Source organism: Narcine bancroftii, chromosome 4 (assembly GCF_036971445.1).
Source record: "Narcine bancroftii isolate sNarBan1 chromosome 4, sNarBan1.hap1, whole genome shotgun sequence".
Lineage (NCBI taxonomy): Eukaryota > Metazoa > Chordata > Chondrichthyes > Torpediniformes > Narcinidae > Narcine > Narcine bancroftii.
The window spans coordinates 313,400,212-313,544,390 of NC_091472.1; the positions used below are offsets into that span (position 1 = coordinate 313,400,212).

Consider the following 144,179-nt stretch of genomic DNA (forward strand, 5'->3'; position numbering starts at 1 on the left):
GCCACAGTGGAACTTTTGTCAATACACTCTCTGTGTTTCCTGCTTTGTATTTACGATTCTTCATTTGCCTCATCCATTTCCGAGTATGGAACGGGTGTATAACAAGGGAGCCCTAGAGCACACAGCACAGAAACAGGCTCTTTGGCCCATCTATGCCGAACTATTATTCTGCCCAGTCCCATTGACCGTACCTCTCCCGTCCACATACATATTGTATTATCTCTTAAATTGAACCTGTGTCCACCACCTCCTCTAGTTCCACCCTCTGAGTGATGAAGTTCCTCCTAATGTTCCCCTTAATCATTCCTTCTTTCACTATGTCTCACTTAACTTCAGCGGAAAAAAAGCCTGCTTGCATTTAATCTGTCTATACCCCTCATAATTTTGTATAACTTTCACATCTTCCTTCATTCTCCGACACTCCAGGGAATAAAGTCCTAACCTATTTCCTATAACTCAGCTCCTCAAGTCCTGGAAATATAATTGTAAATTTTCTCTGCACTTTTCTACTCTTATTGATAACTTTCCTGTTGGTAGCTGACAAAAAGTGTCATCCTAGGAACAATTCAAACTAACCTCTGGAACTTGTTCAATATGTCCAAACCTTTCCTGCAATGAGAACAGAATTGAGCATTATGCTCCAAGGTTCCCTTTACTGTAAATAATAATACATAAAATTGTAATATACATGCTATACTTCAAATTTTTTTCTCCCGTAAGTTAAACATAGAGTCGCCGTGAGTATTGCCTGGCACCTCTAACAATAGGAAAAAAGAACCAAAAGAGAGTCCCTTCTGAGAGTGTCTGTGGATTCGCCTCCAGCGCTCCCACAACCTCGCAGCCGCGCAGGCTCCTGTTCAATCCATTGGCAACCTGAGCTCCAGGTCCAAACTAATACCCACCAGGAAGCCCTCAGTGCCCAAGACCCTCTGGAAGCCCTTCATGTCCTCAGCACCCTCTTGAATCCCAGTTCCAATACCTGGTTCCCATGAGCCAGTCTCTGGCAGTGTGGGTCTTTCGAGCGCGTTGCCCACCACCCATAACCTGTGGGCGTCCTTCCAGTTGCTGAGCCCCTCGCTGGGCCGCCACCATGGTCACCTTCCCTGCAGGGTCATCTCCCATGTTTCTCCTTCTCACAAGGGCTGTGTCGTCGTCGTCCCCCCATTTCCGGTGCCCTGCGCCAGTCAGCTGCTTCAGCTGAGGCAAGATCAGTGTTTGAATCAATAGATTTTCATTGTGCATTCAGGTCATTGGAATCAAGGTGGGTAGCTGGTGTTTAGCTGAAAGCGCGAGCAATCTAATTGAGTAGCAGAACAAAGTGAAGGATGTGGATGGCATCCTCTTTCTCCTGTGTCTGCATGGGTCACCTTGTGGCCTCGGAAAGTCACTGAACATTGCAAGAGCGAGCACCTTAGTAACGAGGTGGAACAAACCTCACAGAAGAACATTTGGGACAAATAAGGCCAATTAGATTCAAGACAGGCCAGTAAAAAGGATTAATGCCAGTTGTCAGATAAGAGAGACAAATTTGTTGATTTCCCCTTCCTTTTAATGAAAAGTAAAGCTCCGACACTTCATTCCAAATGACCCCACTGCTATTTTGTTTGATTTTGTGTGTGTGTGTTCATGGTCATTCTTTATTGTAAGTTGCAGGGTCCCATTTCTCTGCTGTTAGTCAACGCCATCTCCGTATTATTCAGCCCACTTGGAGTGCTGTCCTTTATTTCACCTCTCAGAAAGGTAATTAAACACATTTAACTAATGGTGATTTTAAATCTGCTCACTTATAATCAATAAACTCTAAAAGAGCCTGCTATCATTATCTGATAGCGTAATTCACACACCAAATATTCAATTACCCCATTAACATTCAATATGTATAATTAAATGGGACAGGGCTGACAGGTTAGCAATGGAGGTAAATAATGAAAGGAGCTGTTTTCTGTAAATGATCTGAATTCATTGTATTGGCTCTAATTGTATCTGCGGCATTGTGTCAGCTCTTTAACTGCGTCCCAAAGATTTAAGGTGGGTGGGAGAAGGTACAAAGTGGGATAAATCTGTGTTTGATGGCATTTGCCACTGTTTACAGCATGACTCATTCCTCTAAACAGCAGTAAATCAGGCATTGAATTAGGAGATCTGGGAAATTGCCCAAGTCCTGGGTGCAGTGGACGATAAATAAACACAGGGGATGGTTGTCTTTTACAGCTACACAGACCCTAAAACAAGCAAAAGAAATTAACTGTAAAATTCATCATTTTAATAGGTGCTGTTTTTAAGCCTCATCCTGCCAGTTTACTGAGAAGTCACTGTTTGATGGTGACATCTTTTGGACGCATTCTTTACATTTCTACATTGTCCAAGAGTCTCTGTCTGTGGATGATTCTGTTTCTCTTTCAATTTATCTGTCTAATCTACCATCCTCCACATCTGTCAATTTATCAGTACATCCTTCCATGCATCCATCAACCTTCTTATGTCTCAATGCATCCAGCTATGTCATCTATATAATCTATTTCTCTAATCTATCCCTTCTTCCATCAATCTATCTGTACATCCAACTATGAATCTGTTTCCAACTGCATTTTTCCTTTTACTTATTTCTTTCTTTTCTTATTTCTTTCCTTACTTCTTTCCTTCTCTCCTTTCATTCTTCCTTCTTTCATTCCATTCTTTCTTTTCATCATTCTTTCCTTCACTCCTTTCCTTCCTTCGCTCCTTTTTCTCTTTCCTTTCTTTCTTGTTTCTCTATTCAGTCTCAAACTATATCAGGAAGATTCCTATTGATCGGAGGCAAGTGGCAAACCCATGCCAAAGTCAAATGGCTCATTCCCCAAAAATACTTTAAGCCTGGCACCTTGTGAACTGCAACAATATCAGGCAATCCAAACTTGGACTAGCAAGTCTTTCAATATCACTCCAGTTAAATACAGAACCTCAGGAAGAATTTTCTAAAAATAATCTTTCCCAACTTGATTGAACCTTTAGAGAAGAACTTCACTGCAGATGTTGGATATCGATGAGTTCTGTGGCATATGGAATATCTGACATACAAGAATGGCTTCGTCGTCTTTTTTCGGCAGTGTCTTGGCTAATCAATTCCAGATAAATATGAACTACAATGGAAAATAACTTTCAGACAAAGAGGATAAGGAAGACCATGGAAGAACCACCATGTGTAGGCCCATCTCTACACAACCTGCAATTAGCTACGTACAGAGTAGAACCACTCTCACGAGATGGTCTGCACCAGGGCCATGGAGAATAATGTGAGAATATAAAAGTGAAAGGGAGCAGCACCCAAAACGGAAACTCTCTAAGGCAGTATTTCTCAACCTGATGATTCGTGGGTGTGTTATATATATTGCTGATAAATTTGACAACAAAAAAAAATCTAAAAAATGTCCTTGCCAAAACAAAACTCCTATGGATGACCTGAGATGGGGCTTAAATTCACCAGCACTTGGTGGTCCCTGCATTTCCTATGGATGTCCTGCAGGAAGGAAAACACTACTTAAGTTGGTCAGTGAGTATAAAAAGGTTGATGACCCCTGCTCTAGTGCACAGGTTTAAGGTGAGAGGAAGGAGTTTAATATGGGATCTGAGGGGTGAGTTTTTTTTAGACACAGAGAGTAGTTGATTTGTTTTAGACACACAGCGCGGTAACAGGCGCTTTCAGCCCACAAATACCCCAATCAACCTACAACCCCCTGTACATTTTGAAGGGTGGGAGGAAACCGGAACACCCAGAGGAAACCCACACAGACACTGGGAGATTGTACAAACCCCTCATGGACAGCGCTGGATTCGAATCCGGGTCACTGGTGCTGTAATACCATTGCACTAACTGCTAAGCTAAGCATGTTGCCCAACCAGTGGGAACTCTCGGACACAGGAAGTTGTGGAATCAGATCAAATCATTACATTTAATAGGTATTTAGACAGATTCATTAAGCAAGGAAGAGAAAGATGCGAGGAAATGGTGTTAGTGAAGATGGGCCCAAAAGGTTGATGTGGACATGTATGCTGTACGACGTTATGACTATATTTATTAACTGTCAGAGGCCAAGCACAGAAGATAGATATTACCGTGATATTGACAATACACGTGCAGGGTCAAAAGTGTCGATAAACTTTCTGGATACTTTATTGACATCTTAATGTGCTAATTACTCAGCTTTAAGTGAACTTCTGCACTTGAACCTGTTATACAGTTGGTAGACTGTAATTATAATCTCATCAAAGATTAGTATCTGAAAATGGTTGCCCATCAATAATTTGGCCTTGAAAAGAGATTAGAAGACAGTGTTATCAAGGACAAGGCACAAACGTGCTGGAGAAACTCAGCAGGTCACACAGCGTTCACAGGAAGTAAAAGGTAATCTGTGTTTTGGGCCTGGGCCCTTCATAGAAACGTTGGTTACCCTTTACTTCCTGTGGATGCTGTGTGACGTGTGACCTGCTGAGTTTCTTGAGAATGTTTGTGCATTGAATTCGACCCCAGCATCTGCAGATTTTCTTGATTAACAGATTTATCAAAGATCTGGTTGTCTTGCAGAAGCGTTGGTGCATCTTTAGGTTTATACCATGAAATCTGAACCCCAAAGCTCAGATGTTGCTCTGATCTGCAGAGGCTCCGGTGGGATTGTATGGACTGAGGCAAGAGAAACTTTCGAGTCAGCCAAAGATCATTTTCCTTTGAATCCCATGGTTAATTATTAAAATTCCCAATAATTTAAGGCACAAAAATCACAGAATACTTTTGTGCAACACTAAGGGAATTTTGAGGTATAATTTCGGACAAGATCATAAGTTTTGGAAAGACAAACCAATGTAGGACATACACAATCAATGGTAGGACACTGAGGAGAATGGGAGAACAGAGGGATCTAGGAATACAGACATATAATTCCCTGAAAATGGCATCACAGGTAGATAGGATTGTAAAGAGAGCTTTTGGCACATTGGCCTTCATAAATCAACGTATTCAGTAAAGGAGTTAGGATGTTATGTTGAAGTTGCATAAGACATTGGTGAGGCCACATTTGGAGTATTATGGTCATCTCTTCTTCTTTGGCTTGGCTTCGCGGACAAAGATTTATGGAGGGGGTAAAAAGTCCACGTCAGCTGCAGGCTCGTTTGTGGCTGACAAGTCCGATGCGGGACAGGCAGACACGGTTGCAGCGGCTGCAGGGGAAAATTGGTGGGTTGGGGTTGGGTGTTGGGTTTTGCCTCCTTTAGTGCAGAGAAGATTACTGGATGATGCTGGGACTTGAGGAATTGAGTTACATGCAGTGGTTCTCAACCTTTTTCCACTCACATACCACTTTAAGTATTTCCTATGCTATCAGTGCTCTGTGATTAGTAAGGGATTGCTTAAGGTGGGATGTGGGTGGAAAGAAAAAGTTTGAAAACCACTGTTTTAATCGTCCCTCATTGACTCGTTATGTGCACGATTTCAGATCTCCAAAGGAAACGGGCCAATGACAATTTTTCTCAGGCAAAATATTTCAGTAACAATTGGGTCTAGAGCAGCGATTCTCAACCTTCCCTTCCCACTCACATCCCACCTTAAGCAATCCCTTACTAATCCCAGAGGACCAATGGCAGAGGGATTACTTAAAGTGGGATGTGAGTGCAAAGAAAAAGCTTGAGAACCACTGAGTTACAGGGAAAGGTTAAACAGGATTTTATTCCCTGGAACTTTGGACAATGAGGAAAGATTTGATGGAGGTATGTACAATTATGAGGGGTACAGAGAGAGTAAATTCAAGTAGTTTTTTTTCCATTGAGGGTGGGTGAAATATAAACAAGAGGACATGGGTTAAGGGTGAAAGTGGTAAAGTTTAGGGAGAATTTCTTCATACAGAGAGTCGTGGTGGCAATGAGAGTTGTGGAAATGCCAGCTGAAGATAATATAACATAGATGATGTAACATACATGAAGATGAAGATAATGTAGAATGTAACATACATGAAATTCTTTAATTTTTGCCTCCTGTAAGGAAGACAGAGAATCGCCGTTTTGTCCAGTGCCCCTCACAGAAATGAGGCCCCAGCGAGGAATGAACTTGCAACCCCTGGTTTACAAGGCCAGTGCTCTGCCATTGAGCTATGAAGTCATGTGGGTTCAATTTTAACATTGAAGATAAGTTTGGACTGGTACATGGATGTGAGGGATATGGAGAAATATGGACTGGATGCAGGTCAGTGGGATTAGGTTAGACTATCTTACCTAGAGCCTTAGACAATATTTATTTCCAAATTAACATTACAAAACAGGATTTCAAGGTTTGAGTTACAGGGAAAGGTTGTGCAGACTGGGGCTTTTTTCTCTGGAGCGTAGAAGATTGAGAGGGGACTTGATCGAGGTATTTAAGATTTTAAAAGGGACAGACAGAGTAAACGTGGATAGGCTTTTTCAATTAAGAGTGGGGGAGATTCAAACTAGAGGGCATGGTTTAAGATTGAAGGGGGAAAATTATAAGGGGAACATGAGGGGAAATTTCTTTACTCAAAGGCTGGTGGGGATGTGGAATGAGCTTCCGACAAACTTGGTCGAGGCGGGATCATTGGTTACCTTTAAGGAAAGACTGGATAGTGTTAGGTCTGCTTTGTTCGAGAATGAGTGAGTCAGACACCAGAGTGAGTCGAAATCAAGGTTCTTTATTACCGGATTGTAACACTTGCAACTAACAGTGTTAGTTGGAGAAGGCGCATTCTCCTGATATCAGCAAGTGGTGTTTTTTTATACCTCAGGACACACACTTAGTAAATTATCATACCATTACACTGTCCAATGAATAAGCTGTTGCTACCCTTCACTGTTAGTCTGCTGCTCATCAGCTTGTTAGTGCCAAACTTATCTTGAGCGTACAAGGTCACACCTGCATCCTGTTACTCCTTAGTACTGGGTGACTCCTTCTCTGGTCCCATCTCATGATGTTTTTACCTTACAATAGTTACATGGATAGGAGAGGACTGGAGGGGTATGGACCGGGTGCTGGTCAGTGGGACTAGGAGGGTGGGGATTTGTTACGGCATGGACTAGTAGGGCCGAACTGGCCTGTTCTGTGCTGTAAGTGGTTATATGGTTATATGGTTAAAACACAATAACAACCAAAAAGAAACTATTACATTAAAGGTACTTGGGAGACAGATGATCTTGAATTAATGGCCAAGTTTCCCACAACACATTTATGATTGGATTTTAAACGGCTATATTTTGGGGACAAAGCAATTTGGGGCATCCTGGGACATAAAAGGTGGGATATTGATGCGAGATTACTTAAAAAAAAATTTGATGGAGGAAATCGGATTTTTGGGCAGTAGTGGAATCAAGGACAAGAAAGTGGGACTGAGGGGAAGATCAGATCCACAAATAAATAGGTAGTCAGGACCATGGAACTGAAAGTGGTGGAGAGCATGCGAGGAATCACAGCTGTAGGTAGGAAGGGTAGATTTAGCACAAAGGAAATCTCACCTCAATATCACATCTTTTATATCTCAAAATACTCCAAGTGAGGTCTCACCAGTGCCTTATAAAGCCTCAACATCACATCCCTGCTCTTCTATTTCTCTTGAAATGAATGTCAGCATTACATTTGCTCTTTGACACAAATAAAATTGCAGGCAATATAAATTTTTTTAATTTAAAATTTTATCTTTTAAATTTAGACCTACAGCACAGTAACAGGCCTTTTCGGCCCAAGAGTCCATGCCACCCAATTTACACCCAATTAACCACACCCTCTATATGATTCGAACTGTGGAAGGAAACTGGAGCCCCCAGGGAAAACCCACTCAAACACAGGGAGAATGTATAAACTCCTTACAGACAGCACGGGATTCGAACCTTGGTCCTGATCGCTGGCGCGCAAAGGTGTTGCGCTAATCGCTACACCCAAGTCACCTTTTTTTATTGTTCATACCATATTCGCACGGTAGGATGAGATAGCATTTCTCCAGGACCACGGAGCATATTTACATAGATGTAAGGTAGGAAAGCAGTTAATGCATTAAAATATTAAGATATTAAGATGTGTACACTGAAAGTCCATGGTACGCTATCGACATCTGTATAGAGAGTTCAGGAGTCTGATGGCTTGGAGGGAAAAGCTGTTTCCCACTCTGGGCATAAGGGCCCGAGTGCTTCAGTATCTCCTGCCAGATGGCAGAAGGGAGAACATTTTGCTATCAGGATGTGTGGAGTCTTTCACAATGTTTATTGCCTTTCACCTGCATCGAGTGTAGTAGATGTCCTTCATGCTAGGAAGAGGTTCCCCAATGGTCTTTTCCGCTGATTTCACTATCCTCCAGGGTCTTGCGTTCTGAGGTGGTACAGATTCCAAACCAGACGTTGATGCATTTGCATAGGATTCTCTCAATACATCCTCTGTAGAATGTAGCGAGGATGGAAGTTTGGAGATCAATTTTCTTCGGCCTTCGCAAGACGTTGAGGCGCTGGTGAACTTTCTTGGCTATGGAGTTTGTGTTAAGGGACCAGGTGAGGTTCTCCATCAGGCACACTCCAAAGAACTTGATAGTCTTGACGGCCTCAATATTAAAGCCGTCAATAGTCAGGGAGCATGGACCCCAAAGCCCTCCTGAAGTCGACAACCGCCCCTTTTGTTTTATTGACATTCAGATACAGGTTGTTTGCTCTGCACCAGTTTGTTAGTGACTCCACTTCATCTCTGTACGCTGCCCCTTCCTTCTAAATGATAAGGCCCACCCCTGTCATGTCATCAGCGAACATGCTGATGTGGTTCGAGCTGTGTTTGGCTCCACAGTCATGGGTCAGCAGAGTGAATAGCAAAGACTAAGCCCACAGCCTTTGGGGGTCCCCGTGTTCAGTGTGATGGTCTTGAAGTCTCCCCGACAGGAAGTCAAGAATCTAATTGCAGAGGTAGGTGTTTAGACCCAGCAGCTCAAATTCCCTATCAGGTACTGAGGTCTTCTTCTTTGGCTTGGCTTCGCGGACGAAGATTTATGGAGGGGGTAAAAAGTCCACGTCAGCTGCAGGCTCGTTTGTGGCTGACAAGTCCGATGCGGGACAGGCAGACACGGTTGCAGCGGTTGCAGGGGAAAATTGGTGGGTTGGGGTTGGGTGTTGGGTTTTTCCTCCTTTGTCTTTTGTCAGTGAGGTGGGCTCTGCGGTCTTCTTCAAAGGAGGTTGCTGCCCGCCGAATTGTGAGGCGCCAAGATGCACGGTTTGAGGCGTTATCAGCCCACTGGCGGTGGTCAATGTGGCAGGCACCAAGAGATTTCTTTAGGCAGTCCTTGAACCTGAGGTATGATCGCGTTAAATGACGAACTGAAGTCAATAAACAGCATCTGAACATGCCTGTCCTTATTTTCCAGGTGAGTGAGGGCTAGATGGAGGGCGGTGGCGAAGGCATCGTCCGTAGAGTGGTTGGATCTATTTGCGAACTGCAGGGGGGCAGCAGATGCTTGATGCGCCCCATGACGAGCCTCTCAAAGCACTTTGTGATGATGGACACCAGTGCGACAGGGCAGAACACAGACGGATTCTTTGGCACGGGGAAAATGGTGGCAGCTTTGAAGCACGTAGGGACCACAGCGCTACTCAGGGAGATGTTAAAGATGTCGGTGAGAACATCTGGTAGCTGAGCTGCACAACTCCTGTGCATGCTGCCGGGAATGTTATCCGGTCCAGCAGCTTTCCTTGGGTCGACTTTGCCCAGTTCTCTCTTCACATCAGCCCCTGGAAGAATTGGGAAGCCATAAGGTGGGAGGCTGTGGAAAGGAGATCTTCTGAGGCTGTGTAGCCAAATGATAGTGCGAGAGACGGTGGCCTCTGATGCTTCTTGGTGGGGTCTTGTTCAAGGGTTAAGCAAGAGAAGGTCCCACTCAAGGAGGCAAGTAAGAGAAGGAATCTGAAGAGTGATAGCGGGAAGGTTGAGGGTAGTTCCTTCCCTATCCCTCTGTCACCTTTCCTCTAGCCCTCACTCCCTTCCTTTCCTTCTCCCTCCCTCTCCCCTATCTCTTCTCAGCTTTTTTCTCATCTACCCTCCCACCTGCATCCTCCTATGACCTCTTATCTATTTGCCTCCCCCGCCCCCTCCTTTATCCTTCTCCCTTCTCCCTATCTTTTTGTCCAGGCGCTTGCCTGGTTTTGCTCATGGGTTGCTGTGAGGGCTGCTGGACAAAGTGGCCTTACGGTAGAAAAAGTTAAAGAATCTCATGTTACACTCTAAATGCAGTATTATGTGAAAGTAATGGAACCTTCACCATTACCTTTTACCTTGACGAAGAGTCCAGGCCCGAAACATTGGTTACCCTTTACTTCCTATGATTGCTGCGTGGCCTGCTGAGTTTCTACAGCATATTTGTGTATTGCAGATGTGGAGAGAGAAGTATTATTAATCCTTCTTCTTTCTTCTTTGGCTTGGCTTCGCGGACGAAGATTTATGGAGGGGTATTTCCACGTCTGCTGCAGGCTCATTGGTGACTGACACGTCCGATGCGGGACAGGCAGGCACGGTTGCAGCGGTTGCAAGGGAAAATTGGCAGGTTGGGGTTGGGTGTTAGGTTTTTCCTCCTTTGTCTTTTGTCAGTGAGGTGGGCTCTGCGGTCTTCTTCAAAGGAGGTTGCTGCCCGCCGAACTGTGAAGCGCCAAGATGCACGGTTGGAGGCGATATCAGCCCACTGGCGGTGGTCAATGTGGCAGGCACCAAGAGATTTCTTTAGGCAGTCCTTGTACCTCTTCTTTGGTGCACCTCTGTCTCGGTGGCCAGTGGAGAGCTCGCCATAGAACACGATCTTGGGAAGGCGATGGTCCTCCATTCTGGAGACGTGACCCACCCAGCGCAGTAGGGTCTTCAGCAGCATGGATTTGATGCTTGCGGACTCTGCCAGCTCGAGTACTTCGATGTTGGTGATGAAGCCATTCCAATTAATGTTGAGGATGGAGCGGAGACAGCGCTGATGGAAGCATTCTAGGAGCCGTAGGTGATGCTTGTGAAACTACATATTCCACAACATTCAAGAAGTATCTAGCCAAGGCACTGGAGATGATGCACTAAGTGCTAGGATTATTGATGGGTAATTCATGCCTTGTATGGATGTGTGGTCTGGAGGGTCTGTTTCTGTGCCTCTATATCATTGAAAGGGTTCTGATGAAATCAAATGAAAAGTCTTCTCTTCGAAACATTTCTCCACTTACTGGCTCCTTCGCTGAAACATTTCAGCATCTCTTTGGTTTATTCCAGAATTCCAGAGCCTGCAATTTTATTTGTGTTGAAGAACAAATGCAGGTACTGACATTCATTTCAAGAGGAATGGAATATATGAGCAGGGAATGTGATTTTGAGATTTTACAGGGTGTTTCATCTTGTATTCATGTGTGTGAGTTCTTAAACCACACATGGATGAAGGAAAAGATTCTTTACTTTAAAGTTGTTGTAAACTGCACCATGAGGCTGCAAACCTCCATTACAGGTCTCCTATACAGCAGTCTCACCATCTGTGTGAGTCCCCTGCTGGTGGCCAAGTATAATCAATCAGGAACTATGATCCTGAAGACATTACTAGTGGCAATGCAAACAATATCACCATCATTACACAGGGCAATGGTGAGACCTCACTTGGAGGATTGCGAGCAGTTTCAGGCTCTTCATTTAAGAAAGGATGTGCTGACTTTGGAGAGAGTTCAGAGGAGCTTCACAAGGATGATCCCGGGAGTGAAAGGATTATCATACGAGGAACATTTGACAGCTTGTAGACTGTATTCGTTGGAATTAGGGAGCATGAAAGGAGATCTCTATCTTGAATGTTGAAAAGCATGGACAGAGTAGATGTCAAAAGGTTCAAGATTATTTATTTTTCCAAGATTATTTTCTTGTCATGCAATAAAACAGAAGAGGTGATATTACCCAAAATTTCCTAAAATAAACTACCAACAGCTCATTTAAAGCCTGTGCAGAGCTGACAGCAGTTGGACTGAGCAGTTGGACCCCATGGGGGAGTGCTGAGAATTGCCTCCACCCCCATTCTCCATGTGTCCACACCAGCGGCAGCGCTGCTTCTTTTTTTCACACGATGGGAGAGTCTCAGACAAGAGGGCACAACTTCAGGACTGAAGGGCGTCCGCTTAGAACAGAGGTGCGGAGGGATTTCTTCGGCGGGAGGGTGGTGAATCTGTGGAATTTTTTGTCACAGGCAGTCGTGGAGACCGGGTTATTTGGTGCATTTAAAGCAGAGATTGATAAGTTCTTAATTAGCCAGGCATCAATGGTTATAGGGAGAAGGCCAGGCAGAGGGGCCGAGTGGGGAAAATGGATCAGCTCATGATTGATTGATTGAACAGACTCGATGGGTTGAATAGCCTACTTCTGCTCCTATGTCTTCTTTGGCTTGGCTTCGCGGACGAAGATTTATGGAGGGGGTAAACGTCCACGTCAGCTGCAGGCTCGTTTGTGGCTGACAAGTCCGATGCGGGACAGGCAGACACGGTTGCAGATGTTGCAGGGGAAAATTGGTGGGTTGGGGTTGGGTGTTGGGTTTTTCCTCCTTTGTCTTTTGTCAGTGAGGTGGGCTCTATGTCTTACGGTTACGTTGAAACAGCATGGTTGGAGGCTATTTGGCTCACTGGGTCCGTACCGACCATCAACCATCCAGTTGCACTAACACAGACACAGCTCATTATTCAGCAGTTGAAGAGGCTGCAGAGTGTAGCTATATCCATCATGGGATCTGACCTCCCATCCACTGAAGGCATCTGTATGAGTCGCTGCCTCAAGAAGGCAGCCAATAGTATAAAGCAGCCATTCTCAACAGGGGCCATATGACCCCAGCCCCAGGGGCCACATCACATCACATTTAAGGGGGGGGGGGGGAATCGTGAAATATTTTCTGTTCTTTTATGTTGTTGGTGGGAGAGAAGTATGGAAGAAACTAACTAAACTTGACTGCTTCACAGGGAAGAGGGCCCACCAACTTTGAGCAGAGTCCGAAGGGGGTCACAGCCAAAAACGGTGAGGATGGCTGTCATCGCCCTGGTCACAACTCCTTCTCTGTTACCTTCAGGCAGGAGATATGGAAGCCTGGACCACATTCAAGAACAGTTTCTTTCCAACAGCGATCACAATTTAGAATCTCCCTGTACCACCATAACTACTTCAGAACCATCAGAAAATGAATATTCTTTTATCCTTGCTCCCAAGGGGCCTCGGGCGCTGAAGGCTTTCTGATTGCGCTGGAGGTGTTGGATCTGGAGCTCAAGGGATCGAACAGAGGCAGCGGGAGCGGCTGGAGGTGAATCCACGGACACTCAGTGACTCTGGAGATGATTCTCTTTTACTCATACAAGGGGTGCCAGGTGGCACTAATGGTGACTCCTTGTTTGCCTTACGGCAGGCAGAAGGAAATTTCACGTAATAGTCCATTTGCTCCAGTTGCTCCAGATCCCTCTGAAAGCTTTGAAAATCTTCCTCACTGTCCTCAACACCTCATATCTTGGTGTCATCAGCACACTTGCTGATCCAATTTACCACGTTATCATCCAGATCATTGATAAAGAAATAATCAACAATAGTCCCAACACAGACCCCTGAGGTTCACCACTCATCACAGGCCTCCAGTCTGAGAAGCAACCATCCACTACCACTCTCTGTTTTCTCCCACACACCAAATTTGAATCCAGTTTACCACCCCTCCATGTATACCTAGTGTCTTAACCTTCTGAACTAACCTCTCATGAGGGACCTTGTCGAAGGCCTTACTAAAGTCCATGTGGACAACATCCACAGCCTTTCCTTCATCCACCTTCTTGGTAACTTCCTTGAAAAACTCTACAAGATTTGTTAAACATGACCTACCATGCACAAATCCATGCTGACTGTCCTTAATCAGCCCATGGCTGTCAAAATGCCTATATATCCTGTCTCTCAGAACTCCTTCCAATAGTTTACCTACTAATGACGTCAGATTCACTGGCCTATAGTTACCTGGTTTACTTTTGGAGCCTTTCTTAAACAGCAGGACAACATGAGCTACTCTCCAATCCTCCAGCACCTTTCCCGTGGCTATTTTGAATATATCCGTCAGGACCCCTGAAATTTCAACTCTTGACTCTCTCAAGGTCCAAGGGAATATCATATCCGGTTCAGAGGATTTGTCTGCCTTTATTTGCTGTAAGGCAGCAATCACATCCTCCTCCTCCCTAATCTCCATATGTTTCATAATACTTCTGTTTGTTTCCCTTCCATCCATATACTCTATACCAGTTTCCTGAGTAAATACTGATGCAAAAAACCTATTTAAGATCTTCCCCATTTCGTTAGACTCCACATATAATTGACCACTCTGATCCTCTACGGGTCCAATTTGGTCCCTTGTTATCCTTTTAATATCTTTGTAGAAACCCTTCAGATTTACCCTCACATTATCTGCCAAAGCCCCCTTATGCCTTCTTTTTGCCTTCCTGATTTCCTTCTTTAGTATTCTCTTACATTTTCCATACACTGCAAGTAGGTCATTTCCTTCTGTGGCCTATACCGGTTATATACCTCTCTCTTCTTAATCATATCACCAATATCCCTTGAAAACCAAGGTTCCGTAGGCCTGTTAATTTTGTCTTTAATCCTGGGAGGTATATGCAAACTCTTTACCCTTAAAATCTCACCTATGAAGGCCTTCCACTTGCTGGACACATCCTTACCAGGAAACAGTTTATTCCAATAGACTCTTCCAAGATCCTTTCTCATTTCCATACAATTGGCATTTCTCCAATTCAGAACCTCAACTCGAGGACCAGATCTATCCTTCTCCATAATTAACTTTAAACTAATGACATTATGGTCACTGGACCAAAAATGTTCACCGACACAGACTTCTGCCACCTGATCTGCATCCTCTGTCATTGGTACCTCTATATATTGATTTAGAAAAATTTCCTGTACACATTTGACAAACTCCAGCCCATCCAGTCCTTTTACAGTGTGGAGTCCCAGACAATATGCGGAAAGTTATAATCTCCTACTATCACAACTTTCTGTTTCTTACATTGGTCTATTATCTCTCCAAGACTTGCTCCTCCAATTCTTTCTGACTCTCTAATACAACCCTTTCAGCGTGGTCACACCTTCCCCATTCCTCAGCTCCACCCATATGGCCTTCTGTACTGCCCTGCCTAAGCATAGCTGTGATATTTTCTCTGACTAGCAATGCCACTCCTCCCCCTCTATCACATCTGAAACATCAGAACCCAGGAGCATTGAGCTGCCAGTCCTGCCCCTCCCGCAACCAAGTCTCACTAATAGCAATAATCCCACATGCAAATACATGGCTTAAACTTATCTACCTTACCGACAATTCTCCTCGCTTTGAAATAGATGCATCTGAAATAATTTCTATCATGTACAAACGTCTGTTTTCTGTCTTTACTTGCAGTTTTCGCATTTAGTATGTTTAATTATATAATGACCCTGATTGTGTTAGTTCAACTGACCTAAAAAATGTTTTGCATCTGATTTTCATTTGAACTTGTCATCTGATGCCTCTCATGTCAGTGTCCAACAATAATCGGCCAGAATTGATGGATTCCAGTTGCCCTGACACTGATTTTCCTGGTGAAACTTTTTGTCACTGCCTGCACCAAGATCAGCGGGGAAGACGTCCAAGTGCGAATGCAGAAAATGAATTTTCACTGACATGTTTGGATTTCATGGTTTTGGATGTTGAAGCACATTAAAAATATGACCGGAAATCACCTGAAAATGTTCCTTTTATAAAAAGGAACATTTTCAGGTGATTTTTGTGATATGCAGCTCAAAAGCCATAAAGTGCATCCAAAAGTGTTCAGGAAGCAAAATCTTCATTACCCAGTGTTATTCATCTCCTTTTGTTGATCTTCATCCATGGAACTGCAGATGCTGGAATTCTGAAATAAAGTCAGAAAATGCTGGAAAACGCAGCTGGCCAGGCAGCATCTGTGGAAAGAGAAGCCTCTTTGTCTTTCCACAGATGTTGCCCAACCTGCTGTGTTTCCAATAGTTTCTGTTCTTATGTTTTATCTTAACCTGGTCTTTTGAGTTGGCAAACATTATTTTTGGATTGCCCTTGTTTAAGAATGGTGATTGGAGGTCAAAGTTGCCCCCATGATTGATGTTACTTGAATTGCTTATTGTCAAGTCCACCCATGCTTACCTACATCAGATAATAAACCAAAAGTGGCAGGTGAATGGCGACAGTAAGTAGCAATGAGAGGCACAGATAGGGTTGACAGCCAGCATCTTTTTTCCCAGGGCGGGAGTCGCAAACATCAGAGGACATCTGTACAAAGGGAAGGAAGTTTAGGGGAGACATCAGAGGTAACTTTTTTACACAGAGTTAAGGGTTCCTGGATTGCCTTGCCAAGGATGGTGGTGGAGGTTGGAACATGAGGGGCATTTGAGAGACAAGCACATGGATGAAAGAAAAACAAAGGGTTATGAGGTAGGGAGGGTTTTGTTTTTTTAGGTATCTGTAGGTTGGCATAACATTGTGGGCTGAAGGGCCAGGATTGTGCTGTAATGTTCTATGTTCTATTAAGTGAAAGAGTACACTATATCATGTTGCAAAGCTAAAGTGCAGGGCATTGAGAAGGCACAGTGAAATAGTGCAACCGAATCATATTTTATCAATGAGAGGTCGATTTATGAGTCTGGTAACAGTAGGAAAATGGCCTTGAATCTGAACAATTTGTGTCTTCAAAATTGAGGGTGTTCTCTGGAAACTAGAGAGTATGACTGGAATGGGACGTCCCCTTTTAAAGGGGCAGCATGGTTAGCGTAGCGGTTAATGCAACACCATTACAGAGCCAGCGATCGGGAGCAGGATTCGAATCCCATGCTGTCTGTAAGGAGTTTATACATTCTCTCAATGTCTGCGTGGGCTTTCCCTGAGGGCTCCAGTTTCCTCACACTGTTCAGATGTACTGAGGATTGTAGGTTAATCGGGTGTAATTGGGCAGCAAGAGCTTGTGGGCCGAAAGGACTTGTTACCCGTTTGTCTATGCCATGTGGGAGGAAACCAGAGAACACGGAGGAAACCCACACAGACACAGGGAGAACGTACAAGCTCCTTAAAGGCAGTGCTGGATTCGAATATGGGTCACTGGTGCTGTGACAGCATTGCTTTAACTGCTACACTAACCGTGCCACCCCAGGCGGGGATACTCCCAGAATAGTATTGAAGCAGTGCTGCATTGTCAGAGGTTCCATTCTCCAATCAATCTCGAAGTTTCAGCCCCTCTTAGGCAACCCCTGGGGCGGCACGGTTGGTGTGGCAGTTAGTGCATCTCTGTTACTGCACCAGCAATCAGAACCAGGGTTCGAATCCCGCACCATCTGTAAGGTGTTTGTACATTCTCCCCGTGTCTGTATGAGTTTCCAGCTTTCCTCTCACCATTCAAAACGTACCGGGGGCGTAGGTTAATTGGGTGTAATTGGGCGGCACGGGCTCATGGCCGAAATGGCCTGTTACCGTGCTGTATGTCTACATTTTTTTTTTAAACGTGAAGTATTTCATGAGTCATCCAAGACTAGACCAAGTCGTATGGTTTTCAAAATAAAGGAACAGAAATATCATTAGGACAGAAAATGTTCCGAAAAGATTGTCAAGGATGAAATTGGAACTAGAGGGCTCAAGTTATGAGAGACTGAATAGGCTAAAATTTTCTTTTCTGTAGCCTAGGAGGCTGATGGGTGACCTGAGAAGTATATGCAATCTTGAGGGGCAGAGATAGGGAGAATAGTGGTCAACTTTTTCCCAGGGTAGGGGAGTTTAAAACTAGAACTCAAAGTTCAATGGAGGCAGTGTGAGATGATGCATTTTTGAAAGGTCAAACCAGAGGCTGAGTACAAGGTTTATGGCCAGATTCTTAACAGTGTGGAGGAACAGAGGGACAATGAGGTCCAAATCCCTACATCTCTCAAGGTCATCGCACAGGTTGATAGGATAGTTAAAAAGGCTTATGGGATTCTGGGCTTCATTAGTTGGGGGATTGAGTTCAAGAGTCAAAAGGTTGAAACTCTACAAATCTCTGGTGAGAACACACTTAGAGTATTATGTTTAGTTCTGGTCACCTCATTATAGGAAGGATGTGGACACTATGGAGAGAGGGCAGAGGAGATTTGCAAGGGTGTTGCCTGGATTGGAAAATAAGTCCTATGAGGCAAGGTTAGCAGAGCTGGGACTTTTTTCTTTGGAGCGCAGAAGGATGAGAGGAGACTTGATAGAGGTCTACATGATTCTGAGAAGCATAGATAATGTGGACTTCCAGCACATTTTTACCAGGGCAGAAATAGCAAACACCAGGGGACATTTTTACAAAGTAAAGGGAGGAAAGTTTACGGGGAGACATCAGGGGTAAGTTTATTTTACACAGAGAGTTGAGGGTGCCTGGAATGCTTTCCCGCAGGTGGTGGTGGAAGCTGGAACAATTTAAGCGACTCTTAGGCATATGGATGAAAGAAAAATAGAGGGTTATGAGGTTTTATTTTGGTAGGAATATAGCAGTCGGCACAACATCATGGGCCAAAGGGCCTGTACCGTACTGTGATGTTCTATGTTCAGATTTATTGTCAGAGTACATACATGATGCCACATACAACCCTGAGATTAATCTTCCTGTGACCAGGCAGAATTTTTACTTATCATTAGTACATATAGTATTGCAAACATATTATAGTAACATTTAAGAGTCTTCTTGATAGACACAAGAAGGGAAGGGTGTGGAGGGGCAGAATAATATTTCCAAGAGATGGTATATCAAGATCGTACAATCAAAAACATTCGAAGGGTTTGATATAAAATCGGATCCCAGGATGTGTGAGTTGTCCACGGCTAGATAAACTTTAATGGGCTGAATGTCTTCCTTTGAGTTTATAGCTGATCTTTGCACGCGTTACATTCAATGAGCTGCTCTTCCCTTAAAAAAGGAACCACACACAGATTCTCTTCCCAGTAGTAAAGAAATCCAGAACAGGGGAACCTTCCTAAAACTTAAATCAAGGCAGGAGTGAATGCCCCAAGCAGTTCAATTGGGGTTTTGTTGAAATTTGAAGCTCCTTTCCCCCCTACCAAGTGTTTTGGTATGGGGGGTGGGGGGTGAATGAAGTTCAGTTATGGACCAGGAATGTTTTCCAAGGGGGACCAGGGTAAATCACATTTTACCAGGATAATTCCTGGAATGCAAGGGCTACCATTATGAGGAACGTTGAGCGGCTCTGGATTCTATAGAAGAATGAGAGGGGATCTCATAGAAACATTTCAAATGCTGAAAGGATTGGACAGAGTCAATGTGAATAAGATGTTTCCCTTGGTGGGTGAATCCAGGACAAGAGGGCACGGTCTTAGAATTAGAAGGTACCTATTTAAAACAGAGATGAGGAGAAATTTCCTTAGCCAGAGGGTCATGGATTTGTGGAATTCGTTGCCACATACAGCAGTGGAGGCCCAATCCCTGGGGGAGTATATTGACAGGTATCTAATTAGAGAATCAAGGGATATGGGGAAAAGGCCGTAACTTGGAACTAGATGTGAGAACAGTTTAACTCCGGGTGAAGTGGCGGAGCAGACTCGATGGGCCAAATGGCCTACTTCTGTTCCTTTATCTTGTGAATCTTTTGAAATGGCATATTGAGTTGTTGATGTACCCGTGTATAAATGTAACAGAAATGATCACACGAATAAGGAATTAATGCTGCCATTTTTAAATCACATTATCTTGTACAGAACGTGATACCGTTTAATATTCACATTTAAAAGCGGGGCAACCATTTGCTTTGTACAAAGACTAGGATATTGCAGACAAGAATCCAGAGACAGGCATTAAAGACAACGAGCCCCGGACAGACAGACAACGACTGCTCGGTGGCGGGGGGGGGTAGTGGGGGGGGGGGGGGGGGTAGTGCGGCAGATTTGGCTCAAATTGTAAAAGGAATCTGTTTCTGCCATCTGAATCCCTTAACATTTTGAAACTTCCAAAGTGGGCGCGTGTAACTACAGATGTACGCACATATACACATGCGCGCCCACTTGCATATTCACACGCACCCATAGTGGCTCCCACGTACCATTGCACATTCTTATGACGCTTCACACTTGTACACATTCACTCGTTCACTCACACATACACACGTGAACAGATTCTGTGACATCTGCCAGATATTTTTCTGAAGTCTGCGTAACACCAAGCAGAATTGAAGAAATGTACAGAACCACAAAACACTTAAACTTCACAGTATTTGAATAAATTAAAAAGAAAACACATTGCAAAAGTCTTTAAAATCGCCTCGTTCCATTCCATCCCTTTCAAAATGCATCTTCACTTTTTAAGTGTCCCTTTTGTATTGATATGTTTCCCTCCACTGTATAGCCCCTACCAATTACTGTATATATGAGGCTGGCCCACCCACTAATGACTCATCCCATAAGTCTCCTCCCCTTTTGCCTTGGTCATATAGGTCACGTTACCTCCCCCTTTCCGGCAGTCCTGCACCTGGATCCGGGCCAGCCAAAGTCTTGTGTGCATTAAAGCCTATTGTTCCTGCAGCCTGTGGCTCTGTGGTTATTGATAGAGCCTATCACCTTTCTCCTTTGTTCTCATTTTACACTCGTAGATTTTGTCTTCAAACCAGCAGCCTTTTGTGGACCCAGAGATTTCTTCCCAAAATATATATAATTCACATTAAATATGACAAAAATAAAAAATAAGTTAAATTAACAGTACAATATAATCTTCAAGTGCCCAGCAAGTCCGGTTCTCTTTCTATTTTTTTTTGTTTGTTCCTTTTTTTTGTGAAAGTCACTGAGTTTTATTATTTCCCCTTGCTAAATTTTTTTTAAAAAAAGGATATCTTGGCACATTCATTGGATGGGGAGCTGGGGAGGAGACAAACCAGGCAGGCACCGGGACCCACCATTACAGAGGTGTGCAACTTCTGGAGATCTTACAAAGGAGGTTTGCTCTTCAAGTTTAGTTCGAAAAGTTGCACAAGTAGTTCACAAAGCCGGGGCGGCTTTCGACTCCTTCCGAGTCACTTCGTCTTCTGAGCAGGAGCTGTTGGATGTGTAGCCCAGGTCTGTGCTGCGCTGCAGGAAGCTTGTGGTGTGGTGACTGAAATCCACGCCCTCCGACTCGGACCTGCTCTCAGCCGCTCCCACTTTCTCCGAGTACTTCCCGCCTCGCTGCTTCTCAGCTTCCTGAGCCGCCTGCTCCTTGGCTTTCCGACTCCGCTTCCATTTCATCCTTCTGTTTTGGAACCAGATTTTCACCTGATTGAGAAAGGGACATACACACACTCAACATAACCATCAGGCTGACATTCTTATTGACACAAGAGAGGCTTCCTCCATCCCTGTTGTCTCCTGAGGGATCTGAGTGGAATTCCTCCAGACAGCTTTCTGCCCGGAATCCTTGCTTCAGGAGGGATTCAACAGCTCGTCAACCACTTCTCACCAACAGTGATACCTTAGCTATGCAAGGAGTTGAGGAGGGCACTGTTGTGACATTTAAGAAACATTTGGACAGCTACATAGATGGGATGAGTTAGGAGGGATGTGGGTCAAATGCAGGTGAGTGGGACTAGAGTGCGGGTGGGACACTTTGGATAGGGTGGGTAAGTTGGACCACAGGGCCTGTTTCCACACTCTACAACTCTCGAGCAGTGGTTCTCAAACTCTTTTCTTTCCACTCACATCCCAGCTTAAGTAATGCCTATGTCATCGGTGCTCTGTGATTAGCAAGGGATTGCTTAAGGTGGGATGTGAGTGGGAAGGGAAAGTTGAGAATCACTGCTCTAGATCCAATTGTTACTGAAATATTTATTTGAGAAAATTGTCATTGGCCCATTTCCTTTGGAGTTATGAAACCCTGCACATAATGAGTCAATGAGGTACAATTACAGCAGTGGTTTTCAAACTTTTTCTTTCCACTCACATCCACTTTAAGCAATCCCTTACTAATCACAGAGCACCGATGGCCTAGGGATTACTTAAAGTGGGATGTGAGTGGAAAGAAAAAGTTTGAAAACCACTGCTCTGGAGTCTACGGCATCCTGCGCCTATAAATCTGTATGGTATTATCTTTTGAGTTTGCACACACCATTCTCCATTATCGAGTCCTGACCAACATGGTGGGACCCCACCTGCTGCAGTTCTGTTGTTGGCCAGAGAAACATTGGCACCTGGATCATTACCTCTTCCAACCACAGGACCTTCCTATTCCATAAGACCATTAGAGACAGAAACAGAATTGGGCCATTTGGCCCATCGAGTCGCCTCTGCCATTTGAATCATGGCTGATGAATATCAACCCCATTTTCCTGCTTTCTCCCCATAACCTTTTACCCCTTTACCAATTAAGAACCTACCAACCTGCCGCTTTAAATCTACCTCGACGAACCGTGTACTGCATACAGCAAAGATACCTTCAAGGTACCTTGATGAAGGGCTCAAGCCCGAAACGTTGGTTATTTATGTTTATCTTTGGTAAATAAAGGACACTGTTTGACCTGCTGAGTTTCTCCAGCGTTGCGTTTTTACTTCAACCACGGTGTCTGCAAACTTTTGTGCTTTACCTTTATATCTAACTAATGACTTGGTCTCCAAAAATTCCACAGATTCACAGACTGAAGAAATTTCACGTCATCTCTGGCTCTAGACTCTCCCACTACTGGAAACATTTTCTCCACATCCACTCTATGCAGCCCTTTCAGTACTCAGTGGGCTTCGATGAGACCCCACGCCTCATCCTTCTAAAATCTAGCCTTGAGCCTTCCAACGCTCATTGCCCCAGGTTGCCTTGAAAGCACTGCCTCTCTATCTGTCATGTTGATAGGAGATCTCACTCACTTGTCCTGCACAGTAGCCTTGCCACTAAATTGTCAACCGAGTTGCTCACCGATGTAATGCAGTGAGGCATTAGGGACTAGACTTCGCCACCAGAGGGAGTGGTGGAGACATATTCGTCAAATGATCTGCTCACCAGTCTTCTAAAGTCCAGCTAGTCATAGCCAACTTCAGCTCTCCTCATAGGCTAACATCTCCGGAATCAACCTGGAGAACCTCTTCTGTACTGCCTCCAAGTTCAGAACAAGAGCAGGCCAAAACACAGAAATGCTGGAGGAATTCACCCAGTCTCGCAGCATCCACAGGATATTGCTGACATTTTGGGCCTGAGCTCTTCTTCGATGAATAAGCAAAAATCAGGAAAGCATCCAAAGTCAAGGGATTAAGGGGGAAGAACGGGAGGGAAGGAGTCCAGACCCAAGAGCCAAAAGGTGTTGATTGGATAATGATAAGAGGAAAGGTGAGAATTGATCTTGGCTCTATGTAAGGAGACAAAGGGAAGAGGGAGGGAGAGAGAGAAAAGACAGAGAGCGAGAACTAGAGGAAAGTAGACAGGGGACAAAGATGACGTGGGAGAAGGGTTTAATTGAAAATGGAGATGCCAGCTGGTTGGAGGGAAGATGACGCATTTTGTTCCTCCAATTTGTGGATGGTCCCTGACTGTCATTGCATGGGTCCTGGGGCAGACACATCAGCAAGGGCTGAGATCCTCCAGAATTTCTGTGTGTTTTTACTACAATCTCAGCATCTGCAGATTTTCGTGTTTCACACCACAAGGAAAGAGAAACAGGAAAACAGGAGATGTTGGAATCTTGAGCAATCAATGAGGTGCTGGAGAGACTCAGCAGGTCAGGGACTATCTGTGATTTGAGAAGGAATACCTGATAATGCCCTTTCTCACAGTCCCAATCTGAAACATGTCTATCCATGGATGCTGCCTGGTCCGCTGAGTTCCTCCGGCATTTCTTTGCTCGTAAGGAAAGAATTCTCAGGGATTGGGGAGTGGATGGGAAATTGGGTTAGATGCAATGTCATTACATTGTTAAAACACAATGCTGGTGAAACTCAGTTGGTCAAACAAAGATAAAGATACATCACCAACATTTTGGGCTTGAGACCTTCATGAAGGTATGGAAAGGCAAGGTCGCCGCACTGGTTGATGGGATAGTTAAGAAGGAGGCTTCATTAATAGGGGGATTGAATTCAAGAGTAGAATGATCATGTTGCAAATCTCTGGTGAGACCAGACTTAGAGAATTGTGTTCAGTTCTGGTCACCTCATTATAGAAAGGATGTGGAAGCTGTGGAGAGGGGGCAGAGGGGATTCTCTCGGATGTTGCCTGGACTGGAAAATAAGTCTTATGAGGCAAGGTTAGCAGAGCTGGGACTTCTCTCTTTGGAGCGAAGAAGGATGAGAGGAGACTTGATAGAGGTTTACAAGATTATGAAAGTCATAATCTTTTCCTTTTAAAACGGCCAGCACCTGTTTCCCAGGGTGGGGGCAGCAAACACCAGAGGACATGTGTACAAAGTGAAGGGAGGAAAGAATAGGGGAGACATCTAGGCATCTAGAGTTGTGGGTGCCTGGAATGCCTTGCCAGGGATGCTGGTGGAGGCTGAAACAATTGGGGCACTTAAGAGACTCTTACCAGGCACATGGATGAAGGAAAAAAAGAGGGTTATGGTTTTTTTTTTGTTTGGGATATATAGGTCAGCACAACATCATGGGCCGAAGGGCCTGTACTGTACTGTTCTATGTTCTCCTCCTTACCTGGGTTTCTGTCAGCATCAGGGATGTGGCCACCTCAAAGCGCTTTGGTCTGGAAAGGTACTTGTTGAGTTTGAACTGGTTTTCCAACTCCAGGAGTTGCTGGCTGGTAAACGCAGTGCGTGGCCGGCGACATTTCCCCATCAGTCCTGACTGGGGCTGGGCTGGAAAAGCACACACAAGGCGAGTTAGTCACCGTGCCAGGTGAGAGAAAGGAAGACTTGCATTTTCATGAGCACCTTTCAAGGAACTCCAAAATACTGCTTTGGTGAATCCCATTTCAATGGACAGTTTTAAGAGAGGGATCTCAAAGTTCATATTTTTTCCAAATAAAAACACAGTAAATACTGGAAGAACCCAGCAGGTCTCACAAGGTTCATTGGAGGTAAAGATATATAACTGATGTTTCAGGCCTGAGGCCTTCTTCAAGGTATGAGTACAAAGGAATTAAAAGCATGGGGAGGAGGGGAAAAATGTGAGGGGGAGAAGTACAGACCAACAGACAAAAGGTAATGATTGGACATGGACTAGAGGGCAGGAGAGAGGAAAGGTGAGAATTAATTGGAGGAGGAGGGATTGCATTTAGATCTGTGAATGCAGAGCTGGGAGGGAAAGAGAAAAGGGAAAGAAAGACTGAGCTAGAAGAAAAAGGGAGTGAAACACAAAATCTGGCATTGTCTCTTGGGAGTTTGTACGTTCTCCCAGAGCTGGGATGGGAAATTGAAATGAGTGGCCACTCATCCCATTCCCATGCTGGCATCTGTCCATGGTCTCATGCACTGCCAGACTGAGACCACCCTCAAATTAGAGGAACAGCACCTCACCCTGGACCATTTTATTTTAGCACCAGGGAGAGGACTGAACCTTACAGTGGGCGGTGGCGGGGGGGGGGGGGGGGGGGTGGGGGAAAGAAAGGATCATGCGCTGCTGTGAAGCACTAAAGTAGCCACTGGGAGAACAGACAGCTGCATGGGCAGCGCTGGAAAGGTGACAGGTGTCAAAGGCACGAGAGCCACGCGCTGGAAGCCGGTGGGCTCATGGAGAGGGCGCCTGGTGCTGTCAACCCCTCTCCACCATACGGGGACCTGAAGGCATGCACTGAACAAGTTGAAGAGCCCAGCGTGCTGAGTTTTGAACTGGTTGTCAGTTGGTCAGTTGGTTGGAGGGTAGTCAGTCAGTTGCTTGTGTGGTCACCCAGTAGTTTCAGTGGGTGAAAGAAGACTGAGCTACTTTGTCCATGGGTGCTAGCGCTGCTGTCCTGACAACAGTTTTCTCCCCTCTGATACCTAGAGTGTGTATGTGTGTGACTGACCTGGGCTTCCCCAGTCCCCTTCCAAGAGGAGAACTTAGTGTGACAGGAGTCTCTTGAGGACCCAAGACAGGGTGTTTAGAGGGGAAGACTTGCGGAAAAGAAGGTCACTTGTTAACCCTAAAGTGGCCTTTGGAGGTGTGAACCTTGTGTAGTGACTAGGAGGTCACTCGGTGAAATTCCCATGGGAAGAAATCAAAGGTGGTCGTTGCCACATTCGAAACTCAGGAAAGTCGTAAGTCTCCATTGATCATGGCCATCTGTCTCCCCGTCCAACTAAAAGACCAAACGAAGAATCCCACGCCTGGAGACCAGACTTCGAGCTGCTCCTTTTTGACCAACGGACTTGACGTGATGGACTTCAGGTTTGGTTTTGGGAGTTTTCTTTTGGGCATTTTGAGCTTCGACTGTAATGGTCTGGGGGTTTTTTTTGACATACTCCTGTTGTTAATGAAGAGTTGCCATAAAGGCTTATGTTCTGGGGTTAAGTTTATTGAGGTGATTCTATTACTGTTAATTTGTTAATACATTTTGTGTTAAACGTTTATGAGTCTCTCAATTGCTGCTGGTGAGGTGTAACAGTATCTTCCAACCTGATGATGTTAACAAAACATTGACTTCTCTGGCTTTCATTTAGCTCCCCCCTCCCTCTTCTTCCCCCTCGCCCTTCCCCATCTCCATCTCGCTCCCTCTGTCTCCTTTCACAGAGCCAAAATCAATTCTCACCTTTCCTCTTATCATATCCAATTCATCCCTTTTGTTGGTCTTGAATCCTCGCCACAGCTCGCGCTGTCTGACACCTTCCTGTCCTTGCTTATTCCTTGATGGGCTCAGGCTCAAAACGTTGGGCAATATATCTTTATCTCCTATGGACGCTGCCACCCACTGAGTTCCTCCTCCATTTACTGTGTGTTTTTTCTTGAAGGAAAAGGGAGGATGGGTAGAAGATAGAACCGGGCAGTGCGGGGATGGGAAACAATGGGGTTGGACACCATGTGAGGGAAATGGAGCTAGAGGAAAGGAGAAAGATGTGGAAGGGTTGGGGGGTCTAACAGAAACTGGAGAAGTCGATGTTGACTTGAACTCATGAGCATCCAGAAGGTGGGAGTACCTGCTATTGCCCACTAGGTGGTGCCATGTGCTAATCCTGGGTCGGTAGTTCCAGATGCATAGAGATAGATACCAATAGACTATATTGTCCGTGAACTACTCTTTGCAGATGATGCCGCTTTAGTTGCCCATTCAGAGCCAGCTCTTCAGCGCTTGACGTCCTGCTTTGCGGAAACTGCCAAAATGTTTGGCCTGGAAGTCAGCCTGAAGAAAACTGAGGTCCTCCATCAGCCAGCTCCCCACCATGACTACCAGCCCCCCCACATCTCCATCGGGCACACAAAACTCAAAACGGTCAACCAGTTTACCTATCTCGGCTGCACCATTTCATCAGATGCAAGGATCGACAATGAGATAGACAACAGACTCGCCAAGGCAAATAGCGCCTTTGGAAGACTACACAAAAGAGTCTGGAAAAACAACCAACTGAAAAACCTCACAAAGATAAGCGTATACAGAGCCGTTGTCATACCCACACTCCTGTTCGGCTCCGAATCATGGGTCCTCTACCGGCACCACCTACGGCTCCTAGAACGCTTCCACCAGCGTTGTCTCCGCTCCATCCTCAACATCCATTGGAGCGCTCACACCCCTAACGTCGAGGTACTCGAGATGGCAGAGGTCGACAGCATCGAGTCCACGCTGCTGAAGATCCAGCTGCGCTGGATGGGTCACGTCTCCAGAATGGAGGACCATCGCCTTCCCAAGATCGTATTATATGGCGAGCTCTCCACTGGCCACCGTGACAGAGGTGCACCAAAGAAAAGGTACAAGGACTGCCTAAAGAAATCTCTTGGTGCCTGCCACATTGACCACCGCCAGTGGGCTGATAACGCCTCAAACCGTGCATCTTGGCGCCTCACAGTTTGGCGGGCAGCAGCCTCCTTTGAAGAAGACCGCAGAGCCCACCTCACTGACAAAAGGCAAAGGAGGAAAAACCCAACACCCAACCCCAACCAACCAATTTTCCCTTGCAACCGCTGCAATCGTGTCTGCCTGTCCCGCATCGGACTGGTCAGCCACAAACGAGCCTGCAGCTGACGTGGACTTTTTACCCCCTCCATAAATCTTCGTCCGCGAAGCCAAGCCAAAGATATTGCCAGGCTATTCTATCTGATCATGAACAATAACAAGTTTGATCCTTTACAACTACACTCCCACCCAATCCCAATATCCTCCGATTCTTGGAGCAAGACAGGCTATTCTATCTGATCATGTCACTGAACAATAACAAGTTTGAGCCTTTACAACTACACTCCCACCCAATCCCAATATCCTCCGATTCTCGGAGCAAGACAGGCTATTCTATCTGATCATGTCACTGAACAATAACAAGTTTGAGCCTTTACAACTACACTCCCACCCAATCCCAATATCCTCCGATTCTTGGAGCAAGACACAAAATGCTGGAGGAACTCAGCATCTATGCAAGGCCATAGATTTTAGATTTAGAATTTATTGACATGAAATTCATTGCTTCACAGCAGCATTGCACCCCTTGGTAGATTTTGAAGGTTGGGAGGAAGCCGGAGCCCCCACCCCCACAGAGGAAATCCATGCAGACTTGGGGAGAACATACAAACTCCTTGCAGACAGTGAGGGATAAAGGCATTGCGCTAAACGCTACGCCAACCTCAACTTTAGGAAAACTCGAGTTACAAGTTTATCGTGTGAATGGCCCCAAATGACAGGCAGACTCAGTGTGTGCCCCCTATTAAATATGGATAAAAGAAAATATGGAGAAGAATCTGACAGTGTTATAGAAAAGCAATTACTTAGGAAGAAAACCTTGAAGTTTATTAAATGACATGAATGTGAACATCGGACACGATCTGGGCTACGCACAATTTGAAGACAGGGTCAGATTGCCTCAGTTTCTCGAATCAAGTCCATCACTGGATTGGACGATTGTAACCCAAAGTGAATCCTACTTTGTACAAAAATCATTCAACCCAAAGCTTGAAACTTCTTTTCGATGCTTAAAGAAAATGCATTTTAAGGGGGGTGGGGGGAGATATGGGAACGTTTCGATTGGTTTGCCCCCTCTAAACATCGAGCAGGATGACACAACAGGGGGCTGATTAAAAAAACGCCTGCTGCAAAATTTCCAGCTATTTTTCAAAAAGGGTTTGAACTTGTTGAAGCCGCCAAGGGTTTTTAATCTCAATGTCGATCCTCAGATGGAAAGAAGCCTGGAAGTCCGCAGAGGTTTAGAAAAGGCGAGCGCTAGCTCTAGGAAAGTTGTGTAACGAGAAGAAAAGAATCAAAATCTGTGCACAAATATTTTTCTAAGAAATAGTTTAGTTGTTGCATAATTATGAAATTAATGAAAAATATCTGCAGCTAAAAAGTTTTTAAAAAGTTTTTTATAACTTATGATGGACGATCTGAAAGGACAGGGATTCATTGTAATTCTTCTCATTGATTCTATTAATCGCTTCACTCAAATTTGTCTTACACGAGTAAAAATTGAGACGAGTTAATCACGTGAGGCAGGGTTTGCCTGGAGGACGCAAGTAATAAATAGTCCATACCGTGTAACAGTCAACTCCCCTGCTTTTGGCCCCGGCTGCTCACCCACCCCTGACCGCCGTCTCTCAGCCAGGCCTCATCCCCAGCCGCCCGTCCGTGTAATAGTCAACCCCCCCCCTCCAAACGTTACCCTAAAAGTTGGTCCACAAGGCTCAACTCTGGGGTGTACTTTGACAATTAATCTGAACTTTGAACTGTTTGGCCGAACCCTTCATCAGGTCTCATTGATCCTGCCTGACCTGCTGAGTTCCTCCTGCATTGTATGTGTTGCTCCAGTTTTCCAGCAGCTGGCTGTCTCTCTTGTTTAACCTCCATTTTCCTTCATGTGCTCACACCTCCTGATCCCAGCCTTGAATGTACTCAGTACTTGAAGTAGTCTCAGCCTTCCAGTGATTTCCAGAGGTCTGCAACTTCCTGCCCATGGAAATCTCCTCTCGTCACCGTTCCAAATGCCGTGTCCCTTCTCCTGAAAGCATGCTGTGTAATTCGCTGCCATGGATGGTTGTGGAGGCCTAGTCGTTGGATGGACAGTATAGAAGACAGAGATTGATAGGTTCTTGATTAGCCAGGGCATCAAAAGATATGGGGAGAAGTGGGGCTGAGTGGGGAAATGGATCAGCTCATGATTAAATGACGAGGCAGACTTGATGGGCTGAATAGCCTATTTCTGCTCCTCTGTCTTATGGTCTTTCTGGATTTGCAAAGAAAATGTCCACCCTCAGGGATCTGACATGTCTCAATGAAATCACCTCTCTAAAGTCTGGTGAGGATAAGCAAATGTTACTTAGTCTCTCCTCAATGGCAACACCCAAATCAAAATTTCCACTTTATAAGAGCATTAATAGAATCAGATGTTGCTGGCATGATAGTAATTTCTGGGGGGCTGCATGTGGAACATCTCAAACAGCAAGGTCAGGAATCTCTTTGTTCCAATTTAATGTTTTTTTTAAATTTATCAATACAGCATGGTGACAGGCACTTCCAGTCGACGAGCCCACGCCACCCAGTTATACCCATTTGACCAGTTAACCTACATTTTTGGAACATGGCGGAAAACCAGAGCCACACAGCCATGGGGAACAAACAAACTCCTTACAGACAGCAGTGGATTCAAACCCCAGTCAATGGCACTGCAATAGCGTTGCGGTAACCGTTACATTAACCATGCCGCCCCACTTACACCCAATTCACTGCTCGTTTTAGAGGGTGGGTGGCAATCACCAGATTCAAAGATGGTTTCTTTCCCTCCGTATCAGGCTCCTGAATGAACCTCACGCTCGTAAAAGTGCAGATCTCTGCACTTCCGCACCTTGTCTTACTTGCTGTCCTATGTATGAGATGTCAAGCAGGACTGCTTGTAAAACCAATCTTATCGTTGCACCTCGGTGTGTGTGAGACAATAAACTTGATCTTGAACCTGAAATGTTCCAGTGATAGTGCAGGATGGTTAAAACCTTGAGTGTGAACCTAAATATTCATAATGACAAGTAAATAAGAAAATGTGCGGATGCTGGGGCTATTGCAGTACATAAAAGTACTCAACAGGTCATGCAGCATCCATTGGAACTAAAAGGCAGTCGAAGTTTCGGGCCTGAACCCTCAATGGGCAAGTGTGAATAAAAGGCAGGGGAAGGGGAGGAGGTGACAGGAGGAGCAATCCACTGACACACTGATCGGGGTAAAGAGTGAATAGGACGGAGAGGACATTGTGTCACTCGTTCCAATATACGTCAAGTTTGAAATTAATTAACCATATATAACCCAATAACAATTTCAGTACCGAAACAGGCCATCTCGGCCCCTCTAGTTCGTACCGATCTAAGGGATCTCTTCTAGTCCCTCCTACCCGCTCCCTGTCCATAACCCTCCAATCTCTTCACATCCATGCACCTATCCAACTTTTCCTTAATTGGCCCTGCTGCAACCACCTCTTCCGGAAGGTCATTCTACTCAGCCCCCACTCTCTGAGTGAAGAAACTCCCTCTCATTTACTTCTAAACTTTTGCCCCCTAACCCCTCATTCCAATCTCACCTCCCCTCAAGGGGAAGAGCCTATTCACATCCACTCTATCAATCCCCCTCATAATTTTAAATACCTCCATCAAATCCCCCCTCAACCTATGTTAATGTCTGGCTATTTTTCCCAAGGATATTTATTTGCAAATTCAGTGAGATTGATTTGTAGCCTTTGAAGAGAGATTACCTGGTTGGAGACGAAGATTAAATTCGATAACCAGAGTGGTTTGTGAGAGAAAGATTAAAAGCACAAACGCATTAAAAGAATGTACAAAAGCAGTTTAACACCAGAATAAATCATGATTTCCCACTCTGTGACATGCAAAAAACACCTTACCAATCTCCTTTAAGGGAAAAAAAAGATCCTAAGGCATTAGTCCAAAAAGAGTAGAGGAGCTCTCATCCATGTACTGCCCATTATTTACCCAAACACCACCACTTAATTCAAAATAACATATCATTTGCTACATTACTATATCTGGGCATATTCTATGTACAAAATAACAACTGCATTTCCTGAACTAATGGCTGTCCTTGCACATTAGGAGTGTCTCGTTTGTTCTGTAGTGTTGCATCAGGATATGAGTGCCACATTCCCCCTACTCTGAGATCCACTGATTCCATTAGTTCATAGAATGATGCTCCAGAACATAAGGAACAGGGGTCGGCCATCCTGCCCGTCGAGCCTGCTCCACTACTCTAAAATTTTTTATTAAAAATTAGATATACGGCCCGGTAACAGGCCATTTTGGTCCACGAGTCCGTGACAAACAATTTACACCCCATTAATCTACACCTCAGTACGTTTCAAATGGTGGGAGGAAACCAGAGCCCCCAGGGAAAGAAATAGAGGGGAGCGTACAAACTCCTTAAAGACAGCGCGGGATTCGAACCCCTGTGCCGATCATTGATGCTTTAAAGGCTAACCGCTACGCCAGCCATGGCTAATTATGGCAGACCTGCCTGTTGCCTCAGGTCACATCTGCCCGTTTCCCATAACCTTTAATTCCCTTTCTCTTCAAAATCTTAAATAATGATCCAGCCTCCACTGCTTCTTTGGACAGAGTTTTCCACAGATTCACTACTCTCCGGACTGCACAGTCTTACATCATCAGCGATCCGGGTTCACTGACTGTAAGGAGTTTGTTTGTTCACCCAGTGTCTGCGTGGGTTTCCTCCAGGTGCTCTAATTTCCTCCCACTCTTCAAAATGTACCAGGGTTGTAGGTTAAATGGGTGTAAACAGGCAGCACCGGGTCATGGGCTGAATGGGCCTGTTACTGTGCTGTATGTCTAAATTTATTTTTTTTTTAAACTGAGACTTAGATAGGCACATGGATGCGAGAGAAATAGAAGGTTTTGGGTGTGGGGTTGGGAAAAATTAGATTGTTGTAGAGTAGGTTTACACTGGTCAGCACAACTTTGTGGGCTGAATGGCCTCCACATTGTGTCAGGAAGTGCATCTGTTATGAGTGAGAAAACAGATTCGATGGGTTTCAAAAGCAAGGACTCTGAATGCAGTTTGGTAGTGAATGATTTTATTTACGAAAGACGGACGTGGGAAAAAGGTAACGGAAATAACATGCGCAGTTTATAGACGAACATGGAAAAAATCACTGCAGGAATGAATCACACACACACAGACACACAGAGATGCACACACATTCGCACACACAGACATGCACATTCACAAACACACACATAAGGTACATGCAATAATCAAGGAAAAACCAATACCCACCACCTTTGACAGTGCAGGCATGTGTCTGTACTACTCTCGAGACTATCTAAACACACTCCAACCCTATAAGAATGCACACATTACCAATAATTTCTCCACTTAACACAGAGATGCGGGGGATTTTCTTCAGCTAGGGAGCCGTGAATCTCTGGAATTTGTTACCATGAGCGGCTGTGGAGGTCAAGCTGTTGGGTGCATTTAATGCAGAGATTTATAGGTATCTGAATAGTTAGGATATCAAAGGTTATGGGGAGCAGGCAGGGGAGTGGGGCTGAGTGGGAGAATGGATCAGCTCATGATGGAATAGTGCAGAGGATTCAACGGGCCAAATGGCCTACCTCTGGTCCTTGTGAAAACGCAGTGCTGGAGAAACTCAGCTGGTCAAACAATGTAATTTCATGAGGGGCTCAAGCCCAAAATGTTGGTTGTGAATTTTTATCTTTACTATTTAAGGAACACTGTTTGACTTGTTGAGTTGCTCCAGTCTTGTGTTTTTATGTCAGCCACGGTGTCTGCAGACTTTCGTGTTTTACTACCTCTGCTCCTTTATCTTATTGTGTTATGATTTTCCAATTGAACCCATTCAGTTGAAAACATAACCAGGGCAGGAATAGCAAACACCCGAGGATGTTTCTACAAAGTGAAGGGAAGGAAGTTTAGGGGAGACGTCAGGGGTAAATATTTTAACACAGAGCGTTGTGGGTGCCTGGAATCCTTTGCCAGGGATGGTGATGGAGGTTGGTAGAAGGGTATTTAAGAGACTCCTAGACAGGCACATGGATAAAATAAAAATAGAGAGTTATGAAGTAGGGAGGGCTTAGTATATTTTTTTTGGTAGGAATATATAGGTCAGCCCAACATCGAGGCCTGTTACTGTGCTGTAATGTTCTATGTTCTCAAGGTTCTCAACCTTTTTCTTCCCACTCACCTCCCACTTTAAGTCATCCCTATGCCATCAGTGATCTGTGATTAGTAAGGGATCCCTTAAGGTGGGATGTGGGTGGGAAGGGAAGGTTGAGAATCACTGCTCTGGACCCAATTGTTACTGAAATATTTTGCTTGAGAAAAATTGTCACTGGCCCATTTCCTTTGGAGATCTGAAACCGTGCACATAACGAGTCAATGAGGGATGATTAAAACAGTGAACTTTTTCTTCCCCCCCCCCCCACCCCACATACACCTTATCAATCCCTTACTAATCACAGAGCACCAATGGCATAGGGATTACTTAAAGTGAGATGTGAGTGGAAAGAAAAAGGTTGAGCCACTGGATTAGACCATCCCCTGCAGAGATTATACAGTTAATAAATGGCTAGGTGATCACTACTATAAGATGAGTCACTGATGGTCACTGTGGACTCTGTAAAGAACAGACTGGATTAGCACCGTTATTGCAGAAATTTGATGAGATCTATAATACGTCGATTAGATCGTATCTATTAGGAAGAGGCAAATAGTTTCAAATAGTGATTAGATAATCATGGTTATAAAGGGATTATGCAGTCGCTGCATTTGAAAGAATAATATCGCACACTACATGCAGGGTAACATTTGATCTACAGCATTAAACTTAAGAATTTGGGTTAATCCAAAGAGAATAAGTGGGAACATAAAGATAAAAGTAAAGATGACCAAGCACAGTTGGCCTAGCTGTTAGCGTAATGAGGTCACAGGACCAGCAATTGGGACCAATGTGTTCGAATCTCACGCTGGCTGTAAGGGGTTTGTATATCTCCCCGTATCTGTGTGAGTTTTCCCCGGGGGAGGGGGGGCTCCGGTTTCTTCCCACCCTTCAAAACATACCGGGGGTTGTAGGTTAACTGGGTGTGATTTTCACGGGCTCGTGGGCTGAAAGGGCCTGTTACCGTGCTGTATCTCTAAACATAAAAATAACAATTAAGAACATAGCGCTGGTGAAACTCAGCAGGTCAAACAGCGTCCTTTATATAGCAAAGATAAAGATACAGAACCGACGCTTCGGGCCCTTCATCAAGGCCCACACTCGGGGTGATTTACAGTGGGACAATTAAACTCTCAATCTGCAGATCTGGCCGTGGGCTTAGCTCTACTTACCTACCTGTTCCCCATGACCTTTGGTTCCCCAATTCTTCAAAAATATATGTGTGTTTTAAATTATTTTAATGTGACAGGTTCCTTGTATAAAAGATTATGAGAAGGCATCAAGAGGGTGAACAGGCAGAACCTTTTTTCCTAGGAAGACAATAGCAAATATTAGAGGACATCTGTTTAAGGCAGTGGTTCCCAACCTTTTATTTCCACGCACCTACCACATTAAGTAATCCCTTACTACCCCATAGGATGCCATAGGTGCTCTGGGATTAGTAAGGGGTTACTTAACATGGTGGATATCAGGTCATTCGTCTGAGCGCTACTGGTACCATGCAACCCAGCACCACCTGTCGCATGGTCGGGTTGTCGGTGACTAAACCGGCTTCCCCGCCAGGCTTGCCTGGTGCGGAGGGTAGCTAGATCCCCCTGCAGGATGAAAAACAAGCCCAGTCAAGGGACGGATGAACCCTCTCGTAGGGTCAACAGCCATCTAGCAAGCACGTGCCACGAATCGCGGAAAGGGCATCCCTTGCATCGAAGTTTCGTTTGGCCATTCACTTCAACAGAACTTCCACCAGTCGTCTTGGACCTCGCCATGCTGCTGGATCTGGGAGGGGATGTCGAGGGGTTGGGTCAGGACCTGTACAACCCCCTGCACATTCGCGCTGTTCCTTCCTGAGGAGTAGGGTACCCTCATATCAATCCGAACAAATCATCCTCCTATGGGAAGGATCGCCAGAAGAATTAACGTGGTACGTGAGTGATGCACAATAAATAACTCGAGAGGCTGAGACTGAGGCACTGATCTACAGGCTTTTGTTCACAATGGACAGGGACCTCATCTGGTGCTGTGGCTCGGGCTCTCTGGGGAAGGGTCAGGGTGATAGTGCCTTTATACAAGGCCAAAAGAGGGAGGGGCCACAGGTACAGTCGCAGGATGGGGGAGGAGCCAGGTAATCAGGAATACAGTTCACCACAGTGAGTGAAGAAAATAAAGGTTGAGAACCATTGGTTTAAGGTGAGTGGGGGAAAGTTTAGGAAAGGTTGGGAGCATCTGGAATGCTGGGGATGGCGGCGGAGGCTACTCAATTAAGGAATCAAAAAGACTCTGAGATAGGCACATGGGTGGAAGAAAAATAAAGGGTTACGAGTGTGCGGCAGGAAAGGATTAGATTGTAATGGAGTAGGATTATATAGCTTGGGACACCATTGTGGGCTGAGGGGCCTGTTCTGTACTGTAATGTTCTACGTTCTACTGCTCCTTTGAGCAGAGAATTCCATGGAGTCACCACCCTGGGAGAAGCAGTTCCTCCTCGTCATCTTAAATCTACTTTGCTGTCTCTTAAGACGATGTCCCCCCCCCACTTCCAGCCTCACCTACCAGAAGAAACAAGCTTCCCTGCTTCTCTCTCTTTATTCCATTCATAATTTTACTTTTATAAAGCAGGTTGAACGTGGGTCTCCTGCCCTGTGAGGAGGCAGATGTACCATCAGGCCCTCCTGTGAGGGCTGGAAGATTATAGAATTGAAGGAGTGCAGCGATCTTGGATGGTTGTGTGCTGGTACCTGCAAAGGTTGTTTCCTGTTGGGTGCAGAACACCAGGGAAGATTGACAAGGACATTGCCAGGACTCGGGGCCCCTGAGCTAGAAGGAGAGATGGAGGCGGCCGGAGCTTTATTCCTTGGAGTGGACACAGAGGGGGACAAAATCACAAGAGGAATAGATTGGGTGAACGCAGAGACTCTCTTTGCTTGGAGTCGGGCAGTGGTTCTCAACCTTCCCCCCCCTCCCCCCCCACTCACATACCACCTTAAGTAATCCCTTACGAACCACAGAGCACCTATTGTATGCTAGGATGCCATAGGTACTCTGTGGTTCGGAAGGGATTACTTAAGGTGTTATGTGAGTGGGGAAAATAAAGGTTGAAACCTTGGAGTAGGAGAATCAGTAACCAGAGGGTTGAAGGGAGAGATTTATCAGGGATCTCAACTATATAACTGTATAACGATCACAGTACAGAAACAGGCCATCTCGGCCCTTCTAGTTGCATTGATTTAAGTGAACTCCACTAGTTCCACCTACCTGCTCCCTGTCCATAACCCTCCAACCCCCTCACATCCATGCACTCATCCAACCTTCTTCCGGAAGGTCATTCCACTCAGCCACCACTCTCTGAATGAAGAAGCTTCCTCTCAGGTTACTTCTAAAGTTTTGTCCCCTAACTCTTAACTTATGACCCCTCGTTCCAATCTCTCCTACCCTCAAAGGAAAGAGCCTATTCACATCTACTCTGTCAATCCCCCTCATAATTTTAAACACCTCTATCAAATTCCCCCTCAACCTTCTACGCTCCAATGAATAAAGACCCAGTCTACTCAATCTTTCTCTGTATTCTAGATCCTACAATCCAGGCAACATTTTCGTAAACCTTCTCTGCACCCTCTCTACCTTATTGATATCCTTCCTGTAATTTGGACACCAGAACTGCACACAATATGTTTATAACACAGAGGGTGGTGGGTGTACAGAACAGACTGCTGGAGAAAATGGTTGAGGCAGGTACAATGGCAAAGTTTAAGAAAGCTTTGACCAGATGCATGGATAGGATGGGTTTAGACCAGTGGTCCTCAACTATTTTTTTTATCCCCACTCCATACCACCTTAAGTCACTCAGCATAGAGCACCTCTGGCATCTTGTGCCATAGGTGGTCTGCAGTTTGTATGGGATTACTTCAGGTTGAGAACCTCTGGCTTAGGGGGCTATTGGCCAAATGCAGGCAGGTGGGACATTTTGGTCAGTATGGGCAAGTTGGGCTAAAGAGCCTGTTTCCACACTCAATGACTCTTTTCAGCAATATTTATGCACAGAGGGCTGACAAATTGGTTGCAACATTAAGCACATTCCGCCTCTCGAAGGTGCAATCTCTTTCATCCAGCTCCTTGTAAAATGGCGCTTTATCTTTCACTAATGAAAAGATGAAAAGTAAGTGATTTGTTGCAACAGCTGATAAATTATGGCTCAGAACCATTCTGCAATCATCGTCTCTGAGCTTCCTTTGTGTGATACTGCATTACAGGACCCAAGCCAACATCCGTCCGTGCCCTGCACGGAGAGTGGATATATGCTGGTGTGTGTGTGTGTGTGTGTGTGTGTGTGTGTGTGTGTGTGTGTGTGTGTGTGTGTGTGTGTGTGTGTGTGTGTGTGTGCATTAGATCATACATGTCAGCATTAACCAATTGATTTTTCTACCTCATCTTGCTGAGTGGATTATCTAACACCTTCTCCAGCTCTTTCACAACCCAAGTGTCAAGGTGAAGGACCTCTGATATCCGTCATGCACCGTAGAATTGTTATCACCCACGATACTGCTTTTTTGCCCATCAAATTCACACCAGCTATTACAAGAACTGTCCAGTTCAGATCTAACTTTTTGAAAAAACGCAATTAAATCTATTCCCATTGCTGGCTCCAGCTGAGAAACTTGGGTTAATGTGATTAGGTGAGAGTAGACGTTTGGCATGGACTAGAGGGGCTGAACTGGCCTGTTTCTGTGCTGTAATTTGTTAGATGGTTATATGGATGTGAGAGGGCACTGGAGGCCTCCTGATCATGTCAGAGGTTCAGATCTGGAGCTTAGGTTGGCGATAGTTTGGACTGGAATCCGTGTGGCTATGGTGGCAGCGAGAACACTGGAGGCAGATCCGCCGACACTCGATGACTCTGGGTGTGGCGGGGGGGGGGGGTGTGGGGGGACGACGACTCTCTTTTGCTTCTCTTTCTCTGACTGTAAGAGGCACCCGGCAATTTCTAATGGCGAATCTGTCTGCCTAAAGCAAAATTTGTGAAATATTACACCTGTTTAATTACATAACAATAAAGAAATCTTGAATTCCAGATCCAAACTACTCTTGGGCATCTGGCACGAAGCACACTTCAGTCATTCCATTTCAAATCTCTTTCAGAACGTCAGGGTGCACTGCCGCATAGCATAGGAACTGCTCTGTCCAAGGCCACAGGAAACCACAAAGAGAGGTGAACACAGCTCAGACTATCAAACTCCCTGTTTCATTATGTAAGGTGATGCAGATTATTCACGCACAATGAGGTGGTTGACGCAAATAGCAGAGATAAATTTAGGAGGAAGCTTCTTGAAGGAAACAGCAAGAGAAAATATGCTGATAGCGTTAGGTAGTGTGAGGAGACTTGATTTGGGTCTTCGCCTACCTGTCTATAACCCTCCAACCCCCTCATATCCATGCACTCATCCAACCTTCTTCCGGAAGGTCATTCCACTCAGCCACCACTCTCTGAGTGAAGAAGCTTCCTCTCATGTTACTTCTAAAGTTTTGTCCCCTAACCCTTAACTTATGACCCCTCGTTCCAATCTCCCCTACCCTCAAGGGAAAGAGCCTATTCACATCTACTCTGTCAATCTCCCGCATAATTTTAAATACCTCTATCAAATCCTCCCTCAACCTTCTACGCTCCAGTGAATAAAGACCCAGTCTACTCAATCTTTCTCCATTTTCTAGATACTGCAATCCAGGCAATATTTTCGTAAATCTTCTCTGCACTCTCTCTACCTTATTGATAGCCTTCCTATAATTTGGACACCAGAACTGCACACAATATGTTTATAACACAGAGGTGGTGGATGTATGGAACAGGCTGCTGGAGAAAATGGTTGAGGCAGGTACGATGGCAAAGTTTAAGAAAGCTTTGGTCAGATGCATGGATAGGATGGGTTTAGACCAGTGGTCCTCAAGTTCTCGGTGCACTTCAGTCCCGCACTCCTGATCTACATAGAACATTACAGCATAGTACAGGCCCTTCAGCCCACAATGCTGTGCTGACCCTAACCCTAACCCTAACCCTAACCCTCACAGCTGTAACCCTCAGTTTTTCTTACACTCCAGTGCCTATCCAAGAGTCTTTTGAATGTCCCTACTGTATCAGCCTCCACCACCACCCCTGGTGATGATTCCCAGGACCGCAACATTCTCTGAGTGAAAAGAGCCTCACCTCTGACGTCTCCCCGAAATTTTGTTCCACTCGCCGTAAAAAATGTCCTCTGGCATTTGCCATTGTCACCTTGGAATGAGGTTGCTGGCTGTCCACCCTATCCGTGCTTCTCAGATACCTCTATATTATACCTCTCTATTGAGTCACCTCTCATCCTTCATCACTCCAAAGATAAAAGCAATAGCTCTGTCAACCTGGCTTCATATGACATGTTCTCCAAACCAGGCAACATCCTGGTAAAAACAACTTATAAAAGCCAGCAACCAGAATTATTCAATCTGCTTCTCTTTCTACATCGGAGCAGGAATAGGTCATTCGGCCCATCAGGCCTGCCCTGTCATTCAATATGATCAAGGCTAAGCTACCCAGGCCTCATCTTCTCCACTATGTCAGATCCCATAAGCCTCAATTCCCTAATCATTCAAAAAGGTGTTCACTTCCTCTCTAGACTGCACGATGATCTAGTCTCCACAATCCTCTAGGCAGGGAAATTTTTTAAAAATCATGATTTGTTAAATCAAAGAGTACTATTTCTTCCAAGATTAATGAGAATTTGTTGAATGGCCTGAAACTGGTGTTGACCGATGAAATAGTTTGGTACCATACACCCCAGCCCATCTGTTGTGGGCTGTTCATCATTTGGTCATGTTAAAAATAGAAATGCCACCAACAATTAAAAGCAACGATATCTATTTAAAGAGGCAAAGAAAAGAATAGTTCAGGCTAAAAGACCTTTCACCAGAAACTCCATCCCATAAACCAATAAATTTTGATGAAAAGTTTTTGATCAAAAATACTCATTTTGTATCGCTCTCCACAGAGGCTGCCTGACCTCTTGAGATTTTCCAACACTTTCTTCCTTTCATTCGGATTTCAAGCATCTGTAGTCCTATTGATTTGCAGTTTTACTTGAATTAATTAATTATTCACGAAGCCTCACTAAACCATGTATTGATTTATATTCATCTGAAATGATACAATACCTCAAAGTTGAGAAATGATTTGGGATGTAGCCTCAAGATTCAAGAGAGTAGGTTTAGGATGGAGTTGAGGAGGAACTCCTTTTCCCAGAGAGTCAGGAAGCTGTGCATTTCTCTGCCCCGAAAAGCAGTGGAGGCTGCCTCATTGCATGTATTTAAAACTGGGATGGATAGATTTTTGCAAAGTAGGGGAAATAAGGGTTATTTGGGAAAGGCAGATATTTGGAGCTGAGTCCACGGCCAGATCATCATGACCTTATTAAATGATGGAGCACATGTAAATGGGCTGGATGGCCTACATTACTCCCATTTGGGTAGGACGGTCATTGTAGCGGTTCACGAAACACTATCTCAGCGCCAGCAACCCAGGTTCGAATCTGCGCGAATCCTGTACGTTCTCCCCGTGTCTGCGTGGGTTTCCTTTGGATGCTCCAGTTTTCTCCCACCTTTCAAAATGCACCGGGGTTGTGGGTATTTGGGCGATAGGGGCTCATGGGCCAGAAGGGCCTGTTACTGTGCTGTATGTCGAAATGTTTTAAATTAAAATTACATTTGGAAAAATTTAAATTTCTTTATGTAATCAACTATTTTACAATCTCACCTGCACTTACTGGTATATATCTCTGTGTAGTGTTAACCATGTTAAAAGTTTTCTGAATATCTCACTGCTGACATAGAGAGGCTGTTCATGAATGGAAAAAGCTCACCCTTTATTAACTGAAAATATCCCAAAGCCCTTTACACATAATTAAATACTTCGGAGGCTCAGTTGCTATTTAAGAAACCCAAGAGACAATTGTCTCAGCAAAATCCCACAGAGAACAATATTATATTGACTTGATAATCTGATTTAGATTTTATTGGGAATATATAAGATTATGTGGGGCATAGATAGAGTGGACACCTTCCACTTTTCTCCCCAGAGCGACAATAGCAAATAGCAGAGGACATCTGCTTAAGGTGAAAGTTTAAGAGATGAGTGAGGTATGTCTTTCTTTTCACATAGAGAGTGGTGGGTGCCTGGAATGCATTGCTAGGGGAGGTGGTGTTGGATAGTATTGTAGCTGACATTCAAAAAGACTCAGACATATGGATATCAGAAATAGAGAGGGTTATGAGTATGAATTTGGGAAATATCTACTATATCCTCAGGAGATGGCGGAGGTCTGGTGTGACATCGGAAACCCTGGCAGATTTCTACAGAGTTGTAGTGGAAAATGTGATGACTGGCTGCAGCGCAGTCAGGTACGGGGACACCAATACCCTCGAGCACAAGGCCCTGCAAAAAGTAGTGGCAACAGCCAGGACATCACAGGCAAAACCCTCTCCCCACTATCAAGAGCATCTTCAGGGAACGCTGCCTTCGGAGAGCAGCATGGATCATCAAGGATCCACACCACCCAGCACCCGCTCTGTTCTCACTGCTGCCATCATGAAAGAGGTCTCGGTGCCACAAGACTCGCACCCACCAGGTTGAGGAACAGCTGCTCCCCCTCCACCATCAGACTCCTCAATGACCAACTCAATCAGGGACTCATTTAAGGACTCTGACTTGTGCACTTTGCTTTTGCCCTCTCTGTATTGCACAGTCAGTTTGTTTACATTTCTTTATTTGTTTATGTGGATACACTGTGTACAGTTTTTTTGTTCACTGCCAATGGGTGGTAATTCTGCTTCACTGCATGAAAAAGAATCTCAGGGTTGGGATGGATGCCAATTAATCTGAAATCGGAATCTGAGATGTCGGAGGTAAGGCTTTCTATTTACACAGAGAGTAGTGGGTGCCTGGAATGCATTGCTCAGGGCAGTGGTGGAGGCTGTTACAATAGGGACATACAAAAAACTCTTAGGCATATGGAGGTAAGAAAAAAAATGTTATGGGTGTGAGGTAGGAAAGTATTCCAAGGTCAGCACCACGTCGTGTGCTGTAATGTTTTATTTTCTAAGTTCATATACTGGCAGAGCATAAGAAGAACTCAACTAGGTCAATATTGAAAAGAATCAGAGGTTAGTGGAACACCCAGCTTTATGCTCTATCTATGCCCATGTCCATATTTTGACAGCACAAAACTTCCTAAGCAAGGATCAGGCCAGATAATCTACTCAAATCTTGAGGGACCTCAACCCATAATCTTCTGACACAGACGTGAAAATCCTACCAAATGATAGGTGAAAAGTTTCACGTCCGTCATGACAGCCCAGAGCTCAAGGCGCAAAGGAGGCCATTTCTATTCTCATATCAGATTAAGATTGGTCAGTCAAGATGGGGGAAGGGGGGGGGGGGTTTAAATTTTATGGAGCAAGGTCGTCAAGATCACGAGGGTTAAAAATAGGGGTGGGTGCCAGAAACATTCAGGACTAAGGATGCACATTTCAAATTATGGCCAAGGTGATAAACAGTGAATCTAAAGAAGACACTAATTAGAAACGGATTGCTGTGGTGGGTAAACCTTCAAAACGGAATTGGATTGGCAAGTAGTAGTACTTTATTTATATAGCACCTTTAACACAACACGCGTTGATCCAAAGCACTGACCATGCAATGAGGAATACATTGGTTACATCTAGACGACGACAGGCAGTCAAAATACACCGGCGTGGTCATCTTTTTACAGAGACTATCCCATCCTCCTTTCTCTGGACCCCTTCCCACCTCAGTCTCCATAAAGCAGTGGTTCTCAACCTTTTTACTCCCTCACATAACCACCTTAAGTAATCCCTATGGCATCCGATGTCTTGGATGCTCTGTGGTTAGCAATGGATTAAATAAAGTGGTATGTGAGTGGCGAAAAAGAAAGATTGAGAACCACTGCCATAAAGCGTCCAGACCTGAGACTTTGTCCATTTTGCTCCATGGATGCTGCCTGACCCAGAGGAAGCAGCAACTCCCAAAGGGAGTTAGATGGAACTTGCAGGACGACGAGGGAAATGCCGAGAGACTTGGGCCAGTCGAGTATCGAAGGGCCGAAGAACCCGCGATGTTGCAAGTTTCCCCCCTCCCTTCGCATTCTGGAACCCAGGAGATTCCACTGGACCCCTGTTCCGTCATCACACCGCCTCTTGCCGCCCTTGGTGCTGGTCCATGTGCAACAGGCGGAGAGATGACATTTCAGGCCGGTTGTTCCGAGGATGGAGGCGTCTCCGCCTCCTGGACGCGACAAGGTCTGCATTGCGACCAAAGTTTAAGGTTAAACATTATTTTCCAAGCCCCCGTCCCCTGCCCAGATCATCTTGGGCCGTTCCCAACTGGAACATGGTCTGGATCCCACGTCGCTTGGATCTTCAACTCAGCTCGTTCTCCGGATGATTCCCAAAGCGGCCTCGCAACTCCCCTTTCAAACTTTCTACCCACTTCCACTTCACTTACTAGCTGGTCTCTGCCCCATCGCTCACCCGGTTCCGTCGCTTTACGGTTCCCCTTTACAAACCCTGCACACACTCAAACAAGCCTCTTAGCCTTCTACGCGTGTGCGTGACTCTGTCTGCGTGTCTGTGTCTGCGTGTTGTTTGTGCGTGTCTGTGTGCGTGTCTCTGTGTGCATGCCTGTATGTGCGTGTCTGTGTGTGCGTGACTCTGTGTGCGTGTCTGTGTATGCGTGTTGTTTATGCGTGTCTGTGTGCATGCCTGTGTGTGGGTGTCTCTGTGTGCGTGTCTGTGTATGTGTGTTGTTTGTGCGTGTCTCTGTGTGTGTGTCTGTGTATGTGTGTTGTTTGTGCGTGTCTGTGTGCGTGTCTCTGTGTGCATGCCTGTATGTGCGTGTCTCTGTGTGCGTGTCTGTGTCTGCGTGTTGTTTGTGCGTGTCTGTGTGCGTGTCTCTGTGTGCATGCCTGTATGTGCGTGTCTGTGTGTGCGTGACTCTGTGTGCGTGTCTGTGTATGCGTGTTGTTTATGCGTGTCTGTGTGCATGCCTGTGTGTGGGTGTCTCTGTGTGCGTGTCTGTGTATGTGTGTTGTTTGTGCGTGTCTCTGTGTGCGTGTCTGTGTATGTGTGTTGTTTGTGCGTGTCTGTGTGCGTGTCTCTGTGTGCATGCCTGTATGTGCGTGTCTCTGTGTGCGTGTCTGTGTCTGCGTGTTGTTTGTGCGTGTCTGTGTGCGTGTCTCTGTGTGCATGCCTGTATGTGCGTGTCTGTGTGTGCGTGACTCTGTGTGCGTGTCTGTGTATGCGTGTTGTTTATGCGTGTCTGTGTGCATGCCTGTGTGTGGGTGTCTCTGTGTGCGTGTCTGTGTATGCGTGTTGTTTGTGCGTGTCTCTGTGTGCGTGTCTGTGTATGTGTGTTGTTTGTGCGTGTCTGTGTGCGTGTCTCTGTGTGCATGCCTGTATGTGCGTGTCTGTGTGTGCGTGTCTCTGTGTGCGTGTCTGTGTATGCGTGTTGTTTGTGCGTGTCTGTGTGCGTGTCTCTGTGTGCATGCCTGTATGTGCGTGTCTGTGTGTGCGTGACTCTGTGTGCGTGTCTGTGTATACGTGTTGTTTGTGCGTGTCTGTGTGCATGCCTGTGTGTGCGTGTCTGTGTGAGTGTCTGTGTGTGGGTTTGCGTGTCTGTGTGCGCGCGTGTGTCTGTGTGAGTGTGTCTGTGTGTGTGAGTGAGTGCCTGCCTGTGTGTGCAGGTGCGCCTGTGTCGCTGTGTCCGTATGTGCGTGTTTCTCTGTGTTTTCTTGCCTTCTTTCAGCCGAGTTCTCTCCGTTCAGTTGATCCGCGGAGAAATCTCGTCCAGGGATGCCTTGCCCTGAATCCTTGATATTTCTTCTTGTCAGAAAGATCCCAAATACTGTATAAACCAGCTGAGTTCCTCCAGCATTTGGGAGTTTTTTCCTTTCCATTCCAATCCCGTTTCGCTCACTCCCGCTCTCCTGTTTTGTCCCCCTGCCTCAGTTTTCAACCCCATTTCACTATCCCCTCTCCTCCCCCTGCTTGGTGAATCTCGAGTGGTCTCCAAACAGCTCCGGATTGTAACACACCGCGAAAACCAGTTCAACAGCGGAGTGAAATCGCCCATCAAGCACTCAGAAAACTCCCTTGTAAATATTAAGCACGGAATCGACAATAATCACCCCCCCTCCCCATCAAAATACTCCCAGGAATCGCCGAAAGGTTTTAATCGTTTCGCTGTCGCGCCCAGAGTCAGGTTGAATTCACCGCATCGGTTTCAAAATTAAACCGAGAGGCGATATTTATTGTCGAACGTGAATTAATTCATGGACAAACGAAATGTTCCGTTTAATCGCCTCGTTCTCTTAACTGGGGCTCACGATTAAAATGAAATACTTGTAAAAATAAACTCTCAGCCCTATTTGCCTCTCAGCCAAATATCTTATGTCGTGTCGGGGTTAAATTAATTTCTGAAGATGTCTGACACCATTTCAACTTCAATGCTCGTGTTCAAAGGGACAAAGATGCCGAAGAGATGGAATCGACAGCTTTGCATTGAAATGGTTTCAGGGCGGTGAGAAAGATAGCGGCTGGTTACTTTATTGTTACATCAGTAACTATTTTGTTAAAGTGAGTTGGTTATGTCATCTCTAATGTTTTTTACAATTCTAAAACGCACACAAGTATTTTGGATAAATATGTTAAAAATCAATATCGATCTTTCAACGGGCTCGAGGTTTTAAGTTTGCATTTGGAAATGTTGATTGTCCATTAAATGACCCTTTCAATGTACAGGATGGAATGTTTTGTTGAGATCTTGCAGCTAAACTTTAAACTATAACAAAAGGACAAGGTCTGAAGGGAGGGCTCAATCCAAACGTGAATAGGTGGACCCTATTTTTCATGTCTTTTTTAATCTCTCTATCGTCGCCGGCGTTAATTAATTCATCTTGGGTTCTTTTGGTCCAGCTCGGCAATCAGGACATGTCTGTGCCCGGTGCCTTGTTCCTGCCCGCAGATTTCAGGTGTTATCGTGTCCAACGCGCACGTTGGGAATCTAAATTCAATCCACATGAAGTCCAGAAGGGGATTCAGAAGTTTCTTCCAACTCCTTCAGCTTCTTCCCCCTCCGCCATCAGATTTGGGAAGGGACGACGAACCACAGAAGACACGACCTCGCGTTTTTTTAAAAATCCTGCCCTTTCTTTTTTAAAATGGTCTTTCTAGTCAAATCCAGCACCAGATCTGCTTGCACAACAACAAATGCCGTTCACGACAATAACCCCCCCCTGCTTCTGGTTCGCAGCGTCGGAGAATTTCTCGGGTGAAGTTTGTGTGTGTGAGGCAGATGGGCGAGTCCGGTCAAACCCTCGCGGGTGTCGGGATTCCACGACCCTTTTCTGCCCATCTCTCTAGAGTTTTGATGTTATATTTTAAAGTTACATTATCCAATTTAGCTGCAAGATCGCAACAAAACATTCCATCCTGTACATTGAAAGGGTCATTTAATGGACAATCAACATTTCCAAATGCAAACTTAAAACCTCGAGCCCGTTGAAAGATCGATATTGATTTTTAACATATTTATCCAAAATACTTGTGTGCGTTTTAGAATTGTAAAAAACATTAAAGATGACATAACCAACTCACTTTAACAAAATAGTTACTGATGTAACAATATTAATAAAGTATCAAAATTTGGAATTTTTTAATGGAGAGAGTAGAGGAACGACATCCTCGTTCACGACCAAGTTCTGTCGGTCCAGCACTGACTGACTGGGGTTCGGACTCGGTGGGTTTCATCTTAAATTCAGCTCAAATATTTCAGAGGCCGGGATTTTACTTTGCTGTTGAGTCCATGCAAGCTCGGCTTGGCCGAACAATTGGCTTTGATGCCGAAGTGAACGGAATAAACTGGATTGACCAGCCCTGATGACCCCGCCGCGGAGAAATTCCAGGGTCGATGTGTGGGAATGCGGGACATGATCGTGAAAAGCAGAATGTCGCCCTCGTTCCTCTGCCCCCCCCCCCTCCCTCTTCTCTCTCCATTAAAAAATTCCCAATTATAATACTTTATTCAAACAGTTTAGTTCTGGGTCATGTCGCAGAGCCGATCGACTTCAAGAACTGACGGCGGGAGCGAATGGACATCTCTGCCGGGTCCCAGCTCGAACGCTTCTCCCACCCCCTCCCTGCGAACCGTATCGCTCCAAAATCCGCATCCACATAGCAGTTTCACACGCTCCAAATGCTGACGACCCCTTGGCTTCCTAACGTCGACACGTGTTCGCCCTCGCTGCAGCCTCGGAAGGATTTTACCCATGTCCACATTATTCTTTCATCCCCAAAGATGATCCTTAATACAAAGATCGAGGTTGGGCCAAGGCAAGTTGTGCGCGGGGTGAACCGGACATTGACGGAAATGACTGCAATAACCCGAATACCGAACTTATTGGACATCGTTCACAAGTCCAGTGCGGGCAAGGTCCTGGAATGTCTCTCGTAACGAAGGGAACCCCCAAAAGGAATCAAAAAAGTGGGGGGGGGGGGGGCAAGCCTTTCATTTCAAGCACGAAACCGTCCCGTTGCAGCGCCAACGATTCGCAGTCGAATGGAGACGCTGGCTCGATTTTGAGACGGCATTCGGAATTCTGGTAGCCGATATATCGATCATATACTCCCCGGCCCCTTTCACGCCGTGGAGCGAGGAAAGGAAGACCTTGCCCCATGCTGGGAGGGAGAAGGACATCCCATCCGCGCTGCCGGTCATCTACTCCAATGCAGAGGTTCTGTTATAGATAGAGAATTTAGGTTAAAAAGGGCTTAAGTTAAAATGTGATGATTAATCATAAAAGGGGAAGCCAGAACGGACAGGGAGCTTACCATAAAAGTTCAGCTAGACAATGTTATAACAAACAGAGATTTTCATGGTCACAGAGAGACATGTAGGAGCCAAAGATTGATTAAAAGAGTGAGAAACAGAATTTAGTGTGTGTAGAGTTCGTAGTGTACGTGACAAACATGATCATTACAAATGCAAGTGTACTTAGGATGATTTTACAAAAACTAACCAGTTAAAAAGAAGGGGAAGGACAAACAAAAAAAGGTATAAAAATCAATGCACTGTATGTATCGGGGCTTGACTTGGCGAGAAGCCAGTTGAGTCCAACTCTGCAGATTTGTAAATAAAGCTTGTCGTGTCATCAATTTTAAAGAGACTCATGTGTGAGAATTTGTACTTCTGACAGGTTCGTTGATGGGAAAGTACCCTTGTCTGGGAGGGTTCCCAAGGATCTTATCCAAACACATGCAATCCAGAAAGGAACAGACGTTTCCATGGGGAGGTGAAAGGGGAAGCGGACCCCAAGGGGAAGGGATCAGGTCCCCTTTCTGGACGCTGAGCTCCTCCAACGTTTCTCTCCTCCTTTTACTCCAGTTGCGGAGACTCTGCGATGGTCCTAAAAGAGCTGGGGAAAACTCAGCCGGTCTCTTCGCGTCCAGAGAAGGTCAGGTCGTTTCGGGTGCGATAACCCCGATGGACGCTGAGACACCGGCCGAGTTCCTCCACCGTTTCTGCGACCATCACAGCGTCTGCCGGGGCTCGTGTTTCACAGCCCAACCTCAAGTCGCAGGGAGTAGGTTTAAGACAGAGAAAAGGGACTGCTTTTTCCAATGAGCAGGGAATCTGCCCCGGGGCAGTGATTCCCAACCTTCCCCTTCCCACTCACATCCCACTTTAAGTCATCCCTATGCCGTCGGTGCTCTGTGATGAGTAAGGGATTGCTTAAAGTGGGATGTGGGAGGAAAGAAAAAGTTTGAAAACCACTGTTTTAATCGTCCCTCATTGACTCGTTATGTGCACAGTTTCAGAACTCCAAAGGAAATGGACCAATGACAATTTTTCTCTAGCAAAATATTTCAGTACCAATTGATTCTCAGTGAATCTCACCCTTCCCTTCCCACTCACATCCCACCTTAAGCAATCCCTCACTAGTCACAAGAGCACTGATGGCACAGGGATGACTTAAAGGGGGATGTGAGTGGAAAGAAAAAGGTTGAGGACCACTGGCAGAGGCTGCCTCATTAAACACATTTAAGAACATGGATAGACTTATGAATTGCCAGAGGAGTTAAGGGTGAAGAGGAACAGGTGGGTTAATGGAGCCGAGAGCACGGCCAGATCTTATTGAATGGCTCAGCAGGTTCAGCGGGCAGATGTCCGACTCCTACTCCTATTTCGGAGGCTACAACCTCATGGTCACTATAATACAGGGGAAAATATAGAAGCTGATCTGAGTGTGGAATGATCCCACAATACCACCTAAATAAAGGCCAGTGAAGTCAGATTTGCACCTGCAAAAATTTGATAAGATTGAACATATACCACTCAATGTTGTGCCAACCCATATGTTCCTACCAAAAATACTAAACCCTTCTTCCTTCATAACCCTCTATTTTTCTTCCATCCAATGTGCCCGTCTAAGAGTCTCTTAAATGCCCCTAATGTCTCAATCTCTACCACCACCCCTGGCAAGGCATTGCAGGCACCCACCACTCTCTGTGCTAAAAAAAACCTTACCCCTGATGCCTCCCCTAAACTTTCCTCCCTTCACTTTGTACACAATCCTTTATCTGGACATCTAAAATCCAGAAAGCTCCAAAATCCGGCAAGTAGGGAGAGAGACGGCAGCGCAAGTCAGGTGGGTGAGGGGGAGCGGTCGGCAATGCAAGTTGGGTAGGCGAGGGGGGAGACGGCAGCACAACTCAGGTGGGCGAGTGACTGGCAGCTCGAGTCGGGCAGGCAAGGAGGGGGGGGAGACGGCAGTGTGACTGGAAGGGGGTGGGCTTAAATCTGGCTTTCTAAAATCTAGAAAAATCCAAAATTCAGACACACTGTCCCCCAAAGATTCCGGATAAAGGATTGTGTACCTGTACATATGTCCTCTGGTGTTTGCTGTCTGTCCACCCTATCTATGCCTCTCAGAATCTTGTAAGATTGCAGAAACATCATTTAATTGCACTATTGGGACTTCAAACCAAGGGTTTGTTTGACACTGGAAATGGCATAAAGGTATATAGGCAAGATAGAGACAGGTAAGTTGTTTTCATTGGTGGGCGAGACCAGAACTAGGGGACAAAACCTCAAGATGCAGGGGAGTAGATTTAGGACGGAGATGAGGAGTAACTGCTTTACCCAGAGGGCGGTGAATTCTCTGCCCATTGAAACAGTGGAGGCGACCTCAGTAAATATATTTAAGACAAGGTTGGATAGAGATCGACTTCATTGGGGAATTAAGGGCTGTGGGGAAAAGGCAGGTCGGTGGAGATGAGCCAATCGTCAGGTCAACCATGATATCACTGAATGGCGCAGCAAGCTCGACGGCCAGTTGGACGACTCCTGCCCCTATTTCTTATGTTCTTGTGTTAACATCAGGGACAATGTCCCACCACAAAGTTATCAAGCAAATTTGATACCTTAGAGGAAAGATTTGAAGATACCAGAGCTCAAGCTGTTGCAACTGTTTAAGGAATGTCTTTTTTTAAAAAAAATACAAGAGTTTTAGCAGTTTATGGAATTCTGGTGTCCTGTCTGCATCCATGTAGAACCCAGTGAGCCTTCAGTGGAAAAAGAGCAGAACAGATTTCAAAGCCGTGGGAGATTACGTCAGGAATGGGCAAGACAATGAAAACATTTGAAAATGAGATCTCTGGAGCCAAGACTCTTAACCAAGAGGCAACGCAGTTTACATTACTTCGCTATGATATTGTTACGTGTCCTTGACAGTAGCAAGGACATGGATGTAATATAACCTTGCAGTATATATCTCCAAGTTAATTGACTTCATTTAAAAAGAATAAAAAGGCAAATTGAACCCCGAAGATTAAATTGTAAGAACTGAAGCGACAGTAACAGATTGCAATGTTCTGCCTGATCAGTGAACAGAAAGGGTTTGTTACCAGCTGTTCGCGTTAACAGGTGGGTCGCCCCGTCATGTAACTCTGACATTGCAGGAGAGCCGAGGGAGAAATGTGGAAGGATTTATACTAGTGCAGGGGGAAGGGGGTTCGTCAAATGTGTCAGTAAAATGTTCGCTTCTCTTCCATTTCCTTCGCTTTTCAGAAAAAAACGTTTTCTTACAGGTTTAACAATCATAACAAGGGAGAACGTGTGAAAATAACCCCCATCCTCACATGTCACCACGTAACCCCCATCCTCACACGTAACCCCATCCTCACACGTAACCCCATCTTCACACATAACCCCCATCCTCACACAGGGAAAAAGATCAGTGGGAACTTCTTCACACAGAGAGTGGTGGGGGTGTGGGACGAGCCGGCAGCTGAAGTGGTGAACGTGGGCTCAATTCTAACATTTCGGAAAAGTTTGGACAGGTACGTGGATGGGAGGGGTATGGACTGGGTCAGTGGGACGAGGCAGAATAATAGTCTAGTAGAAATTAGAAGCGCTGAAGGGCCTGTTTTCTGTGCTGTAATGTTCTATGGTTCTTGTGGGTGACAAGGAAGAATGAAGATATGCATTTCTATGGCACCTTTCACATGCTTTAGGATATTCCAAATCCAGTGGCCATGCTGAGCACAGCAAGTTTCCACAAAAAGGAGTGTGTTGACTAATTTGTTTAACATCTGACACTGTTTGACCTGCTGAGTTTCTCCAGAATTGTGATTTTACTTCAACCACGGTGTCTGCAGACTTTCGTGTTTTACTTTGAGTTTATTCCCAAGATCGTATTATATGGCGAGCTCTCCACTGGCCACCATGACAGAGGTGCACCAAAGAAAAGGTACAAGGACTGCCTAAAGAAATCTCTTGGTGCCTGCCACATTGACCACCGCCAGTGGGCTGATAACGCCTCAAACCGTGCATCTTGGCGCCTCACAGTTTGGCGGGCAGCAGCCTCCTTTGAAGAAGACCGCAGAGCCCACCTCACTGACAAAAGGCAAAGGAGGAAAAACCCAACACCCAACCCCAACCAACCAATTTTCCCTTGCAACCGCTGCAATCGTGTCTGCCTGTCCCGCATCGGACTGGTCAGCCACAAACGAGCCTGCAGCTGACGTGGACTTTTTTACCCCCTCCATAAATCTTCGTCCGCGAAGCCAAGCCAAAGAAGATTATCCTCTGATTGTCCACTGGTCCTCAGTGCAAAAACACGCAGGCACACAACCACACATAACACACATGCAGACAAACAGAACATATTTTTCATTAATATGAGAGTCTCAGATGGTTAGTGTGAGCAGTTCCTTTGGTCTTTCCCTACCGTGGGTAAGACGGTGACCTTCCCTCTCATCGATGTCCCGTCAGAATTACTCACTAAGGACACCCTCAGCCTCTTATGCTCCAGGCAATAAAAAGTCCAATCTCTCCTTATAACTAAAGCCTTCCTGTCCTGGTAACATGCCTAAACTTTTGCACCTTTTCTATCTTAATAACAAGTTTTGTCTAGCTCAGTGACCAGAACTACACAAAATGCTCAAAGTGTTGTTTAACGCCTTAGCCCAGTGGTTCACAATGTTTTTCTTTCCACTCACATCCCACTTTAAGTCATGCCTATGCCATCGGGACTCTGTGATTAATAAGGGATTGTTTAAGGTGGTATTTGAGTGGAAAGAAAAAGTTTGAAAACCACTGTTTTAATTGTCCCTCATTGACTCGTCATGTGCAGGGTTTCAGAACTCCAAAGGAAATGGGCCAATGACAATTTTTCTCAAGCAAAAGATTTCAGTAACAATTGGGTCTAGAGCAGTGATTCTCAACCTGTGGGCTCCGAGGTGAGTTAAGAGTCTTGTACACGACCTACAGACTCTGACGCAGTTGGGGTGGGTTCTGCTTGACCAAATGGTTGGGTAGGTAGCTTAGGATGTTCTGAGCTTCTTCGCTGCCTCTGTAAACTGCTGTGATAGAGGTGCGAGATATCCTGCCTCCTTGAATGCTCCTTCACCATGTTAAATTGTTTTGGGCCCAGAAATGCGCAGGTAAAGGATTGGCTGATTGGCAGGAAGTAGAGAGATGGGATGCAGGGATCATATTCTGTTTGGCTGCCCACTGCTCATGGTGTTCCATAGGGGTTGGTGTTGGAGCCGCTCTTTTTCATGTTGTATATTAATGATTTGGATTATGGAATGAATAGCCTTGTGGTCAAGTTTGCGGATGCTACAAAGGTAGATAAAGGAGCAGGTAGTGTCAAGGAAACATAGAGGCTGCAAAAGGACAGGCAGAGCAGAAAGAGAAAAGGCAAAGAAATGGAAAATGAAATACAATGTTGGTAAGTGCACGGTCAAGAACTTTGGTAGAAAAAAATAAGTGACCAGACTCCTTTTTAAGTGGAGAAAAATTTGAAAATACCCAGATGCAAAGGGAGTCCTCGTGCAGGATCGCCTGAAGGTAAACTTGCAGGTTGAGACGGTGGTGAAGAAGGCAAATGCGATGCTGGCGTTCATTTCAAGAGGAACAGAATATAAGAGCAGGGATGTGATGTTGAGGCTTTATAAGACACTGGTGAGACCTCGCGGAGTATTGGGAGTAGTTTAGGACTCCTCATTTAAGAAAGGATGTGCTGACATTGGAGATGGTTCAAAGGAGGTGCACAAGGATGATAATGGGAATGAAAATGTTATCAGTTGAGAAGCATTTGACAGCTCTTGGCCTGTACTCATTGGAATTTATGAAAGTGAAGGGGGAACATTTGAAATGTTGAAAGGCATGGACAAGGTAGATGTAGAAAGGTTGTTTCACACGGTGAGAGAGTCCAGGACAAGAGGGCACAACTTCAGGATTGAAGGGCATCCACTTAGAACAGAGGTGGGGAAGAATTTCTTCAGCCAGAGGGTGGTGAATCTATGGAATTTGCTGCCACAGGTGATTGTAGAGGCCGGGTCATTGGGTGTATCTAAGGCAGAGATTGATTAGCCGGGGCATCAAAGGTTATGGGAAGACGGCCGAGCAGTGGGCCTCATGATTAAATGGCAGTGCAGACTCAATGGGCTGAATAGCCTATTTCTGCTCCAAAATCTTATGAATCTCTTTCAATCCATTATGATATTATATTTTTATCAAAATGACTTTGAGAATTTCTGAACACCTGGAAACCTCTTCACATGACAATCATTGCGATGTTTTAGAAAAAATTGGATGGATATGTGCATTGGATGGGTTTAGACCAGTGGTTTTCAAACTTTCCCCCCCAAGCTCACATTCTACCTAAAGTAATCCCTGTGCCATCAGTGCTCTGATCTCCAAAGGGATTGCTTAAGGTGGGATGTGAGTGGGAAGGGAAGGTTGAGAATCACTGCTCTAGACCCAATTGTTACTGAAATATTTTGCTAGAGAAAAATTGTCATTGGCCCATTTCCTTTGGAGTTCTGAAACCGTGCACATAACGAGTCAATGAGGGACGATTAAAACAGTGGTCTTAGAACTTTTTCTTTCCACTCACATACCTCCTTAACCAATCCCTTACTAATCACAGACACTGATGGCCTTGGGATTACTTTAGAGGGAAATTTAAAAACCACAGGTGTAGAGGAATATGGATGGAACACAGGCAGATTGAATTAATGTGGGCGTGTAGTGGACTGTGAGTGAGCACAGCGAAAAGACTGAGACAACAGGTGGAGAGCTCCAAGTATCACAACTACTTTAATTTGAATTCCGCGCTGCAGACTTCAAGCCTGTCTCTGGTCCCGCCCCCAACATCCCGGCACTTGTGTCACAATGACGTAAGCGCGCACGCATCCTTCCGGTCTGGACCGGAAGAGATGATCCCACGATGCCAACTTTGCCACGAATGCCCCGCTGACCACACGTGACAAGCGGGGCCGGTTCACCACAACAAACGTGTGTCGCCACAGGTGGAACATTTTGATCAGCGTGGTCAAGTTGGGTCGAGGGGTCTGTTTCCACATTGTGTCTGTGAGTCTATGACAGCGCTCGAGGGGAGGAGTATGGTACAGATGAGGTGGTCCAGACCCTGGGGCTGGTAGACTATGATCAGACCCCTTCCAGGCTGAGGATGTTTGGTTCCAATCCTGACAATGAACCTGGAGAGCTGTGCTGAAGCAAGGCGAGTGTTAATTCCCCAGACCTTGGAGGTGCACAGGGGATCACTGTGGTAAACCATGACACTGGCAATGTTGTGAAGGAGAGGCAGGTTGGTGGAGGATCTTTATTTTCCAGATGTGTAGAAGCATCTTCAGCGAAGGAGTGAAATATGAATGGAGGCACAGAGTTTGTCACTTTTCTTCACTAGCCTCTCTCCCTCTTTCCCCCCTCCATCCCTTCCCTCTCCCTAACCCTCTCTCTCCTCCACTCCCTCTCCCCTATCCATCTCCCTAACAATCACTCTCCCCCTCCATCCCCCTCTCTCCCCTCCCCTTCTCTCTATCTATCTCCCTAACTCTCTCTCCTCCACTCCCTTTCCCTAACACTCTCTCCCTCCTCCATCCCCCTCTCTCTCTATCCCCCTCTATCCCTCCCTAACACTGTCCTCTACCTTCTCCCTAACACTCTCTCTCCCCTCCATCCTCCTCTCTCTCTCTATCCCCACTCCCTCTTCCCTATCCTTCTCCCTAACACTCTCTCCTCCCTCATCCCCCTTTCCCCTCCCTCTATTCCTTTCCCTCTATCCCTCTCCCTAACTCTCTCTCCCCCACTACCTCTCCCTAACACACTCTCCCCACTCCATCCCCTCTCTCTCCCCTCCCCTTCTCTTTATCCTTTTCCCTAACTCTCTCTCCCCACTCTCTCTCACCAACTCTCTCCCTTACACTCTCTCTCCCCACTTCCTCCCTCTCCTTAGCGCTCTCTCTCCCTCTCTCTCCCAGTCCCCCCTCACCTGACGAGATATTTCTCTTTATCCTGTCCATCGCTTCCCCAACTGCTCTGCTACGTAAAATTTACTTTTTCCCCCACTTCTAATAAAGTATCTATGTCCCAAAACATTTTTACTTCCAGACTGACCTGCATTTTCTGTATTCACAGTCTTCCCTCACTCTGGACCACAGTCCAGGAGAGAGAGAGAGAGAGCAGGTCACCATCGATCCGAAGGAACTGTTTATGATGACAAACTTCTGGGGTAGAGAATTGCAAAGATTTACAATCCTTATTCTAGTCATTTGCCTGTTTGCACAGAATGGCCAAGTATTGGAGGGGGAAACTATTCAGTTGGGTTTTTTTTTAACCCTCCACGAAACACATAATTCCACCAACTACACTGTTTCCTCACCCCGAGATTCCATGGGTTTACTCTGAACCACAAGAAAACTCCGTTCCATCTCCCATCCTTCCCCCCCCCCCCCCACCTCACCGTTTGTTGACAGAGATTTGAGCTCAGTGTCATTCCTTCACTCATAAATCTCACTAATTCCCAACAAGATAAAGCAAAGTTCAGCCAGCTAAACATGCAATGATATCCATTGGAATTGGTGGCTGTTAAGTCCCTGTCTTGTGTTTAACTGCCTCCTCATTCACTGGAAGACCATTGAATCACTGTGTAAAGAATGAGCAATGATCTTTTCTTTCCCCCCCCCCCCCCACCTCTCTCTGGTTAACTTGAATGAATGATCTAAAGTGGAGTGCCCTTTTGCCCTGTGTGCCAAGTACTTAACGAGCTCATAAAGCCTGCTATGATTTCTTTACATTTTGTTTATTGCCCTCTGCTTCGTTCCACAGGCTTTTGTACTTTGCAGACCAGCAACTTAGGAAGCCTTTAAATCGTCACTCTGGAAAGAGGCGAATCATGAAACTCTGCAGATACTGTGATGGAAGTGAAAACCCAGAAATGCTGGTGGGACTCAGCCGGTCTCGCAGCGTCCACAGGAGGTAAAGATAAAGAACTGGCCTTTCGGGTCTTAGCCCTTCTTCGAGTTAAAAAGCAGACAGGCCCCTGAATTAAAAACCTTAAAGATTCAAGTCATCCCTCTGGAAAGAGGTGGATCACAAAGGTCTGCAGGCACTGTGATTTGTCGTAGAAACCCAGTAATTCTGGAGGAACTCAACAGGTCTCGCAGTGTCCACAGGAGATAAAGATGTATAACCGACGTTTCAGGCTTGAGTCACGAGTAAAATGTGGGCAGGCGCTTGAATTAAAAGGCTGGAGATAAGGGAGGAAATGGGCAGGGGGGTGGGGAGGGTAGGAGTACAGGCCCAGAAATCTAGGGCCCGATTGGTGGGAAGAGAGGAGTGGACAAGGGACTCACGGAGGGCAGAAGAGAGGGCAGAAATAGTGGAAATTCTCTACTGTCCAATTACCACCCTTTGTCTGCCCGTTCTTTTCCCTCGTCCCCCAGCCTTTCAATTTAGGAACCTGCCTGCTATTTATTCACACCTTGAAGAAGAGCTCAGGCCCAGAACATCGATAATATATCTTACCTCCTATGGACACTGTGAGACCTGCTGAGTTCCACCAGCATTTCTGTGTTTTCACATCACTCTGGAAACCCTGCTTGTACATTATTTTTAGTACTGGACCTTTTAAAGAGGTAAAGGAAAAGTTTCCATTATTGTCACGTTCGGAATGTAACAGACATGAAGTTCTTTGACTTTTGTCCACCGTAAGGCAGACAGAGAGTGGCCATTTTGTCCAGTGCCCCTCCCAGAAACCTACAGCACCTGGTGTCCCTCAGCAGTCTCCTCTCAAAGCACTGACCAGGCCTGAGCCTGCTTAGCTTCCGAGGCGTATTTCAGGCTATTAGGCTAGGGATGAATACCTGTTTTACCTGGAGAGGGAAAGAGAGTCTGGGTTTTCCAGGCTTGGGATGTGAGTGGTTTGATCTTTTTTATTCTGGATTTATTAAATTATACAAATCGGTAAATCCTCCAACACCCAGGGCTGTGGATCAATAACCTTGGGCTCTGGAAACACAGCATTTGGTAAGTAGGCAGTGAGAGTGTACAAGTGTGTACATTTATGTCCATAATGAATAAAGTAATGTTGATACTGCCTGTAATACATTGGCAGAGTGAATAAGTTACCATATGTATAATTACTAAATTAATAGGTTAACAGCCAATAAATAATAAGTTGGATCATTACTAATCGAGAAAATAAAATAATAATGTTTAAAAATCATTTGATCCGGTACTTGGAGAGGAAATAAGCAGAGGGATAATGATAATGAGTTTATTGCCATAGACACAGGTACAAGGTACATCAGCTTTCAAATTTCTTACTAGCTTCATAGCCAATGTGGAAAGGCCTGGACAGAGTAGACAGGGCAAAGTTGCTTCCCATGGCAGGGGAGTTAAGGACAAGAGGGCACAACTCCAGGAGTGAAGGGCGCCCGTTTAAAACAGAGACGCGGAGAAATTTCTTTCGCCAGAGAGCGGTGAACCTCTGGAATTTGCTACCAGGGGCGGCTGTGATGGCCAGGTCGTTGGGTGTATTTAAGGCAGAGATTGATAGGTGTCTGAATAATCAGGTTGTCAAAGGTCATGGGGAGAAGGTAGGGGAGTGGGGCTGAGTGGGGTGGAATGGATCAGCTCATGATGGAATGGCAGAGCAGATGTGATGGCCTATTTCTGCTCCAATATCTTGTAGTCATATGATCTTAAAACAGGTACCATATCAAATAATAAATATTAAATTACTGTATGGTAAATACAGGTACACAATCCTTTATCTGGACATCTAAAATCCGGAAAGCTCCAAAAATCTGGCAAATGGGGAGAGAGATGACAACGCGAGTCGGACGGGTGAGGGGGAGAGACTGGCAGCGCGTCAAGTGGGCGAGGTGGGGTGGGGAACTAGCAGCGCAAGTCAGGCGGGCAAGGTGGGGGGGGGGGGGGAGAGACAGCAGCACAGCTGGAAGGGGGTGGGAGTGGATACCGCAGCACAATTCAGGTGGGCTTAAATCTGGCTTTCCGAAATGCAGAAAATCCAAAATTTAGAACACTCTGTCCCCCAAGGGTTCCAGAGAAAAGTTTGTGTACCTGTATAATAAATATTAATAGATAGTTGACAGTTGCAGTTGTGCAAGTAATTTTAACAATGCATACAGTCTTGTGTTCAAATTATTCGAGTGGTAATGAGAGGTTCAAGAGCCTGGTGGTCGTTGGAAAAGAACTGTTCTAAAACCTAGAGGTTACGATCTCCAGGAGCCCCCTATCGATGTGATCCTCCGAGATCATTGTCTGAAGAGGGCACGTAAAATCATCGAGGACCCCTTCCACTCCACACACCGCATCTTTCAGCTGCGCTCGTCAGGGAAGAGATGCAGGAGGATCAGAGCCAGCGCCACCAGACTGAGGAGCAGCTTCTTCCCACGGGCAGTGAGAACGCTGAACGACCAAAGGAACTGCTCACACTGACCATCCGAGACTTTCATATCGACGAAACATTATTTATTTACTAATAGGTATACAGGAATATTAGTATATGTATTATTTGTCTGGGTGACAGTTATGTCTGGTTGTGTGTCTGCATGTTTTGCACTGACGACCGGAGAACGCTGTTTCATCGGGTTGTACTTGTACAATCAGATGATAATTACATTGGACTTGAACTTCTGTGCATTCTCCCCTAAGGAAGCAGTGAGAAGAGGTTGTGACCAGGGTGATGGGGGTCCTTCTAGTGTCAGTGCCTCAAGATATCTTCAATGGATTGGAGGTCAGAGCTTGTTTGCTATGTTTAAATTTTTTAATTTCAATTTTAAATAAGAAATTTAAATTTAGACATTCAGCATGGTAGCGGGCCATTTCAGCCCATGAGCCCAGGCCGGTCAATTTACACCCAATTAACCAGCACCCTCAGTACATTTCAAACGGTGGGAGGAAACTGGAAACCTCCAGGGAAAACCCACGCAGACACTGGGAGAACATACTAGCTCCTACTGCAGCCTCCTTCATCCCCGGACATTCAGATCACCATATCAAGCCATGTCAATATGCCACCAGTCGAAATGTCAGATCTCCGAAAGCAGAGGCAGTGGTGTGCCTTCGTCACCATTGTCTTGGAGTGCTGGCTCCAGGAGAGGCCCTCTTATTTTGTGGGCTCTCAGAAACTTGAAGGAGATGACCCTCTCTACCCCTGTCCCAGCTGCGTGGTCCCTCTCCATCCCAAAATCCACAACATGCTCCTTGGGCTTGTTGACAAGGAGAGCAAGATTGTTTCTCTGACACCACCCAACAGATTCTCGATGTGGCCGAATGCAGGCAAACGGGGTTATCTTAGACAGTAGGAACAAGCTTCAGCTGCTGTCACGGCAACGCTGCCGCTGGTTCTGAGCTGCATCAACCCATGCCCGAATTGGTAACATTCTTGGAGTAAAGTAGAAGACCGTTTTTATTTAATTCCTAGGACATGATGTGGCGGGGAGGGCCCATCTCCAAGCAAGTGATGAGCAATTGCATGGGAGAGGCTTGCAGAATCTCTTCAGAGGAAGTTAGGAGCCAACAGTGTTCAACCTTTCTCATCCCACTCACATCCCACTTTAAGTCATCCCGATGCCATCTGTGCCCTGTGATTAGTAAGGGATTGATTAAGGTGGGATGGGATGGAAAGTAAAAGATTGAAATCCACTGTTTTAATCGTCCCTCATTGACTCATCATGTGCAGGGTTTCAGAACTCCAAAGGAAATGGGACAATGACAATATTTCTCAAGTCAAATATTTTAGTAACAATTGGGTCTAGAGCAGTGATTCTCAACCTTCCCTTCCCACTCACATCCCACCTTAAGCAATCCTTTACCAATCAGAGAGCACCAATGGCATAGAGATTACTTAAAGTGGGATGTGAGTGGAAAGAAAAAAGTTTGAGACTGAAAGCTGTCATGTCATGATCTAAGAAGGTCAGAAGGTTTCTTTTCCTGACGGGATGTTGGTAAACCGGCAAGGTTTTTTAGTCACGTTAACTCTTATGCCAACCTAAGCTCATCCGTTTTACCTGTATTAGTCCCAAATCCCTCTTTCTCATGTCCACATGACTTTTAAACTTTGCAATTGTATCTTCTTCTGCTTGTCCAGCATGTCCATTCCACTCAGTATGGCATTGGATGCCATAGGTGCCCTGTGGTTAGTAAGGGATTGCTTAAGGTGGTATGTGAGTGGGGGAAAAAAGGTTGAGAACCATTGATCTAGACTCTCCCACCGTGGGAAGCAACATCTCCATATCAACTCTGCCCATGCCTTTCAATATTCAATATATTTCAATGAGATCCTCCTCATACCCCTCAATTCCAAGAGCTGTCAAACGCTCCTGGTGGAGTCCCGCAGGGATCTGTTCCGGGATCCCTGCTCTTTGTGATTCTTAGAAATGATCTGGTTGAAGAGATGGAAGGATGGATCAGTAAGTTTGCGGATGACATGAAGGTCGGAGGAGTTGTGGATGGAGGTGAAGGTTGTTGAAAGTTACAAGAGGATATAGACAGGATGCAGAGTTGGGCAGAAAAGTGGCAGATGGAGTTCAATCCGGATGTGTGGAGTGATGGATTTTGGAAGGACAAACTAGAAGGCTGAGTACAGGGTTAATGGTCAGTTATTTAAGAGTGTGGATGAACACAGAGACCTTGGGTGCAAATCCATACATTCCTCAAGGTCGCCCAGAGTTTGATAGGATAGTTAAGAAGTCCTATGGGAGGCTGGGCTTCATTAATAGGGGGATTGAGTTCAGGAGTAGAGAGGTCATGTTGCAGTTCTACAAATCTTTGGTAAGACCACAGTTCTTGTATTGTGTTCACTTCTGGTCACCTCATTATAGGAAGGATATGGAAGCAATGGAGAGAGTGCAGGGGAGATTTACCAGGATGTTAGCTGGAATGGAAAACAAGTCTTATGAGGCAAGGTTAGCAGAACTGAATCGCCACCCGTCATAAACATGTGGCAGAGCAATGGCTGTCTTCCCTACTCATAGTCCCCCATCCAGGTGGAACTGGTCTGTGTTTCCCAGCACAGTTCCAGCTGCATGGGGAATTACGGGTAGGGAAGACGCCCATTGCTCTGCCGCGTTTTGAGCTGCAGAGAGCATCCCCGAAGACCGTAGTGGCTGGTGTGGCTGTCACAGCCCGCACCGGCCACCCTCTGCCAGCCCCCACCGGTTGCCACTGCCCTTTACAGTCAGGCATTTTCCTTGCTTGAAATGTCACAGAGAAAGAGAGAGAGAGAGAGAGAGAGAGAGAGAGAGAAAAAGAGAGAGAGAGAGAGAGAGAGAGAGAGAGAGTCCCTTTAGATGCATCAAGTGGTCAAGGATCACAGCCCCTGCCATCTTACTGATTAAGCCAGTGCTACACTCAGAGCCCCGAAACTGTCAGCCACATTGCATTCCATGCTCTGGACTCTATTTCTGAACCAGGATCAGAAATAGAGTGATACCAATATATAGATCCTAGTGAGATTGCTCCAAATACTAAACCTGGTTGAATTGTGAGTGAAGCTCCATTTCCCTCAACACACTATAGATTAGCCAAGATGCTCTCAAACAACCAAATCCCAACCAAATGTTTGTAGCACTGGCCATTTGGAAAATAATTCATCCATTGGGCCTCAAGTCTAGTCAATGACCCAATAAACTCCTGCATTTTATCAGAATAAGAAAGCTTCATTTTACACCTTATAAATTGGCAGTAAACACGCGCAAAAAAAAGATGTAAACACATTCACCTGGGTCCTGCTGATGCTATCATTAAATATATTTACACAGCTGTAGGACAATTGTTGGGACAAAACTCGATTGTATCTCCCAAGCGGAAAGTTGTTAAACAGTTGATAAGAGGCAGTAATGAGGGAAAGAGGGAAGTCAATACACAGTAAAAGTGGCAAAGAGTCTCACTGGAGTCTCCCTGCCCTCCCACTACCCCCCCCCCCCACCCCCCACACCCCACCACATCAGTGTGATTTACCCGGATTGTTGTCTGAAGAGGGCACACAAAATCAGTGAGGACTCCTTCCACCCTGCACTCAGCACCTTTCGGCCGTTCTCAACAGGGAAGAGATTAAGCAGTACCACCGGGCTGAGGAACACCTTCTTCCCGTGGGCAGTGAGGACGGTGAACGACCAAAGGAACTGCTCGCACGAACCATTGGAGACTCTCATAGTCACAAAACAATATCTATTTATTTATTTGTATAGCTGAATACTCGTTCTGCATATGTATCATTTGTCTGAGTTGTTTATCCCATTGGAGAGCCCTGTGCTATGAAGCCAACACCAGCTTTGAAGACAAAAACAGATGGAAAACCGTGAACAGCATCACAAAGCAGCAGCCACAGTTATTACAAAATCAGACTTCCAGTTCCCCCATTGTGCTAGACTCTGTGCTTCCAGACTGGGACAGCAAAGGCACCTTCGTGTCCACAGATGAACTGCACAACAATGTCTTCTTTGAACCAAAGGACAACCAATATAACATGTGTGTTATGTCTGGTTGTGTGTCTGCATGTTTTTGCACCGAGGGCCGGAGAACACTGTTTCGTTGGGTCGTACTTGTAAAATCAGATGACAATAAACCTGACTTCACTTGATTGTGGGGTGGGTTGGTTGCTCCAGCATGAAACCTCACCATGGCACGTGATGACCACCCCCTGCAGTGGTTATGCAGCATGGGAAGGACCACCATCTTGGGTCCCTCTACTATCGGGCGTTGAAGTGGTGAGTTTGGTAAGGAAGCCCCTCGAACACCGGAAGGATCTGTCACTCCCGGGCTCACATGAGTGACAATGGTGAGCAACACCAGAACTTAGTGTAGCAGTTAGCACAACGCTGTTACAGCACCAGCGACCTGGGTTCGAATCCCGCGCTGTCTGTAAGGAGTTTGTACGTTCTCCCTGTGTCTGCGGGTGCTCTGGTTTCCTCCCATCAGGGGTGTAGGTTAATTGGGTGTAAATTGGACAGACGGGCTCATGGGCCAAAAGGGCCTGCTTCCCTGCTGTAGGTCAAATTTTAACATTAAAAATTCAGCTGCTGGAATTAATAAGAAAATATCAAGAAGCTGGAGTGAATCCACGGGTCAGCCAGCATCCACTATCAAGACCTGGAATACAGAATCTCGACCCGAAACATTGACTGTATTCCTCCTCACAGATGCTGCCTGGCCATTGTGTCCCTCCAGATTCTCACGGGAAGGCAACGGTGCTGCGTCCAAAAATAAAGAACACCACTACATATAGAGTGAAACATAGAAGTCTGAAGACGCTGTGATTGTTGTAAAAACACACAGAAATGCTGGGGGAGCTCAGCCGGTCTCACAGCGTCCATAGGAGGGAAATATATACGGTAGAATCCCCATTGTTTTGCATTCAATCAACCGGAAACTCAAACAACCAGCATAAAAAAAGTAAATAGATAAATATTTGCTAAGAAGAAATAAGGCTTTAAATAAAAGTTACAAATTGCAAATGTCCTCCAAAGCAACGCACCACCCCTGTGTGCTAACATTCAGCCAGCAGAGCACCCCAGTCCTGCCCCTGCCCCTGTCCACAGCAGCTGTTTGAATAAAGTTGTGTTTGAATAAAATGGCGGTGCCCAGGACAAAGAGCCAGCTGATGCCGCTCGCCACTTGGCGACTTTCCCAAAGTGTCTCCCTATCCCTGCCTGGTAAGAGTCTCTATCTTTATATTAGTAAAGCTTTAACTGTAAACCTGGGGAGGTGGGGACATTATGACGGTGGCACGATTATTGTAGCCGTTAGCGCAGTTGCTGTTACAGCATCAGCGACCCAGGTTGGAATTTAAATTTAAATTTTGTAGGTTACAGAAATTACCTGATTAAAGGGAACTTTACATAATGAACGACTACAATACAGATTTTTTTTTCAAATTACCTTACACTTTGCACAGTCTTTTGTTTTTTAAATGGTGTATTATCCAGGCATTGGAAGCATGTCTCAGATAACCGGAAAATTTGCATTTCCAGCATCCACGATCCTCCTAGATGCCAGATAATGGTTCCATTACTGTATTACTGATGTTTTGGCCCTGAGCACCTCTTCAAGGTACCTTGAACAAGGGCTCATGCCTGATAAATTGGTTATATCATCTTTAACCGGGCCTACTCCTGTTCCTATATCTTATTGGCTTATTGGGTGGTGGGGGGGGGGGGGGGGGCGGATTGCAGGCTCCAGGGAAATGGAGGACTGACACAGGGCACCAGAGGATGGGAAGATCACACCTCCCCCCCCACTCGCCACCATCTGAGAGGGAAGCGAAGAACCCGCGGAGGCTGTGGGCTGCTGTCGGGAGACTTGCTGGAGACCGGCTTAAACCAGCCGGAGGAGTACCAGGTATCAGAACCGGGATGCGACAGGGTGCCGAGGGGGTTCCTGACCGTGTCGGAGGTTGGGACCTGGAGCTTGGGTTGTCAATGGTTTGGACTGGACTCTGTGTGGCTGCGTGGGCTTCGGAAATGCTGGAGGTGAATCTACAGACACTCGGTGACTCTGGGGTGGGGGGGGGTGGGTGGGGGGGGTGGGGAGGGGGTGGGGGGGGGGGACACCACTCTCCTTTGCTTCTCTCTCTCTGCTGTAAAAGGCACTTAGGCAATTTCTTCCAGAGACGAATCTGCCTGCCTTGCAGCAGGCAAAAAGGAATTTCATATAATACAACACTGTTTTATTATTATGACAATAAATTGAATCTTATGGATGTGTGGGTCATTATTGTACAGTCTGTCTGATCTAAGTGTATCCTGGAACCATAACCTACCAGCCATTCGGAATGGAGTCCATACACCCACCCCTCCCACCAGGGGGTGGGATGTGTGTCCTGATGAAGGGTTTGGGCCCAAAACGTCAACACTCTATTGCCTTCCATGGGTCCTGCCTGTCTTGTTGTGTCCTGCAGCACTCTGTGAGTGGATGCCATTTTCCAGATTCTTTGCTTGTGTAAAAGAGTAGGCTTTTCGGAGGTTGGACTGGTGTGTACCTGGTGGGTTCGAAGATATTCGAAGCAGGACCACAGAGAATCCCGACCCAAGAATCACCCCAGCCCATTAACCTTCCCAAAAAATCTCTTTAACTAATTGATTTGAGTTGTGAAGGCATCAGCTCCACCCCAAAACTTGGCCTGAATCTTCCATCACAGGGCTATAACCACTTCTCCACCACCTGTGTTTATATTACTTTTTGATTATATTTACCTCTGGGAACAAGGAGAGTAAGGAAAGAAACTACCAAAATAAAAGATTAAGGTGTGCTGCTACTGGATACACTTTTCCGTTAGAAGCCTGTGGCATTAATTGGTTGACCCCAATTGAATAGATCCTTCCGACTGCCGCAGTTCACTGCACCGTGTAGCTTATGTTCTTTACCCAAATGTTAATTTGGAAAAAATATGCAAATTTTAATTTTAAAATGCTAATTCAATTCTCCTGTAAACTCAAAATCCTGGGTAACGAGGGTGGGACTGTTGGCTAGGCAGTTAGCGCCATGCCATTACAGCACCAGGACCCCAGTTCCACTGTCTGTAAGGAGTTAATATGTTTCCCCTCCCACCCCCCCCAACCATGTCTGCATGGGTATTTCCAAGAGAACTCCAGTTTTGTCCCACCCTTCAAAATGTGCCGGGGGTTGTAGAGTCAATGGGATGCAAATTGGGCGGCACGGGCTCGTGGGCCATAATGGCCTGTTACTGTGCCAAATAATTAAATGAAACTTTTAAAATAATCATCTGTTCCAATCTACGCTGACCTCAAGAGCCCTACTTGTGAGTAAAATGTGCAAATGCACTTAAGTTTTTGCTCACTGAAATTACACTCGATGAATAAAATAGACCAACAAGAATATGTTAAGATACCACCAGAGTTACATAATTTTACTGCAGAAAGATGGTCCTTTCGCCCAACTTGTCCAACCAAGTTGTCTTCCTGACCTAGTCCCATTTGACTGCGTTTGCCCCATATCCACGTGAAGCAGTGGCAGGTGTTGCGGGGGGTTCGACCACAACTTCAGGGCCGAATGCCATTCAAGTGTGGCTATCCACGTGAATGAAATAAGACTCTACTCCGGTTTCCAGATAGTGTGACTTACTCCTTCCTCTGAGGTTTGAAATGAGCTCGATAGTTTGGTCTCTCGCAGCAGTTGCGAAGTCCAATAACATTGGCACATTTGCTTGTCACTTTCTGAGACCACCTCAACTATAATCTGCAGAAATGGGATTGGTTTACTTTTAATTAAATGTTTGGATGTGGCGTCGATGCATCAGAAATTTACAAGTGTTATATTTGATCAGAGATCCCCACAATCATTGAAATGACCCCCCCCACCCCCCCCCCCCCCGAAACAACATTGGCTCTTTAATGAAAAAGTAGCCCCAACTTCTGAGCCCCACAAAATTGTTTCATTTTAATGTGTTGTGTGTGTGTGTGTGAACAGCTGCTCTTTCATTCCTCAATCTACAATAAACACAGGCAGCCAAATTCAAAACATCACAAGCTCAAACCGCCTGCGTTTTCAGTTTCGATGAGCTTCCTGAAGTTTCCTGCAGAGCAGAGCCCTTCACCCCCCCAAACTATAGACATTTCAGCACAGAAACAGGCCCCTTCGGCCATTCTACTCTGTGCCGAATCATTTTTTTTGGCCTAGTCCCACTGACCTGCCCCCAGTCCGTAGCCCTCCATACCCTTCCCATCCATGTACCAGTCCAAATTCCTTTTTAAATGTTAAAATTGAGCCCAGATTCACCACTTCAGCTGGGAGCTCACTGCTCTCCCGCGTGAAGAAGTTCCCCCTAATGTTCCCCCTAAACTTTTCCTCTTTCACCCTTTGGTTTGTATCTCACCTCCCCTCAGCGGGAAAAGCCGACCTACATTTATTCTGGCTGTCATAATTTTTAATTCCTCTATCAACTCTCCCCTCATTCTTCTACACTCCTGGGAATAAAGTCCTAACCCAATTAATCCTTTCCCGCAACTGTTCCTCAAGTCTGCGCAACCTCCTAGTAAATCTGCACTCTTTCAATCTTATTGATATCTTTCCTGTCGTTAGTAGATCAAAACTACACACAATACTCCAGACTTTACCTCACCAATGTTTTCTACAATCTTACCATAACATTCCAGCTCCTATATTCGATACTTTCATGTATGAAGGCCAAGATGCCAAAAGCTCTCTTTACAACCCTACCTATCTGTGATTCCACTTTCAGGGAACTATGTATCTGTCTTCCCAGATCCGTCTGTTCTACCGCACTCCTCAGGGCCCGACCATTTACCGTGTACGTCCTTTCTTGGTTTGTCCTTCCAAAGTCTTGTCTGCATTAAACTCCATCGGCCATTTTTCAGCCCATTTTTCCAACTGGTCGGACAAGACAAAAATGATGAGGAAAATAATGAGGGGGGGAGGGGAGTTCAGAACAAAATGATACAACTGGACAGGAATTAGCAGAGCGTAAATGCTATTACTGCCTGGAAAGTTGTTAATGGTTTCAGCTGGAGTTGTGGGGACCTTCTTCTTGGATCAAACCTGATTGGTTTGAGAGATGGGAAGAAACAAGGGACTCAGATTTTAAAATATCAGAAAAAAATGTGAATTTTTTATCTAAGTATGCTGTAGTGAAATTCGGAATCTCATTCCTTTAAGGGGAAATAAAAAACATAGAACATCTACAGCATAACACAGGCCCTTCAGCCCATGATGTTGTGCTGACCCATGTAAACCTATTTCCACACCCATCTAATTTTTCCCTACTCATAACCCTCTTTTTCTTACATCTCAGTGTAAAAGTTCATAAGGATATCACTTAGACGTTAGATCTAATCCAGGTCTGCAAAGGTTTCATGCTGCAACTTTCCTAATTGTATCCAACTGAATCCAACACTGTTGCTGAGAACTCATCCATACGTTAAATTGTGCCCTGTTGAAATGGCCCCACAGACCAAACAAGAGATCGAGACTAATTATCTTGAAATTGACACAGATTGTCAGGTGGAGACAGCATTGATGCTTCACTACCAGACAGAGATCACACGAAGAATGTCAGGATACTTTTTGCCCCAATGGACAAACAGGAACAGAATTATTCTTCTAATGGGATAAGTTAACATCTTATAATTAACCTTGAAACCAAGCCAAATGAACAATGCAACCTGATGTAACTTACAATAACTTGCAAAGGATCGAAACTGAGACAATTATGAGGCTGATAAGGGATAACCTGTATAAGACTGATTGTTTCTCATTTCCTCTTGTATGACATAAATCATTTCCATCCATTTGTAGAAGTATGAAAAACCAAACAAACAAAGCGTGTGAATAACTTACCTGCACTACCGAATAGGCAGAAATATGGTTCAAAAAGGGTACCCTTGCTGCCCGTAGCTTGAACAAGGTTCAATACAGAATGAGAGTCAGAGCTGAACTCGTGTCTTGTATCCTTGTTCCCGCTGGTGCAATAATTGTGTGTCTGTTGTGAATAAACTGGGTTGAATTCTCCGTGGTTCTGCTGTGGTTTTCTATATCAGTGTGGCCAGACTTCAACACCAGAGTAAAACGATGAAGCTGGAGACATACAGCAGATCAAACAGAGTCCTTTATAAAAACACATAACCAACCTTTGGGGCTCAAGGTATGGAAATACGCCAGCAGGCATCTGAATATAAGGGTAAGGCTCAAGCCTGAAACGTCAGTTAAGTACTTTTATCCCTTGGACTGAAAGGGTCATCATATGAGGAGCATTTGATGGCTCTGGGGCTTTCACTGGAATTTGGAAGAATGAGGGGTGAATCTCATTAATGCCCATTGAATACTGAAAGGCCTGGATAGAGTGGACGTGGAGAGGATGTTTCCTGTGGTGGGGGAGTCTGGGACCAGAGGGCACAATCTCAGAATACAAAAGTGTCCCTTTAGATCAGAGCTGAGGAGAAGTTTCTTTACCCAGAGGGTGGGGAATCTGTGGAATTCATTGCCCAGGATGGCTGTGGAGGCCAAGTCATTGGGGAGATTTAAGACAGAGGTTCACAGTTCAGATTTATTGCCAGAGTAGATACATGACGTCACATACAACCATGAGATTCTTTTTCCAGTGGGCCAGCCAGAATTTCTACTTATCGGCAATGCAAAAAAAAAACTGTACTCCTCTTGATTCAGAAGGGAATCCAGGGTAATGGGAGAAGACATGGGGATAGAGGATAGTAAATCAGCCGTGATAAAATAGTGGGGCAGACTCATTGGACCAAATGGCTCAATTCCACTCCTCTGGTCTCAAGATTCCAACATCTACAGGTCTGGTATTTTTCATCTCCTGTAACTTACCTGGCAGGGAGAATCAGCAATCAGAATGGCCGATCTCCCAGGGCAAGGTTATCCCATTGCTCTTTGGGTGTACTGATGCCTGTGATATCCCCATATGCAGGCCACTCCACTGCAAAATTTGTGGTAGTGGGGGACTGGGTTCCCGCTCTAAAGGAACCTAAGAAAGGACCTAGGAGAGCTCGAAGGCCCTTGGCAAGTAGGATTAAGGAGAGCCCAAGGCATTATGTGTATATGTGAAGAACAGAAGGACGATGAGAACGAAGTTGGGGCCATTTGAGGATAAAAGAGACAACTTGTGCCTGAAGGCTAAGGAGGTTTCCTTCAGTATTGACCAGAGAAAAGGACCTTGATCAGGGTGAGGTCAGTATAGAACAGGCTTGTGGGCTGGACAATGTTGATATTGAGGAAGAGAAAGTGTTGGTTGGATCTTCTTCAAAACATTAAGTCCCTGGGGCTGTATGTGATATATCCAAATTATTGAATCAAGAGTTCATGTTTGCCACTCTACAAATCACACTTGGAGAGTATTGTGTTCAGTTCCGGTCACCTCATTATAGGAAGGATGTGGAAGCAGGATGTTGTCTGAATTGGAAAAATAAGTCTTATGAGGCATGCCTAGCAGAGCTGGGGCTTTTCTCTTTGGAGCACAGAAGGAAGAGTGTAGACTTAGTAGAGGTCTACAAGATTCTGAGAGCTACAACCAGCCCCTGTTTCCGGGGCTGGAATAGCAAACACCAGAGGACATGGGTACAAAGAGAAGGGTGGGTGGTTTAGGGGAAAGATCAGGGGTACTTTTTTTTTTACACAGAAAGTAGTGGGTGCCTGGAATACCTTGCCAGGGAGGGTAGTGGAGGCTGAAACATTGGGGGCAGATAAGAGACTCAGGCAGACACATGGATGAAAGAGGGTTATGAAGGAGGGAGGGTTTCGACCTTTTTTTGGTAGGAATATACAGGGGGTGGGGGTGGAGGACCTGAACTGCGCTGTAATGTAGCCTTCCGAGCGAGACCTGGCAAGTGGCATTAATGTGAATTCCAACATATGGCCCTTTGATTCTCTCGCACCTCTCCACATCAGTCTCTCCGCCTGTCTCCCTCTCTATTTCTGTCTCCCTCTCGTTCTATTTTAGTCTCTCGCAGGAATCCGATCCGACATCCGTTTCTCTCTTGCATTTCCCTCTCCACCAGCGTTTCACCCACGAAGTCTCTCGCCTTCCAGCTCGCAGCGTGTGGAGTTGCACCCAGCCTCACGATCTGTACTCAACACACATTTCACTGCGGACAATGGGCCGTGAACTGCCCCCCCTCTCACCCACCACCCCCATGTTCGATCCAATTGCAAATTGATCCAGTGGCTTTAACAAGCAGTTAGAGTGAAGGGGCAACGTCCCTTTAACAACTCGGCTTTCACACACAGTCCAAGGCGATTCCAGGCAACTCACTTGGAGAATTGTCGAGCGCCTCGCCCACAGGTTTTCACAGACAGTGGATATGTTTTGAAAGATTTTAGTGGGTCGCTCAAGTGGAACATATACAGAGAAAAACTTATAGACAATAAATGACCTGTGCATGAACAATACCAGGACTTTTCCCCCTTTCTCTCACTCTCACACAGACACTTTCCAACATTCAGGTAACTCTACTGAAGTGTCCAGATGGAAGTGAACAGCTCCTACACACTGTGTGAGTACCTTGGAGATATACAAGATGTAGACATGTGTGTGTATACATATATTTGGATAGCTATAACTGCAACAGTTATAACTGGCATAAACACAGGCGCGTATATTCTATGGAGGTATCTAGATATTATTTATGTGGTCTCCTCCCACAGAGCAAGCGAACGAAAGGCACATTTGGCAGCGGACAAACCCCCCTCGCCCGTCCCGCGAAACATCAGTGCAGACGCGGAGAAACAAAAGTTTCCATATTAACAGAGAGAAACGCTGGAGGACTCTCTTGCCGGTCTCGCTGCGTCCCCCCACCCACCCCGGGACCCGCCCGAGTTCCTCCGGCACTTCGGCGCCTTTTTGCTCCAACCAGCGCCCGCAAACTTTCGTTTTTCACTCGAAACTCGTTTTTCAACAGCGAGTGACAAAGGGGAAGGACATGTCAGACTCAAACCCAACTGTTCCTTCTCAACCCCCAAACAGGCACCAACGTTCAAAAGAAGCCTTTTATAATAACTCCTGGTACGTGGTCATGACCCAAACCCTGGGTGAACAGAGACGGCTGATAAGTCATTCTTAAACCTACTTGAAGGACAAATTGGGAAGCAGACTGAGATTACCTGAAGGAAGCAGCTTTGAATATGTGATTTCAGACACAGTGATAATTAAAAGATTTATAACGAACATGTACATCAACTGCAAGAGAAAGAGAACGAGGAACAAGCTGTAAACCCAAACAAAAATGGGAACAAGATCTGAACATAAAGATAAAGAATGAAACATGGGAAAAGTTATGCTCCGGAACTAGGAGAAATACAATAAAACACGAGGTTACGCATGATACAATTGGTTGCACAGGCTATACATCACACCCCAAATTGTTAAATAAATGGGACCCAACAGTATCAGATAGATGTTTTCGCTGTAAAAAGGAAACGGGAAAATTGGGGCATGTGAGAAAGTGAAAAAATTTTGGAAGATCTAAACCAGGTATTAAATAAAATCACAAAAAGTAACATGCCAAAATTCATTCTTAAACCCCAAACCCTGGGTGAATAGAGACCGGTTTAAAATTCATTCTTAAAACCCAAACCCTGGGTGAATAGAGACGGTTTAAAATTAATTCTTAAAACCCAAACCCTGGGTGAACAGAGACAGTTTAAAATTCATTCTTAAAACCCAAACCTGGGTGAACAGAGACGGCTTAAAATTCGTTCTTAAACCCAAACCCTGAGTGAACAGAGACGGCTTAAAATTCATTCTTAAACCCAAACCCTGGGTGAACAGAGACGGTTTAAAATTAATTCTTAAAACCCAAACCCTGGGTGAACAGAGACGGTTTAAAATTAATTCTTAAAACCCAAACCCTGGGTGAACAGAGACGGCTTAAAATTCATTCTTAAAACCCAAACCCTGCGTGAACAGAGACGGCTTCAAATTCATTCTTAAAACCCAAACCCTGGGTGAACAGAGACGGTTTAAAATTAATTCTTAAAACCCAAACCCTGGGTGAACAGAGACGGTTTAAATTTAATTCTTAAAACCCAAACCCTGGGTGACAGAGACGGTTTAAAATTAATTCTTAAAACCCAAACCCTGGGTGAACAGAGACGGCTTAAAATTCATTCTTAAAACCCAACCCTGCGTGAACAGAGACGGCTTCAAATTCATTCTTAAAACTCAAACCCTGGGTGAACAGAGACGGTTTAAATTTCATCATTAAAACCCAAACCTGGGTGAACAGAGACGGTTTAAATTTCATTCTTAAAACCCAAACCCTAAGTGAACAGAGACGGTTTAAATTTCATTCTTAAATCCCAAACCGATGTGAACAGAGACAGCTTAAAATTCATTCTTAAATCCCAAATCCTGGGTGAACAGAGACGGCTTAAAATTCATTCTTAAATCCCAAACCGAAAGTGAACAGAGACGGCTTAAAATACATTCTCTAAAACCCAAACCCTGAAGTGAACAGAGACAGCTTAAAATTCATTCTTAAAACCCAAACCCTGGGTGAACAGAGACGGCTTAAAATTCGTTCTTAAACCCAAACCCTGAGTGAACAGAGACGGCTTAAATTCATTCTTAAAACCCAAACCCTGGGTGAACAGAGACGGTTTAAAATTCATTCTTAAAACCCAAACCTGGGTGAACAGAGACTGGTTTAAAATTAATTCTTAAAACCCAAACCCTGGGTGAACAGAGACGGTTTTAAAATTAATTCTTAAAACCCAAACCCTGAGGTGAACAGAGACGGTTTAAAATTAATTCTTAAAACCCAAACACCCTGGGTGAACAGAGACGGCTCTAAATTCATTCTTAAAACCCCAAACCCTGCGTGAACAGAGACGGCTTCAAATTCATTCTTAAAACTCAAACCCTGGAGTGAACAGAGACGGTTTAAATTCATTCTTTAAAACCCAAACCCTGGGTGAACAGAGACGGTTTTAAATTTCATTCTTAAAACCCAAACCCTAAGTGAACAGAGACGGTTTAAATTTCATTCTTAAATCCCAACCGAGTGAACAGAGACAGCTTAAAATTCATTCTTAAATCCCAAATCCTGGGTGAACAGAGACGGCTTAAAATTCATTCTTAAATCCCAAACCGAGTGAACAGAGACGGCTTAAAATACATTCTTAAAACCCAAACCCTGAGTGAACAGAGACAGCTTAAAATTCATTCTTAAAACCCAAACCCTGGTGAGAACAGAGACGGCTTAAAATTCGTTCTTAAACCCAAACCCTGAGTGAACAGAGACGGCTTAAAATTCATTCTTAAAACCCAAACCCTAAGTGAACAGAGACGGTTTAAATATTCATTCTTAAATCCCAAACCGTTGTGAACAGAGACGGCTTGAAATTCCATTCTTAAAACGATTGTCACACTAAATGGGGAACGTAAGTAGGAACTATTTAATGTCCGCACATGATTCCAGAACAGTATAAACTCCGAACAGCTCCCGTGAAGAGACTTCATTTTAAATTTAACTCGGGCATTTTAGTTTGTCTCATCAACTTCTCGTCAAGGACACGATTAAGCAATATTCCCAGCAATATTTAGAGCTGGTAGCGCACAGATGGGGAAGAGTAAACAAGAAAAAAAAAATCAAATTTAATTAATTTTTAATTTAAAAGTTTTTTTTTCTATATGTACCAAAAAGAAATCACTGAACCATATGTAGATATATTTTTGCAATCAAAGATACACACAGCACCAAAGGAGACCATTTGGCCAAACCTTCATGTTGGATTTTTGAAAAAACTATCCAATTAATCCTCCCAAGTTACATGCAGGCCATAACGATGTGCAAAAACATGCAGCCCGACTCATCCATGCAAGGCGATTTGTCTCCCGGGCTATTCCTCAATTGCCAACGCTTGGCCCTCTAATGTTTTCCTATCCATGTGACATGTCCAAATGTCTTTTAAATGGTCCCGGCTTCTGCCCTGGCAGCTCCCTTCCACGTTCTGTGTAAAGAAAAAAGTCACCCTCCAAGACCGTTTAAATCGTTCCACCTCGCCTTAAACCAGTGGTTCTCTTTCCACTCTCATCTCATTGAAATAATCCCTCTGCCATCGGTGCTCTGTGGGATTGCTTCAAGTGGGATGTGAGTGGGAAGGGAAGGTTGAGAATCACTACCCCCAACCCAATTGTTACTGAAATATTTGGCGTGAGAAAAAATCGTCGTTGGCCCGTTTCCTTTGGAGATCGGAAACCGTGCACATGACGAGTCAACGAGGGACGATTAAAACAGTGGTTTTCAAACCTTTTTTTTTCTTCCACCCACATCTCCACCTGAAGCAATCCCTTACTCATCACAGAGCACCGATGGCTCAGGGATGACTCAAAGGGGGATTTGAGTAGAAAGAGAACCCCTGTCGATGCTCTCTGGTTTTAGACTCCCTTGCCCGGAGGATCACCTCATGATTTTATAAACCTCAACGAAGGGTGAAAAGTGGACTGCAGAAAATAGCATGGAAACAGAATTCTCAGCAGTCCAAGCAGCATCCGTGAAGACAGAAGTGGACATCCAGAGGCCTTCTCAAAACGCCAAGTTCACAGAGCTGGACCACGGCTCAGCAAACTCGGGTCAATCCCATTTCAATTCACACTCTTCGTTTAAGACAGTGCATGCACAACCAACGTCGAGGGACATCCGTCCACCTGCAACCCTCCCAACTCATTCTCATTCGTTCATTTGGCAGAAGATGGAAGAATAATTTGTTTTCAGATGCATCTTTGCCCCGCAGATGAGCTTGCAATTGGTGAGACCAAATCGGTCTTCAACGCAAGGAGCTTTGAATACGCTGCAAAAGGAAACGGGAACAACGGGACATGCAATTGGGGCATGTGAGAAAGTGAAAAATTTTTGGGAAGATCTAAACCAGGTATTAAATAAAATCACAAAAAGTTACATGCCAAAATTCATTCTTAAACCCCAAACCCTGGAGGTGAACAGAGGCGGTTTAAAATTCGTTCTTAAACCCCAAACCCTGGGTGAACAGAGACGGTTTTAAAATTCATTCTTAAAACCCACGTCCGAAAAAATAGTATTGGAGTCTCGTCCTCCCACCCAGGGAAGCGGAGGGAAAGGTCTGTCAGATCGTAATCCCGCGTTTGTCCATTGAAATGAAAACGAGAGCATCCATGTTCTCCTGAGTTGAACATGAATTGATCTCAGTTCAATCTATTTTTTAATTGATATTGTTACGGGATCATTATATCTCTGGCGACCGAAAACCACGGTCTGCAAACAAGGGTGGTTCAGTCAGCACAGAGTGGAGAAGAACATCTTTCACCCAGAGTGTGGCGAATCCTTTGGAATTCTGCCTCCGAGGATAGGACATTCATGGAACCAGTGCGTGAGGGTCGACACAGGAGGGGAAAGATCCCTCATGGCCCTTCAAAGACGTTTGACAGCACGTTTTAGAGCCAGCACATGGGACTAGGAGGCAGACGACTCTAACAAGTCGAAACAAACATAGGAGCCGAATATTTTCCCATTTATATTTTTCACACTTTTGCTACCTCTCTCAGAGCATTCACCCAACCTACTTCCTTGGATCCCATTCCCTCTGGCATGCCCATCAGCTCGCCTCCAACCCTTCTTGCCTCCTAAGCCCACACTAAGTGGCCACTTCCACTGGCCTTGTTCCAGCTTCAGGCCCATCCTTAATGTGCAACGTCTCCCTTCCCTTCCCTAAACTGCTGCAAACATATCCCCCCCCTCCCCCCAACTTCTAGGATTCTGAGCAACTAATACATTTGGAATTTACAATCCATAAAGGTTCATTCATGAAGGTTGATGGTAAATTTGATGCTGGAATCTGGAGAGAGAGAGAAAGAAATGGACGAGAAACTCAGCAGGTCAAACCGTGCACTTTATATAGCAGAGGTAACCGAGCCCTTCATCCATGAGGGTAAAATGCAGCCCCACTCACACCTTGATGAAGGGCTCCAGCCCGAAAGTCTTTATTCTATAAGTGGCTGCTGAGTTTCTCAGCGTTGAACTATGGGTTGACCCTGCGGGTGTTTTACACCCGAAATGGATGAAGGTGGAGGGGCCCTGATCAGAATTGTTCCCCGGCAGAGTTTCTCCATTCACTTGGGGGGGTTTTCGAGTGTTAATGTCATTGCCCTTTGACAAGTGTTACCAAAGTTTTACGGCCACATAGTTATCGACTTCGCTCTTGGAGTCAGATGTACTCACCGTTGTAGTCGGGTAGTCTCGGTATTATCATGCGGCGGCTTGAGCCGGAGCCAGTGGTCGAGCTGAAAGGAACCGGCGGCCGCCGCCGCTTTGAGGTGCTCGGGGTGCGGGAGCTGCGGGAAGCCCCCGTACGACAGAGCCGGGTGATGGGCTCCCAAGCCGGGGTAAGTGTAGACGGGGTGCCGTACATGGCGGGCAAGGTGGAGTGGACAGGGAGCCGAGACCTGGCGGTGGCAGGTTGAGTAGACCCGGTTTGGGAATGATACCGCTGGCTAACGAGACGACGCCCCGGGGAGAAGGTGTCTCGGTGCGGATGCAGGAGCCCGGCTCTCGGGCATCGAGCTGGGGCTTAGGACGGGAGGAGAAGCGCGCTCGGCACCACCCTGGGAGGTTCTTCGGCGAGCAAAGCATCGATCCTGAAGTTTTTAGACTTCTCCATGGTGGTGGGGTTGAGATTTGGAGATCTGGGGAGGTCCCTCTGGGTTAGAGTCCTCTGCAACACTGGGCAGGCACCTTTGCTGTATGAAGCCGGGGCCGTCAATCTGCCTGGATCTCTTGACTACCTGGAGATCTCCGTTTGACTGCCGGGTCCGCTGCAACACCCTCCCCAAAAGGTAGCCCCTCTGACGGGGAGGCGGAAGAGAGTCCTAACCGTTCCCAACAACCTCTGTGGGTGGTTTACATTTTATGCCACTCTCGATCTCTCAGTCTGGGTGGGTCCCGAGTTTCCCTCCCCCTGTTACCTCTTGTTCTTTCCAGTCAGTTGTCCACTGAGCCCTTCTCTCCCTCCTCTGCCTGCTGTTCTCTCGGTTTCTTTCTTGTTTCTCTCTCTCTCTCTTTCTGTCTCTCTCTCTCTCTCTCTTTCTGTCTCTCTCTCTTTTCTGTCTCTCTCTCTCTCTTTCTGTCTCTCTCTCTCTTTCTGTCTCTCTCTCTTTCTGTCTCTCTCTCTTTCTGTCTCTCTCTCTCTTTCTGTCTCTCTCTCTTTCTGTCTCTCTCTCTTTCTGTCTCTCTCTCTCTCTTTCTGTCTCTCTCTCTTTCTGTCTCTCTCTCTCTTTCTGTCTCTCTCTCTTCTCTGTCTCTCTCTCTCTTTCTGTCTCTCTCTCTCTCTTTCTGTCTGTCTCTCTCTCTCTTTCTGTCTCTCTCTCTCTCTTTCTGTCTCTCTCTCTTTCTGTCTCTCTCTCTCTCTTTCTGTCTCTCTCTCTTTCTGGTCTCTCTCTCTTTCTGTCTCTCTCTCTCTTTCTGTCTCTCTCTTTCTGTCTCTCTCTCTTTCTGTCTCTCTCTTCTCTCTCTCTTCTGACTCTCTCTCTCTTTCTGTCTCTCTCTCTTCTCTTTCTGTCTCTCTCTCTCTTTCTGTCTCTCTCTCTCTCTTTCTGTCTCTCTCTCTTTCTGTCTCTCTCTCTCTCTCTTTCTGTCTCTCTCTTTCTGTCTCTCTCTCTTTCTGTCTCTCTCTCTTTCTGTCTCTCTCTCTCTTTCTGTCTCTCTCTCTCTCTTTCTGTCTCTCTCTCTCTCTTTCTGTCTCTCTCTCTCTTTCTGTCTCTCTCTCTCTTTCTGTCTCTCTCTCTCTCTTTCTGTCTCTCTCTCTCTTTCTGTCTCTCTCTCTCTCTCTCTCTCTCTCTCTCTCTCCTCCACTTTCCTTCAGTGTTTTAATGTCTCGGTCTCGGAATGCCCCAACTTTTCCTTTGCCTGTTGAGCCTGACTCCCACGGCGTCCCCTGCCTCACGGGTGTGGTGGGTGGGTGGGGGTCTTGCAATAGGCTGGCCGTTCCGACTGCGAGAGTCCGCCTTACGAGAGGAGGGGAACTGCCACCGGCGCCGTCCCCTCCCCTCGCCACGTTTATTCCCGGGGGAGAAGAGCCTTTCAAACGGCGTTTAATTAACGAATTACCCTCTCATTTCGTGAAGCTCAGCCAAGGCCGGATAGGAGAAAGGGGGTCTGATCCCGGTAGTGGCGAGGGTTGCTTTGGAACAGCCGCTCCGCTCCCATCGGCTGCTCTGCCCCTGCTGCACTTGTTACATTAATGGTGAAAAGGTTGACACACGGCGTGGCCTTAACTCTCGTTCCTTTCAGACCGAGAACATCAAAGTTTCTACCTGTTTCTCCAATCTCAGGGCCACTTTCACGCGTCCGTCCCTCCAACCAGCGCTTTTTACTCAAACGCAATTTTGTTCCTTCATCTCCATTTAAATCGGTGCTTTGCCATAAACTCTGCGGTGAACGGGGCTTTGGAGATCTTGAGGAATGAGGGGGGGGGGGGAGAAAGAGAGAGGGGGGAGAGAGAGGAGGCAAGAGAGAGGATGGGAGAGACAGGGGGAGAGAGAGAGAAGGGGAGAGAGAGAGAGAAGGGGAGAGAGGGGGGAAAGAGAGAGGAGGGGAGAGAGAGAGGAGGGGAGAGAGAGGGGGGAGAGAGAGAGGGGAAAGAGAGAGGAGAGAGGAGGGAGAGAGAGAGGGGGGAGAGAGAGAGGGGGAGAAGAGAGGGGGAAAGAGATGAGGGAGGGGGGAGAGAGAGAGGGGAGAGAGAGAGGGAGGGGAAGAGAGGGAAAGAGAGAGGGGAGAGAGGAGGCAAGAGAGAGGAGGGGAGACAGGGGAGAGAGAGAGGGGGCAAGATAGAGGAGGGGGAGAGAGAGAGGGGGAGAAAGAGGAGGGGAGAGAGGGGGAAAGAGAAAGGAGAGAGAGGGAGCAAGATAGAGGAGGGGGAGAGAGAGAGGGGGAAGAGAGAGGAGGGGAGAGAGGAGGGGAGAAAGAGGGAGCAAGATAGAGGAGGGGGAGAGAGAGGAGGGGAGAGAGGGGGGAAAGAGAGAGGAGGGGAGAGAGGGAGGAGGGGAGAGAGAGAGGAGGGGAGAGAAGAGAGGGGGCAAGATTGAGGAGGGGAGAGAGGGGGAGAGAGAGAGAGAGGAGGGGAGAGAGGGGGAAAGAGAGAGGAGGGGGAGAGAGAGGGGGCAAGATAGAGGAGGGGGAGAGAGAGGGGGAGAGAGAGAGGAGGGGAGAGAGGGGGAAGAGAGGAGGGGGGAGAGAGAGAGGTGGGTGGGGGAAGAGAGAGGAGGGGGGGAGAGAGAGAGAGAATAGCCGGAGTATTGCGGCAAATACACCGCCAGAGAAATACTTTTGTGTTAGCAAAAAAGAACGCGGAAGAGTTGAATAGGCGATGGAAATAGATTCAAAAGAATGTCGGGCAGATGGGGCTGAGATTAATTGGGCAGAAAATGTGATGGGTCGGCCGAATATTCTGTACTTCAGCTTCAAGATGGACATTGAAAGCAACTCCACATTTCAACCTTCAACGTTCTCCTGCCATACAGGACAATTCCAAAATACTAAAATTACCAAACTTCAGTCGTGGGGTGGGGTTCGTGGCGTGACAACCCCCCGCCGCGAGTTTACAATGCGGTGGGGGGGGTGGGGGGGAGATTGTTATCCATCTCGGGTTTAAATGAACGCAGGGGCTGGGGTAAATAAGGATGACTTAAGCAATCCCTTACTCATCACAGAGCTCCGATGGCAGAGGGGTAACTTAAGGTGGGATGTGAGTGGGAAGGGAAGGTTGAGAATCACTGCTCTAGACCCAATTGTTACTGAAATATTTGGCTTGAGACAAATGGTCATTGGCCCATTTCCTTTGGAGTTCTGAAACCCTGCACATAAAGAGACAATGAAGGACGATTAAAACAGTGGTTGTCAAACTTTTTCTTCCACCAAGTCCTCCACACCCTACCCATCCATGCACCTTTCAAAAAAATTTCTTAAATGTTAACCTTTTTCTTATATGTCACCTCTTCAGCTGGCAACTGTTCCATCATCCCACCAACTCTCTGTGTGAACAAACACCCCCTCATGTTCCCCCTAAATTTCTCCCCCTTTAACCATGTCCTCTTGTTTTTATCTCACCTGCTCTCCATGAAAAAAGCCTATCGACATTTACTCTGTCTGTCCCCTTCATAATTTTAAATATCCTCTATCAAATCTCCCCTCGTTCTTCTAAGTCCTAACTGTTGAACCTTTCCCTGCAACTCAGTTCCTGAAGTCCGGGCCCACATCCTAGTAAATCTTCTCTGCATCTTTTCTGTAGTTAGGTGACCAAACTGCCCACAATCCTCCAAATCTGGCCTCACTTGAAGAATTTTCCCACAACATCCCAACTCAGTACTTTGATTTATGAAGGCCAATATGCCAAAAGCTCTCTTTACAACCCTGTCCACCTGATAGGAAACGAATCGAATCCTGTGAATCGAAAGTAAATGAACGGTCAATGTTTGGATGTCAAGCCCAATTGTAAAATGAAGATACAGAATCATGTACTTGACCACTTCATCACGATTAATGAAGGGATCCAGCCCGAATCGTTGGTTCTGCACCTCTACGCCGTTTGACCTGCTGAGTTTCTCCAGCGTCGGTGCCTGCAGATTTAGGCGTTTTACTCCAATTGTAAAATGTTATTTCCCCCCCCCCCCCACCCACCTCCCCACTTGAATGGTTTTATTTGATCTTCACACAGGGAGCAGAATTAATTGTGAGCAACTTTATCGTCCCTCAACCCCCACACCCGCTGCTCCTTTCCAACTCTCCTGACCCGAGAGAAACACCAGCTCGGGCAGCGAACGACTAGGTGCTGGACCGGCCAGGCAGCAATCCGTGGGTCGGAGTGGGACCCTTCATCAGACTTCGTTTGCTTTATTTGGTCTTTTTCCTGAACGCTCACCAGATCTGCCTCAAATCTGCTCAGACCTGAAAGAGAGTTTTCAAGGGTTTTGAAGATTTAATTTCACGTTTCCAGTAACTGCAGGTTTTTTCATTGGTTTTCAATTAATTTAAAGCCTGAACGAACAGAACAGCCAGACATGTGGTCTCTCAATTATAATTTCCCCCTCATTTATTTCCCCAAATAATATTAAAATATTACAGCATATTCTTCCCCGCAGTCATCATCAAATCTCCGTTTTCTACGTATCTTTGCCCTAATCAAATACCTGTCTGAGTTTTTATTTTAAGTCAAATCTTCGTGACAAGGTTGGGAAATGTAAGGGTTTTTTTTGTGAGCAATGGGGGCACAGGTGGTTTATTCCACCTCCTGGCCAAATTATCGATCTGTTTTGTAATAAAGATTTCATAATCTCTAAAGAGCAGAACTCAATTAGAACTTTCGTAAAATAACAATTCTGATGCCCATTCTTTTAAAACCCGTAAGATTATTCACCAGGATGTTGCCAGGAGCAAAGGGCCTGGGTTACAGACAGGGGTGGGGTAGCCAGGGTTGTTGGAGGCTGGGGGATGATTTTACAGAGGTTTATAAAATCACAAGACTTCGAAAAAGTCAGTGCTCACAGTTGTTTCACCCCCCCCAGGGTAGACAATTTTGGAACTTGGTTTGAGGTGAAAGAAGGCATTATTTAAGAGGGACTTGTGTGGCAGCTGGTATCTGGAATGAGTTGCCAGAGGAAACGGTAGAAGTGGATATGATTTGGATATTCAAAAGATACTTGGGTAGATTTATCGATAGGAAAGGCTTAGGAGGATATAGGACCAAATGCAGGGATATGGGATTAGCCCAGAATGCCAACTTGGTCAGCATGGATGACTCTATGATTCAAGGCAGGTCAAGTTCATTGTCATCTGATTGTGCAAGGACAACCCGACAAAACAGAATTCTCCAGTCCTCAGTGCAAAAACATCCAGACACACAACACACATACAGACAAACCACGCAGATGAGGACTAGTTTTCATATATACAGATATAGTTTTGTAAATGGAAGAGTCTCGGATGGTCACTGTGAAATAACTGAAGATGGAACTGTGAAATAAAATCAGAATAAAAATTCAGCAAGTGAACATTTCAAGTCCAAGAAGTTTTGTTAAAAGTTAGAAGGTAATAATTGAGAAAAGCAGCAATATGACCAGGTCCTTTTGGCCCATGAGCCCAACACCATCCTATACACGCAAGTGGCCTAATAACCTTGTATGTCTTCAGAATCATACCCCACCCGTCATTACAAATGCTGGAGGAACTCAGGGGTATCGACAGGATGCAGAGATGGGCAGAGCAGTGGCAGATGGCGTACAAGCTGGATACGTGTGAGGTGATGCATTTTGGAAGGACAAACCAGAAGGCAGAGTACAGGGTTAATGGTCGGTTACCTCAGAGAGTGGATGAACAGAGGGACCTTGGGGTCCAAATCCATACATCACTCAAGATTGCCACACAGGTTGATAGGATACAGGGTCGGTGCCAAGAGCAAGTGTTAGAAGAGGTCATTAGGGTAACCAAGTGTGGCACAGTCTGATAGTCAGAAACTAGGGAGGGGGATTGCTGCTGGTGGCCTACCTGCGGTTGATGTAAGCTTCCTCCAACCCTCTGATGTCGCAACTGAAAGTGTTGCTTTTATTGCATGGAGAGTCACTGGCATGCATTGAGTTGGACGCTAGTGATGCAGGTGGGGGCTGGTCTGATGGCGAGCAATGGCTGCGAGCGTATGGGGCGCACAGCACCTCACAAGAGAGGGCCATGCCCATGAATGCCCCCCCCCCCCCAACTTGGCACCGACCATAATAGGATAGTTAAGAAGGCTTATGGGATGCTGGTTTCATTAATAGGGGATTGAGTTCAGGAGTCGAGAGGTCATGTTGCAACTCTATAGATCTCTAGTGAGACCACACTTGGAGCATTGTGTTCAGTTCTGGTCACCTCATTACAGGAAGGATGTGGAAGCTGTGGAGAGGGTGCAGAGATTTACCAGGATGTTGCCTGAATTGGGAAACAAGGTTAGCAGAGCTGGGTCTTTTCTCTCTTTGGAGTGTAGAAGGATGAGAGGAGACTGATAGAGGTCGACAAGATGATGAGAGACATAGATAGGGTGGACGGCCGGTGTCTATTTCCTCGGGCTAGGAATAGCAAACACTGGAGGACATGTGTACAAAGTGAAGGGAGGGAAGTTTAGGGAAGTGCCTGGACTGCCTTGCCAGGGATGGTGGAGGAAGCTGAAACATTTGGGGCATTTAAGAGACTCTTAGACAGGCACATTGATGGATGAAAAGTGGAGGTTTACAGGGGCGGTGAGGGTTTAGTACTTTTAACTCAGGAATATAGGAGTCACCACAACATCGAGGGTCGAAGGGCCTGTACTGAGTTGTAGTGTTCTATGTCTTTATCGATATCTAACTCAGTGGGTGAAGCAGAATTGACCTGAAACATTGACTTCCTATTGCCCTGGATACTGTCTGACCTGCTGAATTCCTCCAGCCCTTTGTACATCTCTCCAGCATTCCAGTACCTGCGAACAATCAGCGGTGGCTTTCCTGTGTGCAGAAACAGGAGCAGGATGACCTGTCGAGCTTGCTCTGCCATTAAATAAAATCATGGCTGATCTGATATTGAGAAGGAGTTTATTGTCATATACATTGTACAATGTACATATGCACTGACATTCTTACTTGCTGCAGCCAAGCAGGTACTTTGTAAAAAAAAATTACAACAATAAAAAGACAACAATATACATAATTAAATTTAAATACAAAAATTAGTTAATAGAAATTCAGTTACCTTAGTGCAAATAAAATGACTTTGCATTAGGTCCTTTGGCATTATGGGCAACACAGGCCTTGTGGGCCGAAGGGCCTCTTCCTGTTCTGCGTTCTATGCTCTGCGTTTTATGTTCTATTTAACTCTTTGTGACTCTACTATTCAAGGTCCTTCGGAGCAGTGCCTGATCAGTTCAGTTCAGTTCAAGTTTATTTATCATCGGTACAACCTGACGAAACAGCGTTCTCCAGTGCGTGGTGCAGAACAGTGCTAAACACACAGACAAGCGTACATACTGCCTATTATTGCTAAATAGTAGAGTCACGGAGAGTAGTTTCAGTAGTCATTCTCGCTGCCCGTGGGAAGAAGCTGATCCTCAGCCTGGTGGTGCTGGCTCTGATCCTCCGGGATCTCTTCCCCGACGGGGATGCCTGGAAGATGTTGCAAGTGTTCCAAGAAGACGTTCAAGGGCTTGATAGCCGTTGGAACGAAACTGTTCTTGAACCTAGAGGGGGTCTTGTCCCTGTAATATTCCCTCGTAAAAATAATTCTGGATTTTCCTGTCACCTGCTCTAAAACATTGCCTAAATCTAACCAAAAAGATCTTACTTTAGAACATGTCCAAATTGAATGTAAAAGAAAGTTCCTGCCTCCTCACCACAGCTAAAACATCAATCTGAAAGGGTTGGATTTAATTTGTTTAATTTCTGTGGGGTGAGACATAATTGATGCAAAAAACTAATCTATATCTTACATTGATCGGATCTGTCACACATGGTTCAGACCAGATTTGAAGAAGCTGATCCTCAGGCCTGGTTGTCCTGGAGTTTCCTCACATCCCACTTGTAAATCATACATTTGGAAATCTGTGTCCCTCGATCCTTGAATCATCTAATGGGGCCCATTCCTTTCTATTCTCCTCCACCCTACCCATCACCCTCTTCTCTCTACTACGTTCGGAGTACAGAAGCCTAAAGGTCAGCACTTCTAAGTTCAAGAACAGTTTATTTCAAGTTCAAGTTCATTTGTCATCCGATTGTACCAGGACAACCCGACGAAACAGCGTTCTCCAGTCCAAAGAGCAGAATAGTGTAAACAGATTTTCAGACATAGCACACATATAGACAAGCACAGTACATATACAGTAAAACCCTTGGAATCCAGCACCTATGGGGATTGGTAGATACCAGATAAGTGTATTTTGTGGTTACTTGAGACTTACTCTTTCAATGCCCAACTAATACATTTGGATGAAGAATAAACAGTTTAAAAGACAGAAATACTACACTGTACATACACTGAACAAACTTCTCTTACATGAATATATAAACCTGAAAGCATTTTACTTGATTTTCAGTCACAAACTTTGAAATTTAACCATCGCTGGATCTGCAGGTTCCTCCCCTTCCACAGAGCCACTCGAAAGACGAACAATAAATATTATAGATAATTAACCCCTGTAAAGGCTGTGTTTTTGATTTTTGTTAATTTTGTGACTATACCTTTAAGAAAGATTGTTGCTTGTGGTGTTATCATAGTTACTATGGCATCATATGTTGTAATATCCGTGCAGACTTGGAGCTTGCGTTCAGCCTCTGGAGAACCATGAAGGAAGTGTAAGCTCTCGGAATATTTTCCTTTGAATTTGTCATCTTATCATCTTATTAGTTTTAATCATTTCTTGTATCATTCCATCTTTAAATATAACCGAATGCTTTGTTTATATATTGTTATGAGAATCTTGATGCGAAGTTATGCAAAATGGTTTATCTTCTTTGGCTTGGCTTCGCGGACGAAGATTTATGGAGGGGGTAAAAAGTCCACGTCAGCTGCAGGCTCGTTTGTGGCTGACCAGTCCGATGCGGGACAGGCAGACACGATTGCAGCGGTTGCAAGGGAAAATTGGTTGGTTGGGGTTGGGTGTTGGGTTTTTCCTCCTTTGCCTTTTGTCAGTGAGGTGGGCTCTGCGGTCTTCTTCAAAGGAGGCTGCTGCCCGCCAAACTGTGAGGCGCCAAGATGCACGGTTTGAGGCGTTATCAGCCCACTGGCGGTGGTCAATGTGGCAGGCACCAAGAGATTTCTTTAGGCAGTCCTTGTACCTTTTCTTTGGTGCACCTCTGTCACGGTGGCCAGTGGAGAGCTCGCCATATAATACGATCTTGGGAAGGCGATGGTCCTCCATTCTGGAGACGTGACCCATCCAGCGCAGCTGGATCTTCAGCAGCGTGGACTCGATGCTGTCGACCTCTGCCATCTCGAGTACCTCGACGTTAGGGGTGTGAGCGCTCCAATGGATGTTGAGGATGGAGCGGAGACAACGCTGGTGGAAGCGTTCTAGGAGCCGTAGGTGGTGCCGGTAGAGGACCCATGATTCGGAGCCGAACAGGAGTGTGGGTATGACAACGGCTCTGTATACGCTTATCTTTGTGAGGTTTTTCAGTTGGTTGTTTTTCCAGACTCTTTTGTGTAGTCTTCCAAAGGCGCTATTTGCCTTGGCGAGTCTGTTGTCTATCTCATTGTCGATCCTTGCATCTGATGAAATGGTGCAGCCGAGATAGGCAAACTGGTTGACCTATCATTATATCAATTAATTAAAGGCTACTTACAGCTGAAAATATGAAGTTTGGTTTATTGGAGTGATAAGATTGTAATTCAGAATATTGAAGCTTCCGTTTCTTAGGAGATGACATGTTTTGGAATAGAAAATTAGTAGAACTTAGAAAATGTCATCTACGACCTCCCCCCCCCCCCCCCCCCCGCCCACAAACATTTACAGATAAAGCCTCTGACCGGGGCGACTCTTACTAAACAGGGATAAGGAAGCACTTTAAGGGAGTCACCCCGATGGCGAGCGGCATCAACCACCTCTTCATCCTGGGCGACGGCATTTTATTCAACTTTATTCACACAGCTGCTACAACCAAGGCCCTCCGCTGGCTGAATATTTGCTCCTGTCTTCACCAAAGGTTTATGTGTTACTTCAGAGAATATTTACTTTGACAATTTTAAGCTTGAATATTTTTTACCTATTATTTTATTCTTAATTATTTTAATTTCTTTTTTTTTGCCAGTTGCTTGAATCCTGGATACCATGGCTTTTACTGTATAATAAAATAAATATTTATAATGAATAGTAGAGTCACAAAGAGTTGTCTTTAGTTAAATGGAACATAAAATGCAGAGCAGAGAACACAGAACAGCACAGAACAGGAAGAGACCCTTCGGCCCACAAGGCCTGTGTTGCCCATAATTCCAATCTAAACTAAACCTGCCTGCACATGGTCTCTATCACTTCAATCCCTAAGCTTCAGGGTGTTGTGTCCAGAGTATGTGGTGGTTACAACTTGCGCTGTTCACCAAGAATACTTGCCAAACTCATGTCACATATGGCTAAGGTAGGCAAGGGAACTCCACCCTCCAAATCACACATTGGCCTGACTTGGAAATTCATTGCTGGCATAAACACATGACAGATAGTTGGGGCAAAAACATGACGCTGGAGAAACCCAGCAGGTCAAACAGTGTCCTTAATGTAGCAAAGATAAAGATACAGAACCGACGTTTCGTGCTTGAGCCCTTCATCAAGGTATGGAAAATGTCAGCAGGTGCCCGAACAAAATGGTAGTGAGGGAGGGACAGGGAGGAGCATGGTCCAAAGGCAGGAGGTAATAGGTGGATAAAGGAGGGAGGACACAGCAGCGAGCAGGGGGAGGAGGGATGGCTCTGTGAATGGAGAGTGAAGGGGGTGGAGAGCTGGAGGAAAGAAGACAGGGGGAAAGGGAAGGGAGGAAGAAATGCCACCCGGTAAGAGGGTGCTCAGACCGAAAATCAAGCGTTGTTCCTCCAGTTTTCTAGGTGGTATTGGTGGTACACGAGGCCATGGACAGACGTGAATATGGGAGTGGGGAGCAGAATTGAAATGGTTGGCCAGTGGGTGATCCCTGTAACTGGTGTGGACAGAGGGATGGTGCTCAGTGATTTCCCAGTCTGCGTCCAGTCTCTCTGATGGATTGAAGGCTACAGAGGGAGCACCGGATGCAGAAGATCAGTCCTGCGGATACACGAGTGAAGTGCTTGAAAGGCCTATTTGGGCCCCAGGCCGTGATGAGGGAGGAGGTGTGGGCACAAGTGTTGCACACTTCCTGTGGCCACAGGGGAGGTGTTGGGTGGGGGTGAGGAATCGAGGGGGAGGGATGAGTGTATGAGGGAGTCATGGAAAAGGCAGAGTGGGGAGGAGAAGGAAAATGTGGCTGGTAGAGGGACCATGCTAGTTGCTACTGCCATATTGCTCCACAGATCTGAGGCCTCGTGTGCTGTCCAGGTGGAGTCTGCATGCTTTCCTTCTGACTGTGTGAGAGGAAAGATTTTTTATTTAATTTTTTAAAGTTTAGCCTAACAGCATCATAACAGGCCATTTTGCCCCTACGAATCTCTGCTGCCCAATTTACACCCCATTAACCTACATTCTGGTACGCCTTTGAACAATGGGAGGAAACTATAGCCCCCTGGAGGAAACTCATGCAGTCATGGGGAGAAGGTTCAAACTCCTTGCAGACAGCACGGGATTTGAACCCAGGTCTGGTCTTGCTGGAGCAGGTAGTTCAGGCAGATGCTTGAGAAACATTGCGAAAGATGCATCATCAGGTTGGATTTGGAAGGGGTATGGACCGAATGTGGTCAGATGGGACTCGTGTGGGTGGGACATGTTGTTTCCATGTTGTGTGGGTTTCGCCCAACGTAATCTCACAGAGATGGACAAAATCGTGAGAGGAGATCAGGTGAGTCTTTTCCCCAGAGTAGGGGGATCAGTAACCAGAGGACATAAGTTTAAGAAAGGAGAGGTTCAACATGAACCTGAGGGGTAACTTTTTTTTAACATGGGTGTATGGAACGGGCTGCCGGCGGAGGTAGCTGGGGCAGATACTATTGCAATACTTAAGAAACATTTGGACAGATACATAAATAGGATGGGTTTGTGGAACTTGTGTGGGTGGGACATTTTGGTCAGCATGGTCAGGAAGGGCCTGTTTCCACACTGTGTGAGTCTACCAACCTTGCGTTCCCCATCACATTTATTTCACAAAAACTCACAATTGAATTTAATTTATAGACACAGGACCCTACAGCTCATGAGCCCAATGAACCTACTAACCCTGTACATCTTTGGGACGGGAGAGGAAACCCACGCAGACACGGGGAGATCACGTAGAAACTCCTTGCAGACAGCAGCGGATTCGAACGCGTAGTAATTTGTGTTAATTACTGTGCCCAAATACGATTAGAATTTATAGCTTCTCACCAATATTCAACAGGAAAACTTAATGCATATGCACAGAGCTGACCCTGGCCACCGTACATCCCCAAACTCTTAGCAGTCAATGCAGTATTTTGAGGTACTCGCAGACTGGAATACACACTCATGACTAAATTTGTCTTCATGTTGTTAATTGAGCAGGGGTTCAGAATGAAGGCTCCATTTGAAATTTTGCAAAGAAACCTGTTAAATTTTGTTTGCAACAGGGTAGAAGCCAATTCCAGCCATTTAAACCCGTGCCGCCCAATTACACCCAAATTAACCTACAACCCCAGTTGTTTTGGAGGGTGAGATGTGAGTGTGTTGGTGGCACTTGGCTTAACATTTCATACCCTCTCATTCAGCCTTGATTTCCACTCTTTGCTTGAACCAATAACCGCGGGACAGAGAGAGCTATAAATGGGGACAATGCTGACAAATTAATGGATTTCTTTATTACTTTTAACTGACATATCTAGGCAAGAAGCACAGGACCATGAGACGAGATACCACCAAGGTTAAGGAGAGGGTAAATGAAACTGATACTCGATGATTATGTGACATAAGGTTGGGTTTCGAAAGGTCACAGAAAGGTGTGGAAAATAAGATTGGAAATGGCACAATGAGAACCGTCTCTGGAAGGGGATGTTAGGTGGAATGTGAGGTTAAATGCAATCAATATTGCTGCAGAGGGGAGGGGAAATGGAGGGGAAGGGAGGGGAAAGGGGAGGGAAAAGAAGGGGAAGGGGAGGGGAGGGGGAAAGAAGGGGGAAAGGAGGGGAGGGGAAAAAGGAGGGGGGAGGGGAGGGGAAAGGAGGGCAGGGGAAGGAGAGGGGGAAAGGAGGGGAGGGGAGGGGGAAAGGAGGAGAGGTGAAGGAGAAATTCAGTGGGATGGCTGGCAAGATGAAAGGAAGTGAAGTATTTGTTGCAGTCAATAATCAAGCACCTTCCATAGTAGGACACGTATCACCGGCTTTATCTGCAGGGCATTAAATATCATTCTGATTTGTATTGAGCTATTAAACTTATCATTAAGAGCCGGTTCAAAGCAGAAGAACCCATCAGGAAAGACCGAGCGAGATTAGATTCTTGTCTCTGGATCTAAATAAGGTTTCCAAAGGATTCAGGGGCAAGGGAGGGCGTGGAGAACAAACTCGCCCGGGAGCTGGGTGGGGGATTCCGGGGCGGTCAGCTTCATTGAACGGTGAAACACCCAGGTGGAGGGTGATGGTCGGAGATCAGGGGGCAGGTGCCTGAACCTCCGCCTGGCTGAAAGTTTTCGTCCTGAGAGATTTTAAAGGAAGCGCATTCTCTTTTGGGGGGCGGGGGAGCGAGACGTCGGCAGTATTGAGGTCATTTGGACAAGGGACCCGAGCCTCCCACCTGGAAGATAAATGGGTTGTGCACAAATCTTCCAAGCAGCTCCTGCCACATGTTCAGGTGCTTTGATTTATGCGGCCACTGTGAATCATTAACGCTGGCTGCGCTGCTTTCAGAGAGGAGTTTTATGATCTGTTGGCAAGCTCTGATCCCACCAGACTTATTGTTGGAAGTGCATGAATTAGTTCACTCACAGCGACTGTAACCAACATTAAATGGAAGGAACAGACCATTCTCCATATAATTGGAATCAATTACTCGGGACACTTGTTACTTCTGCTGACCAGGTCGCTGGAGGTAAAGGCTGGTCCAGATTTGTCACTTCAGGAAGGGACCCAGGCCATATAACCGCAGACTCCATGATTAAAGTAAATGCTGGAGAAACTCAGCACCGTTCTTTATACCGAGAGAAACACAGAAGTCTGGTCCTAGAGAGAGAGAGAGGAAAAAAAAACAACCCAGAAGAGCTGGAGGAACTCAGCCAGTCCCGCAGCGTCCAGAGGAAGTAGTTTCCCAATGTTTCAGGACTGAGCCCTGCTTCAAGGTTCTCCCACTCTGGTCTCCTCTGCATCAGAGAGACTGGGAGATCCCCTCGGCTCTGTCCGCTGCAATCGTGTGGATCTCCCATTCCCTTGCTGAGAAGACCGTCCCTGGTCTCATGTACTGCCTGGACTGGAGGAACAACACCTCATCTTCCCTCTGGGCACCCTCCAACCACATGGACATCTGGAGGGCATTGGTTTCCATTAAGCCTTTTTCTTCCCCCTGCTGTCTTTTCCCAGCTCGCTCTTCCTTGCTCCCCCCTTTCCCCTCTGTCTCCTTTCACAGAGATAAAAATCAATTCTCACCTCTCCTCTTATCATATCCAATTGATGCCTTTTGTTGGTCTGGACTCCTCCCCCTGCCAGTCTACAGTCTTTATCCTTGCTTACTCCTCAAAGGGCTCAGCCCTGAAACACTAACATAGCTTTACCTCCAATGGACGCTACAAGACCCAGCTGTGTTCTCCCAGCATTTCTATGTGTGTTTTAGTATAGCAAAGATAGATACATAATCAAAGTTTTAGGCTCAAGACCAAAATGTTGGCTGAGTATCTTTATATTGGCTATGCAAAGTTACGTATGGTTCTGTATTTTTATCTTTGCTATATAAAGGGCACTGTTTGACCTGCTGAGTTTCTCCAGCATCATGTTTTGACCTGGTTTTCAGTAGCTGGCAGCCATTTTTTGGCTGTATCGAACAAATGGTGCAGGATGAAGGAATGTTAGGGAGTGTCTTCTTTTAACCATATGGGTGTTTACATTGGCTGGCAATCACCTTGGATCTTTTATTTTCACTTTGAGTCCAGTATGGTTTTTTTAGACTGCGATATCACTGAAGAAAATTAATGTAATTACTGCCCGTGGGGTCTTACACACCGGGCGCCCTTTTAGACTGCAAGTTCCTGAGTGCAACAGTCCCGGGGGTTGGGCGCGCAGTCGAGTGGGGGGGGGGGCCGACAACTAAGTTTTCCCAGTGCGACTTATGCTGCAGGCTTCCCCCAGAAAGCTGGAGGGGTCCTGCAGGAGAAATCGTGGGGCAGAAATGGGCTCAAAGTTCCTGCACATTCAGACGGCCCGTGTGGGGGTGAAATACCTTGATTGTGCCATGGAGTCTCCATTCCAGTCAGGTTGCAAGTCAAATCCTGTTCCAGAGTGTTGGCCAATAAAAGCCAGAGGGTTTCTTAAAGCTGTTTTTGGTCCACATTGCTGCACGTTACACGAACATGCTGGAGTTATGTAGTATCTGGGTATGGGCCGAACACACCGCATGTGGGCGAAGCTTTTTCCTCAGCCCCGAATCATTGGTTTCCCTTTTACTGCCCAATGGATGCTGCATAACCTGCTGAGTTTGTCCACTGCCCTCGACCTCAGTATCTGTAAACTTGCCTGTTTAAGATTCAAGGTTAATTTATTGTCGTGTAATAGTACAGAACTATGTTATATTACATTTTCTTCTGCCTGCTTTAAGGCAAAGAGTCACCATTAGTGTTGTCCAGCAACAAGGGAGCAAAAGAGAGCCCCTTTCGAGTCGCCAAGTGTCCGTGGATTCGCCTCCGGCCGCTCCCGCAGACCCTGCAGCCGCACAGACACCATCCAAACCCCATCCCGAGCTCCAGATCCAAACCATCCCTTTCCAGCGCCCTTTAGGAGCCCTTCTTGCCCCCAGCAATGACTTGAATCCTGGCTCCGGTATCTGGTTCCCCTGAGCCAGTCTCCAGCAGCGCCCCCCCCCCCCCCAGACCCTGGCCCTCCGCCGTGGTCACCGCCCCGCGGGGTCGTCTCCTCTGCTCCTCCTTCTCAACCTGGGGTCTTCTCCCTGGTTCTGCCCGCTCCTCGTGGCTGCTGCTGTCATCTTGGACGCCGAGCTCCACGGTCGCAGGATTTTACTTCCAAACACTGCTGGGATCCTCTAACAGGCCGTTTAAGGCATTAAGCCCGGGCAGTTGGACCCTTCGGAGCAGCGCCGTGTCTCTGCTCTCCTGGGTCTGCAGCAGCTCCGGACGCATGTTTGTAGGAGTTTCCAACAGTGCACCACTTGCAGAAGTGTTTCTTTTTCTCGTTGGAGCTACAGAAAGGAGGTGGTAATAGAATGGCATTTCCCCCGTGAGTGCTAAACGAATCAATAGACCTTCACGGGGTTGATTAGAAAGTTTGCGGATGTCACAGCAGTTGGGAGGGTGGATGGCGAGAAAGGTTCACACAAGCCTGCAGTAGGAGACAGGATCAGGGCAGAAAGAATTTAACCCCGACGAGTGCAAGCTGTTGTACTTTGAGGGTTAAAACAGCAAGGTGCTAAGGAATGTGGTGGTACAGAGGGATCTTGGAGTTCACATGCAGAGTTCCCTGAAAGAGGCATTCCAGATGGCTGCAGTGACGAGGAAGAGCTATGGAATATGTGCCTTCATTAGTCGAGGTGGCACGGCCAGTGTGGCAGTGAGCGCATCGCTCTTACAGCACCATCCTGCGCTGACTGAAAGGGCTTTGGACCTTCTCCCCATGTCTGTGTGTGCGCCACCCTTCACAATACACCAGGGAAGTGAGGTTAATTGGGGCAGCACAGGCTCGTGGGCCAGAAGGGCGCGTCTAAAAATAATGTAAAAGATGTCGGAATCCTCCAAACACTGGTGGGCCACAGTTGACCTGCAGTTCTGGTCGACACACTGCAGGAAGGATGTGACCCTATTGAAGCAGCAGGATGTTGCCTGGATCAGAAGACTTCAGGCATGGGGAGAGATTGGATAGACTGGGGTGGTATCCCCTGGAGTGAAGGAGGCTGTGGGATGACCTAATGGAAATAGAGTAGATAAGCACAGAGATGCTGGAGAAACTTAGGTCACACTTGCATCCATAGGAACATAGATCATTGAACATTACAACAGAGTACAGGCCCTTCAGCCCACAATGTTGTGCTGACCTATATAAACTCATTGACTCTAAACCTTTCCTCCCCTACACCCATAACCCTCTATTTCTCTGGCATCCATGAGCCTGTCTAAGAGTCTTTGGGTAAAACTCTTACTCCTGACGTCTCCCCTAAATCTTCCTCCCCTCAACTTGGAGAGATGTTCTCCGGTATTTGATACTGTTGCCCCAGGAATTAGATGCCAGTTGTCCACCCTGCCTATTGCCCCTATTAAGTAACCTCTCATCCTTCAATCCAAAGAGAAAAGCCCCAGCTCTGCTAACCTTGCCTCACATTCTCCAACCCAGGCCACATTCTGGGAAATCTCTTCTGCACTCTTTCCGAAGCATCGGCATCAGTGGTTTTCAAACTTTTCTTTCCACTCAAATACCTTACGAATCACAGAGCACCGGTGGCATAGGGATTACTTAAGGTGGTGCATGAGTGCAAAGAAAAAGGTTGAAACCACTGATCTACATCCTTCCTGAATTGAGGTGACAGAACTGAACACGATATTCCAAGTGTGGCCTAACCAGAGAGTAACCTTCATTTCAGGCCTGAGCCCTTTGTCAGGAATAAGAATATCTGAGTATGAAGGGGATAAGTATCCCAAGGCAGGGATATCAAAAGCAAAAGGGCCTAGGTTCATGAAAGAATCTGAGTGGTGAATGTTTTTTAAAGAGAGTGGTTACCATCTGGAATTTTCTGCCAGTGGAGGCATTGGAATCTGGTGCTGCTCCTGTGCTGTGGCCTCCGTCAGTTGTGGTCAACCATGGATACTGAGCCTCTGGGAGTCAATGAAGCGAAGTGGCCTCTCCAGGACGCCAGTCAGGAGTTCCGTCTATGGTCCATGCAGTAGGACCTCCCTCTCCATGCTAATGACATCCAAAGGAACAATGGGAGTCGATATGGTTTGGTGCCAGCAGCATCGCAGGAGTTGCCGAGCCGGTCGGCGCTGGGTACAACAGTCAGCCACCTTCGGGACTCCGACTCCAGACTTTTCCTCAGGGTTGACTCCCAAAGCCTTTTCCGTGAGCAGGTTTAGCCACAAGGCAGAGGTGGATTGAAATCGGAGTTTTGCCTCTTCTTGATGATTTTCCATCCGTGGTTAACAAGCCCCATCTGCCCGGAGCAACTGGTTTCAAGGCGCCAGTGGCCTCCCCTTTGCCCCTCTCCTGTCACTGGGCACAAGAGCTATGCTACATGTGAAGACATGTGTCAGAAGCTGCTTGAAATGCACACTATGAAAAGCATTTGTGTTGCAGTGGGAGCTTGTCCCCACTACCAGCCTTCGGCTATGACCACCTACAGAGCCAATCTGGTGCAGTCACTCAGACCCTTAAATAGAATGATCATCCTAATCCAGGAAAATGCCGTTGGTCTGGCTAGGGAAAAGGGTCACCAATGACATAATGGGCTTAAAGGCCTGTTGCTCTGTTCAAAGTTAGAGCACTCACACACCTATATACATCATATATAAGCCTTGAGATTCTTTATCCTGCCAGGCAGAATTTCCACTTATCGGTAGTGGGGAAAAAAAATCTGTTCTCAAGGAAAGATACGCGCACAAAAGAGAAAAATGTAAAACGAAGGAAGTGCAAACAAAACTGCGCAATGCAGAAAATAAATATTCAATAATGCAGAAGGAGTCTGACGGTGGAGGGGGAGCAGCTGTTCCTGAACCTGGGGGTGCGAGTCTTGTGGCACCGAGTCCTCTTTCCTGATGGTAGCGGCGAGAACTGAGTGTGTCCTGGGTGGAGTGGATCCGTGACGGTTAAAGTGGATCCAAGGTTGCTTGATAAATAATCACGAATGCAAACTTTTTAAAATTCACTTTGCAAAGCATAAGAACTCTGTAATGGCAAGAAGTACAGCCACAAACCCACCCCAAGAGAGTATGCCTCGTTCCTTACAAGTTGCATATTTATTCACTTTTCCAGAATATTCAAACAGACTTTCACCATACACATTTCTCTGTGTGAAAATTGTTTTGAAGTACACATTTCTTAGAATTCTCTTGGGATTCGTTAACCAGGGATATGTCCCTTACCAATGGTTGATAGTCTTTTACTGTCTTTGCCAAATAAAGTTCTTTATCAGCCTTGTTGAATTATAATCGAGAGATTGGAATGTGGTTTTCTCTTTTCTCTCCGCCAACATTTTAAAACTCACATTCTCATGGTGACTGTGTCAGCCGCCTGTCTTCTCAGATACTGTACTGTGTGGTACAAAGCTTTAATTCATTAACTTTGAGAGAGGATAGGTTTTCACACGTAAACAATCTGAGGTGCTCACTTTGAGGAGAATTTCAACGTGATCAGTTTATTCCCAGGTTGATCCCCTTCCTCAACGGCTGATTGGGGCTAGGAGATGGGTCCCACTGGGGGAAGATGAATGAATGTTTGGGCAACCCCTCCCAAATGCTGGCTGGAGGCTGACTCTGGTTAGCTTAACAGCATGGCCATTCAGCCCATGGCTCCAACCACTCTCTGCTTTCATCACAGATAAAACCCTCCCCACCATCGAGAACATCCACAGGGAACGCTGCTGTGGGAGAGCAGCAGCAATCACCAGAGATCCAGACGCTCTGTTCTCGCTGCTGCCATCGGGAAAGAGGTCTCGGTGCCACAAGACTCGCACCCACCAGGTTCAGGGACAGCTGCTCCCCCTCCACCATCAGACTCCTCAATGACCAACTCGATCAGGGACTCATTTAAGGACCTTTACTTGTGCACTTTATTGATTTTTTTTATTCTCTCTGTTTTGGACAGTCAGTTTGTTATCTGTTTACAGTTTATTATTTGTTTACTGTCTTATTTGCATTAGCAATAAGTGGGAATTCTGCCTCACCCACAGGAAAAAGAATCTCGGGGTTGTATGTGATGCCATGTACGTACTCTGACAATAAATCTGAAATCTGAATATTTCCCATCAGCCCTAGAAATACCGCATAACCATATAACAATTACAGTGTGGAAACAGGCCATCTCAGCCCCTCTCGTCCACACCGATACCTTTCCCTTTAATTGTTGATACAATTTCACTTTGAAACTTCTTAATGCACTTCCATCACAAGACAGCACATTTCAGAAAAAAACCAATAATATCGGCAGTATTTGATCAAGTCACTTTAGATCTGTAAGTGCAGAGAGATGCTGGAGAAACTCAGCAGGTCTCACAGCGTCCATAACAGGTAAAGATGTACAACTGACATTCGGGCCTGAGCCTTTCTTCAAGGTACAAATTAAATGACTGGAGAGAAGGAAAGAAAGGGCTGGGGTACAGACCGACAGACGGCCAGTGATCATTGGGTAGGAGAAGAAAGGTGAGAATTGATCTGGGGAGGGGGTTGCTCTGTGAATGCAGAGTTGGAGGAATGGAGATAGAGAGGAAGGGAAAGAGAGGGAGAGATAAAGGAGAAATAGGATGGAGAGGGGTTGGAGAGGGGGGCTAACACAAACTGGAGAAGTTGATATTCAGATTCAAACCTGAAATCTGCATCTAATGAATTCTGGTTGGAGGGATCCCAGACAGAAGATGAGGGGTTGTTCCTCCAATTTGCGGGCGGTCCCAGTCCGGCAGTGCATGAGACCGCGGACAGACGTGTCGACATGGGAATGGGGCAGGGGAATTAAAATGGGTGGATCCCTGTTATTACGGCGAGCAGAGTGAAGGTGCTGGACGAACCGATCTCCCAGTCTGCATCCAGAGCCAAGGGCCCCCTATGGATCCCGCGAGACCTGCTGAGTTCCTCAGGCACTTCTGCGCTTTTGTGCAATCACAGTGTCTGTAGAGTTCCGTGCTCCGCGGCACCGGGCAATTTCTGCCGATGACGAATCTTCGTCTGTTTTTATTAAATGATAACAAAAAATCTTGAATTTTCAATTAGATCCGAGTCCCCTTTTGCCTTAACCTTCAATATTGAAACAATTTCTCCTCATTTACTCCATCGCAGCCATTTATAACACCTCTTCCAAATATTTCTTTAACCATTCAGGTCTGAGGTTTGCAACAATCCAAGTTTTCCAGTCTCTCCACCAAACTAGTCTATCAATTTTGCCATTCAGTTACCTTTACAAATTACACAAAGAGGGTATTACAGGTACACAATCCTCTATTCGGAACCCTTGGGGTACAAATTTTGGATTTTTATGGATTTCGGAAAGCCAGATTTAAGCCCACCCGAATTATCCTGTCGTACTGCTGTCTCCCTCCCCCCGCCCAACCCCCCCACCGACCGCCTGCCCAATTCACTGCCATCTCTCTCCCCACTTGCCGGATTTTGGAGCTTTCCGGATTTTAGATGTCCAGATAAAGGATTGTGTACCTGTACTGGGACTGGAGGATTTGAGTATTTTTGATATATTGTGATGTACAGCACGGTAACGGGCCCTTCCAGCTCACAAGCCCACACTGCCCAATTACACCCAACTGACCCACAACCCCCACATGTTTTGAAGGGTGGGAGGAAACTGGAGCCCCCTCCCCGGAGAAAGGCCATGAAGATATAGGGAGAACATGCAAACTCCTTACAGACAGCGCGGGATTCAAAACCCCGTCACTGGCACAGCACTAACTGCACTGCCCTTAGAAAGCTGGATGGGCTATAACCTGAAGCGTAGGAAGTTGAGCGGTGACCTTATGAAGGTTTATAAAATAATCAGGGGTGTGAACACGATAAATTGTAATAGAGGGAATCCTGGAAACCTGCAGACACTGTGATTGTAGCTGGATGATTTCAGCAGGTCTCGCAGCGTCCACAGGAGGAAAAGATCTATGACCAATGTTGCGGGCCTGAGCCCTTCTTTAAGGCAAGTAGCAACATGGGTGCGAGGGTGTTCCATAGGATAAGGTGAGAGAAGCAAAAAGAGCAATGGTCAATACAGCGCAGGGACCCGAGATCGTTGTGGGGGCCAAACCGGGAGCCCTGGAAATGGAGCTGGAAGCCACGTGGCACAAGGTGGCAGCACAGGCAAGTAGCCAGGAAGGACATGTGGCTGTGGGAGCAAGTCTGGGTGAGTACAGGGCCGTAGAGCTTGAGAGCAGCAGGGAGTGCAGATGGGGAGCAGTGAGAGGTACTCTCACAGAACTCCCTTTGAACCGAGGAAGACCTCTTCAGGGTTGGCATCCCTTGAAGAGACTTTGCAATGGAGCAGACGAATTAGGTCATTTTTTTCCCTACAGAGTAGGGAAGGTCATAGATTGAAGGTGACAGGAGAAAGATTTAAAGGTGACCTCACCTGGTGCACCTCAGGCCTGTGTGCTCAGCCCGCTCCTGTTCACACTACTGACCCAGGACTGCATCACCAGATCCAGCCCCAGCAGCGTCATCAAGTTTTCAGATGACACAACAGTCGTCGGCCTCATCAGCAACAACGATGAGTCGCATGACAGAAAAGAGGTGGACAACCTTGTGGAATGAGAGTAACAAGCTGAGTCTCAACATGGACAAGATGAAGGAGATGTTCATGGACTTCAGGAGGACCAGGAATGATTACCCTCCACTACACTGTTGTAGAGAGAGTGGAGAGCACCAAGTTTCTTGGAGTTTACTTAACTAGTGTCCACTTATCGTGGACACTCAACATCTCCTCACTTGTCAGGAAGGTGCAAAAGAGACTACACTTCCTGAGAAGACTGAAGCGGGCAAGGCCACCGGCCACCATTGCATCAACCTTCTATAGGAGCTCTGTTGAGAGTGTCCTGCTTGGCTGCGTCACAGTGAGATATGGTTGCTGTAGAGAATTGGATCGGAGGTAAGCCCACAGGTCCACAAGAGTGGCAGAGAGGATCATTGATGTCTCCCCCTAACATTGATGTGATCTACTGGGATTACTGACTGAAGAGGGCACACAAAATCATTGAGGACCCCTTCCACCCCGCACACAGCATCTTCCAGCTGCTCCCATTGGGAAAGAGATACAGGAGGATCAGAGCCAGTGCTGCCAGGCTGAGGAGCAGCTTCTTCCCACGGGCAGTGAGAATGCGGAACGACCAAAGGAACTGCTCACCCCAACCATGAACCAATATTTATTTATTTATTTGTCTATATGAATACTTGTCTCCTGGATGTGTACTGTTTGTCTGTGTGTGTGTTTATGTCTGGTTGTGTGTCTGCATGTTTTGCACTGAGGGCCGGAGAACGCTATTTTTTCGGGTTGTAATTGTAATTCAGCATGATGCTGAACCAAGCCATGAAAGACCCCAACAATGAAGACGCTGTTTACATCCGGTACCGCACGGATGGCAGTCTCTTCAATCTGAGGCGCCTGCAAGCTCACACCAAGACACAAGAGAAACTTGTCCGTGAACTACTCTTTGCAGACGATGCCGCTTTAGTTGCCCATTCAGAGCCAGCTCTTCAGCGCTTGACGTCCTGCTTTGCGGAAACTGCCAAAATGTTTGGCCTGGAAGTCAGCCTGAAGAAAACTGAGGTCCTCCATCAGCCAGATCCCCACCATGATTACCAGCCCCCCCACATCTCCATCGGGCACACAAAACTCAAAACGGTCAACCAGTTTACCTATCTCGGCTGCACCATTTCATCAGATGCAAGGATCGACAATGAGATAGACAACAGACTCGCCAAGGCAAATAGACTACACAAAAGAGTCTGGAAAAACAACCAACTGAAAAACCTCACAAAGATTAACGTATACAGAGCCGTTGTCATACCCACACTCCTGTTCGGCTCCGAATCATGGGTCCTCTACCGGCACCACCTACGGCTCCTAGAACGCTTCCACCAGCGTTGTCTCCGCTCCATCCTCAACATCCATTGGAGCGATTACATCCCTAACGTCGAAGTACTCGAGATGGCAGAGGTCGACAGCATCGAGTCCACGCTGCTGAAGATCCAGCTGCGCTGGATGGGTCACGTCTCCAGAATGGAGGACCATCGCCTTCCCAAGATCGTGTTATATGGCGAGCTCTCCACTGGCCACCGTGACAGAGGTGCACCAAAGAAAAGGTACAAGGACTGCCTAAAGAAATCTCTTGGTGCCTGCCACATTGACCACCGCCAGTGGGCTGATATCGCCTCAAACTGTGCATCTTGGCGCCTCACAGTTTGGCGGGCAGCAACCTCCTTTGAAGAAGACCGCAGAGCCTACCTCACTGACAAAAGGCAAAGGAGGAAAAACCCAACACCCATCCCCAACCAACCAATTTTCCCCTGCAACCGCTGCAATCGTGTCTGCCTGTCCCGCATCGGACTTGTCAGCCACAAACGAGTCTGCAGCTGACGTGGACTTTTTACCCCCTCCATAAATCTTCGTCCGCGAAGCCAAGCCAAAGAAGAGAAGAGAATTGTACAATCAGATGACCATAAACTTGACTTAGGATGGAAGTTTTTTGCACAGAGAGTGGTGGGGGTATGAAACAAAGTGTCAGAGCACACAATAGCGGCAGATACAGTTATGGTATTAAAAGAACATCAGAGGAAGGGATTAAAGGAGCATGGGGGCCAAATGCAGGCAAATGGAGCCTCACTCAAGAGGCATCTTCTTTGGCACATTCAAGTCATGTTGAAGGGCCTGCTAACTTGTTTTGAATGGAGGATCACTAAGAATGCAGGAACTCTATCTGTCAAGCTAGAGGCACTGATGACACCTTCAATTCTTGTTAAAATGATTGCGCTTCATTTTATAGGATGTGGCTGTCAGCCAGCTTTTATTCTCCATCCCTTAAACATCACGAGTCACCTTGGTGAAACACTGCAGCCTTCGCTGCGATGGCAAGAGACTTCTACAGTTCTATTTGACGGTGGGTCAGGGAGCACACGAGCAGGCTGTTCGGCTTTCTCTTCCACACCCACCAAACTGCCAACCTTATTTCTCTGATCCTGCATTTGGGCCGAAAGCCAATCCTTTCCCATCCCATGTAACTGGAGTGAAACACGAACGTCTGCAGACGCTGTGATCGGAGTGAGAACACATAAATGCTGGAGGAGCTCAGCCCATCTTGCAGCGTCCACAGGAGGTAAAGACATTCCTTGAAGAAGGGCTCAGGCCCTTAACATTGGTTATAAGAACATAAGAAATAAGAGTTGGCCATCGGGCCCGCCGAGCCTGCTCCGTCATTCAATGAGATCACGGCTGATCTGATCATTGATTCAACTCCACCTATCTGCCTTTTGCCCATCTCCCTTAATTCCTTTTTTATGTAAAAATCTATCTAACTGAATTCCACTGATTCACTACCCTCAATTTTTCCTCATCTCCATCTTAAATCTACTCCCCTGAATCTTGAGGCCGTGTCCCCTAGTTCTGGTCTCACCTACCAGTGAAAACAATTTTCCTCCCTCTATCTTATCTCTCCCTTTCATAATTTTACATGTTTCTATAAGATCTTCTCATTCTTCTGAATTCAAGTGAGTATAATCCCAGGCGATTTAGTGCCTCCTCATAGGTCAAACCCCCCACCCCCCACCCCCCCCCCCATCTCCAGGATCAACCTGATGAGCCTCCTCTGGATCGCATCCAAGGCCAGTCTATCCCTCCTCGAGTATGGAGACCAGAACTGCATACAGTTCTCTAGATTCGGCCTCACCAGGACCTTGTACAGTTGCAGCATGACCTCCCTGCTCTTGAATTCAATTCCTCTAGCGACGAAGGCCAATATTCCATTTGCCTTCTTAATAACCCCTGTTGTACCTGCACCCAAATTTACCTCCTTTGAACGTTGCGAAACCTGCTGAGTTCCTCCAGCATTTCCGTGTTTTTACTATCCATGTACCTGTCTGAATGTCTTTTAAACATTGCATTTGTACCTGTCTCTACCACTTCCTCTGGCAGCTCGTTCCATATAAACCCTGAACAGGGAAGAAGGTCATTGAGCCCATCAAATTGGTGTCAGTCCTCAGAGCAAATCCACCAATATTGTTCTCCCACTTGTTTCTCTGGAACCTCATTGCTCTCGTGTGCCCTTCAACTTGACCCTCTTTTTCCTTCTGCCCATTTACACTGTGAGCGACTTACATTAACCTACCATCCATATCCTTGGAATGTGGGAGGAAATCAGAGCACTTGGGAGAATCCCCTGAGGTTACCAAGTCCACACACACACACACACACACACACACACACACACACACACACACACACACACACACACACACACACACACACACACACACACACACACACACACACACACACACACACACACAGTGGCTGAGGTCGTGCCTGAACTCACATCATGGGAGTTGAGACTGACAGAGGAGGTCTCTGCTGGACTCTGTTGCCACCCAGGAGTGGGAGAGTCTAGGGCAGTGGTTCTCAACCTTTTTCTTTCCACTCAAGTACCACTTTAAGTAATTCCTATACCATCGATGCTCTGTGATTAGTAAGAGATTGCTTAAGGTGGGATATGAGTGGGAAGGAAAGGTCGAGAATCACTGCTCTAGACCCAATTGTTACTGAAATATTTGGCTTGAGACAAATTGTCATTGGCCCATTTCCTTTAGAGCTCTGAAACCCTGCACATAACGAGTCAATGAGGGACGATTAAAACAGTGGTTTTCAAACTTTTTCTTTCCACTCACAGACCACCTTAAGCAATCCCTTACAATAACAGAGTCCCGATGGGGTAGGGAATACTTAAAGTAGTCTGTGAGTGAAAGGAGAAAGGTTGAGAACCACTGGTCTAGGACAAGAGGGCACAACTTATGGATTGAAGGTTGAAGATTGAAGGAGATGGGGAGGAATTTCTTCAACCTGAGGGTGATGAATCTATGGAATTTGTTGGCACAGGCACTTGTGGAGGCCACATCAGTGGGCATATTAAAGGCAGAGATTGATAGGTTCTTGATTAGCCAAGACATCAAAGGTTATGGGGAGAAGGCCGGGCAGTGGGGCAGAGCGGGAAAATGGATCAGCACATGATTAAATGGTGGGGCAGACACAATGGACTGAATAGCCTATTTCTGCTGCTATGTCTTACGGTCTTATGGTATGACCTAATATACGTGACGGCCTTGGTCCTTCTTGTGGGTAGATTGATTGATAGAGCATGAGAGCTAGGAGCAGGTGTCAGCCATCTGCCCTGTCAGACCTGCTCCACCTTTCAATAAGATTGCGGCTGATCTGGCCGAGGACTAAGCTCAACTTTCTCGCCCATTCCTCATAATCCTCAATTCTCCAATTCTTCAAAAATCTATAGATCTACTGCTTCCTAGGGCAGAGAATCGGACTCTTCGGGAGAAGCAATACCTCCTCATTTCCGTCTATGCCCCTGAATCTTGAGACTATGTCTCCACGTTCTAGCTTCTTCTGTCAATGGAAATTCCACCCCCCCCCCCCGCTCCAGCTTCATCTATTTTATAAAGCTCCATAAGATCTGGCACAGTTAGCATAGCGGTCAGTACAACGCCCTTAGAGCACCAGCAATTCAGGTTCGAATCCAGCGCTGTCTGAAAGGAGTTTGTAGTTCTCCCCGTCTCTGCGTGTGTTTCCTTCGAGTGCTCCCATTACCTCCCACCCTTCAAAATGTAACAGGAGGCATAGGTTTAATTGGGGTATTTGTGCAAAACGAGCTTGTCGGTCAGAAGGGCCTGTTACTGTGCAGTACGTCTAAATTTTAAAAAAATTAAATGAATTCCCCCCCCCTCCTCATCCTTCTAAACTCCACTGAGTACAGCCCCAATGGACTAATCTCTCCTTATAAGATAACACCTTCATTTCTGGAATGAACCTGGTGATCTGCCTCTGCAATGCCCACAAACCCAGTCGGTCCTTTCTAAAGCAAGGAGCCCAGAACTGTGGGCAGTACTCAGGTGTAGCCTCACCACCACCTGTTGTGTTGGGAAGAATATAGGGTTCAGTGGGTTCACGGAGAGAGGAATCTGGACACAAGTGTTACCATTCCTCTTAACCTCTATTAATGGACGGGAAACAAATGGGGGAGAACGTTAAATGGCACTCGATCACAATTTCACGATAAGCATAGATATTCACCTGGGAGTTCGAATGGACTCTGACAACGGTAAACCTATACTCGACCCACTCACACACTACAAACAGGGACTCTTAAGCACACACCCGGTTCCCTGCCCAATGGGGTTGCGGCTCCCTGCAAGTAATGATCTCTGGCGGTACTAGTGGCTCAGCTTCAGTGTAGTGTACACCTTACCCGCAACACTTCCAGCCATGCCCAAAGTAGTGACCTGATGTGGAGTGATGTCTGGGACTTGGACCACGAGGGGCAGAGAGAAAGAATGCGCTACGCACCTGTGTTATATACAGTGCTAATCTGTGCTTCAAGCCAATAATGACCCTGGGTGATTTCAATGGCAATGTGTGCACTAATGGGTGGCCGGAGTCCAACCTTGATTGACAGGTGGTGTGACTTCCGAATAAGTTTCAGACAGGGAGGACACCTGACCACCCGAAATCCAGACACAGACAGGAAGAGAGGCTGCATTTCCTTCACACACCACAGTATCCTGTACAGCAGCTGCAGAACCTCCCTGCTTTTAAATTCAATCTCTCCAGGAATGAAGGTCAATGTCGCACTTGTTTGTAACTGCAAACTAACTTTTTGCAATTCATGTACGAGCATGTGCAGGTTCTTTATTGTCACATGTGCCAAAATACAATGAAAAGCTTTATTATGTGTGCAATCCATGCAAGTCAACTCATACTTATGTACGTCAGGTAGTGTAATAATGAATCAAAAGTGCAGGCTATAGGGTTACAGTAATTTAAGGAGTGGGGTGTAGAGACAAAGACAAAGTGCAGGGTATAGTCAAAAGTATGTTAAACAGTGCAGGGGCATCATCTTTTACCATTGAGGGGTCTACTTGAGAGTTTGATAAGTTACTGTCCTTGAACCTGGAGGTTCGTGTTTTCAAGCTCTCGTACCTTCCACGAGTCGGGAGAGAAGAGAGTGTGACCAGGGTGGGATGGGTCCTTAAGTATGTTGGCAGCATTCCTGAGGCAGCAGGAGGTTGTAGAGGAAGTTGATGGAAGGAAGGTTGGTGTGGGTGGTGGCCATTTCTTGAGGTCTTGGGCAGAGCAGTTCCAGTGCCAAACTGTGATGCATCTGGACAAGACACTTTCTAAGGCTCACCTGCAAAAATTGGCGAGAGACCTTGGGGGATATGACAAATTTCCTTCGGCTTCTGAGCAAGTAGACTTGCTGGTGTGCTTTATTGGTCTGAATGTCGACGTAGAACCAGTTATTTTGCGAATTACTTGTTCATATGTGTCTAAGTAAGAGGAAGGGCACTTTGATTTGACCAAACAATGCCAATGTCAGAGACTCCTTGAGTTTAACTTTTGGCCCAACTTGTCCATTGTGATCATCTCACCTCATCTGCCTGCATCTGGTCCTTCTGCCTCCAAACCAGTTGAGTCCATATACCTGAGCAACAGTCCCTTAAACATTGGCATGCTGTATTCAGACACCACCCTTCTCACACTCTGTTCTGGCTGCTACCATCAGGAAAGAGGTGTAGGTGCCTCAAGACTCGCACCCACCAGGTTCAGGAACAGTTACGCCCTCCCCCCCCTCCACCATCAGACTCATCAACGACAAACTCAATCAGGGACCCATTTAAGGACTCCTACTTGTGCACTTTATTATTGAATATTTATTTTCTTTATTTCACAGTTAGTTTGTTTAAATTTCTTTCTTTACATTTCCCTCTTTTTTTGAGTACAGTTTTTTTTTACACCACTGATCAGTGATCATTCTGCCTCACCCACAGAAAAAAGAATCTCAGGGTTGTATGTGATGTCGTGTATGTGCTCTGACGAGAAATCTGAACTTTGAACAATCACACCCACCTGCACCACTGTCCATTCCAAATATACACCACCTTCTGAATGAAAAACCTGCCCCTCAGGTCCTGTCTAAATCTTTTCCCTCTCCCCTTAAACCTTCTACCCTGTAGTTTTGGACTGCCGCACTCCGAGGAAAAGTCTGTGATCGTCCACACCTGCTCCTGATTTAATCAACCTTAAGAAGATCGCCCATCAGCCTCCTTCACTCCCAGCCTATCCAGCCTTCCACATGCTCTCCAGCTTCATCACGTCATTTCTCAAGACGTGGAGGTCGCGAGGTTAGGGAGCACGACTTGGAGGAATCCACGTCACGCAAAACCAGACCCTGGCACTCTGCGCACGGACTGTGTCACCGAAGATCCCATAATTCTGAACTGCCTCCCAATAAAGCAGATTAGATCTTGTCCTGTCCTCTGAACTGCCCTCAGGCCCAGTGTGATATAGAGCTAATTTGCTCAGGGGAAATCAGAGCAGAGAAGGCGAGTGCTTTTACAATTTTACCTCCAGCTTTTATGATTTAAAAGTAATTTAAGTAGCCTCACTGGTCAATCTGTCATTGAGTGAGACAGAAATGCACAAATTAAATTTAATCAAAATAACCACTTATTTACATGTCAGGCCTGTTATTCAAATAGCTCAGACCTGCTGGCTGAGAACTCCAATTTCATTTCATTCTGAAGCCTTGGAGTATTTTTCATGTCGAGAGTGAATTGCTGTCAAAACATTATTAATGAAGCCATCAATCTGCTCCAAGCTTGGGGACAAGCATCAATGCTCTTTTAAGATGAAAGCAAAGGAGAGTTCATCGGAGATTAGAGCAAATAGGAAGGTAGCAGGAAGAGATGAAGAAGTAATGGTTTTGTGGTTATGTGTGGTACCTCTTCAAACTTTTTACCACCTCACACGTTACAAGCGAAGTGAAATGACACTTCCCTTGTGAATTTGCAGGGGTCATCTACTGCATCCCATGCTCACGTTGTGGACTCCTCTACGTCGGAGAGAACTGGGCGCAGACTGGGAGGTCGCTTCTCTGGGCTCCGTCTGCCACAATGGCATGGATCTCCCAGCGGCCACCCATTTCAATTCCCCGTCCCGTTCCCTTGCTGACATGGTCTCATGCGCTGCCAGGTTGAGACCACCTGCAAATTGAAGGGGCAACACCTCATCTTCAGCCTCTCATGGGTGACCTTGTCAAATGCCATATAGAGCACGTCTGCTACCCGGCCCTCATCAATTTCTTTTGTTACCACCTCAAAAAAACCATTTAGGCTTGTGAGGCACGACCTTCTCTTCACAAGGCCTTGAGTAGATTGTACTTCTCCAAATGCTTATAGGTCCTATCCTTAAGAATCCTCTCCAATAGTTTGAACACCACTGATATAAGATTCACCGGGCTATAATTCCCTTTACCTTTATATACATTAACCTCCTAGGGGACGCTGCGATGCCTGTTGAGTTCCTCCATCATTTTTGTGTTTTTAGGACATTCATTGTCTGCAAACTTCTGTCTTTCACTGAAATCACATCACTTTCCATCTCGAGAGACTGACTCAGGCGTGTGTGTGCGTGTGTGTGTGTGTGTGTGTGTGTGTGTGTGTGTGTGCGTGTGTGTGTTTGTGATTGTGTGTGTGTGCGTGTGTTTGTGTGCGCGTGTGTGCGCGCGTGTGTTTGTGTGTGTGATTGTGTGTGTGTGCATGTGTTTGTGTGTGTGTGTGCGCGCGTGTGTGTGTGCGTGTGTGTGTGTGTGTTTGTGTGTGTGATTGTGTGTGTGAGCGTGTGTGTGCATGCGCGTGTGTGTTTGTGTGTGTGTGTGTGATTGTGTGTGCGCGCGCGCGCGCGTGTGTGTTTGTGCGTGTGTGTTTTGTGTGTGTGTGATTGTGTGTGTGTGTGCGCGTGTGTGTGCGTGTGTGTGTGTGCATGTGTGTGCGTGCGTTTGTGTGTGATTGTGTGTGTGTGTGTGCATGCGCGTGTGTGTGTGCATGCGCGTGTGTGTGTGTGCGCGCGCGTGTGTGTTTGTGTGTGTGCGTGTGTGTGTTTGTGTGTGTGTGCGCGCGCACGTGTGTGTGTGTGCGTGCGTGCGTGCGCGTGTATGTGTATGTGTGCGTGTGTGTGTGTGTGATTGTGTGTGTGATTGTGTGTGTGTGTGTGTGTGTGTGTGTGTGTGTGTGTGTGTGTGTGGTGCATGTATAAGCAAAAGATGTGTTGAATACACATCATTACACAGATTTGTATGTAGAACATGGAACATTACAACACACTTTAGGCCCTTCAGCCCACAATATTGTGTCAACCTATGTAAATCTAATTCTTTTCTACTTCACATCCATAACCCTCTATTTTTTTATGACATTTAGCATTTTTCAATTAAAAAAAAACATTTCAGTCCTAGAGCCTTAAAGAATTGGAACAGGTTTCTAGGCCCAATGTCCACGTGAAGAAGGTGGGTTCAATGGTGAGGCTGGGATTAATTCAGAGAGAGTTGAGGGCCAGGCACCCTGAGGGGGTGTGACTGGAATGAATGAGGGGAATGGTGAAGTTGAGACACTTGTCTGTACAAAGCTGTCTATATAAGCTCATCCTAGTTGCCTGCATCTCTCTAAACCTTGGCTTAGCCACAAACCTATCTAAACTTTACAATTGAACATCCACCATTTCCTCTGGCAATTCCTTCTATATGCCCAGCAACATCAGCATGAAAAAGGTGCCCTTAAATCCCTTTGAAATTTTTGTTTTCTCGCCCTAAATCTATGCCCTTTCATTTTAGATTCCTCTACGAGGGGAGGCGGGGGGGGGGGCAGGGGGGGGAAGAAGACAGTGATTATTTACATTACCTATTTCCTCCGTGGTTTTATAAACCTCTATAACATGCCACCCCCCTCCCGACTCCCCCAGCCTCTTTAGCCATTGACGGTCCAGGAGAAAGGTATCAGCCTATGTTTTGGAGAGGACACAGAGAAGATTTGCCAGAAAGTTGCCCACATTGGAGAACATGTCTTATGAAACAAGGTCTCTTTGCTGTGACGTAGGATGAGAGGTGACTCAACAGAGGTATAACACCACCACCCCTCCCCACCACTACCCTATGTAAGATTATGAGGGGCCTGGACAGCCAGCGCCTTTTCCCCTGGGTGACAAAAGGACATCTGTTTAGTGTGAGTGGAGAAAGGTTTGGGGGAGATGTTGCAGAGAATAGTGGGTGCCTGGAACACATGGCTGGGGGAGGTGGTGGAGGTTACAGCGTTTATCTGGCTAATCCAGATGGGTTTCTGTCCAAGATGTTGAAGGCAAGGTTCAATACCATTAAATGTTAATGAGAGGAGGTTGGATGTTGTGAGAGGTAGTCATCATCTGGCACTTTTGAAGCAGGAATCTCATTTCAAGTTCATGTTCATTAACATCTGACTGTACATATCCAACCAGACGAATGAGCATTTCTCCAGACCACAGTGCACACACAAGCACAGTGTAATGGTATGGATTGTATGTATTAATTGGTTCAGGCTGGATCGTCCCCTGATGACACTCTCACCTGGACTCCTCCCTGGGACCCAGGCCATAAAGGTCGGGCCACCTCTCCCTTCCCTGCACTTGCCTAGCTTGGATCCGGGCCAGCTCAAGTCTTCTGTACAATAAAGCTTATCGTTCCTCTCAGTCTTTGTCCTTGTGGTTAGTGGAGTAACTGGTCGTGCCCAACATGCATACAATACACAGCAGATAATAATCTCACAAATACATAAACATAGGAAATAAAATATATACTATAAATATCTTGGGCTGATTTACTCAATTACAGGATACAATTCATCACTCTCCCAGCCTGAGGGAAGAAGCTATTCCCCGGCCATGGCGGTCCTGATTTTGATGCTCCTGTATCTCCTTCCTGATGGCAGCGGGTCAAAGACCCCATGGGCTGGGCTGGGCGGGTGCATCACAGCTTGCTGCTGAGATTTGGATCGGTGGTCAATACCCAGGACCATAAGAGTGGCAGAGGGGATCACTGGAATCTCTCTCCCCCTCCCCCCATTGACGAGATCTACCGGGATCATTGCCTGAAGAGGGCACACAGCATCTTTCAGCTGCTCCCGTCAGGGAAGTGATCCAGGAGGATCAGAGCCAGCGCCACCAGGCTGAGGAACAGCTTCTTCCCACAGGCCGTGAGAACGCTGAACGACTAAAGGAACTGCTCGCACTCACCCTCTGAGCCTCCTGTATTCATTAAATAGGGTTTATTTATTTGTATAGATCAATGGTTTTCAAACTGCCCCCTAAACTCACATTCCACCTTAAGCAATCCCTATACAATAAAAGCTCTGTGATTAGTAAGGGATTGCTTAAGGTGGGATGTGGGTGGGAAGGGAAGGTTGAGAATCACTGCTCTGGACCCAATTGTTACTGAAATATTTTGCTTGAGAAAAATGGTCATTTTCCTTTGGAGTTCTGAAACCCTGCACATAACGAGTCAATGAAGGACGATTAAAACAGTGGTTTTCAAACTTTTTCTTTCCACCCACATCCCACCTTAAGCAATCCCTTACTCATCACAGAGGACTGATGGCGTAGGGATTACTTAAAGTGGTGTGTGAATTTAGGGGGGCAGTTTAAAAACCACTGGTGTAGATGAATACTTGTCCTGAATACTGTATGTATTGTTTGCCTGAATGTGAGTTATGTCCGGTTGTGTGTTTTGCACTGAGGACCGGAGAACGCTGTTTAATCGGGTTGTACTTGTACAATCAGATGACAATAAACTTGAAGTTAAGCATGAATATCTGCAGACAACATGGCTGAAGTAAAAACACATAGCTGGAGAAACTCAGCAGATCAAACAGTGTCCTTTATATAGCGAAAGCAAAGATACAGAATCAATGTTTCGGGGTTGAGCCCTTCATCAAGATACTGAACTTGACTTGAAGGTTCAGATGGATTTTTGAGTAGTTGGGGAATTAGTCGAACTGGTGGGGTGAGCCATGATATTGAGTGCGAGGTAGATCAAGGCATCGTATGACCTGCAGATGCACCTATTTATGCTCACATCATCAGTGGGATCCATAAGACAATGCGATTATTAATTTCTTCCTCCACCTTGCCATGCAGCAAGAATGCACTGCAGAGATATTCTGGCTCCTGCTCTTCCTGTCAAAGCTCGTGAAGAATGGACAGCGATTGCTCCTTTCATTTTCAATCTCTTCTATCGGAAGGAGGATGAAGCTAATCAGCCCGGGACTTGCCACCCAGTTGATTAGAGAGTCGCCAGACTTGAATTTCATCTCCAAGGTGACATATATTATTGGCTCTGCGCTACCTCCACACCCTCCTTCAAATCCTCTCATTGCTTGTGAAACTTCCAGAGCCTGTTTAATCTAATCCTCCAACTTAATCGACTTCCTGCCCCTGATTAACTCGCCTGCTTCTGTCAGGTTTCATCAATTACACCTTCACTTGGCGGGACTTGAAAATTAGTATGAAGTTAATTCAGTATCGTCACCAGCACGCTAAGCTGCGGGGGTGATAGCTGAGCTTAAACTCTTCCAGAGAGAACGGTTGGTCTCACAATTAGGAAGGAGGTACAGGAGCATGAAGCCGAACACCCAATGGTTCTTCCCCTCTGCCATCAGATTTCCGAATGAACAATGATCCACAGACACCACCTCATTTTTTTCTCTCTTTTGTACCACTGGTAAACCCCTGGTATTTGGCACCTATGGGGATTGGTACATGCCGGATGAGTGCTTTTTCCAGTTGCTCTGATTACGGTGTGACATGATTGGCTGAATAATGGCGAGGTGCTCCAATTCTAAACACTTTTAAAATCTTTTTTTTGCTGATTTTTTTGCCGGTTGCTTGAATTCTGGATAACAGATGTTTTACTGTCATTATTTTTTATATCTTGTATTTATGACATTTTAATGTATAGTAATTTTGGACCTTGCTCTGCACAATCTACTGCCGCTAAACAAATTTCATGACCCGTGTTCATGACAATAAACTTGATTCTGATTTTTTTTTAGTGGAAGATTGTGGATATGTTGCCTGATATTTCCTGATGTCAGCCTCTGCCAGGCTAAATTCGTCGCCAGCTTCACCGAAAGTGTCTGCAGTTCACAATTATGACCACACATAGATGGAGCTCCGCAGCTGTGGGAACTCTCAAATGTGCTCCCCCAGGTCCCACCGTCCATCAATTCATGCTTGCCATCTGCCCGCATGGAGCTGAGTGCAATGGACAAACCTGCTGGAGTAAATGTTGGTTGCCCATTCCTTCTTGTGGTTGCAGCCGGACCTGCTGAGTTTCTCCAGCACGTTTGTGCGTTGCCATCTGTCACGTCATCAAATCTCCCTGCATCCGCTGACTGGCCTGGAGAAACCTTAGAATTCAGGAGGGACTCCCGTGCTCAAATCTGTGGGTTAATGGAGAGTAATAGCATAGGGAAACTAGATAAACAGTGGTCGCTGGTGAGATGAAGAGGGAAGGAAGGAAGGTCAAACGCCAATACAAACCAGAAGGGTCATAACATTTTTAAATTTAGAGATACAACAGAGTATCACAGGACCACAGTCAGTACGAATTGGAAGGCACATCACAGGCACATCCCAAGGGTGCGTGCTTAGCCCACTGGTCTACTCACTGAGTGATGACTATGTGGCTAGACACAATTCCAATGCTATCTACAAATTTGCCAATTTGTTGGCAGAATCACAAATGGCAATGAGGAAGCGTTCAGGAGGGGGGTGTGGCAAGATGGCGTAGGGTGAAGACGTGGGAACTCATCACTCCTCAACTGGAATTTAATGACGATATAAATATTATGAAAATACGGCTTGTGATATGAGAAGAAAAGTGAAAAGAGAAAAAGTTTAGCAATCAAAAAAACTACATTTTAAAGTGTTGGAAGAATCTGAAAATCTTGGGCCTACCGAAATCTTGGAGCCTTGATATCAATTGCAGATGGACCCGAAAATTTAACGACCTTCCTCAGTAAGACTGAATGTAATGGCGGTGTCCCCTTTGCGCGGATCGGCGCAAGATGGTGCTGCCACGACGTCCCTGGCGTCACTTCGGGAGCAACGAGACGAGCAGGACACCACTCCGCATCAGGTAGCGTGGGCGAGCACAGGAGGGTTGGAGGATGCGATGCGTTGCCAGCAGCAGCGTCTTCGACGCAGCTCGCTGGGGATGCGTCAGGGGCGGCCTATCCGCCCGTTGTCGTCGCTGCCGGGATTCGCGCGGCAGTGCGCATGCGCGAGACACGCAAGAGGTTGAGGGCTGCGGGGGCTGCTGCTCAATGTCAGGCTGAGGAATTCGGCTCGACGCGGAGTGGAATACAGACCTGCAGTCAGTCCAGAGGAGTCAACCTAACACAGGAGGAGGTGGAAGAAGAGCTGGAACAATATTTGGAAGAAGAGGAGAGTCAACTTTTATTGGCTGCAGCTAAAGTTGAAGGTGCCCCTACAGCTTTAAATTTACCTTCACCTTACAAGTCACCTCGCTCAATAGGCGAATACCAGAAGGGCCATAAGATGGTTATGTTGGAAACAGTAACTAAGCAGAATGATAGCATGATGGATACTAGTTTTCAAAACTGTGATCAACAACTTGTTGACATTAGACTTAAAATTACTGATATGTCTGGTGAGATTGCTTCAATGAAGGTGGATGTTAATAAATGTCTGACAGCAGTTGATATGGTTGAAAATAAAATTAAGAAGGTAGAAGGCAGAATGGATCCAGTTGAAGATCAGGATGGCAAATTGAGAAGAATTTTTTACAAAAAATGGACTCATTGGAAAATCAAAGTCGGCAGAATAATATAAAAATAGTGGGGTTACCAGAGGGTTTTGAGGGAACAAATCCTACAAAGTTTTTTTAAAGATTGGATTGTTGAAATTTTTGGTCCAGAGGGTTTGGAGTTGGAGAGAGCTCACTGTGCGTTAAGGAAAAAACCGTTACCGGGTCAACCACCTCGGACAGTTCTGCTGAGGTGTTTAAGGTATCAGGATGGAGAAATGATTTTGCGTGCAGCAGTTCTACAGGCTTGTATGAATGGTCCAATGATAGTACAGAATAATAAGGTTTTTTTAATGCAGATTTGAGTCAGGGGGTTGTTATGAGACGGAAGGAGTTTAATGCTGCGAAAGCAGTTTTATGGAAGAAAGGGTATCGATCTACTTTTAGATATCCAGCAATTTTAAAAATATTTCATGGGTAGTACCAGTCTCAATTTTTTTGAAAGCCCACAGGCTGCATTAACTTTTGCTAATTCTTCACTAGATTCTAAGTTGATACAGGATTTCTCTCCGAAGCCGTTGGTAACTCTGAATAAAGCTGGAAATGGGAAAGGTGAAAAAAAAATGGAAGCTGAACAATTGATGGTCCTGCAAGAAGAAGAACTTCCGGAAACATCTAATACATGACATGACGGTGGAGGGTGGGGGGGGGGGGGGGGTGGAAGGTTTCTCAGTCCGGTTGGGGAGAAGATGGCGACCCAGCTAAATGCAAAGTCACCAGCCACTGTTGGTATTAACCACACCTGGTTAATGAGGGGGGTTTCTGCATTGCAGTTTTTCTGTTGGGGGGTAGGGGAGTTTTATTGTTTTTTTGGGGTTTTTTTTCTTGTTAAGAGGGGTTTTTATTAGAATTAGTTTTTGAAGAACGGAGCTAATTGTATAAGTTTGGGTGCCATTTAGTAAGACATAATGAATACTCAAAATTTTGCAACTTTTAATGTTAAGGGGTTAAATCATCCGATAAAACAGAAACGTGTTTTAGATTATATTAGGAAGTTAAAAGTAGATATTGCATTTTTGCAATAAACTCATTTGACAGAAAAAGAACATTTGAAAATGAAAAGGGATTGGGTAGGACATGTAATTGTTTCTTACAATTCTAAAGCCAGAGGGGTTGCGATATTGGTAAATAAAAAGGTTTCATTCAATTTGGATTCTTTTTCTGCCAAAGCAGGGAGAGTTTTGGTAGTTAATTGTAAGATTTTTTCTGAATGTTGGACATTAGTGAATGTATATGCACCAAATGAAGATGATGAAGCTTTTATTTCTGATGTTTTTTTTAAATTTGTATCAGTCAAATGAAAATGCTTTGGAAGGAGGAGATTTTAATTGTTGTTTGGATCCTTTGTTGGGTAAATCTCCAAAAACTGTAAAAAGAACAAAAAGACTGCTTGAGATGATGAAAGATTTGAATTTAGTGGAAATATGGATGAAGTTAAATCCAACTGAGAAAGATTTTTATTTTTATTCAGCTCAACATAATTCTTTTTCTAGAATTGATTTATTTTTTATTTCTGCGCAGTTACAGGGGAGATTTAATTATGCAGAATATAAAAGTAGAATATTGTCAGATCATTCCTTGTTGTTAGTTAAATGTTTAAATTCTGAAGTAATTGAGATGACTTATGGCTGGAGATTTAATGAGATGTTATTAAAAAGATTGGAATTTATTAAATATATAAGGGATCAAATAATTTTTTTATTTACAGATGAATGAAGGTTCAGTACAGAGTAAATTTACTTTATGGGAAGCTTTAAAAGCTTATTTGAGGGGTCAAATTATTAGTTATACAGCAAGGATTAAAAAAACAGTATTTATCAGAAAGTTTAAGCGGAAAAAGAAATTGAAAGTTTGGAGAAAAATTTACAGAGAAAATGTACTGAGGATGATAAATCACAATCATCTAAATTGAAATTATGTTATAATAATTTACAAACATATAGATATGAGAAAATGATTTTACAATCTAAACAACATTATTATTAATTGGGTGAAAGAGCCCATAAAGTTTTAGCGTGGCAACTTAAAACTGAGCTAGTGTGAAGAACAATTAATGCGGTTAGAAGAAATGGTGAAATTATCTATAGACGAGAGGATATAAATGGGGAATTTAAAAAAATTATAAAAATTTATATATATCAGAGGGTGATCAAGAGATGGATCAAATTGCTTCTTTTTTATCTAGATTGGATTTGCCATTATTGAATGGATATAAAAGATTTAGATGCTTCTTTTACTGATTTAGAGTTGAAGGAAGCTTTGCAATCGACATCTAATGGGAAGTCTCCTGGAGAGGATGAATTTACAATAGAGTTTAATAAAGAATTTAATGATTTGTTACTTCTGATATATAAGAATGTACTGAAACAGGCAACGAAAACGAGTGTATTCCTAGAATCTTTTTCAAGACCATTGATTATAGAGATACCAAAAGAAGATAGGGATCCTTTAAAAGTGGCTTCATATAGACTGATATCATTATTGAAATTTGACTATAAAATTGTGGCTAAGGTTTTAGCCAATATTAGCAAATTATTTGCCAAAATTGGTACATATTGATCTAGTAGGTTTTGTTAGAGGCAGATATTCAGGAGATAATATAGTTAAATTGGTTTCATTAATTAACACAGCAAAACAGCAACTTAATCAACCAATGGTAGTATCTTTAGATGCTGAAAAAGTGTTTGATCGAGTTGAATGGAAATTTTTGTTTAAAGTATTAGAAAGATTTAATTTTGGTCCGTTATTTAGAAGTTGGGTTAAAGCTTTGTATGCTGGACCTACAGCAAGAGTAATGACAAATGGTTAGATTTCAAATTTTTAAAATTTATCTAATTCTACAAGACAGGGTTGTCCCCTTTCTTCTGCTTTGTTCGCTTTGGTAATAGAAGCTTTGGCTCAAGCTGTTCGGCAGGATTTTAATACCAAAGGAATTACAGTGAGAGGAAGTGAATATAAGATCAGTTTGTTTGCAGATGATGTTCTGATATATTTAACAAATTCAAAAAGTTAATTGAAATTATTACAAAATTTATTCAATCAATATGGTAGGTTATCAGGTTATAAAGTTAATTGAGAAAAGAGTGAAATTTTACTAATAGCTGATGAAGATTATACAGATTGTAGGGAGATTACTAAATTTAGATGGTCTAGTAAAATTAAATATTTAGGTGTAGTTGTAAATAAAGAATATCAGGATTTATATAATTTAAATTATATACCTTTATTGAATAAGATTAAAATTGACTTAAGTAAGTGGAAAGATTTACCATTGACTTTAATTGGAAGGGTTAATTGTATAAAGGTGAATTTATATTCTCGAATACAATATCTTTTTCAATCAGTACTAGGTTTATTACCAAAAGATTTTTTAAAGGAAATAAATAAAGTAATTAGGTTGTTTTTATGGAAAGGTATATTGTCAAGAGTTTCTATTCAAAAATTAAATCGGCGCTATGAGTTAGAAGGTTTACAGTTACCTTGTTTTCAGAATTATTGTGAAGCAGCGTAGCAGAAGTTTATCAATCGGTTATTTGATATTGAACAAACCCCTAGATGGGCAAAAATAGAGATGGATCAGATTTCTGAAAATAATATTACTGATTTTATTTATAAATGGAATCCTATATTATTTCAAACATTTAAGTTACCTGTTTTAAGACACATAGTGAATGTTTGGTATAATCGAAATTTACTTATATGTTCTAAAGGGGTGATATCTATAAAGTCACCATTATATCAAAATAAGTTAATTCCTTAACATGAAGGTTTGGAGATGTTGTGATTGTAGTTAAAAATATGGATGGAGGAAATCAACCAGGTCTCACAGCATCCATAGGAGGTAAAGATGTGTTACCGACGTTTCGGGCCTGAGCCCTTCTTCAACGAATAAGCAAGGAACAGTAAGGCATCAGAATAAAGACTGAAGGCTGGCAGGGGGGAAGAGTCCAGACCAACAAGAGGTGTTAATTGGATATGATACGAGGAAATGTGAAATTTGATTTTGGCTCTGTGAAAGGAGACAGAGGAAAAAAGGAGAGAGAGGGAAAAAGGAGAGAGAGAGAAAGAGAGAGAGAGAGAGAGCAAGAGCGAGAGAGAGAGAGAGAGATAGAGTGGGTGGTACACCACCAGCCTACTGCAGGGGGCAACCTCTGTACCTGCAGGAGTGTAAGGGGACAGGACAACACCTAGCCAGCTGTCAATCACTCGGCCTGAATGGATCAAGCCCCACCCGGTTGGGTGTCAATCATCCTCCGGGATATAAGCTTGCGCCGGCCTCCCAAGGCCTCACTCAGAGTTGCTGCAGCCACAGCCAGTCTGGCTCTGTGGAAGTCTTTGTGGATTAAAGCCTGTTATACAGTCTTTATCTTTGTGTATGTCTGATTCTGGCTAACAGTTACAGCACAGAATTAGGCTAGTTTGGCCCTTTTAGTCCATGCCAAACACCTTCTCCCACCCAGTCCCATTGACCTGCACCTGGCCCATAATCCTCCACACCTCTCTCATCTATTTACCTATCCAACTTTTCCTTAAAGATTAAAATCGAACCCACATCTACCACTTCAGCCGGAAGCTCATTCCACGCTCCCACCACCCTCTGGGTGAAGAAATTCTCCCTCATGTTTCCCCTAAACCGGTGGTTCTCAACCTTTCACTTTCCACTCACATTCTTTCTTTGGCTTGGCTTCGCGGACAAAGATTTATGGAGGGGGTAAAAAGTCCACGTCAGCTGCAGGCTCGTTTGTGGCTGACAAGTCCGATGCGGGACAGGCAGACACGATTGCAGCGGTTGCAGGGGAAAATTGGTTGGTTGGGGTTGGGTGTTGGGTTTTTCCTCCTTTGCCTTTTGTCAGTGAGGTGGGCTCTGCGGTCTTCTTCAAAGGAGGTTGCTGCCCGCCAAACTGTGAGGCGCCAAGATGCACGGTTTGAGGCGTTATCAGCCCACTGGCGGTGGTCAATGTGGCAGGCACCAAGAGATTTCTTTAGGCAGTCCTTGTACCTTTTCTTTGGTGCACCTCTGTCACGGTGGCCAGTGGAGAGCTCGCCATATAACACGATCTTGGGAAGGCGATGGTCCTCCATTCTGGAGACGTGACCCATCCAGCGCAGCTGGATCTTCAGCAGCGTGGACTCGATGCTGTCGACCTCTGCCATCTCGAGTACTTCGACGTTAGGGATGTAAGCGCTCCAATGGATGTTGAGGATGGAGCGGAGACAACGCTGGTGGAAGCGTTCTAGGAGCCGTAGGTGGTGCCGGTAGAGGACCCATGATTCGGAGCCGAACAGGAGTGTGGGTATGACAACGGCTCTGTATACGCTTATCTTTGTGAGGTTTTTCAGTTGGTTGTTTTTCCAGACTCTTTTGTGTAGTCTTCCAAAGGCGCTATTTGCCTTGGCGAGTCTGTTGTCTATCTCATTGTCGATCCTTGCATCTGATGAAATGGTGCAGCCGAGATAGGTAAACTGGTTGACCGTTTTGAGTTTTGTGTGCCCGATGGAGATGTGGGGGGGCTGGTAATCATGGTGGGGAGCTGGCTGATGGAGGACCTCAGTTTTCTTCAGGCTGACTTCCAGGCCAAACATTTTGTCAAAAAAAAAATGTTCCACTCACATACCACTTTAAGTATTCCCTATGCTATCTGTGCTCTGTGGTTAGTAAGGGGTTACTTAAGGTGGGATGTGGGTGGGAAGAAAAAGGTTGAAAGCCACTGTTTCAATCATCCCTCATTGACTCGTTATGTGCACGGTTTCAGAACTCCAAAGAAAATGGGCCAATGACAACTTTTCTCAAGCAAAATATTTCAGTCACAATTGGATCTAGAGCAGGGATTCTCAAATTTCCCTTCCCACTCATATCCCACCTTAATCAATCCCTTACTCATCACAGATCACTGATGGCAGAGGGAATACTTAAAGGGGGATGTGAGTGGAAAGAAAAAAAGGTTGAAAACCAGTGCTGCCCAGGGTACAGTTAAGAAGTAATAGATGGATACAGATGGCAGGAAATAGAGGCGTATGGATCATGTGCAGGCAAAATACATTTGAGGTTAAATTGGCATCATTTCAGTCCAGATATGAAGGACCGAAGGCCCTGTACCTGTACTGAACCCTTCTAATCAAGAAGGGAAATGGGAAAGCATCAAAAACAACTAATATGCAAGACTCAGGGGAAAGACTGATTGCAGTACGAGAAGCTGAGCAGCTTCCTGCCACGCAGTTTTTATCTCGTGGTTCCACGTCGCAGGTTTCCACCTTGAGAAGGGCCAACTACAGTCTGCGGCATTGTCTATCTCAAAACTGTGACATGGTTGAGAAATGCGGCATCATTATTAGCCAGGTGCAAACGGCCAGGTCACCCAGTCAAGGTTTCGCGATTGTGGTCAGAGTTTGGAGGTCAGTGACAGGCTGGATGAGGTGAGGGAGATAAGGCACACTGTGTACATGCTCAGCATGCACCTGGGTGATGCTGCCTGGTTATCAGTGTCAGCTGTGTCCGTGGAAAAGTTTAAAGATTACAATGGGCTCATTGTCAATTCGTATTTAGGAACACAAGAATGATTCTTGTGAGGAATTGGCATGTGAGGAACATTTGACCACTCTTGGTCTGTACTCCTTGAAGTTCAGAAGAAGAATTTCGAATGTTGAAAGGCCTGAACAGAGTCGATGTGCCAAACGGCAGGGGTGTCTAATGCAAGAGCGCACAACTTCAGGGTGGAAGGGTGCCCGTTTAAGACAGATGCGGAGGAATTTATTTAGCCAGAGGGTGGTGAACCTCTGGAATTTGCTACCACGAGCAGCTGTGGAGGCCAGGAGCTGGGTGTATGGGGCGTAGCACAGGCAGAGATTCATAGCTATCTGAATAGTCAGGGGATCAAGAGGAGTGGGGCTGAGTGGAAGGATGGGAGTGGGAGGATGGATCAGCTCCTGATGGAATGGCGGAGCGGACTTCTGCTCCTATACCTAATGATCTTATGGCATTTGAGGACCCTCGCTTCCTTTATTGTGGATATTTATTTTGGATATGCCAACATGTCCTGTAAGCCCAGTGTGTTGGAAATAAGGCAGGTAGCATCAGCATCTCTGTGGGCAATAACCTTGTCTCCTGCTCACAACATGCGAGGGGTTGTGTTCCATTTTACAAACGTGAGCACAGAAATCTGTTAATATCCTAGTGCACTCTTTTCTTAATTGGATATATAAGATTCTAAGGTCACCCTTACATTGTCTTGTTTGCCCTCCCCAAATATATTACTTCACATAGTCATCCTGCATGGATACAGGCGTTTTGGCCAAATTTGCCCATACTGACCAAAATGTCCCACATACACCAGCTTGCATTAGGTCCATATCCCTCTAAGCCCTTCCCATCCACATATCTATCCAATATCTTTCTTAAGCAAATGGCACAGTGGGTATAGCAGTTAGTGCAATGCCTTTATGGTGCCAGCGATCGGGACTGAGGTTCGAATCCCGTCCGGTCTGTTAGGAGTCTGCACATTCTCCCCATGTCTGCATGGGGACTCCGGCTTCCTCCCACCATTAATTGGGTGGCACGGGCCCGTGGGTGGAAAGGGCCTGCTCCCCGTGCTGTGTGTCTCTAAATTTTAAAAATTGTAATAGGACCTGCCTCAACCCCCTCCTCCGGAAGCCCGTTCCATACACCCACCACTCTGTGTATAAAAGTTACCAGTCAGGTTCCTATTAAACTTCTCCCTCCCTCACCTCTGTCCTCTGGTCACCGATTCCCCTACTCTGGGCAAAAGACTCCCCGCTCTATTCCTCTAGTGATTTTGTCCACCTCTGTGGGATCTCCCCTCATCCTCCTGCGCTCCAAGGAATAAAGACCCAGCCATCTCCACCTCTCCCTGAGCTCAGGCCCCCGAGTCCTGGCAACATTTTGTAAAATCTTCCCTTTTCAAAATTGAATTCTTTATGTCTGCCCAACTGCTTCTCTTTCTCATTTCTGATTTCAGATGTCAGAGTACATACACGACATCACATACAACCCTGAGATTCTTTTCCCCGCGGGCCAGGCAGAATGACCACTTACTGGTCGTGCAAAAAAAAACTGTACACGTAAACAAATAAAGAAATGTAAATAAACTGACAGCGACTACAAAGAAGATTTTAAAAATGCAATAAAGTGCAAAAGTACGCACTAGATTTCTAGATCATTGACCAGATTGTGCATTGACCTTGATGAAATCTGAATGGTGCGAGCCATTACGGAGGGGCGGTCTGGTCAATATTGAAGAGGGAAACACAAACAAAGAGAAGCTGGAGGGTCTCAATGGGCCAGGCAGGATCCATGGAGAGAAATGAAGTGAAACGCGGAAGCCTGCAGAAGCTGCGATTGTAGAGAAAAAAAATCGCTAAAATGCCAGAGGATCTCAGCAGGTCTCAAAGCATCTATAGGAGGTAAAGTTAGATCACCAACATTTCGGGCCTAAGCCCTTCTTCAAGGTGTGAGCAAAAAAGCAGGCAGGCATCTGAGTGAAAGGGCAGGAGAGAAGGAAAGAAAGGACAGGGGGAGGAGTACAGACCAAAAGACAAAAGGTGAGACTTGGATATGGATTGGGGACAGGAGAGGATTACTGCCATTTCCACCACCTTCTAAGTGATGCCCGCCACCAGACACATCTTCCCCTCTTCTCCTCCTCTCTCTGGCTTCCACAGGGGGTGCTCCCTCCTTGACTCCCTTGTCCACTCCTCCCTCTCCACCAGTTGGTCCCCCATGACCACACACATGCACACCTCTTCCCTCAGCACCATTTGGGGCCCAAAACAGTCCTTCCAAGTGAATCTTGCAGGGTCATCTATTCCATCCAGTGCTCCCGTTGCAGAGACACTGGATGCAGACAGGAAGATTGCTTGGCTCTCTCCACTGCAATAGCGGGGATCTTCCTGTGGCAACCCATTTCAATTCATTGCCCCATTCCCATGCTGACGTCATTGTCCATGGTGTCATGCCCTGTGAGAATGAGACAGCCTGCAAACTGACAGCACAACACCTCATATTCTGTCTGGGTGTTCTCCATCTGGATGGAGTTAACATTGTCCTCTCCGGTTCCCAATAGCCACACCTCCCCCCACCCCACCACCCCCACCCTGGTCCTGTCTCTCCCCTTCCCCTATCCATGTTAATGCAATCATGAAGAAGGTTCTCTAACATCTATACTTTGTGGTGTTTAAGAAGATTCGGTATGTCACAGAAAACTCTCGAAAATTTCTATAGGTGTACCGAAGGGAGCATTCTGGCTGGTTGCACCACTGCCTGGCACAGAGGTGCCAACACCCAGGACAAGAAAAAACTCCAGAGGCTTCTTAACTCAGCCTGTGACATCATGGGCACCAGACTTCACTCCATGAAGGACATCTACAAGAGGCAGTGTCTTAAGAAAGCAGCCTCTATCCTCAAGGACCCCCACCTCCCTCTTCCCTCTGCTACCATCGTTTAAAAGGTCCAGGAGCCTGAAGATGAGCACTCAGCGGCACAAGGACAGCTTCTACCCCTCGCCATCAAATTCCTGAATGATCAATGAACCAAAGATATGGCCTCACTTTGACATTTCCTGCACTATTTTTATTTATTTTGTGAGGTGGTTTATATGAATGTTTGCCCTGTGACACTACTTCAAATCAATAAATTTTGTGATTTGTTCCCGACAATAAATTCTGATTCTGATCCCTGTTTCTCGTTTTCTCCAGCTCTGTCTCTCTCCCTCTCTCTTTTCCTTCCCCTCTGTCTCCTTTCCTCCACCTCTGCATTCACAGAGCCACCCCCTCCCCTAATCAATTCTCACCTCCCCTCTCCTGTCCCTTTCCAATCATCACCTTTAGTCTGTGGGTCTGCGCTCCTCCCCCTGCCCTTTCTTACCTCCTCCACCAGCCTTTTGATTCAGGCACCTGCCTGCTTTTTGCTCACAACTTGAAGAAGGGCTCCGGCCTGAAATGTTGGTGATATATCTTTACCTCCTATGGATGCTCCGAGCCCTGCTGAGTCCTTCCAGCATTTCTGTGGTTTTACCATGGAGAGAATTGGTCAGACAATATTTCGGGTCAGGACCCTTTGTCTCAAAAAGTCTCAAAACTCTGCCAGCGACTCCCAAATCCTAAAAATGTTATTTTAAAAATAAGAAACCGTAACCTGTTTTGCCAGAGCCTTGAGAAATACTGGAATGAAGTATTTCAAATTTTTTCTGTACTTCCTAAAGTTAATTTTGAGCCTGATTCTTTAACTGCGCTGTTTGGAAAGAGTGGTGTGGCAAACCACTGTCGTATCCTGAGTGGCTGCTGCTGGCTGGACACGCCTCCCTACCCATAGCCTCTTGCATGTTCCCCTTTTTCTTAGTTTCGATCAGTTGATGAGGTCGTAGGTAGTTCCTGCCATTAGTCAATAAAAGCCTGATTGTTTCACACCAGCCAAATTTGATTATTGATGGCGCATCAAATGGCATAACTCTAATGCCATTTTGATTTGTATGCATTAGCTTTTGCTTCTCTTAAGGCTAGATAGGGTGGTGTTGCTCAGATGGAGGGACGTTACCCCCCCTAATCATGCTCTATGGCTACATGACATCATGTTTAAATTTAGAGGCAATTAGATGCTCAAGTTCCGATTGGAATTCAAATATTCAAACACTGTGGGGACCCTTTATGAATTATTTTCAGAATCTCTGCTTTGATATGACTGCAGAAATGTTGACTAATAAAGTAATTTATCACCTTAATTAAGAATTCTTTTTTCCTCTCCTTGCCAAACAGTTTTGTTCTGGTAGTGAGTTGAGATCTATATTACTGTAATATAATTTTGTTTAATGAGGAATGCGAATACCTTGGATGAACTGGTATGTATTATTTTTTTACTTTTAATATGTATTCTTACGTACTCTGTATTTTTCAATGTGGAACTTCAATTTCAATAAAAATATTGAAAAAGAAAAATAAGGAACTTTATTGAAGATCTTCTCAAAATCGAGATGCATCAAATCCACTGGGGTCTTCTTGATCTCATCAGTTGCAGTGTTAAAATCTCCAAAAACAATGTTTCAAATAAGATTTCAAATACTTTCAAAACACCCTATTTAGTGTTATTGAATTGAGTTGTTTATTGTCACGTGAACAGAAATGCAGTGAGAAGTTTAAGTTTGCATGCTATCCAGGCAGCTACCACAAGATTAAGCAGCGAAGTCTGCAAATGCTGCGATTGCTGGAGAAACTCAGCAAGTCATGTAGCGTTCTTTATGTGGCAAAGATACATAGCCAACGTTTCGGGCTGATCAATTTATCAATGTATGAGCAAAAAACAGGCATCTAAATAACATGGTGGGGGAGGGGGAGGAGCACAGGCCCACAGGCAAGAGGTCAAAGGTGGCTGGTGGGTGGGAGGGCATGAGAAAAAAAAGGTGAGATGTGGTGGGACAAGGCAATAGCTCTCTGGATTGGAGTGGAAAAGGGGTCGAGAGCAGAAGTTGGAGCGTACCCAGACAGAATATAAGGTTTGGCTCCTCCAGTTTGCAGGTGGCCTTGATTTGGCAGTGCATGGGCAGACACGTCAACGCGGGAGTGGGGTGGAGAATTGAAATGGTTAGCCACTGAGAGATCCCCACCACTGGACAGAGCGAAGGTGCTCAACAAAAGAACCTCCAGCATAGAGAAGACCACAATGGGAGCACTGGATGCCCATAGTTAAGGGGAACAAAAAAAACATTCTCACTGCCCTGTCACCATTTCCTGATGAACTTTCCCTTCATACTAAAGTCTGGTTCACTAGGCCCATTTTCCTTCCCCCCCCCCCCCTGAAATTATGAGGTTACAGGTGCAGCTTTCAAATTTGTGGGAAGCCCTGCGGAATCCCTGGAAGGTCATACAAGATGGTGTGTCAAACAGCATCCATGCAAAGCAGTGGACAACCAACGTTTCGGCCCAAAATGTTGGCTCCCTGCTGCCTTCCAGGATGCTCCTTGACCCACTGGGTTCCTCCAGCATTTTGTGTGTTGCTCCATCTGCACTCTCTCCTGTCTACTCTTGGAAGGTGACAATGCAGTGCACCGGGATCTCCATCAAGCCTTCAGATTTAAGCCCTCTGTTGCAAGGATTTTTGGCCCTCCGTCTCAGTCCTCATTTCACTCCAATCTGTGCTCCACGTTATTTGGATGACAGATTTGAAATATCTGCTTAATCTTTCTGCCACTTCCAACAGAGAAACAGGCCCTTCAGCCCATCTAGTCCTTGCCGAACTATTATTCTGCCCAGACTCATTGGCCTGCACCCAGTCTTTTTTTTTTCTTTGGCTTGGCTTCGCGGACGAAGATTTATGGAGGGGGTAACCCTAACCCTAATGTGCACCCAGTCTACAGCCCTTTCATCCACGCACCTGTCCAAATGTTCCTTAAGTTTCAAAATCAAGCCTGCATTCACCACTTCACTCCCACCTCTCTCTGTGTGAAGAAGTTTCCCCCTAACGCTCCCTTTAAATTTTATTAGGAGTTTGAGTTGATTTGGGATGTCACTGAAGACTCTTTGCAAATTTCTACAGGCGTACCGTGGAGAGCATTCTGTCTTGTTGCATCACTCTCTGGTACGGAGGTGCCAATGCGCTGGACAGGAAGAGACAACAGACAGTTGTGAACTCGGCCATCGCCATCGCGGGCATCAGTCTTCACTCCAACAAGGACATCTACAAGAAGCAGCGTCTCAAGAAAGCAGCCTCTTTCCTCAAGGACCCCCACCACCCAGGCCATGCCCTCTTCACACTGCTACCGTCAGGAAGGAGGTGCAGGAGCCTGAAGATGAGCTCCCAGCGGCACAAGGACAGCTTCTTCCCCTCCGCCATCAGACACTACCTCAATGATTCTTATTTTTGAACTAATTTATTTATTTTTAAATGTAATTTTATAGCAATATTTGCATCTAATGCTGCAAGGCAACAAATTTTGTGACACATGTTCATAACAATAAATTCTGATTCTAAACATTTCACCTTTCACCCTTAACCCATGTCCTTCCATATTCAAAACACAAAAGTCTGCAAGTACTGTGATTGTGGCCAAAACACGGGAACACTGGAGGATCTCAGCCGGCTTCGCAATGTCCATGGGAGGTAAAGATATATTACTGACTTTTTGAGCTTGAGTCTTTCCACACAGGAGACTGGCTGAGTTCCTCTAGTATTCCCATGTTTTGACCACAATCAAGAACATGTGCGGACTTTCATGTTTTATCCCCTCTTTCCACATTCCCCAAGTTTACAGAAGAGCCCACAATGTATTCCTTATCTCTGTTGACCCTCAATGCATCCCTCTTTTACCTTGGTGCCTGTGGTAAAGTGTGTTACGCTGTGAACTTTCCCACACACGCTCTTTTACCAGCCCAGTCAAGAAATCTATGGCGTCACCTGCTTGAAGTTCCCCTGCTTCGAACAGGATATCACTTAATCTGGTGCTAATAAAGTCTGCAGTATGCTTTTAACTGAACCAGTGAGAGGACATAACAAATGATTGCCCATTATGGACATAATCGAGTCAGCACTGATCTTGTTAATTAGATTTTTTTCAATAATTGGTCATTTTTATGCACTTTAACTTGCCACTAATCATTTTCAATGTCACCTGCTTATTTATTCTACCTCCTGCCTGCTGGACATTCCCAGAGTTTAGAGATAACGACCCTGTGTATTTCTCAGATGAATCACATTGTGAATGGAGGAAGCAGGATTTTTTACTCCTCAGAAGTCTGTCCTGGATTTTGTCTTGTTGAATTATGATTCACTGTTAAATATCTTACTTACTGCGTGAGCTCAGATGGGAAAGAAAGATTTGGAGTTCAGTAGAGCCTTTCACATCCGCAGTAAGTCCCAAGAAAGTATTCATGTCGCTTTAGCGACACATGGAGTTTGACTGCACGGTAAAAGGCCCTTTGGCCCAACTTGGCAAAACTGTCTCCCCAAGATTGTCCCATTTGCCCGCGTTCATATCTCCCTAAACCCTTCATATCCATGAATCTGTCTAGATGTCATTTAAATGTTGCAAATCTACCACTTCCTCTGGGAGTTTGTTCCATTTACCCTCTAACCTCTTGTGAGAAAAATGTGGCACCTTCAATTTCTCTCTAAATTTTTCACCTCCCACCTTAAACCTTAACCCATCCCACAGATGGCAGCGGAGGGCAAGTCATGGGGTAGATTTAAGGCAAATAGGTCCTTGGTTTGTCGGGACCGTCAAAGGTTATGAGGAGAAAGGCGAGAGAATGGGGTTGAAAGGAAAAATAGATCAGCTATGGTTTGTGCAGTGAATTGGAATTCACCATCTGAGTGTTGTTTTGATGGCTGGCTCCACTCTCTATGGAGGACCATTGTAGTGCTCTGACAAACAAGAAATTGGAATATAATTCTCTTCAGACATATAGTATGGAGAAGGCCCTTATGAAGTTGAGGCAAAAGTATTAAGAGTTGGGGGAAAGAGCCCACAAGGTCCTCACTTGGCAGTTAAGGGCAGAACAAGCCTCTAGAACAACCAATGCAATACAAACAGGGAGTGGCCAGATCTCGTATAAACCAAAGGAAATTAATGAGACCTTCAGAGAATTTTATGAAGGATTATATAAATCTGAATTGACTGGGGATTCTAACTGAACAGACAAGTTTCTGTTCAGATTAGATCTTCCAAATTTAAGCCTGGAGGAGCAGGAGGGACTAGATGTTCCTCTTATGGAGGAAGAGCTGGGGAAAACATTGAGTGTGCTACAAGCTGGCAAGTCTCTGGGGGAGGATTGATTCCCAACTGAGTTTTATAAAGAATTTAAGGATTTACTAATGCCTCTATATATGGAGGTGATAGGACCCTCCCAGAATCTTTCACAATGGCGATTGTTATGGCGATCTTAAAGAAGGGTAAAGATCCACTTTTGGCTTCTTCTTATAGACCAATCTCCCTGCTGAATACAAATTATAAGATCCTTGCCAAGGCCCTGGCAAACAGATTGGCATTGCATTTACCAAAATTAATAAATAAAGACCAAACAGGCTTTGTGAAGGAGAGGTAAGCAGCGGATAACATTGGCATCTGGCATAAATCAGAAATGAGAGGGGATTGGCTGTTTCCCTGGATGCCAAGAAGGCTTTTGATAGACTGGAGTGAGAATTTTTATTTAAAGTGCTAAAGAAGGTGGGGGTAGGGCCAACTTTTCAAAATTGGATTAGGGTGCTATACCATGCACCCAAAGCAAAGGTTACGACCAATGGACAATTCTCTTCAGCTTTCCCACTTACCAGATCTAGTAGACAAGGGTGTCCGCCATCACTGGCTCTCTTTGTGCTAGCGATGGAACTACTGGCTGAGGCCATTCGCTAGGACCCAGAGATTAAAGGTTATTGAGTGAGCCAGGAGGAGCACAAAATCAAATTATTTGCTGGTGACGTGTTGATATATCTGACAGACCCTGCGACTTCTTTGCCTCGACTGCATGTGGTATTGGAGGACTATGGGAAACTCTGGGTATAAGATCAATTGGGGAAAAAGTGAGGTGATGCCACTCTCCGAGGGAAATTATAGCCAACTTAAAGAAAGTAGCAATTTAAAGTGGTTACAGGAGGGGATCAAATACCTGGGAGTTAATATTGAAGGCAACATGAATAATTTATATAAGTTAAATTATGCCCCCTTGCTGGAGAGGGTTGAGGAGGATTTAAATAGATGGATGTCGTGCCCGTAACATTAGTGGGCAGGGTTAACAGCATCAAAATGAATGTGTTGCCAAAATTCCAGTATCTTTTTCAGACATTAGAAAAATGAACATGGGACTACAGACTAGGCAAATTGAGGATGCCAGACTTTAAAAAATACTGTTGGGCAGCCCAGTTGAGATACATTGCCTCTCTCTTCCAGAGAGGAGGTCTACCATTCTGGGCAAAAATTGATCTACACCTGGAGGGCAAGAGGATAGCAGAGGACTTTATTTATAAGGCAGACCCATATTAAAACAAGTGATTAATATCTGGAACAAAATTAACCAATTTTGATCATCAAAGTGTGGCTGTCCCCAAAAATACACCTGACTCATAATAAATGAATACCATTAACAGTAGGTAACAAGATCCTGGACACCTGGTGTCATAATGGCATCAGGTGTATAGAGGACTGATACAACCAGGGGCAATTAAAGTCTATTGAGCAACTCAAAAATAAATATGATTTGCCAAATCAGACTTTCCACTGCTATCTTAAAATAAGTTCTTTTGTTTCCCTACTTCGGTGCAGTGCCATAGAGACCATGATTCAAAGGGGAGTGAAAAGAAATTAATTTCTGCAATGTATTTTCTGCTCCAGTCAGATGGATCCAAACCGGGACTCCATAGATGGGAGTTGGACTTTGGTATTGTAATTGATGAGGGATGCTGGTTCGACTTATGCCGGGACAGCATGACCATGGTGATCAATGCAAGGTACAGGTTGGTGCAATATAATTTCTTGCACCAGTTGTATCTAACGCCGCAGAAAATAAATAGGTCAAAAACCAGAACTCTCAGACCAATGCTTCAGATGCAACTGGGACGTTCGTGCATGAAATCTGGTCCTGTGCCAGGGTGAGGGAAGAACTAGGCCAAGTCCGAGAGAAGATCTTAGGTAAACGATTCCTGCAGGACTCAGAGTTGTTCCTGTTGGGAAACATAAGGGACACAAGGCTAAGAATGAAGCTGTCCAAATTTCAAATCCAATCTGTGTTCATCGCATTAGCAATGGCCACATTGCGGCTGCCTGGAGGTCTGACTCCAGTCTTAGTATCAGATGATGGAATATAGAACTGTGGAGCTGTGTTCCCCTGGAGTTGGTAACATAATTTGAGAAACAAATATGACATTTTTAGAAGGATCTGGCAGTCGTACATGCGCCACATAGGCGTGTGGCGGTGATTGATTCCCCCGTTCCCTGCCGTGGTATCCTTTCCCTCACACTAATCCCAATCAAGGAAAATCAGGAATATATATCAGCTGCCCACCGAGCAGTGACAATCCCTGTTCCTTCATTATTATTTATTATCCTGGTGTAAAGTTTTCTGTTGTTGGTCGAAGTGTGAATGAGCTACTGGAAAAGATGCAAGCTGGTGCATGCAGTCAATAATAAGAATGGAGTGTATGTAAATTTGAATGCGAGCTGCCAGGGCGGCACCAACAATGTATATGGTTGTACAAGCTTGCGTGAAAATATAAATAAAATCTTAAAATAAAAGCTTCCACGAGGTCTTCCCTCAGCACCCGATGCTCCAGAGAAAAGAGCCCAAGTTTGACCACCTTCTCCCCATCGCTCATACCCTTTAATCCAGGCAGCATCCTGGTAAACCTCTTTCCAAAGCCTCTGCTTCCTTCCTGTGATGGAATGACTAGATATGCACACAAGACTTCAATGGATCTGAAGCATTTCTGGTGAATTGGAAAGCCACTCCCTTAGTACAGTGTATCAGTGCAGCAAGCTGAAGAAAGGCTTGTATAACAATTATAATCATCCGTAATTCACTTCAGCAATTCAAAAGATATTATTTAACTACAATCCAAGTTGTAAAGACATAAAGAAAATCATTGTTTAATTGTTCAGGAGTACTTTCATCATTATCGATGAACTTTAACATACATTTCACTTTGTTCTCACCAGCTTTGTTTTTTAGCCACACAGACCCACTTATTGGGGAGGGACATGTCACGAGAAATCTCGGGACGAGTTCGAGGTATGTGCAGAATGAGGGCCTTTAATAGAGGAAAGAGGAGGGGCGGGTCAGTGTGAACTGATGGAATTCTTCAACATCGCAAAGGCCTCCCGTCCACCAAGGCATCTACATGAGGCACTGCCTCAGGAAGGCAGCCGACATTATGAAGGACCCCCACCACCTTGGTCACAACCTCTTCTCACTGCTCTCTTCGGGCAGAAGGTACAGGAGCCTGAAGACCAGCACCTCTAGGTTCAAGAAGTTTCTTTCCAACAGCCATTAGGCTCTTGAACTTCCAACACTAATCAGGGACGCAAGAACATCAGAAATAGGAGCGGGAGTCGGCCATCCGTCCCATCGAGCCTGCTCCGCCTTTTAATGTGATCACGGCTGATCTGATGATGGGCCATTCTCCACCTACCTGCCTTTTCCCCATATCCCTTAATTCCCCAACGAAGTAGAAATCTATCCAACCTTGAATTTAATATATTTACTGAGGTCGCCTCCACTGCTTCAATGGGCAGCGAATTCCACAGATTCACTCCGACATTACAAAAAAACTGCTTGCACTACTGCGAAGTCACTTTCTTTTGCACTTGGATGACGATGAATACTTATCATTCATCTCTTTTTCTTTGTGTCATTATTGACTTTTTAATTCAATTGAGAATTATTTTTGCAAAGTACCTGTCTGCAACGAGCAAGAATTTCGATGCATATGTACATTGTACAATGTGTATGACAGTAAACTCATTCTAATTACCATTAAATATTGGTATTCTGCAGTGAATGTCTCACCTCTCAACACGCCAAGCCTTTCATAGAACATAGAACACAACAGCACAGTGCAGGCCCTTTGGCCCTCGATGTTGTGCCAACCCATACATTCTAAAAAAAAATATTAAACCCTCCCTATCTGTAACCCTCTATTTTTCTTATCCATGTGACTGTCTAACAGTTTCTTAAATGCCCCTGATGTTTCAGCCTCCACCACGATCCCCAGCAAGGCATTCCAGGCCCCCACAACTCTGCATTAAAAAATTACCCCTGATATCTCCCCTAAACTTCCCTCCCCTAACTTTGTGCATATGTCCTACAAGAGGGGATGTAACCTTCTCCCCTTCACATTCAACAGCGTATTTATCACTAACCCTAACCCCAACATAACATCAAGGCAGTTATTGTTTACAAGAAACTTTCCCAAACCAGACACGGATATATGGAGTTCACCAAAGGCTGGGTACCTATTTTGGGTGAATGACTCACCTCTGGGCATGACAAACTTTTTCACTAGTGTCAGTTAATGATTCCAATCTGGACACCATAAAACCGTTTCGCCATCTACATGCCACATCAAGAGCGTGATGCAAGACTGCTCACTTTTCTGGATGAGCGGAATTCGATGACATCCCAGAAGCTGGGTGGCACATTTAGCGTAGCGGTTGGCACCATGCCGTTACAGCGCCAGCGACCCAGATTCAAGTCTAGCACTATTGGTAAGGAGTTGTACGTTCTCGCTGTGATCTGCATGGTTTTTCTCTGGCTGCTCCGGTTTCCTCCCTCGTTCCAACGACTTGCGGGTTGGAAAATTAAATGGCCAGTTGGCCCTGGCGTGTAGGTAGAATGTTGGGAGAATTTAAAAGTGGGATTAATGTAGGGCTAATGTGAATAGGTTGAGACTCAGTGCAGACTGAAAGGGCCTGATTCTGTGCTCGATCTCTCTATGCCCTTGATATGTGAAAGATTAGCAAGAAACAACATAGCAAAAAGGAAATATCAAAAGGAGAATAAATCAATATTGAGTTGTTTACAATTTATATTAATGATTTGGATTGTGGTATAAATGGTTTTATGGCCAAATTTGCGGATGACACCGAGATAAGTGGCGGAGTTGGAAGTGTAGTAGAAACTGTAAAGTGGCAGAAGGATAGAGACAGATTAGGAAACTGGGCAAAATTATGGCAGATGAGATTTAACATAGAGAAGTGTACAGTTATACATTTTGGCAGTGGAAATAAACAGGCAGAATACTCTTTGGATGGGGTGAAAATTCAGACCTCAGATGTGCAAAGGGGCCTGGGTGTCCTCGTGCAGGGAAACCTAAAAGTTAATGACCAAGTGAGGATTCTATTCCTTTCACTCAATTCTTCCATCTCCACCATATGTGCTCCCAGGATGACGTCTTCTCGTCGATATTATCCTAAATGTTCACCTTCTTCCAAAAACGTGGCTTACCTTCCACTAGCATCAACTCACCCCTTACCTACCTCTCCTCCATCTCCCACTCATCTGCCCTGGCCCCCTCCGCCCACAGATGCAACAAATACAGGATTTACCTTGTCCTCATCTATCACCCCACAAGCCTTTTGACAAAAGGCAAAGGAGGAAAAACCCAACACCCAACCCCAACCAACCAATTTTCCCCTGCAGCCGCTGCAACCGTGTCTGCCTGTCCCGCATCGGACTTGTCAGCCACAAACGAGCCTGCAGCTGACGTGGACTTTTACCCCCTCCATAAATCTTCGTCCGCGAAGCCAAGCCAAAAGAAAAGAAAAAAGATCTATCACCCCACAAGCCTCTGCATCCAAATCATTACCCTCCGTCATTTCCGTCATCTGACATCTTGATCCCACCACCATACACATCTTCCCCTCTCTGACTTCTGTAGGGACCGTGACTCCCTCATCCACTCATTCCTTCCCACTAATGGCCTCCTTGGCACCTTCCCCTTCCCCACACCTCCTCCTTCACCATCATTTGAGGCCCCAAACAGTCCTTCCCAGTGAAGCCACACTTCACTTGTACCCGTGGGAGCCATCTACTGTATCCGATGCTCTTGCTGTGGGCTTCTCTACACTGGAGAGACTGGATGCAGACTGGGAGATCACTTCGCTGAGCACCTTTGCTTTGTCCACCTCAGTGACAGGGATCACCCAGTGACCAGTCATTTCATTCTGTGCTGCACTCTCATGCTGATGTGTCTGTCCATGGCCTCATGAACTGGCAAACCAAGACCACCCATAAATTGGAGAAGCAACACCTAATTTTCGGCCCAGACACTCTCCAATTGGACGGCATTAATTTTGACTTCTCCAGTTCCTGCTAGCCCACTCCCCATTCCACCCCTCTTCCCCATCCCTCTGTCTTCTTCCCTCCAGCCCCTTCCCTCTCCATCTCCCCTCCCCTTGTTTGTTGGTGTCCCCTCCCTCTCTTATCTACCTATGATCTCCTTCCTTTGGACCAGCGCTCCTCCCCCTTCTCCTCTCCCCCTTCTCCTCTCCCCCCCCCCCCCCACCATTTCATTCAGGCACCTTGCTACATTTTGCCCACACCTTGATGAAGGGCGTAAGCCAGAAACATCAGTTCTGTATCTTTACCTTTGCTACATAAAGGACGCTGTTTGACCTGCTGAGTTTCTCCAGTGTTGTGTTTTTACTCCAACTACCGCATCTGTGGATTTTCGTGTTTTACTCTAATATCACACCTTGTCAGCTCGGGTTTAAAAATTGCAGTCTGTAACTTGGACAATGGAGAATGAACAGGATAATAAATTACCATTATCGCATTAATGAGATGACATTAATTAGCGAGGCAAGGTCACTCTCCGGCAGTTTGATTTATTTCCCTGTTCCAAATGCCGGACAATTAGTCAAATTAAGATGGAGTTCTGGGCAAGATAATATTAAAGCAATCATATGGAAGAAAAAATGGTGGAATAAGAAGTACAAACTTACTTTGAAAACGCTTTCACACTTAGAATCAAATCAAATCAGAAAACCATTCAGCCCATCACCATCTTGAGTGGTTAATCCAATTGGTTCCATTCTTCCACTCCTTACTGTAGTAAACTGCTGTGATGTATAAATATCTGCCCTTTTGGCTGGTTGTCCCTGTGGTCCCCTCCCCACAGGCTCCTGTATAAAGATGGCTGTTCCACAGGCCACTACAACTTAGTGCAGGACAGCTGAAGAGTAGGGATATGCTCTGTTCTCAAGTGAATTAAATAAAGCCTATTGGTTCCTCCACTATGGTCTCATGAAAGGCGGGGGGGGGGGGGGGGGGGGTGGGAGTGGTTTGGATATGTGGAATGAGTTGCCAGTGGAAGTAGTCACATCAATGTTTAAAAGACTTTTCGACTGGTAGGTGGATAGGAAAGATGTAGTGGGTTTTTGTCCAAACACAAGCAAATGGGACTCTTGTAGTTGAAACTGCCTGTTAGATGAGCCGACAGGGTGTATTTTTAAAATCCTGCAATCACGTAGGACTGTGCCCAAGATGGCAGTGCCTGTTCTCTGCAGTGTAACACGAGGTGCAAACTCCAGGGGAACAGCAGAGTGGCGCAGAGCACCAGAAACAGGGAGAACCCCCTCCCCCATTGAGAAGGAGAAGACCCTACAGGGACGGTGACCATGGCAGCCACCCACCGAGGGGCTCAGCTACTGACAGGAGAGTAGAGGCTGCGGGCTGTTGGCGACTTGCGGTTGCTGGACTCATACATGCTGCGGCAACCTGCGGTCGGGGGACCTGCACAGGCTGCAGGTTGCTGGAACGTGGCTCGTGGGAACCGGGCATCGGAACCGGGATTCGAGAGAGGGAAAGAAGTGCTCCTGAAGGGTCTCAGGTGCTGAAGGCTTCCTGATTGTGTTGGATTGTTTGGATCTGGAGCTTGGATCACCGATGGATCGAACAGGGGTCTGTGCTTCCTTCCTAACTCCCTATATTCACTCTTGACAACTTGATTTAAACTCTTCCCACAACAGCTGCAAATCTCCCCATCACTGGTCCCAGCTCCACTGAGACGCAAGCTATCCGGACCCCTGCTTGATCCACCTCCTCTAGAACTGATCCCAGTGTCACAGGAAGCTGAAGCCCTGTTCTCTCCTAGCCGGATAGTTCTCTGTGTGACCTTCCTATTAGTCCAGTCAGTCTGGGTTGGCAGCAGAATCTCCAGTCCCATCAAGCTGAGCACTGGCGCACCTCTGGTGGTTCTTGACTGCACTGCCAGGTTCAATTCAAATAGAATCATTAACTTTGCAGATGATTCAACAGTAGTGGGGCCTCTGTTTGTGTTTCTTTCCTTTTCACCCAGTCTCCTTTCCCCCCAGCTCTCCATTCACAGAGCCACCCCTCGTCCAATCAGTTCTCACCTTTCCTGGTGGAAGGGCCTTCTACCATGTGGCATCGTGACAATTAATGAAAATGAAGCCAATGCCACATCTGGCAGTAGCCACGTTGAGTTTTTGTGCAGAGATTTTCGAGATTCCTTTATTGTCATGTAATAGTATGAAACATGTAATATTAGATGGAATGCGTTCTGCCTGCTGTAAGAGAGTTGCCTTTAGTATCACCCGATGCCCCTTACAGTAAGAGAGAAGGAGAAGCATGAGAGAGTCGCTTTAGAGTCACTGAGTGTCCATGGATTCGCCTTCAGCGCAGGTGTAAGAACCTTCAGATTCAAGGAGAGCTTCTTTCCTGAGGCTATCAGATTTTTAGTTGAGCTCTCTGGTAAACGAAAATGCCCTTGCTCTGTTTTAATTGTACTTTTCTCGAGACACTGCATGTTACTTGAGCTCAATCAGCCCGTTGATCGGCACCACAACATCATCCTTGCACTCAACATTAGCAAAACCAAGGAACCGTACAGGCTAGCTGCAAAGTCCTGGATGTGCGGCTCGGGGTATCGATCCGGTTTGATGGCCGCGTTGAGCCAGCGGTCGTCGTCGCATGGTCTCCAGCTCCCGGTAGCTTTGGGCACCATGTGCAGGGGAGAAGCCTGTGGGCTGCCCAACCGCTGTACGATGCCGAACTCCTCCAGTTTCTTGAATTCTTCCTTTGCCGGCTGGAGCTTCTCCAGAGGAAGGCGGCTTGTTCTTGGGCTTCAGAAAGGGGAAATCAGGAGAATACGAACCAGTCCTCTTCGAGGGCTCAGCAGGGGAAAGAGTTGAGAACGACAAGTTCCTGGGAGGGGGGGGTCAATGTCTCTGAAGATCTATCCTGAGGCTTCCATGTCGATGCAATCATGAAGAAAGCACACCAGCGGCTATATTTTGAGGAGACTTGGTATGCCACCAAAGGCTCTTGCAAATTTCTAGAAGTGTTCTGACTGGTTGCTGTCTGGTAAGGAGATGCGGATGCACAGGACAAGAGAGTGGTGAACTCGGCCAGCGCCATCACAGGCACCAGTCTTCAATCCATCAAGGACATCTATGACAGGTGGTGCCTTAAGAAAGCAGCTTCTGTCCTCAAGGACCCCCCTCACCACTCAGGCCATGCCCCTTTCACACTGCTACCATCAGGAAAGAGGTATAGGAGCCAGAAGACCAACAGCCAATGGTACAGAAACAGGTTCTTCCCCTCCACCATCAGACTCCTGCATGGACAATGACCCACAGACACGACTTCACTCTCTTCTCTTTTGAAATTTATGAATGTAATTTACAGCAATATTTGCATTATAAGATGCTGCCACGAAACAACAAATTTCATGACACGCTTGTGAGAATAAATTCTGATTCTTCTATCTCAAACTGTATCCCTGGGGACTGCAACCCTTGGTCCCAGGCTCCCTGGTGATCTGAGTGAGATAAAATATAATCTCTTTAGACCAGGTGCAAAATAAACTGGTCACTCCAGAGCCACCCCAGTTTGCAGAGATCAGTGAGGAGCTCTTTATTGACAGTTCAGGTGCAGAGTTGACTATTAATCACTCTTAGGAACTGCACTGTTATCTAGGTGTGTCTCCGCATTATCATTTGTGATTTGCAAATAGTCCTGGTTGGTGAGGGGTAAAGGACAGGGTGGGGATTGTGGTGTTAAATTGCTTCCCTTTGACCTTATCTCCCGGTCACATCAAGCCCCAAGCCGCTGTCAATAAAGTGAGATTGATGTCGGCTTGCTTGCAGGTTGGTCAAAACAGGTCTCTTACAAGCAATAATAAGTAGCGTTGGCAATCTCCTGGGGTCTGGCCAAGAGCACCACCGTTTCCTTGCTTGCTCAATCAGATCTCGCCCTGGAATGGTGCGCTCGCAATCCAGCTGGGTGTGGCCAAATCCCAGTGGCCATCGAGGTGCCTGCAGTCTATTGCTATGTCCAAGGCCAATCTCGAGCTGTGGGGCTTGTACCTGGAAGGGGAAAGGAATCTGTCGCTGCATCACAAGACTTGCAATAATTCACAAAATATTCCAATCATCTTACACCCAAGAAGGTGTAGCCCCAGGAAGTCAGAGCTGCCTCACAACAACATCATCATAGCCTCTGTTAGGAGCCCAGAGGACCCCAAAACCCAGCAGCAATAGAAATTCACCAAGGCAAATTGTTACTTAATCAAAAGTTGCTTTTAATTATCTTTAAACATGAAAATAGGATCAAACTTATTATTACTATTAACTTAACCCCCTTCTAATTCTAAGCACATGTGTATATAATGTGTGTGTAAGTTCAGAAAAGTTCTTTGATTCACAGTCCAATCTCACTTTTCTCTCCTCCAAGTTCACTGGTTGCAGGCAATTCTTAGACTGTGCACAGAATTCAACATTTATGAATTTCACCAAGCTTTGGTGCTTGAAAGGTAAATGGTTATCGTTCAGGAAGGTTCTTGTTTGTTTTCAGAGAAAGATTGGACACCCACAACTGATTCCTTTAGATCAGCCACTTCAGTGTCTTGCCCCATCAGGGTTTTCCAGATGATAACCTCTTTCTTTCAGGTCATCACAGAGTTCCTTTTTGTTTCCCTTATTTCAAGTGAAACATTAGGCAGCCAGTTTCTCCTCTTGTATGGACCACAAGGGCTTTGACCAGGCTGAACTAAGCACTCACAACCTTTCTTCAAAATGGGGTATTTCCACAAGTTTGCCAGCTTGTCCTGTTCCAGTCCCAGCTGCTGCTACTAAACTGTAGAACTGAATTCTCTCTCTCTCTCTCTCTCTCTCTCCCTTGCTCTCTCTCTCTCTCTCTCTCTCTCTCTCTCTCTCACTCACAGAGAAAAACCATATGACCTACTTAGAATAGCAAACTGCACTCAGACAGACTGCGGCACCGGACCCAATCTTCTGAGTTCATTCATCTGTTGCTTTCCAAAACAATAACCCATTACTCCACAGCATGTCCAATTAACACCTACTTGTGAAGTCCTTATAGGCATCCTTCAAAGTTTTTGCAAAGGAACTCAGAGCCTGGACTGTCTGGCTTAGCAGAGCTCTGGCATTTTAAATGAGATCTGTTGTGAAGTGTTTGTGACCTACACTAAAACACCTGCCAAAATTGATCTCCTTTCAAAACGTATCTATATACAATATAAAATACAACATAATCCGTTACATCACGTATTTGTTCAGCCCAGAAATGCCTGCTGAATATTATCTTAAAGTTCAAAGTTATTATCAGAGGTTTTTGATGTCATAACAAAAGCTCCGCAAACTCCCAAGGAAGTCAAGGCGTTGGTAGAGTGGCATCCAATTTTTGTAAGAGGAGATAGGAATTTGTTGCGATGTCACATCCAATATCACAGGTCCCCGCTCAGTACTGGGAACAAACTGCTCCGCCATTCAATAAGATAATGGCTGAACTGGTTGTGGATTCAGCTCCACACACCTCTCCATTTCCACTAACCCCTGACTCCTGGACTCTTTAAAAAATCTATCTACCTGTACCTTAAATAGATTTAATGAGGCAGTGCCTTCCGATTCCTTAGATGGAGAATTCCACAGGTTCACTGATCTCTGGGGGAACAGCTCCTCCTTGTCCCCATCTTTAATCTGTCCAGATGACGTGGATTGAAGGTATTTTGCAGTAGAACAGAGGGAACATTGATACATAATCCCCTGAAAGTGGCGTCACAGGTGGATAGGGTTATAAAGAGAGCTTTGGGCATCTTGGCCTTCATAAGTCCAGGAGTTGGGATGCTATGCTAAAGTTGTATAAGACAATGGTGAGGCCAAATTTGGAGGATTGTGTGCAGATTTGGTCACCGAACTACAGGAAGGATATCAATAAGATAGAAAGAGTGCAGAGAAGATTTACTAGGTTTCAAGGTTTCAGGGAAAGGTTAAACAGATGAGGACTTTATTCCCTGGAGCATAGAAGAATGAGGGGAGATTTAATTGAGATATTTAAAATTTTGAGGGGGATAAAAAGAATAAATGTAGATAGGCTTTTTCAACTGAGGATAGATGAGATACAAACAAGAGGACATGGGTTAAGTGTGAAAGGGGAAAAGTTTAGGGGGAACTTCTTCACCCAGAAAGTGGTGGGGGTGTGGAACAACCCCAGCTGAAGTGGTGAATGTGGGCTCAATTTTAACATTTAAGAGGAATTTGGACAGGTACGTGGATGGGAGGGTATGGATTGGGTGCAGGTCAGTGGGATTAGGCCAAAATAATGGTTCAGCACAGACTAGAAGGGCCGAAGGGTCCTGTTTCTGTGCTGTAATGTTCT

General features: G+C 45.6%; 1 long non-coding RNA gene, 1 other non-coding gene and 1 pseudogene across 2 annotated transcripts in view; 2 read left to right on the top strand and 1 right to left on the bottom strand.

Moving 5' to 3' along the window:
- Window positions 1-15,399, top strand: part of LOC138762262 (uncharacterized) — a 63,281-nt gene extending 47,882 nt beyond the window's left edge. Inside the window, exon 3 of the long non-coding RNA XR_011356865.1 lies at window positions 13,190-15,399. This is a non-coding gene — a long non-coding RNA (uncharacterized lncRNA). The remainder of the gene's footprint in view (window positions 1-13,189) is intronic.
- A 5,603-nt stretch (window positions 15,400-21,002) lies between these two features.
- LOC138760215 (motor neuron and pancreas homeobox 1-like) lies at window positions 21,003-79,305 on the bottom strand (annotated as a pseudogene).
- Window positions 71,464-71,622, top strand: LOC138762499 (U1 spliceosomal RNA). Its single transcript, XR_011356915.1, has one exon. It is a non-coding gene; the product is annotated as a U1 spliceosomal RNA (small nuclear RNA).
- Window positions 79,306-144,179: the final 64,874 nt, after the last annotated feature.